General features: G+C 39.7%; 1 long non-coding RNA gene across 1 annotated transcript; it reads right to left on the bottom strand.

The window, feature by feature from the left end:
* Window positions 27,980–123,383, bottom strand: LOC110394178. The gene is made up of 5 exons (XR_002435431.1): window positions 118,042–123,383; window positions 114,743–117,200; window positions 63,597–63,727; window positions 62,943–62,996; window positions 27,980–30,866 (listed from the first exon to the last, which is right to left on the bottom strand). It is a non-coding gene; the product is annotated as an uncharacterized LOC110394178 (long non-coding RNA).

The following is a 128,471-nucleotide window of genomic DNA, read 5'->3' as shown; positions in this document are numbered from 1 at the left end:
CCTCTTCTCCAGACTGAACAATCCCAGCTCCCTCAGCCACTCCTCATAAGGCCTGTGCTCCAGACCCCTCACCAGCTTTGTCTCCCTCCTCTGAACACGCTCCAGGGCCTCAATGTCTTTCTTGCAGTGAGGGGCCCAAAACTGGACACAGTACTCGAGGTGCAGCCTCACCAGTGCTGAGTACAGAGGGACAGTTACTTCCCTACTCCTGCTGGCAACACTATTTCTGATACAAGCCAGGATGCCATTGGCCTTCTTGGCCACCTGGGCACACTGCTGGCTCATGTTCATCCCAGCACTGACCAATATCCCCAGGTCGGTTTCCTCCACACAATCTTCCAGCCACTCTGCCCCAAGCCTGTAGCATTACCTGGGGTTGTTGTGGCCAAAGTGCAGGACCTGGCACTTGCTCTTGTTGAACCTCATCCCATTGGCTTCAGCCCAGAGATCCAGCCTGTCCAGATCACTCTGTAGGGCCTTGCAACCCTCAGTCAGATCAACACTTCCTGCCAGCTTGGTATTGTCTGCAAACTTACAGAGGGTGCTCTCAGTACCCTCATCCAGGTCATCAATAAAGATATTGAAGAGGACAGACCCCAGCACCAAGCCCTGGGGAACACCACTCGTGACCGGTTGCCAGCTGGATTTAACTCCATTCACCACCACTCTCTGGACCCAGCCCTCCAGCCAGCTCCTTACCCAGCAAAGGGTGTACCTGTCCAAGCTGTGGGCTGCCAGCTTCTCCAGGAGAATACCATGGGAGACAGTGTCGAAGTCTTTGCCAGAGTCTAGGTAGATCACATCAGTAGTTTTAGTTTTAGATCACATCAATCATGGTTTTAGTTTGAAACCATTTCCCCTCGTCCTATCACAACAGACCCTGCTAAAGAATCTGTCCCCTTCTTTCTTACAGTCCCCCTTTAGATAATGAAAGGCCGGTCTCAGGTCTCTCTAGAGCCTTCTCTTCTCCAGGCTGAACAGCCCCTGCTCTCTCAGTCTTTCCTTGTCAGGGAAATGTTCCATTCCTTGGAACATTTTTGTGGCCCTCCTCTGGACATGTTCCAACACATCCATGTCTCTCCTGTACTGAGGACTACACATTTGGATGCAGTAATCCAGGTGAGGTATCACCAGCATGGAGCAGAGGGGCAGGATCACTTTCCTCGACCTGCCAGACACATCTCTTTTGATGCAGCCCAGGATACAGCTGGCTTTCTGGGCTGCGAGGGCACATTGTTGGCTCATGTCCAGCTTTTCATCCACCAGTACCCCAGAGTCCTTTTCAGCAAGGCTGTACTCTGTCCTTAAAATCCCCAGCTTGTACTAATAGTGGGGGTTGCCACAACCCAGGTGCAAGACCTCACACTCAGCTTTGTTGAACCTCCTTGTCATGAGGTTCTCCTGGGCCCACTGCTCAAGCCGGTCTAGGTCTCTCTGCATGACAGCCCATCCCTCAGGAGTGTCATCTGCAAACTTGCTGAGGGTGCACTCAATCCCAGTGTCAATGTAATTGATGAACCATAGAACATCCTGAGTTGGAAGGGACCCCACAAGGATCATCAATTCCAACTCCTGCCTCCACACAGGACTACACAAAAATCAGACCATACATCTGAGAGCATTATTCAAATGCTCCTTGAACTCTGGCAGCTCAGGGCTGTAACCATTGCCCTAGGGAGTCTGTTCCAGGGCTCGACCACTCTCTGGTGAAGAACCTTTCCCTAGCCCCCAACCTGACCCTCCCCTGACACAGCCCCATGCCATTCCCGCATTTCACTCTGGCCAGTCATTTCAGTTTTGTATCAATATAATTATTGGATTTTTTTAATACATGATGTCGCAGACTTTATTGGTAACAGTTTGTTAAAACAGACATACTTAAAACACTAGAAAAAGAAGGGAATCTGCAGCTACATCATCTAATTTATGTTGAAGGGAGATGATGTATCAAAATGTGCTGAGATGCGAAAAAAAGCTCTTGAAATCTGAACTTCTGGAATTTGAGTAGTATCTGGAAGGTTCTACATGTAAGATGTCAATTATCACTTTAGTCTTAAAATGATATAAATCCTAGGAAATACATTTCATGTTGTCATCTGTGTAAACCCTCCTGAAATTTTGTCATGGTTTTGTGATTTTCGGTTGTTGGTATTCCACATCATAACATCATGTAGTGAATGTACCTGGTTCTCAGAAGAGAAGGACTACTACAGTCCCCACGGTACTTTGCTCCTCTGTTACCATTTTCCAGCCGAGGGAAAAGATAAAAGCTTGCAGTATAAAAACTTGCAGATCATGAGACCTCGTCCTTTTTTCCGCCGTTTCTCATCTTGGCAGCACCTCGCTCTCCAGCCGTCTTATCGTCAGTAGTAGAGTAAGGCCTACCTTGATTTTGGGACATTCTCTCTCTCTGTATTGGATTTATCAGCTTAAATTGTAATTATATTGTATTATAGTGTGTTGTTTTGCATTCCGATATCTTATTTAGTAAATTAGTTTGTTTCTCCTCAGATTGTTGCTGCTGTGCTTTGCTCTCAGGGCCATCTCCTTACCCTTTTCCCCTTTTCCCTTTTCCCGGGGCGTGGGCCTGTGGATCCCCCGTCCCCTTTGTCACAGAACCGGGCCAAACGCCCATAAACCGTTGACAAATGTGTACCTTATACAGAAGAATTAGTGTGCTTTTTATCTTAATGCTGGGGTGATATGACTGTAATATCAGTCATATGCTGTAACAGTCTTTGAGGAAGAGAGAAGTAGAAAGAATATGAAGTGTGAAACCTAGAGTCTCGTGGGTTGCTTTTGGCCACAAAAGTTCCCATGCATCAGAAAAAAAAATTGGTGCTAAGCAACTTAAGCAGGTAGGAAGCTCCTTTGAAGGCCATTTGTGACCATCTTTGCCTGTCACATGTTCAGCGCGGACTGCAGTATAGGAGGGGGAATGCCAAGTGAATTACTAGCAAAGTGCTAGAAACAAATTTAACTACAGAGCTCTCCCACTGAATATTTTACGTTCCCTTTGATAGGCATTTTCCAGTCCCTGAGTCAGGCTGGATACCTTAACCTACCTGTATTTCAAATTCTCTTTCATATTCAACACAAATATTAATGTTTTTGCTTGGTCATAGAACACAGAGAGCTAAGGAGGCTCCTTCAGGTGACTTGAGAGGCTTAATACATCTAAGTGCATACACGTTTTAGAGAAAATGTGAGACAGAGCTGGATAAAAACATTTCTGAGGCATAGGGAAACTTCTGAACTGTACTGTATGTACTGCTCTCCCATGAGAAGCAAAGCTTTAGAACTCACTGACCCGTGGGAGAATGCAACACAACTGTGATGCATTTGCACAAAAGTGGGCACCAAATAAAGCTAGGTGGTCAGTAAAATCCCAATTTATGAGTCCAAATCACTTGAGTGGGTATTGCATGTGAGGCCTTCTGCCAGTGCAAACAAAAGTATTTGAAAGCAGTTATTTCCACACTGTCCCAGAAAGAAAGATGATCCCACAGAGGTAGGTTCTAAGAGGAATGGGAAGGAGAAGAAAACTGATTTGCAACGATGAGCTGAAAAGTTCTTAAAGAAATATTACTGCATAAATAAACATTTGTGATTACTCTTAATTTGCTCCTCTGTCTTCATGTCTGTCTGACAGTGGTTATCATGGGAATCATGCCATTGCCTCAGGCTCCATGGTGGTAGTTTGGATGTACGTATCATAAAATCATTATGGTTGCAAAAGACCACTAAGATACAGTTCAACTGTCAGCCCACCACCACCACGCCCAGTAACCCATGTCCCTTGGTGCGACAAGTATGTCTGCTGGACACCTTTAGAGGTAATAAATGTTTGCTGGTCCATTACCAGCATTGCAGATTTACCTTAATATATTGATTTTACTGTATGTTGGTAAAATCACACCTATCCCAGCAACATCAGTCATATTACTACAACAGCTCTACATAGCATTAGCAATATAAGAACATCCTACCACATTTTGTGCACTGACAATAAGGTTGTCATTCAACTTAGCTTGCTTTTTTATCTAACAAATCTCACATAGCATAAAAATGTGCAAGCCTTAAGGGAGAACAAATAGGACAGATATAGCAAGAAATTACCCAAGTGGTCATCACAGGTATTGTAAAACTAATGACATCAAGCTCTCTCTGGGAGGTTCAGCTGACCTGGGGAGGAAAGGGATTATCTCAGCAATCTTGTGGGCATATGACAGCTTCCTGATAACTTCCATATCCTGAGTTGCAACTGCTCTGTCACTCATGCAGAGCAGAAGAAAAGTATTTCTAACAGGTCAGCCCAAAGGCATGGTTCCATCTGGAGTTATGAAGGTTTTCTGAAGTTCAGGCTTAGGGCTGGGACACATAACAAGGATGGGAATTAGGAAATCAGATAAATGTCAGAGAATAAAAGAGCTGAGGCAGAAAGAGACAGATGTTCCCCTGGCACATGGCTAAACTCACTGCTGGGAGACTTTGGCAAAAGCTCATGGTCTGTGTGTTCCTCTTGCTGTTGAGAGGAACCGGGTTTTGTGTAAATTCTGTAAATAAACAAATGACCTCAAGACTATCCCAACTTTGAACCCATTTTTCATCCCAATGCACCCACTCTCCTGCAAAGCCTTGGTATTCAGTTTGCCTTGAAACCAAAAGGGCAATGAGGCTATCATCCCCTGGTTAGTGTATTGAAGTAGCCCAGCAACAGGCAACGCAACACTGAACTACAGATTGCTCCATCCATTAATCTGCTCTCTTCTTTTTCCCTTTTAACAGTGGTGAGGCACAGAGAAAACAAAAAGTTGTTCTCATCAGATTTTAGACTAAGTCTTTCTTTCTTTAGTCACAAGAAATATGATTGAAATCAACAGAGTTTGCTTTCTATTTGATTTAGAATATGCTTAAAATGGCATTTCTGGCTTTATTTCAGTAGTTCCTGGGCATGGAACTAAAAAATGCAAGATGAAAAGTAACAGTAGGTAACAATATTGTAAACTCAAAGATGTAATATATTAGGAAACTGAAAGAAGCCCAGATGTGCTTTGATTTTATTTGAGCTGTACTGATTTGACATATATTGGGAAGGTTGGGAAATTCAAGCAGATTAAAAATCTTCTCTGAAATTCCACAAAAAGATGTCCCAAAGAAAAGGTTTACATAGGCAAATACATCTTCTTGATTTATTGCCATTAAACAGTGTACTAAAACCAGGACTAATAACAGCAAAACAGTGACTTGCCATAGAAATACTTAATGGCGCTGTAGGCTACATGATAACTACACAGCAGGAATTTTCAGGACTTGACTGACAAAAATGTGGTGCTCTGCTATGTCAATTTAATTAGAGCTATTCTCTGTGGCTTAAATTGACAGTTGGGAAACCTGTAAACTTATCTAAACCTGAGCAGCCTTCCATTTGCTGCAGTTCAAGAGAGGACCCTCTTCCTGCACTCCTCCCTTGAACTGTTTCCATGGAATGCTGTCCATATTCAGAAAAAATGTACAGGTTGCCAAACTGTCAACTGAAGCTGTAATGAATGGCTCTAATTACATTCAAGTAGCAGAGAGCACTGCCATTTTAATCAAATCTGAGCCTTGTGAGATATTTGGCAGAAATACAAGAGAAAGCCTGAGGAATACACTGCCAAAATGTTAGTAACCTTTTATTCTAAATTCTGCTTGTCGGAGAACTGAATGCCAACTGCTTAGCAAGGTTGGGGTTTTTTTGTTGTTTTTTTTTTTGAAGGGGGGAGGAGGGGATCAAACCTATATGGTTTCTCCATGACTTATTAGCCTGTTCTATGACAACAAAGGAAAACAAAATCAAAAACACAGCCCCATAATTTCAAGACTAAAAATGATTATCAGTAAGCTAGCTTATCAGTCAGTGCTGTCACACTGCCAGTCACAGAGGAAAGAGGACCAAATAGCATCATTTAACTCAAGGAGTTTCTGCCAGTGCTCAGCTTTGGGTTGTGTACAGCAAGAGACATACTAGCAAATTGCTTTGTCAAATATCCACTTAGACACTACCTCAGCTCCCTTCCAAATGGCACAGCTTTATGTTCTGGAGCACCTTCTTACCCTAACAATGTGAAAGACTTTGCCTTACCACAGTCTGGTAATCTTTATATTCCATCTCTTTTTATAAATCCAGAATCTGTTACTAACCCACAAGTTATTTATTTAGCACAGTTTCCTTCATGAACTTGACATTCATACATAAAGTATAAAAAATGTTCAGTGAAAGAATAAGATAATAAATTATCCAAGCATTCTGCAAGGTTAATACTTGGACTGGACAAGAAAGAAAATAAAATCTCGGGAGCTTTTCAGAACCTATTCTTGAGAGCGAAGGAGAGCAACAAAGGAAGGATGCACCTTCTTCCAGAGGAATTAATTTGTTAGCATAAGGTTTTCAATGCTGTTTCAGTTCCCTCTCATGAAAGGATCTGTGCCAAGAGTATTCTAAGTGAAACAAGATAAAAGAGAAAGGATTTGTCTCAGATATTTCAGGTGCAGCACAACAGATTGCCATCCACCACTTCATTTCCAAAAGATGGGTTTCATTTATTCCACTAGCACTGTTGTAGTCTTGTCCTGCCATTCATCACACAGCAGCCCTGCAGCTTCATGTCCCAGGAGAAGGCTGGATGCCAGTCAAGTCTTTACACTTAGTATTGCATGCTCTGGTTGCAGCTCCATTCCCAGAAGAACAGGCATTCATAGGAAGGCTTCTTCCAAAGTTCCAATCAGTCTCCATATTCATTTTCTTTCACTACATGTTCTGTGTTCACTTGGCATGCCTTTACATTGTGCAAAACCTAAAAGATGGACAATCTTGCAACTGTCTCTTAATTTATTTTGAAGTAGCCTCCACTATGTCATTACTCAGCTTCCCAAACAGTGACAGGATTCAGAGAAAGACATTGTCACAGTAAATACAGTCCTACCATGGCCTCCCTCTGTGATGAATCTTATCAGCCAACAGCCTCTCAATTTCTAATCCTAACCTTTTCCCCCTCACATAGAACTGAATGATTGGAGTACCAGTCTAAACCATTGCACTTCCTCTCCTTTTTGGCAAAGATGTTCCTAAAGAAGCTTTCTCTATTTTTCTTGAAGATTTTCTTGAAGACATTTTTTGGGACTACTGATGGATTTTTTTGGACAAAAGGTAATTGTGCTGTTATCTTTTTCTGGAAACAGTATGTTTTGAAGCATCTGGTGAATTAACTTTCTGGTACGCTAATGAAACAGGTTAGCATGGGACATGTCACAGGCAACTTCACTGCTGATGCAACTAAAATATCAGATTACCTAATATAAGGTGGAAAGAGATTTTTTGTTTTTCTTTAATGCTGGTTGTATCCTCCATTCTTTAAATACATGCATAGGTCTTTCTGGCTTCAGCTAATAACAGATGTTTTAAACATGATGTAAAAGCTCCACACAGAAGGATATTTCTCTTCTATCAACTTCAGTTTGAAGCACGAAATATAATTATCCTTATATCATTATCTTAGCCTGCCTAGTTCAAAGAAATAAGACACAATCTGGAAGTGTTTCTATGCCAAAAAAATGTGATAGCCTTTTCTTCTATAAACTGAGTTACAGACAGGAGGGAAAGGAGAGAATCCTTTTTCTGAGTTAGTAAAAATGGAGTGTTTGCTTCACTTTATGTTCCAATACAAAGCCTAGTACCATAATAAGGGTGAGATAAGAGCATTGGAAATGCACAGAAGACACCTAAGCAGAAACAGTCTGCTTTTCAGACGTGCTGAGTGCTTGCTGCAAGTGATGGTGCCTAAGGAGAACACAGGCTCAGGCAACCAGAACTGAGATTTGTTACTGGGAAATGTGTTCTGTTCTGTATACCCTGATACCTTAATGTATCTCCCATGTTACTTTGAGGAAGAGTAGTAACGGCAGCAGTATAACAAGTAAATCAGGTCAGAAACAGGAGCACCAAAAAATTTAACAGATAATCACAGAGTCACAGAACTGTAGGGGTCCAACCTCCTGCTAAATCAGGTTCCCTTCAATAGGTCACAAGGCAGGTATCCAGGCAGGTCTTGAATATCTCTAGAAAAGGAGACTCCACAACCTCTCTGGGTAGCCTGTTCCAGTGCTCTATCACTCTGACAGTGAAGTTCTTCCTTACATTATTATGGAACTTCCCGTGTTCCAATTTCTGCCCATTGTTCTGTTGCTGCACCCCAATGAACCGCCCCCAACTACTTGACTCCCACACTTTATCTAAACAGGATGAGATTTCCTCTCAGCTTTCTCTTCTTGAGGCTGGACAGCCCCAACTCTCTCAGCCGTTCCTTGTACAGGAGATGCTCCAGGCCCTTAATCATCTCTCTGCAGCCCTCCACTGGACTCTTGCTAGAAGTTCCCTGTCTTTCTTGAACTGGGGAGCCCAGCACTGGACACAGTACTCCAAATGTGGCCTCACCAGGGTGGAGTACAGGGGGAGGATCACCTCCTCCAACCTCCTGGCCACACTCTTTTGCTTGCACCCCAGGATCCCATTGGCCTTCTTGGCCACAAGGGCACACTGCTGGCTCATGGCCAACCTGTTGCCCACCAGAACACCCAGGTCCTTCTCTGCAGAGCTCCTTTCCAGCAGGTCAGCCCCTAACCTGTACTGATGCATGCAGTTATTCCTCCCCAGGTGTAGGACTCTGCACTCGCTCTTGTTGAACCTCATCAGGTTCCTATATTTTTATATCTATCTATCTTTGTGCTCTCTAACCTTCCTCTGTTATCTCGATACTTTAACATGTAATCAGCTATTCCATCTATTAGAAATACCATTTGCTTGATGAATGAAAGGAACAGTGTGAACATTTACACAGGAACTAATCACCTTAAGTTCTTCTTACAGTCAACATGCATCTAGTGAGTCTAATTACCACAACCTGACACAAACAGATTTTTAAGACAGGTCAAATGAGTTCCATGCTAGTAGTGCTCGTTGCTTTCCACTGTCCATGAACACAGCATTGGTGATCAAGTTAGCAGTTATCAGTTGAGAGGAATCTGACAGCAATCAAGTATAACAAACAGGTGCTCATCTTCACCCTGAAAACCAGAACCTTAGGTCACTGCAGTCTTGCCAATGGGATGCTGTTTTACACCAAGTAAGAAATAGACTCACTTCAGCTTGCTTTATTACTGATGGGAGTTAGTTTAACAGAAGAGTTAGTAGCCTGTATATATTTTTTATATTTGGAGGAAGGGAAAATATTTTGAATACAATAAGACAAAATAATAATGTAAGATACAATCCTGAGAAAGTGTAAGAAATAGATGAGAAAACCTTCCTTTCTTCAGCTGTGAAGAATTTCTGCTACCTTAACACAAGACCTCTTAAGGAGATGAACTCCTTGACAGTTTACAGTCAGGAAGGAAGTGAAGAAGCAAACCACTTACATATACTTTGTGCAGTAGATCATGATGTAAAGATTCAGACACTGAAAGAGATGATTTACTTCAACAGGATGCTGCTTTCCCATAGTTCTACTGCTATAAGATCTGAGCTGGTATGTCTTGAAGTACATCATAGAATGTGGTGACACTGACACTTCATTGCATAGTGCGCGCATATCCTATGACAGCCTCAAATAGGACTGCAACAGTGCCTTGAAATGATGAGGCTGAGTTCATCTTAAGGCACGTCCTGTCCACAGAATAGTTGTGGAGACTTAGGACTTAATGAATCAATAGTAAAGCAGTGTTTCTCATTGTTCTTCCCAGGAGTTGCAGATGACTACTCCCAGAGTCAAAAGCCAAGAAGGCATGAATACTGCTGCATGTGAGGTCATTTTGAAATTGAAGGTGGAGATGGAGCACAGGCAATGTGCTACCATTCTTGCTGAGTGCAGTGAGAGTTTTGGGAGGTTTAGCAGTTTTGGTTGTTATTGTTTGGTTATGGTGGTGGTGGTTTTGTTTCAGCAGTGACTGTAGTGAAGCCTGCTGGTCCAGATTTCCCACTATATTTGAACATTCAAGCATAGATAAAATAATATATAGCACTCACTTCAAAGCCATCCAGACCTGTATTCATATCTTTTGGTACCCAAACATAACTAATTATGATACCTATAAAAAGCAGCATAGCTCAGGAGTAGCAAGTAGCCCTGAACCAGCAGCAGGGTATGTGTGACCTGAAAATACACACATATGTGACTCAGTTGTCAATAGATCACACTCAGTTTCATATTGAACTTGTCACCATATTGCTGCCTACTGCTGTTTCAAGGGCTATTGGTCTGTCATGACTGGCATGGGTTAGTACTACACTTTAAGTTTCAGACACAGCAGGCAAGGGTTCCCATCAGATGCAAGCAGCAGTAAGCTACAGTATGAGGAGAGTACTCACAGCTTCATTAGTCAACCACAAGTCTTGTTTAATTTGTGGAAGCAACTTTTCTTATTTTTTCATTATATAACACAGATAGAGCATGATTACTTAATATGATATTGTTCTACTCACAAAGAAGCAGAATTACTTCTGACAGGTTCTCAGCAATACCAGATGAAGTATTTACAGGTAAGCCAATAGGCACATAAAGAAGGAAGAGCTGAACTCACCCAAATGGTGAAGGGGCTCACTGGCTTTGCATATACCTACACAGGAATCAGCCTAGGTCTAAGAAAAGCTCTCCCTTTAGTGGCTGGCCCTTATTTGAGCCCAGGGTAGCTCTACTGTGGGGTTCTTATGATCAGGTGGGGAGCACAGGTTCCAAGAATTTGCCTGTTCTCCCCCAGCCAGCCACACCACTTCACCAGGTGCTCAATCACCAATTCAAGCCATGACCTAACAGTTCTCCTACAGATGTCCTTGCATGTATTTAATTGGTACATAAAAGGACACAAAGTTCTTTGTTAATATGAAGTTATTTAGTTAAAACACCCTAACAGTCATAAGAACCTTATGGTCACCAGTCAACTGTGTTAAACAGGCAATAAAATATATGAAGGTGTGGCACAGTCCTTACAGGTGAAGTGAGAGCAGTAGCGTGATATCTGCTATAGACAGGTTTTCTGTATCCTTTCATAACCTGTTGTGTCATAGTGGAGGCTGACTAAGCAGTCAGGACAAATGACTTCATGCTGCATCTCTGTGAACACATAGAATTGTAGACAAATACAGGAATGACAAGACCTTCTACATGAGGATTCTCCTGTTGATCTCCTGATCAACATACAATATGTTGATCAAAACATTTGTTTTTAAGAAATTATGGACCAACTATCCTAAGGCTACCCACAGAATAAACCAGCAAAGAATCTTCCAGGCCAATATATGGAAAGTAATCCAAGCCAGCAGGATCTGGACTGTAGCTAGACCTGTAAATATTTGGTCCTGACTGCATTAAGATGACTTTTTCAAACCAGACTACTCTGGAATTTTTTTTAAATTTTTTGGTTTTTTTGCCATATCTTAACACATCTTACATAAATCAGAATGGAAGTCATTTCTTTCACATGAAGATTTATGGAGACCAACTCCTGGGAACCAGAACCACAAGCAACAATGAGCAACTGAAAAAATTAAAATGTTACAAAGGAGATGACTTATTTCTCAATTGGATGATAACCAGAGATCCACTCATATTCATTCAAAGCCTTCTCAGAAGTGTTTCTTGCCTTTTGAGTGGCCCACACAACTCATCAAAAATTGTACAAAACAGGGTTATTTATTGCTTGCCACTTCACTTTCTGAAGCTGAAAGAACTCCAGAAAAGAGAAAGTGACAGCATGTATATAAAATGTATTGATAGGCCTTAGGCTAATTAAGGCCTTCATCATATGAATCAATGATCAGATACAGAGGCCAGTCAAGTGATTAAGTCAGTAATTCCCCCTTGGAGAAATCTAGGAAGATCAGTTTCAACAGCCTGAGCTTTTCCTTATATCAAAGTTATTCTTCTGAAAGGCACCACAGACAGCTCATCAGTCACTCCATGGGAGGTCTCCAGCCTCACAGGCTCTCAATCGCTCCCCAGATGGTCACAGTTCTTACTAAATAACTCAGTCACATCCTTACTGCAGAGGCTACCATGTAGAGTTACAGTTTGGTTTGTACCTGCACAGAGCCCTGCTGCCACAGCACTTTCCATGCAAACCGCTTAGGTAGACTTTCTACTTGCCTTAGTCCAGTTATGGCAAACATGAGGCTGAGCTAAAGGATGTGCCTGCATGCCATGTGACTGATGAGAAACAAAGAAGCTTTGGGGAGGACTTCATGATTTACCCAAGTGGTGACACGGGATGATAATTTTCCTTGAGTAACAGCAAAGCTGTTTTTTTTTCTGTTGTAGCTACTGGTGCTGACACTCTTGCAATTGCTTTTGGGAGCGGGAACTTCTGGGTATATCAATAACAAATATACATAGAGCCTGATGCTTCCACCAAAGGTTCTGCCGTTACTCTAATGCATCATTTCAGATTAGCAAAGAGCATAGAAGGCGAGTTAGACCGAAAAAACAGAAAATGTGATAAATGCATTTAAAATGTAAATGCTTAATCTTTTAGTAAGCAAACATGCAGATCTCAGAAAGTCAAAGAGTCAGAAAATACAGCAAAAGTTGGCAGTCAGGAAGGACACTTGGAAGCACCATGAAGAAAAATGTAACTAGTGTAAATCAGCAGAGTCTCCAGGAATGGAACTCTACCCATTTATGCTAGAAGACCATTAAGCTCTGTATCTGGGACGGTGCTCAGCAAAAGCTTTCTCTCGCAAATTTTCACTATCCCAGTTATGCTAGTTCAAAAGTGTCACTTTTTTTTGAAAGCTGACACTTCCCAACATAAAGCTTTCATTGAGGGGAGGGAGATTAAATTTGTCTTTCCCTTCATTTGTCTCCCTCAGCTGCACACTTTGGCTCTTTGCCCCAGAAAGACAAATATTATAAAAAATTTTACAGAGATTCCTGCTGCTTAGAAGATCATAGAATTCATTTTATTAGCAACAGCTATGAACAGCTCATACAATGTCCTACATGTTGGCAACAGACATCCCACCAATGACAGTATTTCCCAGAGAGCAATATAGATAGAAGATCTGTCTTATTAGACACATTCTTTGCCCGATTGGAAAGCAGACAAAGAAAAGAAAACTAGAAAAAATATCAGTTTTGTCAAGTAGTGTGCTCAAATTGGCAGTTTTCAGAGAAAAAGACTACAATCCTACATCACAAAATTCTCACTGATGTGGTAATTCGTAATTCCCATAACCTATCAAGAGGCCATTTAAGCATTTGTAGATACATATTCCTTCAGTTACAGAACACATAGGAATATTTGTATGTTAAAACAAAAACATAAAAGCAGTGGAGTTAAGCCATTGTAACACAGCTGCGGAATCAGAATCAAGCCAGTATTAATGACTTACATATATAAGACTCCCAAAGTTGTTTCACATGATAGTCTCCCAAGACTGGAAAACATCCTTGCACAGCAAGTAATTTGGCACAAATTGAAGGGGCACAACAGGAGGCATGTGTTCAAAGATACCTAAAGAGCCAACCACTAGTTTGGACCCCACAAGCCTTTGTGAGGACTGCAGAGCTTTCAGTACGTACCTTCAGATTTAGTGCCGTTTTAAAGGAATCTAAATCACAGACACCAAAATGTCAAGTGAACCAAACCGTTGCACATAAACAGGCCAAAGATACACTGCTTCTCCAAATATGATCATATCCAAATATGACTAAGGTAGACAAAGCTAGAGGCTAGACGAAGTTACTTCAGGTAAGCAAAAAGAAAGTGGCTGAAAATGCTTATACTCAGAGTTTTTAATAATGATTCACAATAAGCCTGAAGATGGTATTGAATGGAGATCCAAAAGTCTGTTCTGGATCTAATGCTGTTTCATAGTTTCATTAACAGCTGATATGAGGAAACGGAGCATTCTTCAATTTGTGAACAACACAAGAAGGATGGCCAGCAAGTGTGCTGGATGCCAACATAGTGGAGAATTGATCTCAAAAATTAGCCAGAATGTCATAAAGCACACCTAATTGAAATCATTATCTACAGAAATATAGAACGTAGAACTTAGTATTTAGGCTTAGTACTAGTTCTGGAGAAAAACATCAAATTTAGAATAGACTGATTTTGGAAAAAATCACTCTGTTGCAAACAATTAAAAGTCATGTCAGAATGTACAAGTAGGTGTCCAGTGTAAGAGAAGGTGAAATTAGCAAAGCTGTAGGTGGAATACTGTTTGGTCTCAAACAGAAATGCCCATCACAGAGCCATAGCATCACAGGATGGTTTGGCTTGGAAGGGACCTTAAAGACCACCCAATTCCAACTCCCTGCCATGGGCACGGACACCTCTCACTAGATTGGATAGCCCAAAGTCTGATCCAACCTGGCTTCTAACACTTGCAGGAATGCAGCCTCAACAGCTTCTCTGGGCAACCTCTTCCAGTGCCTCAGCACCCTCACTGTAACTAATTTCTTCCTACTATCTAATCCAAATATACACTCTTCTAATTAAATGCCATTACCCCTTGTCCTATCACTACACTCCATGTTATCACAGAGTTCCTCCCCAGCTTTCCTGTAGGCCCCCTTTAGGCACTCCATAAGGTCTTCCCAGAGCCTTCTCTTCTCCAGGCTGAACAATCCCAGTTCTCTCAGCCTGTCTTCTTAGGAGGGGTGCTTAACACCTCTTCCATGCATGCATGGCCCTGTACACACCATTCTCCTTTCTCATTAGGATAAGTAGATACTCTTAAAAATGTCTAACAAATGTTAGCAGCATGAACTACAGTGCCAAACAAATGTAGTTAAACTTGCACACACAAATCAGTACATTGTTACTTTAAGCCTTTTCTTTTCTGCAAAGCTATTAAACATCTCAAGAGACCAGTGAGGAAATGAGATCATAGCCTGACCTTTTTTGTCCCGGTGTTGGTCAACTTTCCTTCTGCAGTAGGACCGTAATAACACCTTTCTATCTTAATTTTTCTTCTCCTTCCTTCTACAATCTCATTCATAATATACATGATCATTAGCACCATTTCTCCTAAGGAAATTTAACTTTTACTGTCCAAAACCCTCTAACTCCACTTCCAAATCTCATCTTTTCCAAGGCTACGCATTTCAGGGATACTTCATAACTTGAAAAAAATGACAGAAACTCTGCACAGGGTTTCTCAGATTATCACTTGCTATATTAGACAACAGAAGAAGTATGAAATTCTGCCACATCAAAAGCTGTCCTGACTGCTTGAGTCTGTCCTGGAGACAGTCCAGAGTATCCCTTTGCTTAGCTCATCCTTCTGATTCAAGCTTTCTCTGAAAGGTACAGTGAGAGTTTTTATTTTGATGAGGTTTTTTGTTTGGTTGGTTGTTTCGTTATAGAGACTTCAAATTATTTTTATCAAAAGACACTCCTGCCAGTCTCAGCTTCCCACTCACACTCCCATCCGATATCTACCCGTGACCAACTGTCAGAGCACAATAAAGTATTCTGTTTATTAGCACCCAACTGAATTTGAGATGAAAACATCAAAGATTTCTTTTATTAGTGGCCTTTCCTTTGAACGAATGGAAACAGGAAAAGCTTTTTACACCTTTCCCACATCAACATTCTGCTGCGTAAGAGTTCCCCTATCAGCTTTCTGAGCATTTTGGCCCACCAGAGACACCACAGTCACAAGTTGAAGTCTCAGACTGGATTATAGATAGTGTTCTTGTGAAAATGAAATTGACATTGTTGTAGATAAAGGAAGTTCACAGCAATAACTTGGATTTTTGTGCTTCACGTTGCAGCTATGTACATCTACTGATTAGCAAGCATATAAATTGCGTTGTCTTTAAAGGGTTAAAATAGCCTGTATTCACCACAGATAATACATGTACTATGCTTTTATCACACACTTGATCAAAATAACCCCATCTTTCTGAACTAGACTTATTCTTTAATAGGCAAAACAAATACTGCTTTCTTTTGTGTGAATGAGGCAAAAAGTGTTCATCAGGGGTCAGATATGAAAACACAATACCAAGGATAAATTAACAATAAAAAATAATATATTTGCAAGAGATAGGGGAAGGTGTCATGAAAGAAGTTTACCGATTTTGGTCAGATATACACACAGAGCTTTCAGAAGATCTGAGCTAATGTATTTTGGTTGACCTTTATCTGCTGTAATCTATCTGAGGGATTGCATGGGGCCAAAATATGTGTGAAGAATTGATTCATAAAATTCCTGACATGTCTGAAGTAGAAACATTAACTACAGAAATAAAGCTAATATGGCATTTATTAATTAACATCTAGCATACAAATTTCCATTTCAATGTGACATTAAAGATTCATAAACTGTATCCTTCTCTAAGCAAAATACTGCAATAAGAGATTGTTTCTGAAATTCATAGAATCACAGAATGGCCTGGGTTGAAAAGGACCTCAAAGATCATCAAGTTTCAACCCCCCTGCTGAGTGCAGGGTCGCCAACCACTAGACCAGGCTGCCCAGAGCCATGTCCAGTCTGGCCTTGAATACCTCCAGGGACTTTCTGTTCTGTTCAGTTCTGTTGCTTTCCCTTTAAATGAGAATTTTCTTTCTAAACACTTGTGAATTTTCAAGAGAAATCACATAAAATTCAAGAACTTTTTTTTAGCAGGAACTGTCGGTAAACTTCTATACAAACAATATCAACTTCGTTATAAATATATATATGTATTTAAAAAATCAACCATTTTTTTCTTCCATGCACTAGCAGACAGTTTTGGTGATGGTTAATAAAGAAAAGGAATTCAGTGCAAGTTTTAATTGACAAAATATTGACAATTTAAACTCAGCATTGCTGTATCGTATTTAATTGGGTGATTCCATCCAGTTTTCCAAATCTGTATTATTAGTGTCAGAATTGCAAATGTGCTAATTAATAGTATAAATCACAAACAAATGCTACAGACCCCTTCCCCGGGCACTAAGAACAATCCATATCCAGTAACCACTTCTAGGATCACCTTTTCACATCTCCCAAACTAGCACAGGCCCGCAGGCTCCACGTTGAGCAATTCCAGGTCCTCGGGGTGTGAAGAGGCAAACTGCTGCACCAACGTAGGCTGAGTGAGACTATTTGGCTGAGCGGCAATCCAGCCACAGAGGCACAGACTTCTCTGCCCCTCTCTGTGTTTCCCATGCCCAGCTCCTGGCTCCATATCCTTCTCAAACCTGTGACTGCACCTGCACTTTGTTTGCTACAGTGATTATAACCATATATATGGGCAGATGCAGAGAAATAGGATGAAATGCTCACGTTTACAGTGCAGCATATGGAGAACAGAAAACGTAGTGTCAGTATGATAAATGCCAGGTCTAGGAGAAATTGAGGGTAATTTTTGTATGAAAAAGTATTCCATTTTTGAAATATCAACTTCAAATGAGCATAAACCCAATTCTAAATGGTTCTCCACTTCAGAAACCATATTTAATGCGATACAGAATTATGACAGATGTGACTATAGGTGACTACCTCATATTTTTTCCTCAAGGCTCACTTCTCTCACAAGCCCCGCTGATGCAGAGCAGAATTATTGCAACTTTGGAAAAATATGACACTCTTGATAAATAAATTCCATATGTACTGTAAATTGCCACAAGCTTACACTGTCGACCTGCTAGCTGGAAATCACCAATGCAGGGAGCTGTCCTAGCACTGCACAGAGTGGAGGACATTCACTCAAACAGTGATAGGAAGGATGTTTGAGGGGAGATCAAAGAGTTCTATGAGGATTTAATAGAATCATAGAATCATAGAATGGCTTAGGTTGGAAAGAACTTTAAAGATCTTTGAGCTCCAAGCCCCTGCTGTGGGCAGAGCTGCCCCCCACCAGCTCAGGCTGCCCAGGGCCCCATCCAACCTGGCCTTGAGCGCCTCCAGGGATGGGGCACCCACAGCTTCTCTGGACAGCCTGTGCCAGCACCTCACCGCCCTCTGAGTAAAAAAATTCTTCCCAAATTTTTCCCTCTTTTAGTTTAAAGCCATTCCCCCTTGTCCTATCTTTGTGAAGGATGGCTGAATGGGAATGCAAACAAGTCAACAGCTGTAGGTTTAAAGCATTCCTAGAATTACATTTTCATCAAGCAGTGCAAGCTGGTGTTACCTTTCTATACGTAGCTAAAAAAACGTTCCCTGTCATTGCTATCAGGTTTATAGCATCTCCACATTCCCTGGACACTGATCCTGGGTATGTACACATGAGCCATACCATAGCATATTTTCTACCTAGTCGGTAGCTTATAGCTTCCTTGAACTGAAACTTCTTAAAGCCTTTCTGTTTGAATGTGAATGAATTAGAAATTATGAATCACTTTTTGTTCTGCTTTCTGACTTTTCAGACTATTTTCCATGTACTTTCTAGACAGGTTTTACTCACTCAAGCAATTTAACACATAGAGAATTACAAAGAAAACTGAGACAGGATGGTCTTTTATGTTTTAACTTCTAAGTCACAACTGTCTTCAGCCTGCTGTGAAAAAACATCAAAACTAGATTTTTATCAGACAATCTGACTTTAAAGGTAAGAATTAAAGGTGAGATAGGCAAATGCTTGTGAACAATTACTTCCCTCTTATCTGAACAGAAGGTATCTAAATATCTAGGCAGTTTTGACAGCACTAGTCCTTTGTATTTTATCAGAAAGCTGCTTCAGCAGAAAAGAAAGCAGAGATGACAAGTAACCAGGTGTCCCCAAACTGTTAATGGAGAGGTATCTGTGTACTATAGTTCCATTTCTATTTCTTGAGATTATTAATGTATTGCAGTTCGTTCTAAGTAGTTCTAAGACTAAACATTACTGGCATGTATTTATTTATATATATATATATAAATTAAATATATTTAGGAATAGTTTTTTCTTGTAAATTGTTATCAAAATAGCAGAAGCATCCACAATGGCTAATCTCTCTCTTCCCAGTGCAGGGAGACAGGCCTTCTATAAAGGGATTTCCTTCAAGAATCTCACCTTATTGTCTTTTACAGACCATTCAAATGCAGGTGTAAACTACAGCCCAGCATAGCCCCTGCCTTTCTCCACTGGCTACACAAGTTGCTCAGGAAGATCTTCACTAGGCCAGATTAAGCCTTTAGGAATATCCTTGTATTATGCTTGATTAAAACTGCTGAAGCTAAGCAGTAGATTTCTAAAAATTCTCTGGAATGCTGAAGGAAATTCAAGCTTTGCACCAACATGGAAATCGGCCAAGCAAGAATAGTGCATCGCTTCACCTGTTCTTTGAATTTGGCATATCAACATAATTATGTTTTCAGTGAATGTGGTTGCACACCTCTGCAGCTGGCTAAAAATATGAAAGAATGTCTGGACCCGTCTGCAAAGGCAAATCAAAAATATGGTTCTTGTCTGTTGTTGATTGGTAGTAATGAGTTGTTTGGCTTGCAAAGATTTTTGGTTTGCAAAGATAAGGAGAAGGCTGAGGAAGAAACCAATCCAGATTCTTGACCCTTTATGCAAATAATCAATTTTGTAGGTTAGATCAGTCCTCTATCTTTAATAGTCTTCTCACAAAGGAAGTGCCTGAAAAAGGATTTCCTAAGATGTTCTGTAGGGAGCAGAGAGGCACGTGCTTTAGGTACCTAAAGAATGACTGATGGCAAAAAATAAGACATACTGTAGAGTTTAGAAACTTGTATGAGTTGGCAGCAAGTAAACAGATGTTTTTGGCTTGCAATTTTAAATTTGGGCATGCACTTCTTTTTCTGGGTTGAATATCAAAATACTAAAAGAGAGCAAGGAGACAAGACCTACTTACAAGAGGAGAACCACTTACCAGACCTCCCCATCTGAATAGAGGAATTACAGTGCAGGTAAGAGGATATTTATTTTAATTTATTTAACTTCCATATGTTTTGGAGAGCCTACAGTTTTCAAGTCAGGATTTTGCATTTGATGAAAATGGACAGATAAAGTAGACAAGGCTAACCCAAGTCAAATCCTAAGCAAAATGGCACAGACTGTTCTTCCATTCCAAATTAAAATCACAAGATTTTTCACCCTTCTCTGTTGCCTCTGAAGATGTTGATTTATTTCTCCTTTTTTTTTTCTGATCAAAGCAATTAATTCAAAACTGAGAAGTCATCAATTCATGTTACTGAGTTCATTGTTTTTGCAGAATAACTTGCGTTTAGAAATTATGGTAGAAATGCAGACTACACTGCAAAAAGAGCAAACAATATCTTTCTAAGAGGAAGTCTTATTAAACTTGAAAATTTATAAAAAAAATACAGGAAATATTTCTGCTCAGTTTTATCATTTTATCATACCTCCAGATTTTACAAATATGAAAAACATCATTCTTCTTAAATCATAGAAGACTACACTGTCAGAATGGATAGTTTACTTATTGCTTGAAAACATGTTTAGTTAGGGCTCTACCCTGAGAAATGCCAGTGGAGACTTCATGTATCAGTGTTTGCCCAGGCAAAATTTGTATTTGTTCATGTAAATGTCCAACTAGAACACATAAATATTGATTTGTTTGCATAAGGAAGATATTTTTACTGGCAAGAACTTTTGAAAGTGAGGTCTAACATCTAGTACCAGACTATTTAATGGCCTTTAAAAAAAAAACATTAGCAGGCAATTTTTTTGAAGCTTGTCAAAACATAACAAATTTGAAATATATATGTTCAAATATTCAGGTTTGACCGTTCTGAATCTTCAATGCAGCATTTCAGAAAGAATAAATTTTCATAGAAAGAAAGAAGGACTTCATTTAAATCAGAAACCTGGGAAAATAAAGACATATCTTTGGTTCCCGTTACTGTAACAAACTTCTCTGACACTAGGCAAGCATCATAATCACTCAGTCCCTTAGTACCTAGTTGGAAAAAAATGGGAATACTGATACTTCTTTTTCCTGTCTTGCTTCGTTAACCTTGAAGTTCTTTGAGAACAGGATTGTCCCTGGTTATGTACGGTTAGGATTTGCAGGAATAAGACACAGTTCTCAACTGGAAGTTCCAGAAACTACTGGAGCAGGAGTGCAGTTTCCACCTGTATTACTATGAAATGTAACCAATTTCTGAAATAAAGCTTTTTTAATAAAAAATATTTTTTTTTGTTTGGAAATCAGCAATATAAATTTGGTATGTTTTCAGTTAAAACAACTAGTGTTCACAAATATTGTTACTTACCATATACAAAGAAAGCCAAAAAATTTTCATTCAACTCAACTGAGCAGCACTAGACGTCTCTTGGTTTATGTTACTGGCATAGAAAAGGTTTGTCAGCCTCTGAAAGCTCATGAGATTTGTGTCAAACCAACGGTGTAAATTATAGAATCATAGAATCACCGAAGTTGGAAATAACCTCCAAGATCATCTAGTCCAACCATACAGCTATCACCAATATTTTCCCATTAAACCATGTCCCTTAATACAACAATTAAACGTTTCTCTAACACCTCCAGAGATGGTGGCTCAGCAACCTCACTGGGCAGCCAATAACAGTGCCTGACCACTCTTTCCAAGAAAAATATTTACAGGAAAATTATATCTGTTTGAAGTCCAACCACATTCCTCTTGAAGCTGATGGTACCATTTCAAAGGAATTGGGCCTTGTTGAATTTCAGGATATATCTGGGCTAACAATAACCTAGACTCACCTACATGGTGAGTTGCAAAATTTTGCATAACTGCAAAATTCAGAGACAAAGCTGGGTAAGTATTTGGGAACAAGCAAAGTTTTCAGTGCACTATAGGAATATGTCTTTCGCTACACTTGATGAACCATCACCAACTGGAGAGGACTGAAGACTCTCAATCTACCCAAATATGTTGTCTCCTCAGGAACAAGAAACAATAGTAACTGAGCAGCTCACATCACTTGCAATGCTAGATCCATTACATTGGATACAAAACATAATCCATTTTTACCAGTGAATAATTTTGATGTACCCTTTGTTGTTCAAAAACTTCTCTTCAAGTAGTGGCGCCAATATGTTCATTGTTGAGAAACCATTAGAATAATATATTCTCTACAACTCTTTTGTGGCCTTTTAAATTACTGTTACTGTCAAAGTAATATCTGTATTTTGTGAAAAGAATAGGAATGCAGTTTGCTTTTTGCTGTGTATACTCAGAAAACAAATCCCTGTTCCTATAACTTGACAATCAACCTCCTTCACTATTTCACTGCAGTCAGAGCATTTGTGGAACTATAGTTCCACTTGCCACCCATAATGCTCCTCTAAATTCTTCTGTTCTTCTTCAGAAAGTAGTCAGTGAAAAACTGAATTAATTCATTTTTCCAAGTCAGGCAAGGCTTTTGAAGCAACCACATAATTTGGCTTTTGGAGAAATTGTATGATTCTTTTCCTTCCTTCTCCTTTTTCCCCTGTATCCCCCAGAAGGGCTGAGCACGGGTGCTTGGAACATTAAAAGGGATCGCTAGAAGCTGTATTGTGCCATAGATAAAAACAGAACATCTGTATGTTAACGCTCATCTCTCACTTCAGAAAGGCATGCATTCTGCATCCTGTGGAAAAAGCTGAGCAGTTCCCAGCCAGAGGCTGTAGGTTATAAAGACATTGGAGTTATATGTGTGTCTGGAACATGAGTAGGTTATACACATGATTTATTTCTTATTTTATAGTTATTTTTCTCTTAAAGTCATCTCTTTCACACTACTCAGCCCATGCTATTGCTTGCAGCTAAGTTCAGACCACCCTTGAGCAGAGGTACAGAGACTGAAAGGATATATTGGTTTAACAGTACCCACATTGCCTTTGTGCAGTGAGGATCTCTGTGCAAGCTATTACGAGCAGCTCCCTGTCCCATTTTTGCTATAGAGCTGTACAAACAGTTGGAGTGAATAGGATATGTCCTGAAAGGTCAACTTTTGATCTTAATTATTCTGATGTATTCCCATTAAATGTATGGTCTCATTTTTGCCAGTGAAAAATTTACTTCAGTTCTACTCTGAATCCTGAATTTATAAACATGGCTTTCTTATTCTTCCCTCCCATTTGTCTCATCATAGAATCATAGAATTGCTCAGGTTGGAAATGACTTTCAAGATCATCAAGTGCAACCACAACCTAACCATACTACCCTAACTCTAACAACCCACCACTAAATCATGTCCCTGAGCACCACATCCAAACGGTTTTTAAACACATTCAGGGATGGTGACTCAACCACCTCCCTGGGGAGCCTGTTCCAGTGCTTAACAGCCCTTTCTGGAAAGAAGTTTTTCCTGATATCCAACCTAAACCTCCCCTGGCGCAACTTGAGGCCATTTCCCCTTGTCCTGTCACCTGTCACCAGTGAGAAGAGACCAGCCCCGCTCTCCCTGCAATCACCTTTCAGGTATTTGAAGAGAGCAATGAGGTCTCCCCTCAGCCTCCTCTTCCCCAGACTAAACAGCCCCAGTTCCTTTAGTGGCTCCTCATAGGGCATATTCTGCAAGCCCTTCACAAGCCTTGTTGCCCTTCTTTGGACATGCTCCAGCACCTCAATGTCCTTTCTGTATTGAGGTGCCCAAAACTGAATGCAGTACTCAAGGTGGGGCCTCACCAGTGCCGAGTACAGGGGCAGGATTACTTCCCTAGTCCTGCTCACCACGCCATTCCTGATACAAGCCAGGATGTGATTGGCCTTCTAGGCCACCTGGGCACACTGCTGGCTCATATTCAGCTGTCTTTCCATCAGCACACCGAGGTCTCTTTCTGTCAGGCAGCTTTCCAGCCACTCCTCCCCAGGCCTCTAGGGTTGGTTGTGGCTGAGGTTGTTGTGACCAAAATGCAGGACTCAGCACTTGGCCTTATTGAAACTCATGGTTTTATAGGACTTCACAAACCATGGTAACAGGTGGGTAATTAAATGTCAATTAATCTGTAGGAATACTCCCACAAGTGTATTAATGCCACATGTATATATATACCACTAGGGAAAATACAGATTAAAAATTGTATTTAAATATAACAGTACATACACTGCAAATATAACAGCATATTCATAGTAAGTTCAATGTATTTCTAAGAATTTAGCTCTTTTCAACAAAAAATACATGCAGTGCTAATTTCCTGTCATATGATATTAAAACATAGCAAGAAACACTTATTTTTAAAAATAGCTGTTAAAATACAAAAACGCATATATTGCTTGTTACTGTATTAGAGCAGATACATAGGGTGTAAAGAGAGAGCATTTTGTGTGGACCATACTAGGTCCTTCTTTGTATCATGCACAAACTTGCTGGCTTCTGTTGCTTTCAGAAGTTTAATGCTAAGCTGAAATGATCTATGCTTCACTGTCCTCAACAGGTACATGTCCTCTTAGTCTACAGAGAACATCCTTGGCAATTTTTCATCCCTATTCCAGGCTATATGAGTCCTTTTTTTTCCAGAATCACCTCCCTCAAATCAATCCATTTGCACACATCACAAAAACACTGTGATTTTACAGTTGATTAACCAGTTTTCTGTAATTCAGAAATCTAGTGGTTTGCTTGAGTCAGATAGGCATGTAGAATGGGTACAAACCCACTGGATAACTTTTAATTTTTAAAAAGTAATTCATAGAAAAGTAATGTTAAAATATCTGTTTTCAATTTATTTGAAATAATCCTATCAAAAAAAATCACATTCAGGCACTGGCTATTGTTACATATGCAACAACCATAGATATAACAAAGGAGGCTTTATGTAAAAATATAGAGTGTATTCTCTAGATGCCAACCATTCACAAGATAATCTGATTTATTAGAACTTCTGACCTCTATATTGAGTAAGTGAAGTTCAAGGCCCAGATCAAGAGGAAATTAAATAGTAAATAAACTGGAGTTACAGAAGTACTGGAGTTACTTGAATACTGGAAATATTCAAGGCAGAAAACTCCATTCACTTAGATTGCACAATCTTTTCGAGCCTGTTTTTCACATCTATTCATGACAAGTGTGCTGTAGGAATTGCTTTCCAAAATTGTAAATTCAGTGTGAAAACCAAAGAACAGATTTTGTTTGCAGGTACTTGTCATACCTACATTCATATTTGAAGCACAACTTTCAGATTTTTCCTTAGCTGGATGTAATCACCATTATTTTCTTCCACTAACTTTTGACCTGGGCCTATGTATAGAAAAGAAAAGGCATTATATTGTGCATATCAAGCACCTATAAAGAATAATAAACAGGGCTGGAACTATAACAGTAAAGGTACTTGCACTGCTCTAACAACTTGCCCCACTAGATCCAGTTGTATTGTTCCCGTTGCTGGTATTTTATACCAGAACTTCTCAAGTTCAGTTCACTCAGTCATGTTTGTTTACTGTGGTCAGGAGCACATCTAAAGACCATGCCTAGCCTACTGTGAGATTTTTCATTAGCCTTTATTCTAACACCAGTGAACTGCTCAGGAATCACTACATTGATAGTTATTCATCATCACTGATTTCCCGGAAATCTTTACCATGGATTTCCATGCATACATCAGCTTTCTCATCGAAAACATTACATCCCAATACCAAGATCTCCTCAATCCTATTGGTTGTGCTCATCACACCACCACATAAAAACGGCCTTAGACTAAGCTACAGACAATGCAACATTGCAACTTCTTGTTAGCTGTCAGTGGCTACATATCTCATTGTCTTACATGTGCTTTTTTATTCTTGCCACTTCAAGCACAGTTGTCAACTATAGTTTATATCATATTTTCTGTCTACTTCATGGTTAATTGACTATTAGCACATATTAGCACAAATTAAATGTCAGTAAAGGCCATCTACACCATAGAAAGAATTTTGCAACTATCATGGCACTTTTTCAATTCCTGCTTTAAAAATTAGCAAGAATCTTCCTACCTTAGTAGCACTTCATGTTCATTTAAGTAGAGATTTCATGTATTTGTTGTACTCTGCCAGAACAACACTGAATACTTGAGAATCCAATTTTTTTCTATTTGGCCACATTACTGTCTTGAGCTATAGTACCACTTATCATCTTGTAAAATCAGATATTCTTTTTATATTCCCACTTTTTCCCAAGAAGTTGGCAAGATGAAAATATCTGATCCACAACAAAACGAATTTTTTCTCTAATTCCTCCATATTCTCATACTAACTCAAGATGTATGTGTAGCCATTAAGCATATCTAAAGCTACAAATGTTAGATGGCATCTTATATGGAAAGAAATTCTTGCAGTAGTCTTTTGCTCTTCTCACCTTAGTAAATAGGGCTTCAACACCCACTTCTTGTTTACTTTTTTTTTTCTTCAAAATTTCTCACAATAAATAAATACTTGTTTAGCTCTTTGATTTAACTTATTGGTTCCTTTGCTTTAATAGCTCATCAGAAACTTTGTTGTTCCTCTGACCACTTCCTTATACTCCTAAAAAAACTAACAACGATGCTTCCTCAAGTGGGTTAGAAGCCTAGGAAATGGCTCAGAATCACTGCCTTTATCCACTTCACCACTGAGATGCTGATACATGACTGCATGCCTTATACCTGAGCTATAGTATCAGTGCTCAATCAATGGTCTTCTAAAGTCAGCTCCTGGTGATTTAACATCATGACATGATTCTTGCTTGTTCTTTGGGTCATCTGTTTTAGCCATGTCTGTTTCATATTTTCACTTCTTTAAATCTGCAGTTTTCTATCTTACGCAGTATCATCCTGCATCACAAGTAGGTTTCCTAAATTTGAATGTAAGCCTTTTGTCTTAAGAGAGTTTGTGGTTGGTCTGGTAGAATAGGGCTCCATCTCTGAATGGTAATGCAAACACAATTGCACAAACTAACAATGGTCTTTAGATCTACAAAACTGATCAGTGCGATTCCACTGTATGGTGTGTCACAGATATAGTTCCTTCTCCTTTCCTACTTTAATACTTCAGTATCAAGATAATTTTAATGTCAATACTGGAGGCTGTTACATCTTCCTTGAGTTCTTCTAGAGTTGATTTACTGTTGCTTCAGTGAGAGCACGTACACTGGTACCACATTTGCTTACAACTGGCTTCAAAAACAGTGACGACATAGATAACTTTTCATTCTGAAAGTTTCCATTTCTTTTCCATTCTTCTGAGATTAGGATGTTCTTTTGAGATAATTACTTCACCCCATTTGGATGGGATTTGGCCTTTGATGAGATCCAGATGTTCCACGTTCTCAGCTCTAAATCCATTTTTCATACCTGAGTAATTTATCTGTATTATTGTTTATCTGGGATAATTACTTGGCTTTTTATCAAAAGGAGAAGAATGTTCAGCCTTTGCCCACTCACCAGGCTAGAAGACCAGATCCTGACTCTGGTACATCCTCTCTAGCCTGCCCATTTCAGAAGGTTCTGCTTGCAGCAGAACGTTTGGCACAACTCCCAGAGCCATGGGAACACACAAGAGCTGCCACCATGACTGGAGACTAATTTAGAGTAACAAAGAGATTTAAGGGAAAAGCAAAGCAGCTCACAAACAAGTGGCAGACAGAGGCAGAGCTAAATTTATCAAGCAACACATTCTGTCCACTCTTTGCTCATTCATCTCCAATGACTCTGTTTGTGAGCATAACTGTATTTTTCTGCAGGGATGTTTGAGATTACATTTTTATGACTATCATGGAACAACACGCTAATTCCCCCAAAATAAAGCTTTTTGATTGTTTGTTTGTTTGAATAATTAAATTCCAGCCAAAAGATTTGGCTTCTTCAAAGAGGGCACAGAACATCCTTTCTAATATTCATGAAAAAGTGTTATAGATGAGACTTCTTCTGAGTCCCAACATGCATAGAATCATTATTAATTTCATTAACTGCTTTAATTTTAGACAGTGAAATGAACTACAAAGCAAATTTGAAATATCTGTAAAGAATAACTTCCTGTAGCAGAAAGTAAACAGGACACTTGACACTTTGAAAAGAAGAACCATATTTTTTTATCATCTTTATTTATAACCTCTAAATTACTCTTCAGCCAGACATTATACAAAGAACAAGGATAATACTTTACTAGGTGTGCTGCAACCCATTTTTAAAAGGATGGTCTAAATAGTTTGTAATATTAGAATTGAATATTTATGGAATCTAGTAAGAATAGCTCAGAGAGACTGACAAACATTTAACTGTTTACTTAAAAAGAACAAATAAGAATCACAGAATCATAGGATTTGGAAGGGACCTCTGGAGATAATCTAGTCCAACGCCTCCCGCTAAAGCAGGTTCCCTAGATTGATTTGTGTAGGAAAGCGCCTAGGTGGGTTTGGATACATGTGAATGAAAACTGAAGCTTTAATTGGCCAACAAAGAGTATTAAGGGGCAAATGAGTAATGTCTTACTATGACTTGGTAGTAGAAAAAACTATCTTCTACATTCACTCCCACTCCACAAATAAAAATAAAAAAATCATACCTTACTCAGAAATAACAGAGAATTATTTTTAGGCATTTCTATGGTCACACAATTAGAATTTGAAGCATATTAACATTTCTCACATATTGCTCCAGACTACAGATAAAAAATTCTGTGGCACTACAGTTGTAGTGGAAGTTACGGTTGTTCATATCCTTTGCACATTGTTTCTCCCTATTATACCCCAATACAATCAATTTATACAAGGGAATCAACTCTACAATATTTATTAGGGAATAAAATTAAATATATATATATTAATCATCTGTATGCACAACCAGCTGACAACTTTTACTCTACACCTAAAGGATTAGATTATCCTAAAATACTGTCATGTTTGGTCATGCAAAGCAATAGACATGGAATTCTTTGTGAAAACTGATGTTTGTTTTGAAAACTGTGGTTTTTGTGAATCTCTTCTGGACTTAGACTGATCTCATCGTAGAATATATAGAATAATATTTTTTCCCTCACAGGCCTCAGCTGCACTTGGATGGATTTGCTGTTCACCATCAACAAAACTATCTACTCAAAATGGGAATTTACTGAAAGCCAGCAGAACACTAAAAACTCACCCCTAGCTCACAACAACCAGTTTGTAGGATATGCAGTACAGTGAGACGTGTACATTTAGAGCCTGCTTATTCATGGCTATTTGAAGCCATAAGAAAACACATATATCAGATATTAATATTTTGACTTGGATGTGTACTCATGCTGCAGTGATGAAAGAGGAACATTACCCCCAAGGCACTGTCCACACCATCCTCAAAGTTGCCATTTGGCAACAGTCCAGAAGCCATAAATGTGTCAAGTCCAGGGGCCAAGATGCGTCAAGAATATTTCCCAGGTACACGATGACCTTTAAGTTTTCTTCTGCATACTCATTACAATGCAACTGATAAAAGAAAGGGGACATTGTTGCAGTTCTATGGTCACACAATTAGAATTTGATCCACCATTAACGCTTTGCGCATATTGCTCCAGACTATAGACAAAAATTCTTGTGGTTATTGTGGAAGCTATGGACAACAACACAAAGTGGTAGGAAAAGAATTTAAGAGTTATGCTGCATTTAATACATGACAAGAAACTATTGACTCATGAAAAGACTGACAAGATTAAATAATTAAGTAGCAATATCGTTTAAAAAGCTACAGTAACAGAAAGTGGAACACTGGAGTAAAGCAGGGCTTTTAAGCTTGTGAAAAAATGTGAAAAGGTGGAACATGAAAAGCTTGGAAAATTATATGCTGACAAGTCTCTTCTCAAACCCAAAAAGAGTAGTAGAAAATTACTCCTTGTAAATTTAAAGCACTTTAGTTGAGAAAACACACGTTGAGCTAAGCCACATTAATTCACTATGGGGCTTTCAGGAAGTGAAATTGTACCTTTACCTTCTTAGATTTTGCTGAAATCAGTTCCTTTTCTCACACAAAAGAAGGGGAGGGCAGGGCAGGAAGCTGCAAAAGCCAGCAAGTGTAGTAATAAACACTGTCCCTTCTAAACACTGTCCTTTAAAACACAGCCCTTGGAAAGCATCAAAAATGGAAACGTATTTCATAAACACAATTGGAGGCAGCTGCCAAATGGTATCTGCAATAATACAGTAATGTGCCAAAATTATGCTACTGGCTGATCAGCTTCCCCTGTAATTTGGACACTGAGTCAGATATTTTACATGATACTGCAGATGCTGAGTTTATGGTTGCTCAGGCCTGTAGATACTGACAATTACCAATACCAAACATAAGAAAAAGTCCTCAAAGTCCAGTGGAAGGGTAACAGACAAGACATACCAATAGAAAATCCAAACTAACCTCAAGAAAGATGTTTAGGTGCTAAAATTTAGTTTCTCCACAAGACTTTGTTTCTATATCATAAACATTTGTCCATGTGGTAACACCACAAACTCTGCTACAATAGCGTCTGGTTTTAACACAATCCACCTAGAAATCTGAATTAAGAAAAGCAGAACTGAATAGAAAATAAAGAAAAAAAAAAGGAAAAACACGTTTTTCCAAAGTATCTCCAGAAAGACAAAAAGAGGCAAAAATTCTATGGATAACAAAAGCAAGCAGGCAGTGAAAACCAGTTAGAGAAGAATCAAGAGGAAACACATATTCAGAGATGCTAAATTGCTTATTTAAGAAGTGATTGAAGAAGATCCCAGAAGGCAAGTTTAGGGCCAGCCTAGAGTGAGTAAGGAAAGATTTCTTAAATAGCAAAGAAATTAAGAAAGCAATGGGTGAAAACTTTCAAGAACTGCTAAACAAATTCATACTAAAAATATATATATATATTCTCAGCAAGAGGCATGTAACACATCACATTGCAAAGTAGTAAACGAGTCAGTAAAAGAGATTACAGCTAATAACCATGCAGCTGAAGGAAGCTCTGGCAGGTTCAAAGCACTGGTGGTGTGTCAGAAGATAGTGTTGGGACACTGGAAAAAAACACAAAAATCCACCGTGAGTACACATTCCTTGAAAGAAAATGTCTTACAGAAATTCTGATGTTGAATGGCCTAAAAGTGCTAAGATTTGCCAGAGTTCAACTACTTGTTGCCTTTTACCTTATCCGTAAAAATATTTTGGTAGAGTTTTGAACAAAATTCTGAAAGGGGAGCCAGTTAATGGAATATAAAACAGACCTGAGCTAAAGCATATCTCCATAAAATGGCATTGTAAGACAGATTATGGGCTTTATGGCTTGGGACAGCTAGAAGTGACACAGGACAGGGATGTAAGAGAGCTATCTTTGTGCTCCAGTAACGTAATGGCAACGAGACAATTTCAAGCCCATTTTCTGTAGCCTGGGACTTTAACCTGGTGTGCAGATGAAACTGTGATATTTTTGTGTTGTCATAGACATTCTCTGGAAAAATAAGCTCTCTTAACTTCTGCATCTGCTTTGCAGCATATAAGATAATGATCCATCCCTAGAAAAACTGCCGTATTGGATTGTATTGTGAATGAGAGAATGGTCGGGAGTGGGATCAGTGCTGTTATGAAGAAGCAGATTCAACTTTGGCTCAAAATATCACTTCTTTTCAGAGGCAAGGGTCCAACACCAAGACTCCCTGAGGAGTGGGATTTGTCACAAATAGACTATTAATTTGCATTTTTTTCCCTATATTCTCTATTTTATTTGTGAGATTTGGCCGTTTTTCCTCTCTTTATCAAAATGCACTTGTGCAGTAGCTATTCCATTGTACATTTACCTGAAACATTGTATAGTAATGAAGCACTTCATGTATGTATTAGCGAAGTGGGTCAGAGCACAATGTTTAGTTGGTTTACATCCATGAGTGACCCTATTAAAGTCAACTAGTTTCCCTGTACAGTAAAAGTTATGTGTCCTGAGTACTCTGCTGAACTGGAATCATAAAGAGGGCTGTACCTGCCCTGAACAAAGGTGGACAAGAAGTAAGCAGAATCCAGATTCTCTGTGGAGGACATGATTCTGTATGTCAGGTGATCAAAAGAAAGCTGAAAGTAAAACTTCTTTGTTTTTTTCATGAAATCATTTCAGGTCTCCCTTCTCCTTTGCTTGTTCTAACACATTAGATCTTTGAATTGTAAACTGATCTATATTCTTTCTCAAAAGAAAACTTCTTACAAATTTCTGTTCACAATAAGTTTATGAGAACAATGTTTTGCATGCATATTGGCAAAATTTAATGTCAGTGGTATTTTATGTGTCTCTTGCAGACATGGATGGTGACGCACAATGAGCACATCTTTGTGCATAGGAGTGAGATGGTCACAAAGTATTTCAAGATAGGACTAAAAGAAAATGTCAGTATTAGCTGTCATTGTTAATAAGTACAAATAAGGTAAGAAAAAAGAGCTAGGTAGCACATACAATGCAGTATAAATTCCAGTACATTAAGCTTTACCAAAGTGTCTGTGTTGTGCTATTAAACACCGAAAATCTGCATTAAGATAGTAATAAATTTGTGAAGTAAAATGTTTAGAAGTTAAGAAAGGTTAAAAATAAAGTTTTTTATGTAACTTTAATCAAGTTCCTTTGTGCTTTTATACAACACTGAATAAGCAAATTAACTAATTTTCTACCATTTTTTCTAGGCAACTTCTACCTCAGCTTGGAAGTCAACCAGCAAGGTATTCAGTTAGTCAGTGAGCACTTACAGCACTTACAATTGAATTTCCCATTCCTGATCTAGTGGAAGGCGTCACAGCCCATAGAAAGGGATTGAATCTAGATGATCTTTAAGGTCCCTTCCAACTCAAACCATTTCATGCTTCTATGATTCTATAAATTCACTAATGGTACTTATCACTGTAGCTTCTGAGTAAAAGAGTGTTTACAGATGTAAACTAGTTTATCTTTGTAGTACTGCTGTGAAAAGATAGGGCTGACTATCCTCAATTTACATTGGAATGGAAGAAAAAAAAGGTCAATTAAAGAGAAAAATATTCATTAAATTTGATGAGATGGATTAGGAGTTCTTAGTGAAGCATTTTATATATTCAGCACTAGGGTTCTGTTGATTCCATCCCAGACAAGAGAGTAAAGCGACAGCAGAAAATAAAGAACAGCTCTTCTTCTTCTGTCTTCATCTTCTGTCTAATTTCTCACACAAAGAGCAGGCTACTTGGATGTGCAAGCCTTCTCTACTAGGAAAGCACGGTCAATCATTGTAAAAAGTTCAGGGAGACACCAAAGAATAGGCATACAACATAAGTAGAGACTCCTATAGAATCACCAGGGTTGGAAGAGACCTCCAAGATTATCCAGTCCAACCATCCACCTACCACCAATATTTCCCCACTAAACCATGCCCCTTAGTACAACATAATTCACAAGGAAGGTAAAAAGCTTTTTTTTTTTTTAATTTAATCAAGTAGTTGGGCTCAGAATTATTCTGTTGCGGAGTTTTGAGAATTGGAATACAATAACTTCACTTTTTTAGGACGTGCCACGTTGTTAAATTAGATTTTACTGATAATAGTATCTACAGATGTTGTATTAAATACATTTTAGAAATATATCAGCAGATACAAGATATGGCCTTGTTATGACCTGTAAAATAAATGATGCAGGGTATCTTTGATATTTTACAGTTGAATAAGGTCAAGGTTACTTTCTTCTACTTAATCCTAAATTCCTGAGTTGAAAATTCAGGTTTCTTTTCCAATAATGATCCATGGAATGGCTGCCCTCTAAAAGAAAGGAGATTTCTAGAACGGAATTATAGAATAATAGAATCACCAAGGTCGGAAAAGACCTCCAAAATGATCCAGTCCAACCATACACCTACCACCAATATTTCCACACTAAACTAAGTTCCATAGTACAACATCTAAACGTTTCTTGAACACCTCCAAGGGCAGTGACCCAACCACCTCTGGGGGCAGCCCATTCCAGCTCCTGGCTGCTCTTTCTGAGAAGATTTTCCTAATATCCTGAATCTCCCCAGATGCAACTTGAGGCCATTCCCCCTACTCATAGTTACATGGGAGAAGATATTTTATTTTTCTGATACATCCTATCAGAAAATCTTCTCTTTGACACTGCAATGTAGCCTAACCATATTTTAAAATATTTAAGAGGCACTCTTCAATTTTACAAAAATCATACAGCTTTGTAAATCAAAAATATGAGCTGGAATGTTAGACAAGGATTTCACAAACGTCTTTTTTTCTCCTTTTTTAAAATAATGTGACTTATTTACCTATCTTGACTGATGGAAGCAATAATTGGACATTCAAACTGGGGGGCAAGAAGTACTCAAAATACACAAGATTTTTAATTTAGATTAGTTGACTATTCTTCTGAAGATTGTAAATAAAGAGTATGTGTTCATAGCACATAGTGAATTATGCACCCATGGTAGCTGTGGAATAGGACTCTGGGGACAGATGTTTCCTGAAGCTATTCTCTCTGACTGTAACACTAATTCCAGAAGAAAACACTGCTGGAATTTATTTCTCCATGGGAATAGAGCTACAGAAACCACTCTGTAAGGGTGGGTAAGAAGTCTGACACAGGTATACCAATGGGGCTGAACAGATCGGAGACTAACAACTAGAGAGGGAAATTATTTACTTGGATACTAAAGCTACTGCTTCAAATCCAAGCCTAAGGACAGGTTCCAGCACTTTTGTGCTTGTTAATTTTGTATACAGTAGTAGCAGCTGCTTACCAGAGTGACCTGTACTTCTAGAAAGTGGCTTTGCTTCACCCTGAAGTAGGGATATTGTTTTGTGAGTCGCTTCATTTTCTCTACAGATTTGCTCCATTTGAGCAGACAATTTTATTGTGAACTTCTCTGTGCTAAATCGCCTCTTGGAATTTTCCGACTTACACTTTTCAGCCTTCTGACTATCTTTGTTATGCAAAAGGGCCCAATCAGTTAATTAACAAAAAGAGCAGGGTTCACAATAGAATTCAGGAGTAAGTACCTAAATTTTATTTCCCTCATTGTATGTAAGCATTGAGGTTTCTTTGTGTCTCACTCCTTAGTGCCTTCTACTTAAGATCTACTTGAGGTCTGTAGTTTATGATTTCTTCATTACCACCTTCTCCCTTCCTCGAACTGTATAACTCCTCTCCATAAATCCATTTGTATGATCACTTTTCACACTTTCTGTTGGGCTCAGTCTGAGCTCTAGAGACAAGAAATCAGTCCATCTTGAAGAGGACAGGTGCTCACAAGGACAATTCAAACTGCTGGATGGCAAAGGGGTTGCTTCAGCTAGGTCCCCTCCATAGCCCATGTTGTTCACAGTTGCTGAGAGCACAGAGAAAATGAACCCTAGAGTGAGAACTTGCTTCTGTTTCTCATGTATTACATTTTCTGCTTCCTGATCTCATAGAATAGTCTGCAGTTCAGGCTGCCAAGGTATCAGGGGAAGAAGAGTGGTGAGAAGAAAACTCATGCTATCTTGAGGAAATAAGGTTATGCATGCAGGCTAATGTTAAAGAAGTATCTTTTAGCTAGTGAGCTGAAATAATCTGAGAGAGTGATCTTTGAGAGATAACATGGAGGTCCTAGATGTCACTCTCACATGTCCACTTTTAACAGCAGAACTGCACTCTCATGAACTGAGTTTGAATGTTTGTTACCCAGCAGATGTCTGCATAGTCAGAATTTCCTCATGGGTAAAGAACTATGTGGTTTTGAGTACCAGATGAGTTAATCCAGAGTATGTTATTATTCTAGCCTGGTGGTCTCTAGAAGACGACAATTCTATTTTCAGCTTATTTTTCTCTTTCTGAATCTTCCCACAAGCACATAAATAAAAAATGCCATCAAATTGTATCTCACAGCTACTGAACACCTTGCTAGTCTTTGATGTCCTTCTTTTACCTCTCCAGTTGTACCCAGATATTTCCCTAGCATCTTGCCTCTTCCCTTTTACTTGTTCCCACATAAGCATATTTATTATATAGCCTCTAGGTGGTTCATGCTGTTCAGTATCACTATTACTACTTCAGTCTTAGCCAAACTGTTGACATTCACTGAGAGCCAACATGTAGGTGAAAGTACGAAATGAAGCAACAAACTTTCTATTACGTTATCGTCATGAGACATAAAATATCCCTGTTGTTTGGCAGCTACATATGCAACTGAAGTTCTGGAAAAAACTGTTACACTTATGGAACTTAAAGCCAGTTTTATTGATGTAGTTCTTAAAACTCAATCAGGAAGAGAATCCAGAAGAATCCATAGGTTGGGTCATGAAGGCCTACAGGTCCAGCATAATTCCTGATCTAGAAAACAGCTGTAAGTTTGAAGCAGTTTTAGTATCATAGAATCATAGAAACATAAAATCATTAAGGTTGAAAAAGACATTAAGATCATCTAGTCCAACTGTCAGCTCACCACCACCATGCCCACTAACTGTGTCCCTCAGTGCCACAACCACACAGTTCTTGAGCACCTCCAGGGATGGTGACTCTTTCAGAGAAGAAATTTTTCTTAAGAAGCTCATAAATACAAAATTTCTCACAGTTAATTCCATTATCAATCTGTTTCTAAAATGTTCCATCTCCTGGCAGCCCCAGTCAAAAAAATAGTCATGCTTAGAAGTGGCAAAAAAAGTGCTTCCAGAATAGTAGTTTATCTCCGCCATAAAGCAGAGAAATTTTTATTATTATTTAAAGATGAACAGAAGAAGCCATACATCTTTGGCTCCCTTGCTCATCTGTAATAGAAGTGAAATAAGCTCTAGTTGTACCTCAGAAGGAGAAGTAAGGTAAAGAACAAGACTCTCCTAGGGTCCTTTATGAATGTTCTGTTCTTTGCTTCCATACTGCTTTAAGCAGTCTTGCACAACACCTGTATATGTTAAGAGTATCCAGCACATTGCTTGTGCATCTGGGAAAGTAATGGATGAACATGAAATATTGTGTCTGTTCACAGCAAAAGGGACTACAGGGAAGCAAAGAAAATGGAAAGAAAGCAAACAACACTTCTATCTTCATAGAAATCAAATATAATTTCAAAGGCAAGAGGGAAGATCCAGGGAGCTACAGGTCAGTCAGCACCACATCAGTCTCTGCAAAGGTGTTGGAACAACTGATCCTGGAAACCACTTCCAAAAACATGAAGAAATTGTCATTAGTTTAACTACACATTTAAGTTGTTTTGAAAAGTTTACAACTGTCATTTCCAAATGAACAGTGGTGGTGTCAGGCATTTCTCAAGAAGTATAATTTTGTTTTCTGGGAAATCTGAATGTTTTAATATTTCTTCCCTTCTAAAATGAATCAAAGTAAATATTTCCCCTAGAAATTTTAAAAATCTACTTAAGGTCAATTTAGATAAAAAGTTTTAATTCTGGTTTTTTGTTTTTTGTTTTTTTGGCCTAGCTTATAATATCCAACGCAATCCTGAATGAAATGTTTTTTCCAAAATGAAATGTTCAAATATTCTGTCATGACAAGATTATAAAAAAGTTACCAAAAAGCTTTGCTTTGATTGAAAGGAAAACAAACAAACAAAGTACAGTCAATACTGACACATTCCCACAGAACATTTACAACTGATTTAATTGGCATTTTCTCACTGAGAAACATTCTGCTCAGAATTTCTGAACTCCTTCCACTGACAAGTGCACAGAATCATTGCTCTGACCCAGGCAACCCATCAGACATGCAAGCATCTTTTTGAGCTGACAAAATATATGTTGAGATTATTAACCTTCTTATGGTGGAATCACTTTACTATTTTGTTATTACAAAGGTAGAACAAGGAAAAGCAGAGAAACAGTTCCAAGAGGGGTTTCTTGGAGGGACAGTTTCTCCATGTGCTTCCCTTGAGACAACATTTTTATGTATTGTTTTTGCTCCAGACCATACCTAGAATTCGCATTTAGTTCATTAATTGGTCATTTAATGTTATTACTTGGTGACATGGAAGATTTTGAATTTTCATCACCAACTAATCTGTGGAAAAAAAAACCATAATGGAGTTAGTGAGGTGGTTTTAAATCAGAACCTTTAAAAACATTCAAAAACATTTCCTAAGTGTGATACCAGACTGATATGTATTAACTGTAAAGGCCTGGTTGATCACACCAGGCTTGCATTAATCAGAAGGCCACATTAAAGCAACACAAATGTTTTATCATTTCTTTATCATCATGATTTACTCAATTTGTGACTGTTAATCTTATATTTACGTTGGCATTTGTAAGGTGAACTACTTTTGCAAATTATTACATTCCTTTTATTTTAATCATTTTAGATTAATTAAGTTTGGAGAACGGACCAGAAATTACTGCTCTCCATTACTATTTATCCAGCTCATCAGAAAATTTGTAAGGATAGAAAACATCTACTACTCTCCCCGTCCCCCATTTCAGGATGACATTCTGTAAGGATTTCTGCCCTTACCCCTAGACACAAAGGTTCCTGCAGCACATTATTGAAAACTGAATGGTAATTTTTTGCAGTGAAATTCTTCAGAAGACTCACTTCACGCTTGTCTGAAGTCACAAATGCTTTCTAGCTAGTGAAACTTATATTGTTCTATGACCATATTAGTGAGTCCCAGATACTGAAGACTGAAGACACATATATGCAGTGTGTACCATTTACACATACTGAACTGTATCTGGCACAAGCAGAAAACTTTAGTCACAACTGAACCCAAACAGGAAACTAAAGGAAAACATATGTTGCTTTGGCTCAGTTACATATAATTTTGCATGAAATATACCAGTTTATTCAAGCAGAAGAGCCTCTACAGATCCACAGATCTCAATAGATATGACAGGAAGAACTGAGAATAAAATGGTGGCCTCTACATGTTAGTAAGCTGAATCACACAGTTAGATCCAAGTTTCAAGGAGCGCATAGGCAATAGGCATACAATCTTGTCTGCTATTAGGTAGAGACTTCTGACTTAATATTGACTATATAAAAGCAAGTTGCATGATAGAAAATAAGAGTATCAGAAAAACAGCTTTTATTTTCCTCTGATGTCATCTGGTCATGTCACTCATCGCAGTTAAATCCAATCTCTAATTGCAACAAGCCATTATGAACAGCGTTTATGAATTTATTACATGGTGCTATGCCAAGCCTGCATTTGAGCACACACTCCAGTCATTTCTACTTCTATGATTATCTGTCTGAACTCCACTTCAAAAGGACCAGGTTTGTTGACAAACAATGTGTGTATATGTAAAGGGTGCTATCATGTAAGACACATTTTCTTGTATACATTTATACTTTTGCCATTGTCACAGTTTCCTAATTCCTTTATGTTTCCATTAGATTTTATAATTTCATCCTGAATGAATTGGTTTGAAAACAGAAGAATCCTGCACCCTGTAGTTCTATTTACATATGCAGAAAAGGACTGCAAAAAATATGCAGAACAAAATATTTTCAATAAGAAAATGTTTCATAGCCATATTGCATGAGGAAAGACAAGCATAGGGAATGACAGTCAATGAACCACTCTGTTCTGGTTTTCATCATTCATATGTTGGGCACTGTAAGTCATTACGAACACATCAAGACTGACATGTCTATGTAAGCCTCTGCCAAATCTGCAGCCATTTTCAAGGCTCTTTTTCACAGCCAAAGGAACAAAAACATAAAGGAAACTCAGTCCATAATATTTTAGGGGTAAATAGTAAGTTTGGGGGCAATACCGTATATCCAAGACCTGTAAAGTCACAAAATATCTAGCAGTTATATGAGATGCAGCGTTATTATGATTGTATCTCAGGAATAATATTCTCAAACATAAAAACATATGCTAACAGATGTTGAAGTGTTTTTTAACGAAGTGACTTTTTAATGTTTCTTTAATGCTAGAAAACTTAAAAATGATGAAGTGAATGTTTATATTTAGGGATGGATGGTAACAGCAGGATCAGCGTATTTTAGTCTGGTTTAGAAGAATTTGGCTCTAGGTCTTTTTCCTCCATTTGCTCACATTTTTTCTACCTGGATGGTAGCAAAGCTGCCAATTAAAAATAATTTTATTAATCTTTGCTTCAGGAAGTAGATGGTGCTAATTTCAATCTCAAACCCATAAACATCATTTACACTCAGAATACTTGGAATTATTTGATTTTAGATGCCACAATAATCACTGATTTTCCACTTTTCAAATGCAGCTTTTGGATGAATCACCTCCAAAGGCTCATGGACTACAACATAAAGTGTTAACCATCTATTACAAGTAAAAAGTAGCAGCTTTAAATACTTTTTAGCTGGTACAGGCTCGACAGAATCCTTTGCAACATGGGCGTGGGGAAAGTGTGTATAAGTAAGGGTTTGGAGAGCAATGTAACATAAGACATAAATAGTACTGGTTATTAAATATCCAGATAATGCTAACAAGATATCCATGGATGCATGAGAACTTTAAAGTATTTAAAATTAAAATCTTACATATGTTATAAAAACAAGTATTTACAGAAAGTCATTTACAACATGTAATGAGTTAAACTTGTGATTGCTATAAGGGGTAGCTTTCAATGGAGATTTTGCTGCCTCTCCTTAGGCTCACAGGGTCAGACACATGGCAGTTCCACTGTGGGCAAAAAAATGCATGCATCTGGAAAATTATTTGCATATGTATATTACATTTATGGAAAGTTGCAAAGCCCTTCAAAAGAGGAAGACCACTTTTTTTCTGCTTTCCAAAACATGAGAGCCTAATAGTCTCAACTTTTTCGCATTACACTTGCAGAAAATAACCTATACTGTTCTTGTTTTGTCCAGTGTTGTCCCTTAAACTTCCCTCTTGCCATTACACCAATAGACATCCACATTAAGATAGAAAAAGGAAGAAAATTAACACTTAAAACTTCCAGTGAGAAGGAAATAGAGGAGGGATCACTAACCCCAGACAAAAAAAGAACAAAAAAAGAAGTTGAAATAACAATGTCGCAATCTTCTATAGATCTTAATATTATTTTCCTCTTCTGGAAAAGAAATTTTCCAACCATTGTACACAGTAAATACGTACAGTTTGTACACTCTAGTCTGTTACAGACAGGGACTGCACATTGTTTTCCTTAAGTCATTATTTGTGATTCAGATTTTCTTTGCTCAGTCAATACTTACAGCATAGAAAGAACTGAGAAAAACATTTCATTAGCACATCATTATTTGACCAACTAATCAGAAAATAAGTAACTGCAAACAGATTTGGATGCTTATATTTTTCAGATGATGTCTTCTTTATCATTCCTACCAAATATCTTTAAAATTTTGCCCTAAACATGCAAACGAAGGACGTGGCAACCAATACTCTTCAGAATGTTTTTTCAGTGCTCTGTTGTTCTCTTTAGGCTCCATCTTGGCATCAGTTTTAAGGGGTTAGTTATGATTTAAAATCCCACCCCTCCCACTAAGTCTGAAAGGGATGCCTATATTGCCAAAAGTTAATATTTTTATACATTTTACTCATTAACATTTACTTCCTTGCTTTCAACTAAGTATTTATGCGATCTTTTGAAATTATTTCTCTTCCTCATGTGTGCTTTGATGTTGAAGACTGTTAACACACTAACTGTGAGCAGAAAGAAAGATCATCTTTGTAGGTAAAGGGTGAATTCTCTACCGCCCATGCTGGCACGTTTCCATTCAGCAGCTCTTTTGGCACCCACATTACTCTGCTTCTTTACACTACAGCTTGCCCTGCTGCTTAACTGTCCTTTCCCTCATACCTCATACATCCATTTTATCTTCTTGGTGTTTTCTGTATTTAATTTATTGATACTTTTAAATAAATAGCCATTAACTGAATGAAGGAATGATGATTTGAAGCATGCATCCCAATCAAGTGTATGAGTGAGTTTATTCACATGAACACTTCCACAAAAATCAAAAGACTTATGCGCATTTGCACTCAAGGCTGTTCAACAGGCTGCTCAGTTGCTAAAATATCTTCAACAGGCAGAACTGAATGAACTGAAAAGATCTCAGACCTCCGTTCCCTTCAACTCTCAGTTCTGTCCTGCTGCCTTGACAGTCAGCCTTGCTCTTGCTCCCCAGCTGTTAAATCTCTTGAGTTTTTAAACCTACAAACAGGTGAATTCCCTGTCTTTCTATCTGAGTCTTGGTATTAACATTTCGTTTCCAACAAGAGAAACGCAACCTAATTTCTTTAAATGCACCTAATGCTCATCAGTTCCCTTAGGAAAGTGCTTTAGCTTTTTCAGAAGGATGCCCATGACATAGCAGGCAGAAATTCCTTCACCCCATTTCTCTGTTCTTTCAAAAGCCTCTAGTTTTCCTTGTCGACACCTCCTATGGTTGAGATACTTCAGCCTTCTTCTCATTCATGCAGTATTACACCAGTGACCTCTTTTCCTTGTTATTCTAGGAATGGATGCCCAGGCTTTTCCAAGCAGGAATATAATCATGTTCAGCAGATGTGTGTAGACACAGAAGCAAAGAAAGTTCCTCTAGTGCTGTACCACATAGACACTTATTTATGGTGCCTGTGCACTCCAGCAGATGCTGGGATCATCTGTACAACACTGCTGGGTCATGATGAGGAGAGAAAGCGGCAGCACAGGGCTTCAGTTCACTGTAGTAAGAGGATGTGAGCAGGGAAGAAATCCTGGTTAAGTCCTACCAGCACACATGGAATGTGGTGGTACAAACATTGTAAATAAGGGTAGGAACTATCTACTGAGGAAAACACACAATAGAAGAACAGTATTGTCCTTGGGCGGGCACCTACCTGTTACCTCTCTCTAGCCCTGATAAGCCGCATTTTGCCAGGGGAGGTTCAGGTTGGATATTAGGAAAACTTTCTTCTCAGAAAGAGCAGTGAGGCACTGGCACATGCTGCCCAGGAAGGTGGTGGGGTCACTGTCCCTGGATGCAATCAAGAATCATGTGGATGTGGCACTGAAGGAAGTAGTTAGTGGGCATGGTGGGGATGGGTTGGTGGTTGGACTAGGTGATCTTAGTCATCTTTTCCAACCTCAACGATTCTATGATTCTATTTCTCTTTGGAAAGGAGCTGCTAGCTAATGCCTGATAGCTTAGAAAAGGTAGATGATAGTATAGAACATTCTGCTTTTCTCCATTTTGCTGTATTTCTCCTTTTACTTTCAAATCAGTAGGTGTTTCCTTTGCATGCCCTAAAGGCCAGGCAAATTGTTAATGTGCTGTGTTTTGCACAAGAATATAATCTTATGGTCAGAGATTTCTTATGCAAAGATAAAAACATACCAAACATATTGTCTATTTCATCAGGATGTTGCAGTGAGTTTTACAATTTCTTCACCACCTGATACACTTGGGAAAAAATGCAGCCATACTGGTTTCAAAACACAAGTCACAAACTGGGTGGATTTCTCCCTTCCAAAATCTTCAGTGACAGTTTCTGCAAAATTACTTTTCAGTGCAGGAGATCTGGGTGAATTGGGGCATTTTTACGTATTGAGTGCACTCTTACAAAAAGCCTACTGGAAGACCCGTTTTTAAAAGGTCTTTTTGAGGCTGTAAAATAATAGTGAGTTAAAGAATGTTATTAATGCTATGTGGGCCACCTCGTCCTCTTTGTTCCCTTGGTCAAAGAACAAAATGCCTGAAACTAAAGCTGCATTGTTGCTTTGGTGGACACCTAACTAGTTGAACCATATAATGAGTTAGTCATGACTGTATTTTTAGATCTCCATTTCAGGTAGTCAGTCCTGAAACAATCTGCTCTGGCAAGACAATGCATGGCTAGGGAAGTCAGACTTCCAAAAATAGTAAGCATTCTGCATTTTAGTGGGAGTGCACATCGGAGAGCTTTCATACTGTCATATCCTACATAATCCTATTTCTCTTGTTGCTCCAGATACCATCTTTATGACTTTTGTCAGCTCCAAAAAGGGAACCAAAAATATGGATCAACTTCTGTGTAGGAGCAACTCATAACTGGCAACAGGTTGTTAATGCAGCCTTTATATTATCAATGCACAAAAGAATCTCTAATTAAGTCTTCTACAAAGCCTCTCTCCTTTCTCTCTTACCCATTCCCTGTAAATAGAACTCCATCTCACAGATTGCCTCTGGATGACTGTTGTCCTCAGATATTGACAACCAGCTCCTGGGTAGTTAGAGAGATTATCTTTGGACTAGGGTGTGCAAAAGCATCCTCCATAGTGGTACCTCTGTTATTTGTGAAATCAATGACATTTCTGGCTTCATTCAAATATTTTCCTGGAAAAATAGAATGTATTTTTACCAGCTGTGGAAAGAAGTAATGTGTGATGTGTGTCTTGCCATACTGTCTGTGCAATCTCACTACAACATGTATAGCAATTTTCATGTCTGCAGGCCTATTTTAAAATAAAATTATTTTCAGGTAATTCCAATACTTTTGTTTTCCCCAGTCAGAATTCAATTTTTTGTCTGCTAAAACAAGGAAGCATGTACCCAACCAAAACACCTAACTAGTCCCACTACTTTTCATGGGCATCTTTATATCAGTAAAAGCTGGTACCTTGGTAACTGGAACTCCAGGGCCAAATTCTCTGCCAGCGTTGTCCTGCAAGACCATTGCCTTCAATTCAGCTCCACTGATTTATAAGCCCTAACTGTATAATGAAATTTAGCCAAGTGGAAAGTAGAATATAAAAGCATTATGATGCTGTCAGTTTTACAGTAGAAAGCCTTGTAGCTGGCATTTGTTTGGAAAAATAACAAGCTCTGAAGATGTTGGCTACATTTCCTTAACAAGTTGTGTTATTAATGCCATTTCTCTGTACAGAGGACACCACATTAATCCTGGGAGCTTAAAGAGAACAAGGATTATATTAAAATCCTCATTTGTTGAGGTCTTTTCAATAAAAGGAAGCTCTCATGACAAGATCAGTAGGAAAGTACACAGTTCCCTCACAACTTAGGGTTCTCCTTTGTACTTCTCTGTTCTTACAAAGCCCTAGAATCAATGTTACAAAACTGTGTATCTTGATGAGGTGTCCAAGAAGCAACTGCTACTTCAACCAGGTGATAGTTTCAAGGAATGCCATTTAGAAGTTCGGAACAACCGACTGGAAAGATTTGCAGAGCTGAAGTCACACTCTGTCTTTCTCTCTGCTTGTTTCATTCAGCTGGGGGTTTGTTTGTTGCATTTGGCTCAATTTCTTGTTTGTTTCCTGTTGTGAAACTTTTGTCCAGCAAAGCTTCAGGCCGACTGAAGCTCTGCAAAGTCCACAGGAAGGTGAAAGAGCAGCATACGGCAATGTTTGGGCTGTGTCGGAAGCGTGGTATGGAACACTGTTCCTGCATGTGGTTCCCTGTGGGTTAGGTACAAACGTATATGGGCTGCTTCGTTCCTAAAACTGTTCAGCTCTCACACATTTGCCTACATCACAGGTGACTCCAATGTTTAATATAACTCTAATGTAAAGAGTAGCATAGCTAGTTAAACAGAGATGTGTACTGCTCCAAAACAAAATCTGTTTATATTTATATTTAACAACAGGAGGTGTATTCTCTAGCAGATATTCCAGTCTGCCTGGAAAGTGTATATGCTTTATTAAGGGAGGCTTACAAAGGCTTTGACGATTCCTATGGTAACCCAGTAGAAAGGCTGTTACCATGGGGACTAGCCAAGCCTATATAAACCTTCTGTCTTCATTAGAGTATCTCTGAGACTGAATGCTTTAGCAGCTACTGTTCTGGAATAGTTAACGGCAATCTCTGCTTTCAGGAAAGCATGTATTATTTCTTTCTGGTGGAAGTCCAGTTACTCTGTCAGCTCTCAATAATACTCATCAGCCCAAATACCTGTTATGTACCTATACAGTGAGCAGACTACACTTCAAAAAGCATTCTGATATTACCGTCCCCAGAATTATGAGATATGTACATTATGCATTTTAAATTGCAGTTAGTTTAAGCACAAGGACACAATAGGTCACACTTTTTACATTTAAATTAAGGAACTTACATGCACAGCGTCCTCTGCCTATATGTATGTGTAGCTGGTTATCTGTTGAAGGTTGAAGTTCAGTTTCCCATTCACATTATCCTTCTCAGTTACTCATAATTCCTTCTAAAACACTCCATGCACAGAGAGAAAAAAATCTTTCGAATTGAAATGTTTCGTGCTTGTTCTCAGCCAAATTTGCTTTTTCTCTTCTTCTCTCCTTTCCTCTCCCCTCTCTTCTCAATTCAACAGTTTTTTGAATTATTCAAGTGAAAATAAAAGCTTTTTCTCTCCATATGTTCTACACAAAATATTTTACACACTCACAACTCAAAAATGACTGAAGAAATTTCAAACTTAAATCTCAGCAATTTGAGTCATCATTAATTTTCCCACCTTTTTCTTATATACTAATGAAACTAATTTCTCTTTTTTCTTAAGCCTTTTTCCTTTGATATATTTGTCAGAGCCTTTCTTAGCACTTTCCCTCCTTATCTTTGGGATGTTATTTTGCATGTAAAGAAGTGCTGTCTAAACTACAGACCTTTGAGTTAATAAATCAAAGAAACAAACAAATGAAAACTCTGAATAATCCTTGAAGACTTCAAACATGTCCCCAGTTGCCTTTGTTTCCAGTTACCTACCCACATATGGCAACACAGTGTGAGTCCTTGACTTGATTCTTAGTATTAACTGGGAAAAGATGGAAATGATTTCTCTACCTTTAAAAAAAAAAAAACCAAACAAACAACAACAAAAAAAAAACAACCACTGTACAGCTGCCTTTTACAACAATACGTGAGACCTTTCCTAAAATGCACGGAAATCATGATATCCTTCCATTTGGGATGGATGGCGATGAAGTCCTTGACTGATGCACCCAGGCTGGACATCTGTGTCTTCGCTCACTTCATCAGCTCTTGCTACGAAGCACCCTCCAGTCTGAGATACCGTTAAATCTCAAGGCTTTCATGAATCTATGAGCCCGAGTCTTGATCCGCCTACTTCCAGTGATGCAAACTTAAGTTCTTCTAATAAGACACTGCTTGGACTAATCTGTTGGTTTTTGCTACATGTGTGGACAAGGCACTAACGGGCATAGTTTAGTGATGAAACTTTGTAGGTCAGAGAGAAGGCTGGACTTAATGATCTTGAAGATTATTTCCAACCTAGATGATTCTGTAATTCTATTCTATGTGTATCAAAGCCAAAAAGTACCATCACACTTCATAACTTTGTTTTCTCTAGAGATGTTTTGATCTCCCATTTGATGTGCAGTATAAGAAGGAAACAGAAAGTAAAATTATTTCTGTTAATTCTCATGTTTGTATCTCTTTTCCATGCACTAGCATGCTAAGAACAGCACCACATATGCCTGGAAGACATACATCTTGGCAATTCATGCTCATTGCTCTTTCCAGTATGAATTCAGAAAAAAATGACCAAGGACAGTATCTGCTTTGATGCACGCACTTCCAAGTAGCACTTGTATCAAAATTATGTGATCTAAACGTACTATCTAGCATGTTATAATCTGATGCAAACAGAAAAAAAAAGAGAGAGAACAGTATGTACCATAGACAGTAATGTTAGTGTATGCCTTGGTTCTTGTGAGGATCCAAGTCTTCCTGGTTTTCAGAACTGCAATATGATTAAGATCCAATTTAGTGTGAGCTCACTACTCAATTGAATCACTTTAGGCATACAGACAAATGATCCATTAGGTTTGTATTCCTTCCCTTACATTTACATTCTATTACAATTGCTCACACACTCACAGCTACTGCATACGCCAACTGGACACACAAGTGCTTATACAATTTGAAAATCCGGGTTTAAACATGTTGTGAAATATGGTAGAATAGTGGTTTACAGTGCACAGCTGTGCAAGCAGTCTCTGTACTGCACTGAACTATTGTCTATCCGTATCTCCCTGTCACCATAGTCCACAGCTTCACAAGCATTCTCAATAAAATCCAATAGCATCCAAAAGGCGCTGTACCAGAACTCCTGTGAAACTGAGCAATTAAAGCAATTCTTTCAAGGATGACCTTTCCCAAGAAGATCTAATGTTTTACAGAGCTCTTAAAATACCGGTGTTTGCATGTTTATAAAACATTTCCATATTGGACAATGACTATGAAATGGATTCTGCAAAGCACATAAGGTGGCATTGCTTCCTGCATTCTCATTTTATTTGCTGAAACTACATGTGCTTAGTTTGAAGTGTATTTTTAGCTCTTCTGTTCATCTTCTCTACTTAGTTTTCTGTTGGGCACTGAAATAATGATATCTCAGCTAACTCAAATGGTCACATTTAGACACTGACACCACTACCAGCACCCCTGTAAGCAGAGCCCAGTGAATGCCCTTGAAGCAGCCATGTACATGCCAGCTGAACAGAATAAGGTCATTTCTCACCCTTGCATCTCTATCACTGCAAGTAATTGCTCAAAGGAAGAAAGCTCATTTGATGTTCTTGCAGTCAAGAAATCATTGCCAATTATTGCAGCTGTGAATGATCCATGACCAGATTGGAGAAGGATCCTTAAGCCAGCCTCATGGCCACACACCAGACGCAGATGTAGATGTTATGTATGTAGATTTGTAGATGTTACGATACAAATGGCCTAACAGTGTTGTAGAGAGAAAAGATTGGGTGCTGAGTGATATGTTCATTCCTTCTGCATGGTGAGAATTACAGTTTGAGATGATTCAGTTAGGGCGTATGACAGCAGAGAGTTTTTAATCCTGTTAAAGAAAGTAGTCTTCCTTCCTATTGGATACCTACTGGCAATCTCTAGAGAGATGACTTCTTCCCAGTACTGCACAGGATCCCACTGCTTTCTGTGCTGGAAGGAATGTGTCAGAACTAATCTTACAATAACAAGTTGCACTGCTGACACGAATCTTGGTACTGACGTAAGCTGAGTTGCTTAATTAATGTTTATGAAACATGAAATAATATCTTTCTTTAAGAAAATGAGAATTTGTTGTCATAATCACATATGAAGTTTTCAACCAAACTAAGATTACGTGGAAAGGAGAACAGTTATCTACAGTTTAATAAGGCAGATAAGGGGTTTGGAGAGCATAGCATTATCCAGAAGATACATAAGCTTTGTCTTCATTATAGGTATTTCCTATGTAGCTTCTCATTAAAAGCAATTTGGTGTTGAAGAGAAAAAAATTAGCTCATTATTATGAATGCATTCTGAAAAACAAGTGACCTCCATCATATCTTTAAAATGTAACACTCCAGCAGCGATGGAACTGAAGTTAATTGAAGTAACATTAACCACATTGGCAGAAGGGGCATCGTTGGCAGAAGGGGCATCAGTATTTAATATCTCCTTAATTAAAAAATAAGCACTTCTATGATTCATAGACCACTATGCAAAATGCAGAACTTTGTTTTCATAGGCAACAGAAACTAACAAAAATATATTCAACTAGTCTTTGCTAAATTTCTTTAAGTTTAAATTGGTAAATAATGCTAAATTCTTGTAGGTGAATCATAACACATACATATGCACAGATGCAGCATATTCTTCCATCTTCAAAGAAAAGTCCATTAAAAAATCTTATCAAAAGACCCCTAGGGATATTTTCAGGTGTTTTTCTACTGTGATAGCATTAGCTCATGATAAATTGTGTTCATATCTTCAAGAATGTTTAATTTCCCACAGTCGGGTGGCTTTCTGCCATTGAAAATCCCATGGGAAGTGGTTTGAATAAAGGGATACTCAGCAACATTCCTCTTACGCTGTATTTTCAAAGCTAATTTGTGCATATCTCTAGGGAATCACCAGGGACATAAGGCTACACACAAGGGTGGGAAAATGTTTGAACGTGAGTATTTAGCACTGTGATGTTCTGTGTTAGTTTTTTCATGAATCTACGTGGGGAATGAAGCAGACAGCTCTTCAGTGTTGGACTTTCTCTCCCTCCGTGCTCCTTTCCCACTCACCTGTTTGTGTGCAAGAGAGTACTGTTGGGGCCCTCACAGAAGAAAGTCTGATATTATCAAGGCAATTACATTCTTCCTGTGCCTTCCTTTCTAGTTCCATGCAGAAAGGGAAAATTTGTGTGTCAGATACTTCCCTCATGTCTCAGCTAGCTGCACCTGTCTTAGTTTTTCCATTCAAACTCTGCACAGTTTCTAAAATCTCTATTATCTTTCTTTCCTAGTATAATCATTCATCACACATTAGGTGCAATTAATCACGTTGAATTTTGTCTCCAGGAAAAGACTAAACTCACTAGAAGACTGTCCTTGCTGTAATATGTGCCCACAAAAACAGTACATACACAGCATTACCTTCAGCCTCTCCTATCCTAACTACGTATCACAGTGAAAGGATCACATCTTACTTCCTCCTAGAAGCCTCTCCTCAACACTCCTGAAAGTATTTTTGTTTTTACACATTACTCTGTTTCTCAATGAGTCCAGAAGTTATTATCCCTCTTCATCTTCCCTAGGTGGTCTGGGAACAACAGTACCATCTGTTCTCCATCTATTCTCCAGCTTTTAACCAATCTCCTCCACTCTCACATACTGACTCGCCCTTACATGCACTTCATGTACATGCCTTCAGATATTTATTCTCTGCACGCTTGTCTCAAGCCTATTCATCCAGTCAAGTACTGCTCGTTTTCATTTCTGTCAATGACTTCAAAACATCCCATAGTCATGCACAAACATCAGTTTTAGACATGACAGAAAGGCAGAATCTTCATGCATGAAATCACAATACTACACAGAATTGAACATGGCTTCTTTATCTCTTCTTTATCTGGACACTTGTCCATCTTTTATCTGCACATGAAGGGATTTTTGAAAATGGAAAAGAGTCCTCCAGCTTAGGAGAGAACACCACAGGACCTCTGTCATTGGAGAATGCCATTCATTGCCAGACTGATACCAAGAGAAGCTGGGCCAGAACTGAACAAATCCCATCTGGATTTTTTGTCCTTCAAAGGAAAGCCAGTGTTTAAGATGGATGCAGAGATAAAAAAAAAAACCTAGTTCTCACAGGTGACTGAACAGAAACTAGAGTGCTGCAGCATTAGTAGGCCTAGAAACAAAGCAATCTGTTACACGTATTCTACCGTGCACTGCTTCTTCAGGCTTTCTCCCATCACTGTTGCACAGAGGGCAAAAAACATACCACAACATTGAAATCACAATCATTTTCTGGCATCTCAGAACTTTAGCTGCAATGTCCTGAGCTGTGAGACTATGAACTTGCACCTGTTCAACATTTGTATCTGTACAACAAGCTTCCACATCAAGACTTGGAGCATCCAGAGCCTCTCAAAGTCCTCCTGGGTCAGTACAGCTTTATGCCACCCCCAAACAGGCAGTTGGTTGTCAGGCACAATCTGGCCTGGACTGTTTTTCATTGTATAAAGTTGCTATGGTATCACCAATTAAAAATTCTAAAAAATAATATGCATCTGTACAGCATGCTAAAATAACCTACCAAATGACACGTCCTTTCGTAGAAAGCAGTTCTACTAATTGCTGAGGGGCAGATTCCTCCACCCTTCCTCTCAGTGAACAGTGCCTTCAAGCTGCAAATACTCCCACTGCTTTCAGCATTTGCCAAGCTGAAGTTTTGCACAGAAACCATGAGTCAGACTCAAAAAATCAGGAGACAGGCTTAAAAAATCATGAGATTTAACTATGGCAAGTGAAGTGTGTTGACCTGAAGAACGGATCTGGCAAAGCAGGAATTCAGCGTAAGAGACAATCTCACAGCTAAGAAACAGGTGATCAGCAGCTTCAGCAAAAAGTGATCCCAGGCATGCTCAAAAATATATAGTCTAATAGACCCTAGACATATAGGATAGGACAAGGAGAAATGGTTTCAAACTAAAAGAGTGGAAATTTAGACTGGACGTAAGGAAAAATTTTATTTTGATAAGGGTAGTAAAGCTCTGACACAGGTTGCCCAGAGAGGTGGTAGATGCCCCGTTGCTGGAGACCCTCAAGGTCAGGCTGGATGGGGCTCTGAGCAACCTGATGTAGCTGAAGGTGTCCCTGCTCATTGCAGGGATGTTGGACTGGATGCCTCTTAATTCTATGATTGGTAAGCCTGTTCTTGATTCCTAGAGGCCTTTTTTGGCCATCCCTGATCCCGACCCTCCTGGGCTAACATTAGACCTGACTTGTTGCCTTGCTTTTGCCCAGTGATTACTAGACTGTTTACACAACCTGCCATGATCATGCTCTGCTTTGGACTGTTCCTCTTCCACGAGGTCACTGCTCATCCCTGGTGAGCCCTGTGTGCTCCAGCCAACCGCTAGCTGCCAGACCATCTTCCACCGTGGAGCAGCCCTGCTCACACCACCCCCTTGAGAGCAGCTTTGCAGGAGTTTGCATACTCGACTCCCCAAAGAGACAGCTCCATGCCGTTCCCTCAGGCCCGGTTGCTGTCCCTAGAGAGCAGAGCTCAGCGCTGCCCCTCTGTTCCCTGTGAGGAGCTGCAGCCACCATGAGGCCTCCCCTCAGCTCCTCTGCTCTGGGCTGAGCCAACCCAGGGACCTCAGCTGCTCCTCATACGTATTCCAAGTAGTTAAATCAGAGGACAGATTTAGACTTGGTCAGACCTGATGCAACAAGAACCTGCCATTTCTTTTTTTTCTCCTACTGTCACAAGCCTTTATGCTCCCATGTGTATTGCTAGTAATCTTTTACATCTTTCACCAGCGCAGTGAGCTAGAAGTTTTTAGTGTGCAGAGAATGAGACCTCAGCACTTCAAAGCTTTCAAGTTCACTTTCCCCATACAGAAAAAGCTTGAAAGTTTTGCAGCATCAGTTTCTCAATGAAGGACAACTTAGTTTCAGAAAGTTACCGGCACCAGTCTCATGAAGTTTGACTGCAAAACCCAGGAAGAAGCTTTATCATATAGGTTTTACAAGGTTCTTCAGTTAAAGATACAAGTGCTTTTATCTGTTCAGGTTATAAGCTTCCTATCTATAAATTCTGCTAATTAATTTCATATTTTATTTTACACAAATGTATTAGATTTTGGTCACAAACACAGAATCATAGAATGGTTTGGGTTGGAAGGGACCTCAAAGCCCACCCAGTCCCACCCCCTGCTGTGGGCAGGGCTGCTCCCCACCAGCTCAGGCTGCCCAGGGCCCCATCCAACCTGGCCTTGAGCACCTCCAGGGATGGGGCACCCACAGCTTCTCTGGGCAACAACATGGTAATAGTAGAATTTACGTAAGAGAGTAAACAAATCTAAATTACCACCTGCATTTTAGCAAGAAAACGAATGGCTATTTGCAATGCCATTACATCAAAAAGGTGTTCCTATGGATGATGACAAAAAAAACTCCTGTAATTTTCAAAAAGAAAATATTAGTGGGTAGTGTTTTTTAAATGGTTATTGCAAAGAACTAAGTGAATAACTGTCTGGGTGCTGCAAGTGGGAACATGTCTAGATGCTATATATTTAGAAATGAATAATCTTTCTTTATAAAAAGTGTAAGAAAAGTACAGAAAAGATGCTCCATCTTAAGAGAAGTCCATATAAGCAGAATCAGCTTCTCTATGAGGAAATAATTACTGCAAGCTGCAAAAATAGAAATAAAATCTCTGACGAACGGCTGGTGTATGAATTCCTGTTACAGTTTATTTATGCAGACAATATAGTGTCTGGGATGAAACAGCTCTGTTGGCAGAACGAGCATGAGCCACTGTATGTGGGCTCTCAGAGCACTGCATGGGAGTGTTTACTTCAGCTCTCCTGGAACCATACAGAAGTGACGTTATCATGCTAGAGCCTGAAATAGGCACTGAAATCGCCAGCACCAAGAGAGAGCTGAGCATGTTGCTGAGATCTTCGTCATCAGACAAAAAAAACTAAATAAACTAAGAGGAAAAAGTGTCTGAAACCTCTACCCAAGCAGATCTCACTGAATTCAGAGAGAGGCTGCTGGACTCATTCATTCACACTTTGCCACTGTTATTTGCCTGTAGAGTTTACTGTAGGATGGGACAAACCACATCTATTTGCCCTTTCATGTCTCTGTGTCTCTGTGTTTGCATTGCTTTATTCTTCTAAACAAGAGATCAGATTGTGATGGATATTGTCAAAATCCCCACTAATTCCCAGTGAGAACAAAATACTGGTGGTCCTCTCTGCCTGCAATTTAAAAACAAGCAAACAAAAACAAAACAAAACAAAACAAAAAAACAGATTGTATACAAATGTTGTAAATAGGTTATTTTTCTAATCTGAAGGATCAGCCTAGAACTAAAATGCATTGATTAAATATGACCGGTTTCAGGCCTGGAAAACTTGCTGCTGATCTATTCTGTTAAAAGATACCATCAGCAGGCCTTTTGATAACCCTTTTGCTGACCAGTCACAAAAGGAAAAGAGGAGAAAATGCATGCACACAAGAACTGGCAAAGCTGTGGTACACCACTGAGCAAGAGAGTCTCCGTGGTGGCACAGCATGCTTGGCTTCCTATGCATCACTCATCCACAGAACTATTGCCCAGGTGGGTGAAGAGCAGGCACTTTGACCAGCTTGGTGTCACATTGCTGCAGTGAGCTCACTCAGGCACTCTGTTGGCACTGTACCCAAAGCTTCGTGGGGAGGCTCACAGTCTGCATTGCACAACACCGGCCTTGTGGGCATCTACTGTAGGGAGATTCCTCCACAGCTAATGGGCAAAAGCAAATAAAACCATACAAAAGTTCTCTGAATTTATGTTTCATTCCCTTTCACTGAACCCATTTGGAGTCTTCCCATAGATTGCATAACAGAAGGACTGCCCTACAGGACTTGGGGACTTCTTTTGCTTTTCATTTTATTTGCCTTGGGTTTTTTTGTTTTTTTTTTTTTAAGTACTCATAATCTCACCAAAAGCTATGAAACACTATCAGTTCTGTATTTCCAATTTTGTCCCTGCTTTTCTTCTGAGATTTTGTAGCATTTTTTCCATGAAATATTCAGAGCAATTGCTACAGGATCCATATTCTGACTCTACCAAAAATATTTAGGAGGGGAAAAAGTCCTTGTATACATGGACAGTTTCTTCCAATATCTAAAAAAGTAAATAAATGTAACCCTACAGAAGATATTAATATACCTCAGAAACTAATGGTTAGTTTAAAAGTATTCTAAGGGGCAGGTTGAAACAGACACAATTGAGAAGAGCAAATAGCACCTGCTCATGTAATTCTTACTATGAGAGAATCACCAGGACAGACAGTACAGTGGGAAACAATCAAAAACTCATATGTCTTGTCAAGGAAGAAGATATGAAAGAAGAAGGCATGCAAAAAAACATCCTAATGCAGAAATATGTTGTCTGCCTCCAGATTCTACCAGGTAAAAAAAAAAAAAAAAAAAAAAGGACTATGCTTGTGGAGGTTTCTGCTTTTTCTGGGGGGAAAAAAAAAGTAAACAACAGCACAGGTAGGAATGTATTGTGCTCGATAGTAATTTTTTTCCCATTTTAGCTCAAAATTCTAATATTTTGTGGTCCTGTGTTTGCATCTCCTTGAGTTCTCTGAGCCCTGCTTTTGGATCATATGAATCCCTGGTTTCATGAGTATGTGCATGGAATACTATGAGAGAGTCTGACCTGACTTTGTAGTCTGGCTTGAAAGTGAAGGGAATCTTTCCTGGGAGAAAAAAAAAAAACAGGAATTATCTTCACCTTTAATTTTTACAGCCTTATAAAAAGATGAAAACATATTAGAGAATGTTTACTTTATGGCAGGAAAATCAAAGTTACTCTGTTCTCACCAAATTTTTCTGTATTTGTAAGCGATGCCTTCACTAGTAAAGGAAGAAATTCTGTGGGGTTAATTGCTATGTTCCTGCAGGAACAAATCTCAGTAACTGCTGGAAGAACATTTTTCTACCACTTACATATCTAAAACACGGCTATTTTTCAGAGAAAGATATTTATAATATCCATGGGAGCAGCAAAAGCAATGGCAGCTGATTGCACCAGCTAAAGCAGAATCGATGAAAGGGTATTGGCAGTGATCGTTACATAGTAACTCACAACACATTAGATACAACAGCAGTGTAAAACCTCAGTGAAGGAAAGAAAAAAATCACTTCTCAATGCATCCTTGACATATTGTACCACAAAACAAATGTACTATTCTCTGATTCTCATGCATAGACATCAAATTACTCGCATATAAATAGACATCATTTTTAAGATACTGGGTGCCTTTTCAGCGTGTGATGTAAAGAACCTTTTCAGGCACTTAACCATCATTTCTGTTTCTCCAAGATACCTGCTGAATATCATCAATATTAAAATTTCTTAGGGAGTTTTTATGAGCTTATATACTCATGTAGTATGGGATTTTGAATATACCCATTTCCAAGCCTTTTAATCCTGCATTTATTATATAAATATATTTAGTCACTATGCTTAGAGAAAAAAAATATGTATTTCTAGTGTTAGTTTAAATTGATATCAGTGACTCAACTTCAGCTGAATCTTCAACGCTGAATTTCCTGTGTCTTTCATGACATAACAGAGGCATTGCCTCACTTTGTTTGCTTATTTTTAACAATCTTAGTAGCAGAAAAAGATGCATCACAATGTGCACACGAAATGCTGTATCTACCCTAAACTATAGGTTTTCACAACTTGAATGTTATGTTCTTTAGGGTATCCCTTGGTAAAATACATTAGTATTAATAACAAAACTTTTAGGTTGGAAGGCCTGAGTAGGTCTCCTCTTTTTATTTTATGCTCACCGTAAGAATCTAATTCATTTCCAGTGAGCTGATGCCTAGCTAGTTTTACATTTTTCTGAGGCTATTGTTATCATGCATATCAGTCATTCATCCTAACTATGCAGATGATTTTTTGTAGACTGTAGTTAAGACAAGATACCTACTCTAGTCAGACAAGATTTTTTTAATAGTATTTTGCGCTCCTGCACTGAAAGAAAATTGCCACAAAGTCTTCCACATGATTCCTCATTTCTCTGTGAATAAAAGTTTAACTAATTAATTATCTACATTTTTGAGACAATCAGAACTTACCCATGGAAGGTCCTGAGCAACCTCGTCAAAGCCTGTCCTGCTTTGGGCAAGATGACATCCAGAGATCCCTCCACTGTAAATTCTTCTAAGAATTTACATTATTGAATGCAATTAAAAGTAATTCTTTGTTCACTATAGTATTGATACACTTACTAAAATGGCTTTTAATCATTTTTATGTGATAAAAGCTGGTAGGCTTCTTGCTTAAAGCCATCACTTCACTAGTGTGGGTCCTCAGAGGTTTTGTTCACCTTAGAGGCAACAGCCAAAAAGGTTTTCCCAGTCTGAGTGAACTAAAGCATCTTTCATCTTCTTCATCTTCCTCAAAAATAGGATTTTCTGAAAGTTGACTTCTTCCTTCCTCTCCCTATGTGTCACGTGTGGCCACATTACAATACTAATTCAATTTGAATGCATTTCCATCTCCCTAAAACTGTTCCAAGCTGATAATAGAGAGGATAGTGTAAAAAACATCTTGAATCTGGCAGAACACATATAATATCACAATTAATAGATAAACATGCAAAATGGCCCAATAATAAAACCTGGAAATATCATAAATGAGGACAGAGAGCAAACAAGGAAACATTATATTCTTTACTATAAAATATCCAAATGTTTTCAATAAGGAAGCCAGATGCACTGCAAGCTACAGTTTTAATGGAAGGTGCATGCCTTCAGTTAGAGAAGATCGCAGAGTGGCTTCACGTTTCCTATAATGCTCCCATCTTCCCAACCATCACATCACTTTGGTCATCCTTAACCTCAGCTGCAGACAGTCTTCATCCCTATCTGACTGCAAACAAGCACAGTCTTGGTGGCATTGTGTGTTAGACTACAGCAGATGAAAAGAGTTCAGTCCTTCGTGCATATCACTGGCTCTTATTTCCCAGCTGGGGTACAATTTCAGCTGATAGGTGTATGTGAGCATTTGACACAACCAGTGAGAGAAATTACTGAGGTGAGTGTTAACTAGCAAGAGATGTAATAACAAAGTTAAGCTTTCACATAAAACCTCTTTGGAAGCCCAGCTGGGGAGGATTTCAACTGCTTTAGGGAATTTCAAGATAATATAGAAGACTCCACAGAATAAGAACGCCAGCCTGCCCTTTCCTAACAAAAGAGCACCCAGAGGGAATAGCTAACACTACTCCCATTGCCTGTCCCAACCCAAAACAGATTGTGCATGGACAAGGACTATGTTTTCAGTGATCTGAATTGCAGCTGTCTCTGGCATGAGGGGTCTGAAACCAGCAGCACTGCTAAAATGGCACATATTGTCCTACTTGTGGCAGACCCTGGGTAAGAACCAAGTCTCTAGCAGGGGCTGGCAGACATCAAATGCTTCATGGTGCCACAAAAGCACCATGATGACATATTCAAAAAATTCGGAAATTGGAGAAACATGGAAGTCGCTAAGACTAAAGGGGACTAATTAAGGGACAGGCTTCTGCACTTTGGAAAGAGCTCCAGATGACTTAAAAATTAACCAGGAAACTAAAAAAGAAAAAAAATCTCTACAAGAATTCGTAATATGTGAGGTAATTGTTGGCTGGTGCAGTATTACATCTACTTCTACAGATTCCTTTAGTATTACCCTCACACAGTGTAAGGGGAAGGAAACACTGTTTTCTTCACTGTTGATCCTTTCACTGATCCCAGAACACAGACATTTTCCTTCTTAGAAATATGGGGTTATTGTGCTCATTCCTAAAAGCTGAGATTGTGTTGCTGTGAGCTGCCCCATGGGCTGGAGAGGAAGTGAGTCAACACCTGGAGAGAACAGGAAAGGAATCACAACCCAGGAGTTGTTCAAATTTAACTTTTAGATAACAGAGTAGTAAGAGGGATGAGTGGAAAAATACTGTAGGATGTAGCCAGGACCTAAGGCCACACAGGCTGCCACAGTGGGATTGTATGGATGAGAAATTAAATTATCACTTGGAGGGGCAATTTTAAGCACTAATCTTACATAATATATAGAGTAGGTAGTATAGAGATGAGAGAAGAATGAGAGAAGAATATAGACCCATGTTTCTTGTGGTTTTTTTGTTTTTTTTTTATTAAATACCTTTTTGGGATTTAGACATACCAGTCAAGACCAGATCAGAGCAATTTGGAGAAGATGACAGTTGCCCACCATGAAACGAGCAAAATGTTGTTTTAAAAAGGTATAAGGAAGATTTAAAGGCATCTGAGAGAGTTTGTTCTACCACAGAGGCCCAAAACACTGGGGAGCTCCAGTATAAATTGGAACAGAGACAAACCCATGCATTCTTTGTGAATGCTTTACGCCTCTCTGCTGGCTGCATGTCCTACAAGACTTTTTGCCATCAGGGCCCTGTTCATGCCATTCATTCAGACTTTCACAGGGTGCAGTTCAGCTGGTTGAAATCAGAAGTGTCCACGTTAAGGGATATAAACTCTGGAGGCTTAGATATGAGCACAGATTAGCTATGGGCAACAATTCTGAGAACTAAAAACGGGAGCACTGCATCACTGGATGAGCTCTGAATGGAACAAAAGGATTAGCTTAAACACAAGCTCAAAATAGAAAATAATTTTAGCAATGTTGTTCGACTAGGAGGCTTTTTTTTTTTTTTTTCTCAGAACTGATCTGCAAAGGAAAAACTACAGCAAAGCAACTTCTCTTCCATTTGGCTCTTAGGGCTTCATTCTCTTTCAGTACAAAAACTACAAACTAATTTAGGAATCTCAAACAATGAAATGGATGAGCTGATATGGTCATGTTACTATGAGCATTAGCAATGTTGCTTCTTTTCTGGGAGGGCTTGACAATTTACCTGACATTCCTGTGCTGGCCTCTTAATTCATGACTAAGTCATCAGGCAAAGTTTAGAGTCTGAAAAAGTGGAAGTATTGTTTAGCTGTGCGTTTACCCTTCCTTTGAGAAATCACATTGCAGTCAAGACTGTAAAGTAAAGACTGCTTCCACTCCCTCCTTTTTGTTAGTGCTGAGTTGGGCTGATTTGTGGGGCAAATTACAGCCTGATTTGAGACATGCAGCAGACCAGAGCCCAAGATCAGAAGAGCTGCCAGCCCACTAGGAGATGGGACTGAGCTCCTGTAGCACACTGCTTCGTGGCACCTCTGTCTTAGATAATGTCCCAGGTACATGCAGGACTCACTGGAGCTACTGTGTTTATCCAAGGCAGCTTCAGGACATCAGTCACAAACTAAACAACCTCTGCTCACAGCTCCTTTAATAGAAGGATGTTAGGGAGTAAGACTTAATATGTGAACAAAGTTCTCTGTCTCTCCTACACACATTTTACCCTATTGTCTGTTCCTCCAGGAGATGGGCATATCTTCACAACCTTATCCCTAACTTAATTTACACTCCATATGAAATCATCTTCCCACATAGACATCCAACAGCTGTCCAAATCTGGTTAAAACCTCTTTAACCAAACCCACAACAGCGCACCTTGCAGAAGATGTGCGTGTTGGTTACCAGCCCTTTATTTATGTGCTTGTGTTACACACGTATCTGGCTGTTCAGTCACCCTTTAGAAAGGAGATCAGTAGTTATTTTCAGTATGGTTTTTTTGACAGCACGAGAGCAGCATTTTATGGTATAATGTGGGAATCCAACTGTCCTGCAGAGCGTCCAGGGCCAATGTTAAACGATCAGAGACCAGTCTGATTGCCAATCAGTTCTTCATAAACCTCACACGTTTGGCATTTCATTGCAGTCTTTGCAACTGCCCTCTTAATACAGTTCAGTTCAAAAGGAAGTCTGAAAATTGACACACCAGGACCCATTCAGATATTTCAATTCAGAGAACTCTCTGAACTAGGGAAGTAAATTCACCCTTTCTGTTTTTACAAGTAAAACTCAGTTTACCATCACTTCCAGTCTAGATACAGTTTCCTCATTTGCTTTTATTCTTCATAGCAGCAGGGGAGATTTTAAAGCTGAGCCATATATAGCTGTAACCCATTCAATTACTTTCTGGTGAAGGGGCTGAGAAAACCTTCCTTCAGAAAAACCTACTGACAGTGTGTACATATTCCAACTCATAATGCATCCACCAATAAGCTGCTGAGTTTAAAATGCCTTCCTTCACTTATGTGTAGCACAAATGAAGTCAGCGGGGTTTCAAATGAAATAAAACTTGGCGCTTCTTCTCAAAAAGCCATATTTTGTTTTGCTAGATCTGCAACACTCAAAATTGCTTAAGTGAAAGTTTCTTTCACATAAGAGAGATGAATTTAGCTCAGGAAAGAAATTCTGTCTTAATTTAAATCCCTAAGGCAAACAGGTGTTACTCTGGGCAGAATTTGGCCCTTAAATGCCCTACCCTTGCATTTAACACTTTCTCAAAAACAACCAGATGATTTCATCATTCACTCACAGATAAAATATGGCCAATGATTCTAAGTCCAAGGCATAGATCTCACAGCAGTGAACAATGCCAGTCCTGCTAAATGAAAGGAAAAGAGAACAAAGGCAGTGCCAAAAACGCAACTGGGAGAACCATGTTCTTTTGTTTTAATGTTTCAGTTTTGCCTAACCTATGAAAACTATCAAAGATAGCAGAATACAGGTCTTTTAGTCAGTGTTCAAGTAGGTCTAGGAGAAGACCATAGGGATGAAATACCCTCAGCCTTTTATCAGCCTGAAGCAGTTATTTTTCAGAACTGTGACACAAGCAAGAGCCACTGATATTTGCAATCACATCACTTATTTTGGAAGTTGCAAATAAATGTTTTTATTTTATGATGAACTAAGAGTAATTTTAAGCTGAGTAGGTAATTATATGGACATTTGCAATTCGGTATATGGAAAATATATTAAGTTGTAGCGCATGCATACACCAAACATCCAGTACACCTGCTAGAGTGTATGAAGCTTTGTATCTGGGGATGGTTTGAGTCAAAAGAACAAATCAGAGATCTTAGCTCCAGACCACATGTTTGGATATGCATAAGTGTCTTCTGGTAGGCGGCAGCAAACAAGGAGGAGATTGTCACAGCCACCAATCATTATATTTGAAGAAGTGGGCCGAATAAATCTTTTTTTTTCCTGTCCTCTGTTTCAAGATGAAAGCAAAAGAGAATGGCCAAATAAACATAAGAACAATAAGAGTAAAATTTATCTCCTTTCCATTGCTACATCATTAGTATACCATATAGAAATGAAGAAGGTATTCTTTTGGGGATGTTTCATTTTTGCTTGAAAATGTTCAAGAAAATACACTCCAAGTGTATTCCTGAAATGCAGAGGAATGGGGCAGGATTTGGTGTTAGCTGACTTGCCAAAAAATTGACTGTTACTGCCAGTGACCAGCAGGAGACAATATTGTAGTGTTAATACATCATGCTCATTTCCAGCTCATGAATAACGATAAGCTCTTCTGTAATGGTCAGTAAAGCATAAAAAAAGGTATGTATTTTGAAGCTGAAATGGCTGAAACATAAACAGTGGTAAGGTGGATTTTCTATTGACTTCTCCTACTGCAGAACTGAGCAAATGGCTTTAGTCAATTGACACCTTGCAGGAGTTTTGAAGAATTATTTTGCAACCTGGCTTCTGTGGGTGTTCTCACATGTCTGATAACACCATCCTGAAGGAAGGATTTCAAAGATATTTTCAGACAAGTAATTTGGAAGAGACTAGTTTATACACTGCTCTATAGAACATTTCATCAGTTTGAACACAGAACAAATTCTAACATTCTGTTAATGTACAGGGGAGTGACAGGTACCCACATACGTATTCTATGTACAGAGAGTGAGAGTGGCAAACAAGTAGGTGTTTTCTTACACAGGTGGCTCTGCAGTAGCTGTATAGTCCATGATATCCAGGTTCAGAAGAGAGTTTCCTGGTGATGCCAATGATTAGGAAATCAGGTATACAGAAGACAAAGCAGGCATTCCCTGGTCTTCTAAGAGCTTTACAGTGAAGTATCTACCTGCCCTCACCCCCAGTCTTCTACAGCCACAGCTCCCTCTGTAACAAGACTGGGATTTGGCTGAACATCTTCATAATTTTTATGATCCCAGTGTCTGTCCAGTCACTAGTACCTGCATGAGAAATACCATAAAGACGAGTTAAAACATCTTACCTTGTTCTCAGCTGTTCCTCTCTGCCATTCCCCTCTGTTTGGTCCTATGAAGTCCTGCAAAGGAGAAATGGATGGAAAAAGTCAGTGGACAATACTGAAATATTTGTTTTACATATGTTGTTTTATCTTGTTTGGGAAAAAAAGCAAAAAAAAAAAAAAAAAGAAGAGAAATATTACAAAGCAGAGACAGGTTTACAGATTGAAAAAGACATATCTAAGGCAATAGATTATGCCCAAGTATGCCTGGAATCAGTTGTCTCCCTAGTATACGTTATCACCTTGAAGATGCTGGCTCCAAAACATTAGTTGTGTGTACAGGGCAAGATGGAGTGAAGAGATGGTAGGAGAATCTATTTAAGCTTTTTCTAAACCAAGAGATAGGAGCACCTACCCCCTACACATAAGAGGTCTGAGCATAGTTTCATGTGCTGCTCCAATGATCTTACCAAACAGCTGAAAAATAGGAACTGATAGAAAAAAATACAATGGTTGGCTTAAAGTAGTACCAGAGCAAGGAGATTACCATCTGTAAAATGTTGTACTCACATTGTAAATGGTGAGTAGCTAGTGCAAGACAAGAGCAGATCTGCATGCCAGACCTCTGGCTGCTTCAAGTGGGCCAACTTAACCCACAGAAAGCTTTGCATCTCTCACCTGTCCATCCCAAAGTGAAAATGAAGTCCTAGCAGAGAGTGCAGGAAGTCATCAGGTGACCTGTCAGGAGTCTCAGTGGGTCATTAGTGGGAAGGAGACAGAAATTTGAGCCAGTATTTCTTCAGCATTTCCTGAAATAAAAATTTAATCTTTATTGTGGCCAATCAAGTCTAATCAGGAGGGTTATAAATAAATGAAGAAAACATGCAAGAAGGAAAAAGTAGCCTATATAATCTTTGTCTCCTTTTTTTTTCCCCAATGCAAAGAATAATATAGTCACATCCCTCCTCGTCCATCCATGAAGTCCTCAGATAAGCTTCATCACAGTTTAGAATTCAGTAAAGAAAGGTCATAAAATCAAAAATACAATTAGACAATAAGAGAATAAGACTACAGCTCTCTTCCCTGTGACTGAGCATGCCTGTACTAAGAACTTGGTTGTGGAAGAGAGACACTGGTGCAGCTATTCTTAGAGATCAGCCAACAGGAGCAAGAGGCTGGTTTGTCGTTCCTCATGGCTAAGGAGGAGTTGGGATGCACAGCTTATCAGTTCCGACAGAGACTCTATGATCTGTGTCAGTGTGAGGAGTATGCTTCTTGTATCTCAAGGCAAGGAAGAAGGAAAACGCAATGATAGTTAACTGCTGTTCACAGTTGAGCTGAAGTCACAGACACTAAGCTTTACTTCCAGCTAGAAGAGCTCAGTAATGGTAGGAAACAGTAATGGCAGTGTCTAAAGAAAACTGTTTAACTCCCAGACACATTGCTTTCTTCACTCTGGTACTTCGTGTTTTATGGAAAAGATGGCAATAAACAACTCAGACTGCACTTTAAACACACACACATCATTACTATGGCTTCCCCAAGACTAATCTAGAGAGTCCTCTTGCCTTGTGTTAAACAACAATGTAACCAGTGGTTGAAGCAATTGCAGAACACTTCGACTAAGCAGCCAGCAGTCAGTATTTCTGGGTGACAGCTTGCTACCTAACAAAAATGTCAGCACACTGGATATTTACGTGCTGAGCAACTCTCTGTCATAAAGGGTTATTCAATTCAGTTACACGCTAACAGTTGCAGCACAAAATGAAAACAAATATCACCACCAACACCCAGATGTAGCTACTCAATTTTTATATTTTCAAGAAAAACATGAATATCTCATCTTCCTTTGTCCTGAATCATCAGTGACAGGATTCACACATAGAGGACAAAAAGTGACGATCAGAGGATGAGAAGTGACAACTCCTGACAGCCAGCAAACCCCATGCACATTGCAATCTCTACAGTGAGAACAAACTTCTGTTTTGCAGTAGCTGTACTTTTCAAATCAATAGGACAACTGACTAGTAAGATGGAAATTGAGGAGATTTGCCTTTATTAATCCGGGCAATGCAGCACTGTACTCTGAGACATCCCCTATTAAAGGTATATTGGAGAACATTTGCATGGGCAACCATAAATAAGGTTATGTAGAAACTGCTATAATTTGGTTGTGCATTTCTTGCAACAGTTATACAGACTGGTAAGCGCTGCTGACAGTGCTTCAAGTACATCAAGTACATCTTTGACTCTTTAGAACTATTTTTTTTTAATGAAAACAATTAGAGCTTTCTTCCTAGCTACTGATTTGCCAAGCTCATCCGGTCTAACTTCTGTGAGGAGCGGTATTGTACTATACACTATGTCTCCATCATGCCTCAGGCTTTATTTACGATTATTTTGCATGCTGACTAGCTTATTCTTTATGGTTTCTTCCTCTTTTGCCTTGTAGCTCATTGTCCAGGTTGTACTGTGCACAATCCTTTCATGGTACCATAGTGAATGATACTTGGCCCTCTCACTTGGTGCTGAATGATACTATACTCCATGCCTCAGTACATCTTCTCTTGACTTTACCACACAGAAGTCCTCAACATCAGAATATGGTGTGCTTCTCAGTTGAGGCTTTTTTCTTAGGTGAACTGTCTAGACTCAATACAAATGATTTTCCCTCTGTTCATTCAGACACAAATGCCTAAGGATATAACCAGCTCATTGGTTAAATAACTTCCTACATCACAGCAGTATTTGGCTCAAACCACTTCAAGGGATGAGAGGAGTATTTATTTGAATAATTTTGTGCAGTGATGGAAATATCACAGGGTTCACTATGAATGATATCAAGTGTTTTCAAGTTGGCAACAGTTGATAGCACAGTTGTATGGGGTTTTGTAATACTTAATACTTTTGTAAAGACTTACAACAGGCTGTATCTGTCTAAAAAAATAGCTAACTTAAAATGATCTGTAACTGGCAGTACCAGCCAACGGCTGGAGATCTCACTCTATGTTACTGGAATAGGGAAGTTTCCAGGGAGTCAGATCTGTTTTACAGCAGCAGGTTTAAGAGGCAGAGCATTTTCCCCAGGTGCACAGATAACTCCACAAGATACAGGAAGACCCTCAAGCAGCCATTACAGCTCTCCAGTTCAGTAAATGAATTCTGAACTACATCACTCATCCACTTCTGACCACAGCTACTACATAGCAATAAGGGCAGCCTGCAATTTTATTATTATAAATTCTGCAGGCTTAACAGGAAAAAAAAAAAAAAGGATTCTTCTCAGATAGGTACATCAGCTCTGTGTTTTATCTCCATTTTCCACTCTCTTTAAAGACACAGTAAACAGAAAAACAGTATTTACTGGCATAAGTTGACTTTGCTGACACCCACAGCCCTGAGCTAATTTATCATAGATTAAAGTCTGTCCCTTTTTCCCAGTTCTACTCTTCACAGGTTATCATGATTTGTCTTCACTTAACTGAGTTTGAACACCACAGCATGGCTTCACATTTCTGATCATCAGATATTAGCTTCTGCATAAACTCCTGATGTGTTATATTGTAGTAGAGATGAACGGGAGGTCAAAGTTTTGTGAAGACAGATGGTAAACCCTGGCAATGCATTAAGTGGTGCTAGTAGTTAGAAGATAGTTCTACAAAACATAAAATCCAATTTGCTTTTTTGGGCTATCTGTCCTTTCAAGTCTTATGATGGTCTTTTATTGTGGTTCTCATTATCTATGTTGAGACTTACACCTACAAGTCTTCCTCTAGAGAGGAAAACCATTCAATAGCATAATCAGAAAGACAGGATGACTTAACTCTCAGGGAAGATTTTCTCATTTCCCTCAGTTTAGAACCACAGAAAGGCCAAAGAAAGAATCATGGCATTAGAAGCTATGGAATGTGCAAGTGAGAGAAACATTAGGAGCATATGGGACTGATATTTGGGATAGTCATGGTCAGAATAAGACAGAAGACAAAGGAGTGGAAGGAGACGGGAGAGAAGGGGCAGGGTGTGGAGTGGGAGAGAGATTCCATAGTTTGGGGAGAAGCCCCAAGATGGAAAAAGAGGATACTTGTTGCTCTAGCTAAAATGTTATAAACTGATGAGGAAGATGAGAAATATACACAGGATGTTTTTATTTTCAGTTCTGTAAATATTTTATGCTTGCTATGCTGAAGCGTAATTGTATTTAGAACCTTTTGTGATTTTCTTTGCTTGAGAAATCTCATCGGAGCACATTCACATAAAAGCAGCCAAGACAGTTACGAGACTGGATTATCTCTCACCTGAGGAGAGGCTGAGAGAGCTGTAACTGTTCAGTATAGAGAAGAGAAAGCTCCAGGAGAATCTTGCCAAAGGCACAAATTCCTGATGGGAAGAAGTAAAGAAGAAATCACACTGTTGATAGTTCCCAGTGACAGGACAGGAGGCAACGGGTACAAACCAGAACACATAAAATTTCATCTGCCAGTAGGAAAATCAAGAAATTGAAAATAGTTACTTACAAAAAAAAAAAAAGTAGAAGCTGCAGGAGAAGAAACCTGTCTGTACAGCAAAATTGATAACCACATACTACTACTTCAGGTAAGGAAGACAGTAGATGGCAGTGTCCCCCAGTACTTCCTAGGAGGACACAGATCTCACACTCAACTTCTCTGCTACAGAAGACAGGCCCACACCCCAGCCAGTGACAGACGCTAGACAGGAAAGACTTTACTCCCCACTGTAATTTAAAAACAGGCAGTGTCTGGAAGAGTAGTGCTATGCAGCCTCTTATCTCTTTTCTCCTTAGGAAAGCCTTGCAGCTCTCTTTTCCTGTCTTGCAAGTTAACCTACTATAAATGACATCTGACAGATGACAGCAGAAGATGATGACCATTTCTGGACTGAAGGAAACACTGGTCAGTCATCTCATCTGGTATGGTCTGTAGTAATGAATTATGACAGCTTTCCATTTTTTTAAATCCTGACATCTGGCCTTCAGACACAACGTATTAAAAGCTGGGGAAAAGGTCCGAGGGCAGAAGAGAGATCTGGCTTCCAATTATGCGTTTCTGCTGGCTTCCAGTGTCACAATGAACAAATCACTGTGTATCTCAGCATTCTGCTTCCTGCTGAAACACAGAAACCCCTGCTTTGGGATATATGCTCAAAAGCAAATAAATATCTGCTCTCCCATTCAGCAGAAGAAAGCATGGTAAGTCCAGTAACTCAAAGAAACAGATTTCTGTAGCAGGTACCAAAATACATGCTGAAGTTTTCTCACAGGAAATAGACAAGATTATTTCATTAACGTTTGTAAGATGACCATGATATTAAAGCCTTAAAAGAAGCCTAGAACAGAGACAGAGAAAATAAATACAGAAGGAAACAGCATTTTTAAATGCTTTTTTTCAGTGACAGATCAGAACTAGGATCTGTTGTGGAGCAGATACTTCTCAGAGTTCTCTGGAAGAAGAAGACCACAACAAAAGACCTTAATGAAAAGGTCAAGAATTAGTATAGCCTCTCTTTCTGTGCTGCTGGATATTCTGTTCCCTTGTAAAAATCAACATAGCTCTGCCAACCACAATGTTGGGATATAAAAGCTGATCATCTGACCTCTTCTCTGAGCTTTGGTGTTATCTTGGACTAAGAAGACCATTATTAGGGTTCTCTGCAGCTAAACAACTTCCGCAGAGCACAGTGACATGAACTTTTGACACCTACAGTGAGACTAAAGCAGGGCATAGACTTTGCAGCTGGCCTTGGGTGCAGGGATAAAGAATAATGGCAAAGTAAGCCAATCTGACAAGATATGTCATCAGTATTTAAAATTAGCCTTAATGAGTCATCCAGACATGCTAGAAAAGGGGATCCCAATCCATCCACATTCTTAGCATCCTCCTTCTCAAGCTCCAGACTGATACAAAACCTTTAATTACAGCATGTTAGTAACCTGATTTTCATATGCAAAAGAAGATACAAAAATATGTTAAGCATCCTCAGAACATAGTATGATGCATACCGTGGTAGCGAAGGATAGCATATAGCAGTGTGAACAGGGACAAAGGGAGACAGGAATGGATTTGTAAATCAATTTTGATCTCTAGGTCATTACAAAGCTCTGTTTCCAGCAGAATTTGTGACTAAAGCTATTTGGAAGGCAACCTCACAAGCTCCATCTTCCAGTTTCTCTTGAATGGCTCAGTAAGCGGTTCTGCCATCACTGGAGGGAGAAGGACCCAGTGCACCTGAAGCTCCCTCATATGCTGATTTTGGAGATCCTCCAAGATCTTAATTGACTCTTCTGCCCTTTCAAAGTGCTGGGAAGACAGAAATCATTTTGCTTACAAAGATGGCTTCTTATGAACTGTGCCAAGTACATTCACTCTGTCATATGTGGCCATCTCACTTTTGCCTGTATTTTGCCTGAGGAATGAAAGGTTTACCAGGCTTATATCTTCAGAGCTGGAAATTTCCTGGACTAAGCAATCAATCTGGGAGAATCACTAGAATACATTAGAAAAAGAAAAAGAGAGAGAGAGAGAGGGAGAGGGAGAAATTGTTAAATTGTTCAACTATTTAGGAAGAAAAAGAAATAAAGTTGTACATTAATCCCTAATTTTAGGAGTCTGCATGGTTGCTTTTAGAAAAAGCACATCACCACAGAGTGAAGAAGGTGGCAGAAGAGAGCTCTGTCATTACATAAAAATATAGACAAGTTGATTATTTACTAAATGGTGTTTTTTCATTCATTACAGAGGTAGATATCCTATCTCTCCAGACATTCTTCTTTTTTATAATCCTGGTACAATATAGGAAGCCAAGAAGGCCTTTAATTGCTTCATTTAGTAGTAAGTTATTCAAACTACTACCATTGCTCCCCGAGCCACAACACAGTGTAAGAACAAACTTTTCTCAATGGCATCACCAGAAACATCCCAGGAACGTGCTGGCATGTGTTCAGCAGCACAGACCTTGCTTAACTCATGAGCTGAATTGCCAAGTAATGGCTTGTGCTGAGGTTCAAAAGTCATTTATGTTGGCATTGTCAGCTGTATCACAAGTGACACAAAAGACAGGAAAGTGATTGAGAGTGTGACACTGGACAGGTGTTGGCCAGGATTTTCAATAATAGAATTTGCGAACTCCTCAGAGCTCCCTGTTTTCTTTAAGAAACAAACCACTGAACACCTCACTACCATCCTTTCTTCCAAGCATTCATCTTTCCGGGTCACCCTCAAGCCTGTGTCAAGCCCCAGAAGAATAAGAGCAGCACATAGAATGTGACCATGAAAGGTGCAGTCATGCCCTCAAGCTTTGGTGTTTGCATATAGTGTGCCATCAGACTCGGTGACACATCTTGTCCCAGTCTGCCCTCATGCATGCTTGTGTTTCATGTTAGAAAGAGTACACAATATTTTGAAGAAGGCTTGTCCTATTATGTAAGAGTTGGCATATACATCCAGGTAATAAAAACTCCTACAGTCTGCTTTACACACACATAAATCTGTACTGAACTTGGACATGCCAATAATTGATATTTTTCAGTTCAGCCATCTAAAGACAAGCAAAAAGAAAGAAAAGGCTAAATTTGTATTAAACAAAATATTCATTTTTTCTTTTTAATTCCCCTACCTCTTTCACAATAACAACAAAAAATAGCCTGCCTACTTCTTTCTCCAAAATGACAGTGTTCTGAAAGAACAGATCTCTGCAGGTTTTGTATTTCTCAGTCATCCTTTGAACAACCAATACATCTTCTGTTTTTCTACACGAACTGAAGTTCCTAAAGAGTTCAAACCATGTTTTCAAAGCAACATTCCTCAAAATCCATGAACAAAAAAACTAATGGATTCTAATACTATGGTATCCCTCATCTTTCATTTCTGTCCAATGCCTCTGCTCTTTTATGCAACTTTTAAGAATTTGGTTCATATATATGCTGAAAAAATAGCTTGGTCTTTTTTCCATACTTGCCTGTATTTCCCAAAATAAAATAAAATAAGGATTTACTGAGCTCTTTTAGTAAGGAAACAGTGAGTATTATCTGCAGCACGTAAGGCTCCAAATGCCCCCCTCACAAAACTCACAGTTTCACATTCTAGATGCTACAGTAAAGCTGTGGCAAGAGGCTTCCATCTGACCTAAAGCATCCACAACTCTCATAGGCAGGAGAGAGTAGAACCAGAGAAAGAAAGCAGTATGAGAGGGATGGCTGGAAGACTTTCTGCTGGCTACTACTGTGAGTATATTTGGCAAAGAGTGAAACATATATGAACACATTTACAGTGTATTTTTACTGGATAACCCCCACCCCCACAGCAGCAGTGTGCATTACTTGTGCAAAACCAAAGGACTTGGAGACCTCACTACTATCTTTTACTGACTCCTGGCCACCAGCAGTTTACAAACTGCAGAACCAAATACCCCAATTCCCAAGTCAGAGCAGTGCAAATCCTAACAGAAGTAGCCTCCTTGCAAGATTTACCTAGCCATCTGGAAACCTCAGGAAATGCAAGTATTCTACTCCAGGGAACCTATAAAAACCATATTAAGTGAAAGTCGTGGACAAGATCTTCATGCTAGAAACTCTCCTTACCTTTAAAAGGACCAACTTCTCCCCAGCCTTGGCAATGCCCAGACTCCAGGTGCTTCAGATCATGAATTTTAACTTGATGGCTGATGTATTAATCTATGTTAAATTAAATGAAATCAAAGATAAAGCTCAGAAAGAAAATCCTAAATTTTGTGATTAATCTGATCTTTTTAATTTTTCCTTTTTGTTAGATAATCAGTATATTCTGTTGAATAACCAGTGTATTTCCTAATATAGCTGCAAAGAGTTTCACAATACCATTCATTCATTTAAAAAAAAAAAAAAAGGAGTCAAAGCTCTACTGTCTTACATCATTTTCAATGAATGCTTTAGAGTGAAATGGCAATCATGAGACCTCCAGCCTACACAGAGAGGAAGTGGTTTTACAGGCTTGCCAGATTAAAGAGTGACATCACATTATCTTCGTCAATGCTGATTCCAGTTCTTCGATAATCAGGCAAACATGGAAAGTGCTGTTCTTGTATCACATGTTCAGACATCACTTTCCATTCATTAGTGGGGTTAGCAGTGCTTGCCTTAGCAGAAGCCCTGCCTCCTCTGCTGTAGGAGACTTGCAGAAGCAGAGAGAACGTGACAGCGAGAGCAGTCATCTCTATTCCCAGGCTGATCTCTTCGAATGTACATTCAGAGGGCCCTTGCTATTTGTTTATGCCAAAAATCAGAGAAAACTGAAGAATCTGGTGCTTTTTGTTTATCTGTTAAATTATGTCACTAATCAGAGAAAACTGAAGAATCTGCTACTTCTTCCTTGCTGTTTCTGCACAGAAGAGACTACTGTTGTGTCACAGCTTTCAATCCCAAGCTGACCAGCAACAGCTTCAGTAATTTCTGTGCATGTGTGAAACACTCAGAGAGCTCTAGCTACTAAAATTGCTTGAAAAATATGGAGACATCACTGTGTATGCAAACTGAAAATGATGGACATGTCCCCAGTGGCCACAAATTTGAATAGTACATCATGAATTCTTTGGTAACTTGTTTTTTCAGCAGAGTGCCAGTAACACCAGACTCTTGCTTTCCTTTTAGGAAAACAATACTGAAACTTTGCTGAAGTGGGAGAGAGCTTGGATTTCTAGCAGAGATTTCAGAGAGCTTTCCAAGGTGACAAAATAATATATGTATCATTTCTATTAACAGAAATTTGGGCTTAACCTGCAGCACTTACAAAGTGCAGAGACTACAAAGTCTTTCTATATAAACCTGTATATGGGTACAGAACATTACGCAGAACAGCTGATATCCATGCTTCATCTGGATGCCTGGAAAGGAAATGTTCAAAATTAAGTTCTTAGCTGAGACTTAATGCTTCCCGTCCTCATAGGGCATTAAGCAGAGATGCAGAACATTCATTAAACATCTCTCTCTGCATTTTCCACATAGCTTTAAAAAACATGCCAAACCTCCTATGGCCCTCGAAAAGCCCTGCAGTCCAAGACACCCCTATCTCACAGCTCTTCCTCCTATTATGTGAGTAAATGTCCTGTAGTACCAAACTGCAGGGCACCAGCAGCACTGACGCAAGCACAAGGCTCTCTGCAGAAAATCCAGATACTCATGCAGAACAAAGCATTAGGCAGTAGCCAAAGGAAGATGAACAGTGGACTTCTTTATCCCTTTCTACTCTTCAGTCTGAAAGGCTGAAAATGAAACTCCTCATTGAGTATCTTGACTGAGAGGACAGGCCTGGAGATGGCAAGGGGAAGGTCCTCAGCTCAGACTGTGCCTTCAAAGAGCATTAGAGTATAAAGTCATTCCATCAGCTCCAGAATTAAGCAGTCTGCGGATACATGTTTCATGGTTGCCTAATTTTGTCATTCAGTTAGGCAAGAGATTCAGATGAAATTTTACTCATGGTTGAGGCCTTTACAAGGGCCTTCTCTTTGACTTTCTGGGGTCCACAAGGAGACAAGCTCACTGATACCAGACCTTAAAAAGGGCACAGGTCTCCATCCCTTGTGCTGTTTTAGGCAGCTTCATGGCTTCCGTAGGAAATACATCTCTTTAAGACCTGAACCTTTTGTTTGTGTAAGAAGCTAATGAAGGAGGAAAGGGTATGGAGAAACGGGGCAACCACACAGTACACCTCCATAACTGGAATTTCCTTAAGAAGCCAAACTAAAGCACTGGTAAAGTCAAAGCTCCACAGAGATTCATGTAGAGCGAGTAAGCATGCCTACACTAAGCATGTAGCACACACAACTTTACACAAGCAGTGCCACCACAAGTTGCAGTGTTGTGCAACGAATGCCTAGGCAGAGCATGGCTCCTAGCCATGATCCACCAGCTATGGAATGAGTGAGAGGTGGCAGGGCTCCAAGAGGGTTAATCCTTCAAACCTCCTGAGTCTCATACCAAAATCTTTAAGTGACTGAGACATTTAGAATATACAGTGAAAAGTCAAGAGGAGGGAAGCTCTATTGTAAGTCAGAAGTAGCAACTGATCCTCAGAGGTCTCAGTCATATTGTGCTATGAGCTGAGGCTGGCCTTTGTAAGCAGCTATATCCCAGGCCAACCCACCCGATCCCAGCTCAGAAGCATCTACTGTCCTGGTTTCTCCTACAGCAGCATACCCATCCAAGCACAACCAATGCCAGCTGTTGGTCTGCCTGATTAGAGCCTACCATGCTCCCTCATCTAAATTGTTCAAAAGGCACATGCAATTGCACACTAGTTCCAGGCCTGAAGCTTTATTTCAGAAGTTTCCCTGATCACTAGACAATGGGCAACAAAAAAAGCAAACAAACCCTAACTTGTTCAGTATCACTTTTAAAATAGCAGGATTAAAAACCTCATTTGGCTCAGCTAATCAGGAATCAGTTTATTCTCACTCTAATTTCTGGGAATTCTGGGTAAGCTTAGATATGAGAGACACCAAATCTTATCAGCCTACAAGCAAGTTGTTCCCTGAAGTAAAAGTAAGTTCCCTTTTTCATTCAGGGAACTACGTCATCAGTGGTAGAGAAGGAAATCTCCCAAGCCTGTCAGGCCTAAAAGTGGTATCACACGACAACGCCCACGAGGTTAAATAAGCACTACTCTGATAAACCCCAGCTTAACAAAGGAAAGAATTACTGCTCCCTTTTTGAATTGGAAGTCCCAATCAAGATTATAATCCCCAGACACTGTGCCTCAAATGTAAAAATTTTAAAAAGAACTCAAGTATGTATTGAAATAATTCAGCCACCACCGGTATTATTCACACACTCATACAGTTCATCTGAACTGAAGCACTCTACAAATGAGTGCATCTCCCCAGGAGTTTTCATCATAAGAATGAGATTTCTCACCTCTCAAGAGGCAACAAACAGTAAATCATTTAGATCATGAAACCTGGATAGCAAGCAGCAAGTTCAGAAGAGTGCATCTTGTAGCAGAAATTCACTTCCTCAAAATAGTGACATTTGCACTGAATTTATAAAAATCCATTTTAGCCACTTCTCTTAAGCTAGAGCCTTGAGTTCACAGTGGATGAAAATGCTCTGACCACAGATATTTCCTAAATGAAAAGGAATTGGGAAGTGATGCCACCCCCTTCTGTCATTCAAAGGTTTTGGCTAGGAAGCGTCACTGCAGACCTATATGAAAACATTTCACTTGTAATCACGAGACGCTTACTGCTTTTGTTAATGTTACAAATTTAGAATCTAAAGGTCCAACAGGACCAGTAGGCCACTATGCATAATGCTGTAATAAGTAGATCCTTTTCTAGAAAATTCAGATGTAACTGACAATTCAGTCAGGTTATTGGTTAGGGAAAAAATGGGCTGCAGAGCTTAAGCAGAGATGATAAGAACATGCACTTGCATTGGCCAGCTTTGCATAGCCCAGGCCTCAGAGCAACTGAATAGTCCATAGCCTGTGCTCTGTGATGGTGCATTACGGGCAGGGCAGACTCCAACTATATGCTCTTTCTGTGTTACTGATCTTGTAGCTGAAAAGCATGTTGTCTCTCTCTGATCTCTCCTAAGCTCCCAAAGCCTAGAAGGCACATAGGTTGCCAGGCAGCTTCATTTAAGCATGGAGAGAAAAAAATACTGTGAAGTAAAATAAAGAATCATGGGGGAATAGTCTACTTTGTTTTCTTACAGGTATGTGAACAGTACTCAAGGAGACAACTTTGGGAACAGTTTCAGCACACAATGTTTTCTTGCAGGTGCCTTCAATTTGTCCCAGCTGAGCTCCTTCTCCCCTACCCTATTTCTGCAGCCTTTAGGTAGCAGGCTTTTTTTTTTTTTTTTAATCATCCCTCCCCCTTGCCTCTCTGATGCCATTCAGTTACAGTTATCAGGTTGCTTTGATCTTCTCCCATGTGACTTTTCCCTCCAGGGTATTTCCACTGTGCTTTCTCAGAGGAGAAGATGACAGTCTCATGAAGCATGAGCTGCATGTTCCCCAAAGCCAGGAAACTATTCACTGTTTCACATGAATGGGCCTGGGCCTTCTTTTTCCTTTATTGCTTGAACAGAATTAAAGGTTCCTTTGAAGGTGTAGACACACAATAGCCGTCTTCTCAGCCTTTGCACGATCCTACTTCCAAATGAACACTCTTTTCATTTACACATATCTCTGAGCATCAGTTGTTGTTCCATTTGGACCAAAACTGAGCAACTTCACATTAATTACCCTAGCTAGGAGATGAAGGGTCAGGTGGATCTGCCTTTGCACATACCAGGTTCATTTGTTTGCTATGAACCCATCTTATTTTTATTCTGGCTCTTCTCAATTTCTTTGCTGTGCATGAGAGTTGAAGGAAACCTAGGGTGTGGACTCTCATTTTGCTGCCCTTGGTATAGGAGTAATTTCTTAATATATTTAAGAGGTAGTACTCTGATCAACACAGGTATCAAGCGTTTTGTGGATACAAGCTTGCACCACAAGGCACAAGAGAGGTCTTAACTACACATATTCAGTGCAGTTCACAGAAATCCTGTTAATTCAGTTGATGCTTGACATTCAAACCACAAACATCATTTACATCAGTTTAGTTTTGCTACTCTGTGCACTACAGGGCAGAGTCAACACACCTGTCACTCCCCACAGCAGCACTTTTTGGCTAGTGCTGGCTAGTTATGCTCCTACATGGAATCGGAGAATCACAGAATGACTTGAGTTGAAAGGGATTTCAAAGATCATCTAGTTCCAATCCCCCTTTGTATAGGGTTGCCAAACACTACATCAGGCACTAGATATAACAGTCTACAATTAAAACTCAGTAGTCTCTCCCTCTGCCTGCAACACAATTTGGCCAAACAATGGTACCCATTTCATACAGCAAAAAATTCATGACCGTGTTTTTAAGACTTGAAGAGATCACAAAATGTATTAGAGGATGAATTCTAATAGGAGAGAAAATGTGGCTAATCTTTGTGTAGTTTCTCTTAAAAGACTTACTCACTCGTACACACATATGCACCCAGTTTGGGTAACTGAATCCGTTCCACAGACTCTACACAGGAGTGTAGGTGAATTGATAAAAACTTTATCAAATCCCAGTGCCTAATAATCACTATTGAGAGTCACAAAACTCCCGGTTAACTTAGAAAATGCTCAAAATTGCTCTAAAATATTATTGCCTTTGTCGACAATTTTTCATGGTGATGTTATGCTCCCTAACAGCAAATGTTTCTCCAAAACTAGCAATTTGTTTTAAGAAATAAGCGAATAAAGAGGAAATCCTAGAACTTCAACTAATCTGTAGGATTCATGAGAAGGAGCTTCCCAACCAGGCAGCTAATAAAGTTGTAAAAATAATTTAATCACAAAGAGAGCCAGAAGAAAAACATGTGGCAGGAAAAGCAGCTAAAGAGAGCACAAATCACCTGCAATTGTTCTGCTAGTTCAATTGAACATACCAATTCATGGCAAGATTTTCAGAGCCCTCGGATGTCCTTTGACCTTTTTCAGATTTGCACCTCTGAAAATGAGGCAGTGAGAAAATGAGACTATCTCAAACTGTACAACTAGCATACCAAACAGAATGGAACCTACTGAGCTAGACCCAGCTGGAGACAAAGGCTAAGGCAACATAGATAAATTACCAACATGTTTGGTGTGCAAGGAAGAAATAAGGGCAAGGCTTCAGTCCGGACAGATTCACCAAGGCCTAGCCCCACAGCACACTAGGAAAAGATGGATACCAGTTGAACCATAAAATCACAGAATGGTTTGGGTTGGAAGGGCCCTCAAAGTCCACCCAGCCCCACTCCTTGCTGCGGGCAGGGCTGCCCCCCACCAGCTCAGGCTGCCCAGAGCCCCATCCAACCTGGCCTTCAGCGCCTCCAGGGATGGGGCACCACAGCTTCTCTGGGCATACCATGGCAGGGCCTTATCACCTTCTGAGTGAAAAATTTCTTCCTAACATCTAACCCAAATCTCCCCTCTTTGAGTTTAAAGCCATTCCCCTTGTCCTATCACTATCAGTCCACATAAAAAGTCGGTCTCCTTTCATTTTATAAGCTCCCCTCAAGTACTGGAAGGCTGCAATGAGGTCTCCCCAGAGACTTCTCTTCTCCAGGCTGAATGAGCCCAGCTCCCTCAGCCTATTTTCATAGGAGACGCGCTCCAGCCCTCTGATTATCCTCATGAGCCCTTGTATGGGACAAGCATTCCATCTGCCCAGAGAGCTTTCACGTCTGGCCTTCATATTCTGTCATGCCTACAGAGGAGATATCAGGTTTTTGTGATCCAATGATCAGAGTAGATTATTTAGTCTTGATCTGAGCTGGCTCAATTCATCTTTGAACTTTCTCTCCTTCACAGCTTAGTATGAAGGTTTACTCATGTTGGCTATGTTGGATTGGAAATAAGGTTAGAGTTTGCTTTTGGCTTTCAAAGCAGAAAGTCCTGTCAATATAGACCAATATGAGTCACCATTAAGTACTGAAAATAAATCAAAGCATTCTAGCCAGTAGACAGTCCTGTGTCTAAGTGGGAGGAATGACACAGTAAGATGCCATGATTTGCCACTGCCTGATAATAAACTCCACTACACCAATTCCTCTTTTATTTTGTTATTTGCGCTCCTTTCCCCCTCTAGATTACCTTAAAACGTCAGCAGAAAACAGATGCAACGTTACACTGCTCACCATCCTCTCTCTTTCTTCTCAGTAAGGACATGCTGTTGAGAAAACAGGCCCAAATACAGCTCCAGATTTCATGAGAACAGAATTTCTCACAAAGATCTCCAGCATGTCACTGCCTCAGTGGATCAAAAATACCTCAGGAAAAATATTTTTCATGGCAGGGCAATACTTCAACTTCCAGCCCAAACTAGAAAGCACAGAGATGACCAGAAACTTGAGAAAAAGGATTACCCATAAAAAGCTGAACCTCCTGAATGGTCTCTTTTCCAGAGAGAAATGAATGTTCACATCAGATCTTTCTCCCATTACCTGTTGTCAACAAATAGAAAATACTCATAAAATCTCCCTTGTGAAATCCTCCTAGTCACAAAGAGATATGTGACCCTAAATTCTACCTGGCAGAACACACATCACTGCTCTGACAGCAGGAGTGATAAACAGGGCTTCTGCAATGGTCAGCATCCATCAGGACAACATAGCTGCAGGAAACACAACTAAGGATAGTAAACAGAGCCTGACAAGAGCTTGTGGTTTTAATCACAAAAGTACATAGCAACCAGACCATGTTTAATCACCTCCCTACTTGTTAGGTGCCTGTATAAGGGTAATAACGATACTCGGCCTTAATATTGGAGCCACACACGGATGCAGGTAGAGTACTCAAGCAGGATTCTGCTTCTTCCATGCTTCAGAAGAGTCCCAGCCTGAGCCATGTGCGTAGGGTCAGGGCAGTGGATGAAGAACACTCAGACCCATGACACGCTGACCTCCCCTCATGGTGACACAAAGGCAGCAGCCCTAGGGCACAGCTGAGAGATTGGCAGTTTGCAGTGACTGTCCTTCAGGCACAAAACTTGGTGGGCTGGAAATATCCCCATAAAAAGGAAAGGGAATACTTTGAGTTGTAACAGGAGCAGAAATATAGAAAATACTTGAACACTGAGCTCAACTCATTAAGAAATAAAGATCAAAGATTTCAGCAAGAGTCAACTGCTTTCCAAACTAATTTCTGCAGCTGCCATGGAAACTGCCGTAACCAATGGCCAGAGGCTCATCACTTCTGCATGACACAGAAGTCAACACAAGCAATATGGGCACAAGAGAGGGCTCAAATTAAAGGAATTGCCCATAAAACAATAAAATTTGCATGGCACATGGTCTGCATCTCTTCCACCTCAGAAAAGTCTGTGACGAATAGGCTGGGATTGGAAGTAGGGTGTACCTGTTCGGCACAGCCCAGTTCCTTGACGTGATAGATGATTCCATCAGAAAATTTGTTCAGGAACTGCTACCATTTACAACAAGAAAAAGTCCATCATTCATTCTTCTTTTTTTTTTCATAATGAAATACAGACAATTCTAAACAGTCTATCCATTCATTAATTACAGAAATAATAAATTCTGAAAGATTGTAGAACTATGTCTTTGGCATAAAAATCTATGATGGAACTGGACGACACAAAATCAACATCTGAAAACAGCCACAGGACGTTTGTCAAATGAGTCCCTTTAACCAGAACGAGGAGCTGAAGAAGAGTCTGTAAAGCTCCCAGAGCTAGGAATCAGAAAAAAAAAAAGTTGCTCTTCTGGCAGGGAGTGGAAATAAAATGCAGCATTTAGATGAGTGACCAACCTTCACGTTGCATAGAGTGGAGTTCTCCATCCTACCCAGAACTCAGTAGGCAGGGGAAGAAAGGGGAAGGAAGCAAAGAATGAAGGATGTTACCAGCCCCTCTGAAACACCATCCACCTTCTGAGCAGCATTATTTCCACCTGCCCTACAGGCAGACATCCTTCCCTAGAATCATAAAGGTTGGAAAAGACCTCTAAGATCATCTAGTCCAGCCATCAACCCATCCCCACCATGCCCACTAACCACAACTCTCAGTGCCACATCCACACGGTTCTTGAACATCTCCAGGGATGGTGATCCCACCTCCCTGGCCAGCCTGTTCCATAGGCTCACCACTCTTTTTGAGAATAAATTGTTCCTAATATCCAACCTGAGCCTCCCCTGGAGCAACTTGAGGCCATTCCCTCTCATCCTATTATTGTTACCTGGGAGAAGAAGCCAACCTCCACCTCACTATAACTTTCTTTCAGGTTGCTGTAGAGAGTGATAAGTTCTCCCCAAAGCCTCTTCTCCTCTAGACTAAATAATGCCAGTTCCCTCAGCCACTCCTCATAAGGCCTGTGCTCCATACCCCTCACAGCTTTGTTGCCCTTCTCTGAACACTCTCCAGGGCTTCAGTGCATTTCTTGTAGTGAGGGGCCCAAAACTGAGCACAGTATTTGAGGTGTGGCCTCACCAGCACTGAACACAGGGGGAACAAAGGCCTGGTTCTTAGCTAAGTACTGATCCACACTGAACAGGGAATAATCTGCAGAAAAAGAGGAAGCAGAGATCCTCCACCTCTGTCTTCTTCTCCATGGTCCACAGAATAGTGTCTTCAATGATTTCTAGTTCCTTAAATGTGCAACTCCATCAATGAGAAGTCTTCATATAAAAAAACAAAACAGGTTTTGTTATAGAAAAAGTCACTTGCACTTGGATGTGTATAGAAGAGAGAGAGAGTGACAGATGAGTATTGACAGAGCACTGTGGTTGTATGATGTCCCATTATTTTTGAGGTTTAATATTCCTGGACTGTACACTCAGGGTTCCTTCCATAGCTTGTGTTTTTGAGCTCTCACCAGCTGAAGTCACTAGAACTGTTTAATGCCACATTTGCTCACTTACTGATCAGTTTTCTTCCTTTCTCTGTGTATTCTGAGAGGTCATACCAGATAAACTAAAATGGGGTCATTCTGCCATATGCTTATTTACTATGTGTGTGTTAGACCTCTTGTGAGCTATTTTTCACTTGTTATCCATCAATATATGTATTTATCTTCAAGTAGCATATGGAGCAGTAGGATGGGGTATATATATGGAGTCAACAGATGGTGAGACTCTATGATTAATATGTTCTCATAACTTTTTATTGTCTCTTCTCTTATACGTTCTACTTTGCAAGCGTCATTACTTTTGTCGGCCCTGTTCTCATTTCTTTATATCTGTATGCCGTAACACAAATATAAAATAACTCTTTGTCTGGTTTTGAAATTTATTTCTATAGTGTGCCAAGTGTTACATTTATTGAAGTAATTCATAGGTTTTTAAGGCCAAAAGGGCCCATGAGTTCTGACCTGACAGTGGAGACAGAATTTTACCCTGCAACTTCTTGAGCTAAAGGGCAACGTTGATCCCAACTACTGTATGACCACTGTTGGTGTTTTATTTTCTGCCATATGAAATGCGGCAGTCATTCTGCAAAACATTAAAAAATCTTTTAGAAGATGAAATAATAATTCACACTGTTAATTTGAAGACAGACAGAATGGTGCATATTGTGTTAGAACTAGTTTACCATGCACTGCAGAAACCTACCAGAGATGCCACATATGCTCTGGAACACATAAGAGGGAAGAAACTGTGCACCTCTGTCTTGCCTGTACGTATCACACCTCCCAGACTGTTCCACTTTGAAGGTCTTTGCTCAGGAGTACAATAGTTACACTTTGCAGCTGTGGAACAGGAGGCGTAAGCACGATTCACCACCTAATTCGCTGTTTCCAGGAAGCTTTCTGTATCTTCCTTATCTGCCAGTGAGGGCATGTTATCAAAAGACCTCATTTTATTGCTTTTCCTGTCAGGCATATTGTTTCATTTATATGAAATTTATGCATCCAGCACTACAATTCTGGCACTTGCCAAAGTCACTCAGAGTAACTGCTCCTGGTGGCTGTTTATTCTCATTGCTAGGATAAAATGTGGCTTGAATGCATGACTGTCTCTTCTCCCTTTAATCGTGATGCATTTGTGAACAAAACTGAACTGTTCACTAAAGTCTTCAAGACAGACCTTTGCTCTTACACCAGTATCATGAATACAGGAAATCTACATAGCAATGTGTGCAAGCAGAAATGTTCATCTTGGTCAGTGCTTTATTTACCAGAGACCAGGATTAGATGAAACACAAGCTGTGACTTTTGGAAACTGCTGCTGAAGATGAGACCAGACTGCAAAGTCTCAGCAAGTGATGGTGAGAATAGTCTGCTTCCTTACTGCAGAGGAGATGGTCTGTAAACTTTATGCTCTTACTCTATGATTCTCCTGAAATATGATTACTAAGATGTTTTTCTACAGCTTTCTCTAGCTGCACTACATCTGATGTAATGCTGTTTCACTGTAAACCAGCAATTAATAACAAAGGAATGAACAGCTTGCAGTGATGCATAGGTTGAACTGTATCACCAAGAGCCTGTTATTCCCTCATCCAGCAAACTGCTGTTAAAAGACAGGGGGATTTGCAGATACTAACAGTGCAGATCAGTGTAAAAACAAGACTTCTTTTAGTGTGAGGTTCTGAGTACTACCATTATTTTACAGACAGCAGTAGTGACCCAAAAGCTGTTTTGAATATTATGGTCACTTCAAGCAGTCATGCAGCACAGATGTATCAATTACACTCTCTCCAGATCATGGAAGATAAGGTTACAGAATAGGCAGTTTTGCCTATATGGGGTCAGCACAGACAGCAGTTTCAGGTGACTGTCAATGATCATCAGGACTGCCAATGACTGTCAAGAGCTATACTCTAGGAAGCAATCAGAATTTATGGAAATACAGTTTGGCGGAAGTAATCACCCAAGACATCAGCAATTAATCACAGATCATTGACTTATTACTTTCTGAATGGTCTTGAAACTCCGTGTTACACTACTGCTGATAATTTCGGCTATGAGGAAAGAGGATGTGTGAAGTAGTAGAAGACCTTGCTAACTAGATGTACAGATGTAACCCTGCATGTTGCATTGAGATTGATGTTAGAAAGTGCTGATAAGCCAGAGCTCAAGTGATTGGTGAATCAGACTCAGTCATGCTTTGAGCGATAACCAAACACCCACAGGCTGGATGACAAAAAGTGGAAAAAGAGGCCAAGATATGTCATCACAGTAGGTTCTCCCAGTACCAGCTGGATGATAAATAGTTGCTATTTCATCATTTTTCTATGAGGGAAGTCTCCACCAATAAAAGGTAAATTCCACAGCAGCATTATCTACTTGGGCAATGGGGAGAGGGGAGCATGAATTATGAGTATATCATTAACTTACTAGCTAGTACAAAAGGAAAGGAAAAAGAACAAACAAAGAAGAACTGAGATTCAAGTTTTTAAATCCCTTGTTTGATTCAACCAGATTAAGAAGTAGTGTTTTGTAGAAATCCAGGAGATAGATAGGTTGCTGCCTTTGCTGGCATCTCAGAAATATTTACATTTTGTTTACAGGGAACTTCCTTGCTGAGTCAGGTAAACTAAAGAGACGATACTACTCATTTTCAAGAGCCCTGAATGTTCTGAATGCTGAGGATTTCCCAACCACAGCATTTTGTATGATTCCAGCCAAGAAGGATTTGGCAAAAGGTCCAGATATGTTATGAATGACTTTCAGCTTCTGGAGTTCAGGTTATGTAAACACAACACATTTACACTGAGGAAGGGGCAGTTATCTCAGAGGAAGAGGTGAGGAGAAGGAAAGGCTGCGTATATGGGATAAATGTGTGTTAATGGTCTGCTGAAAATATCCTGTGATGACAACAGATGCTATCACTGTTACTTTCCATGAACATACTGTATAGGCAACAGCAGGAGTGTGAGTACACTGGATTAAGCAACCTCAAAAATAAACTGCCTTTACACAGTTGTTTTTAAAAGTATTCCAGAACAGATACATTCACTGCTTATGTGCTCACTAAAAATATTTTCACTATGAATAATTATGTGGTATTTTTTTGTTAAATAACAGCTGGTTACCTATACAGAAGATGTGAGTTCTGTATTTGAGCACTATCCCTTGGATTTTAGGCTGTCAGATTTCCTAATAAATGCTTCACTTGACACATCCCTTTCTTGTGCTGCAGCAAACAGCTAACTGGAAGCACAAAGAGAAACACTGACTGTACCTCCTTTATGCAGATATCCACCGTATATTAAATAACTTTGAGAGGAAATTGTGTTGTACTGACCAATGCACTCCAGTTCTGAAAGCTTTTAACTGTCTGTAAATGACACACTTCATTTTCTAGGAAGGCATTAACATGATTGTTTTCTATAAAGAAAAGCTTTGGCTATTCAGCCATGTAGTAGCAGGTACTGAGAAAACAACTTTAATTTCTTTTAGTTGCTGGTTGTTCTTTCAACAATAAAAAATAAATAAACAAAACCACAGTCCAAGATCAGAAGGCTCTTCTGTGTTGCCCACCAGTTTGGCCAGAACACAATGCCAATGGAAGGAGAAGCAGACACTGTTTCAGTAGGCAAGTAGAAAGACAAAAGAAAACACTTTTTTTTTGAGTATAGAAATCAACCTCAATTTTGCACCACCTATACATTGATAAAGAGACACACACACTACATCGCATATTAATGACTCCTCCCCACCTTTAGTTAAACCCCCATGTTTCCCTCTCTGTTTTTCTTTGATATCTGGGTTGTACTACTATTTCTTAGGCTTCAAGCTTTCAAATAACATACTTTTTACCTCCATATATTCCAAGCTTGATGATTTTGCCACAGTGGTTTGTCTTTTGGGATGACCGTTTTTCAGGGTTTTATTTAACATTTTCTAAATGCTTTCTCATAAACAAATCCAAACATTTACTAAATGTTTTCTGTTTCATGAATGCTTTATTTTTGCAATTCATTCTTATTGCTGTTAGCTGACAAGAAAGCATTCCTATCCATCTCGTTTGTGCTCAAGAACAGGTAGGAAATTTCAACTTCCACTTAGCACAATACAGATTAATCTGCTCTTTCCTGAGACCAAGCAGTGAGAAATAATCGCTTTCATACTGGTCAAAACCATACTCTTACTCATGTAGACAAACATACAACACAAAAACAAAGCCCTCTTAGAGATCACATGGCCCAGACCAGGTCGCTTATGATCAGCTTATGACCCTGAATGTCATTTTATGTCTTGACTCTGGCCTTCTCCTGGAAGAAGGAGTGAGTCTTGTGGGTTCTAAAACTAAAACATTATAGGAATGTTTTAGTTTGCAACTTGTCCTATTGAGGAAGGTCACCACCCTGTCTTCACTTGCTGCTTCCTCTGTCTCACCAGCACTCCTGCCATTTCCCCTTTGGACACACCTTAAGCAGATTCTACTCTCCCTGAGCAGCACTTCACTCCACGGAACATGTTCCAGTGTATATGGGAATGCATGTACCACTGGGTTTATTGGGAGGTAAACTGAAAGAAAGCACAGCTTAACATCAGTAAGCAGGGCAGAAGCAAGCAATTACAAAGACAATAGCAGGTAGTGAGTGATGGCCATACATGTTTGAAATAAAGCCAAAATAGTTATACAGTATAAACAACTTCAAATGAAAAGGCAAAGAACAAATTGCAGAATCCCAATGCCACGTGGAAAGACAGAAATGCAGTGTTAAACAAGAAAGTGAAAACATTTAATTCATTTATTTTTGTTTTCTCCTGGCATGAGAACAAAGCCTTTCTTTTCCCACTACATTATGAAACACATTCATAATGGTACTCAAATATAGCTATTACCATATTTAAATGCTTCTTCACTGCTTATTACCTATGAAGTTGGCTATAGCTGCATCCAATTCAAGATGATTACGACACGCACACGAAAGAGCTGAAGGGAACAACTTTTGTTCCTAAACAGCTTACCTCTTCAAAAAGAACAATGTTTACTGAGATAAATGAAGAGAGGGTGGTTGTTTTAGATCACTATGACTAATGTTAAGAAACAGCTGGTAAGGAATATTAGGTAATCACATACACGGGCTGCACACTGGGAACATTACGCTAACATACCTACTATAATTTTATTCTCTTCCCCACGCATTTATTCAAAGCTGCAGCTGTGACACTGGCTTTTGAACATTAGAAACTATCAGGAAAAGCAGCATGAATCATCATCTTTTGCTTGTGTTATTTAACTTAGTCACTCGGGTGCAGCTCTTCTAAGAGGACAATAATAGAAGAAAGCTGGTAGTTTTCTTTCAGACATTTGTGCAGACCCCTTTCCGCAAGTTCACCAAGAACAAAAAAGAGCAGTTCTGTTAAAATACCGGCACTTCTCTCAAGTATTTAATCTGTCCATTTTCTGAAGAGTGTTTAAAGTGTTAAAAGACAAAACTATTAAGAACGTTGCTTCACTTGCCCCAAGGCAATTCTTTTTCTCATAGGCTAAAACCGGCAAATTAGTTGACTGAAATCTCATACAGTCAGCAGCAGAAATGCTGGAAGTAGAGATCTTCAAAATTACAGAAAGAAGTACCCATTCTTGTTCTTTCTCAGAGGTTATCACTAGATTTTCAATGAATTAAGAGTTCCAGCCACCATGCAGTCACACACTTAGATATATTTGAAAATCTCATACAGGACTCCAGAAAAGAGGTGGAGGTCTGTAACAAAGTGGTTGTGGTGGCCTCCATTTCCCTTCTTTGGGTTTGACTTCAGTTTCCAAGGCATTTTTCACCCTTGAGAGCACAGCACACTTGTTCCACTGGTTCAGAACATACCTGCTCAGGAAGGAGAGATGCAGGAAGGCTTATTCTGTGCAGCTAGTGTATCATACCCTCACAGCTTCAATTCCCTCTCATTTTAGAAAGAAATCTAACAAAATATTTCTTCCTCATTCCAAACTGGTCCTACTGGCTTTGTGATTAAACACTATTGCTTTGTGGTCATCCATTTAATCGGGGCCAGGTGACAATTAATTTTATTTCTTACACAGCTGAAGGCAGTGCTGGAGTTGCAACAAGCCACCTCCCATCCTTAGAAGCCACCTGAGAGTCGGAAGGTTCATGTAAAGCTGTATTTCAGGCGCAGGGATAAGTGGCATTCCAGTCCGTAGGAGCTCTGGGTAGTGTTAGAGGGGGCTGAAAAATTCCCTGAATGACCATTTGGTGCCTCAGGTCCTTCTGGATGCCCTGTGACAAGGAAAACACAACTCAAGCTGTCCTTCCCTTCCCTATGTGGTCAGCATAGGACTCCTTCTGCCCTAGGCTTTTCCAGTACTTTACAAACACATATGCACATAAACACGCATACACACACAGAGCAGGTCTTGCTACATGTGGTACTCTGGTTCACAGTTTAAACTCCGAGCTAGGAGATATCTGAATAAAAAAGAAACGTGTGCTATGGAGCCAATTCTATATTCTTAATGCTTTCTTTTCAATTTGTAAAGGAGCATATGAAATCATGCAATGTAAGGATGTTCCTTACATGCTGCATGCACTATGTAGCTATGATTTGATGTTTCATCAGCAGCCTTGCAAGCCTCCTATATCTCATTTCCTTAGCTTCATTTTTTCTTCTGGATCACAGGTCTCTTACTGCAGACTCAATGAGATGCCAATGAGGCAGATATCCTAGAAACAGGCCTATGCTCTTGTCACAGCAAGTAAGAGGTGGGAAAGCCATAAGGAACAGACAGTGTCAGTAATATCAAACAGATACTATAGCAGATATTGTAGTATATTTAAAAAAAAAATTAAAAATGCCAAACTGTAAAGTGGGCCAGTAGTTCCAACAAACTGGTGGAAATTGGCCTACTTTCCAATTTCAAAGAAAGACACTGAATAGAGTAAGACTTTTTTGCTACAAAGCTGTGCACAACCAAACAGAAAGGTGCTGGTATCTCATTGGTAACCTCCCTCCAAGCTGAGGATGGGAAGAATCAGCATACTCACTTACTTGCAGACTCTTGTTTTCAGGTTCTAGATTCTTTGTTTGGCATCCAAAAGATGCAGTCAGTTTTTGTCCCCACAGGATTGAAGATTGGTCCCTCAGGCTGTCTCAGGTTGAAATACTTTATCTCCTAGAACTTATCCCTGGAACTGCAAGCCTTTTGGTTCACCATTTTGCTCTCTGCAGGTATGTCATAGAGCTAAGTAAACCAAAGAGAAAAGTCAGACTTGCAGACAAGTTCGTAAAGACTCCACCACTACTTAGTTCATGTCATGATAAATACATGGATCTATACAAAAATAAGGCCTTACTCCATTTCAGTCTCATTCCAGAGACTTCCTTTGAGATTAGCTCAGATCTTTTGGAGCAATACTGAAACACGGGAGACCCTCAACCTACACTACATTTTCTAACACAATCTCCCCATCAAAGTTTGTCTCATCTCCTCTCTTCCTCAGGACTTCCTGTGTTTCCCCATTTGCGTGTAGACTTTTTCTCCCTCTGATGATTTTCTTCTAACCTGTACCTTCTATTCAAAGACAAGACAGCTGCCAACTATTGCAATTCAGCAGCTAACTAATGTTCTTGATCTGAAGAGATGAGACAGAGGCCTCACATATAAAAATGGGTGCACCTGGCCAGAAAAGTAGAGCTACAAAATAACTTGCTAAAGCAAGCACAAGGTTCCCAGACTAAGCAGGTCAGTGGGGTAGGGATGTCTATAAGCACCTTATATCTACCTTAAGTAAATCATAGTAAGAGTGCCAGTGGTACAGGAGAAGGCAGAGGACGTCTCCAGCCGGCCACCCTCGACTGCCAGGCCATTCCTTGATTCTGCTTCCTGCAAGACAGCTGGCAGACAAATTCTTGAAGATTTATCTAGGAAAGTTGGAAATACCACTGAGAATATCGCTGCAGCTCATTGCACATCTCTTTTCTGCACTTCCCTGCCAGACGTTACTACGTTAGTGCAGCCAGTGGAGGAAAATGTGGGTTGGCCAGTCAGTCCATTCCCTAGCACATTATGCTGAAATACTGGATAGTGACCTGGGCCAACCAAGGAACTGACATGAATCTTGCTGTGCTACCTTTGCAGCAGAGGCAGCAGCCCCTGGAAAATGACCCAGGTCATTTGGAACCTCCACAGTTAAATCCACCAGAGCTAGACCATGAAGGCCAAGCCAGAGGCACTACTCTACTAGGTAACTCTCTGGCATGGCTCCCATCTCTCAACCAGTGGGTTCCTCTCAGATGGCAATGTGTGAACTGGCTTGTAGCACTCCCTACTCTCCCAAAAAGCTACTTTGCTGCAGGACATCGTGACTATATGACAGAGCTAGAAGGATTTCACTGGCTGAGAAGGCTTCTCAGGATTCTGTGGTTTCTCTGTCTTCAATTAAAGGAATGAGTGTGGCTTCAAGCACGAGCAAGTTTTAGACAGGCCTGCTAGAACACAGATGATAAGAAAGCACTATGGCAGCTAAAAACATATACTTCAAACTTTCTAGGTCTTTACAATATAAATGAAAACAAGACATAAATCCAAGTAACAGAGGACCCTCCCACACTTTGAATCTTGTGACTGCAGACCACTACAAGATTTGTGCGTAGAATCACTACTGAGCTCAAGCATCCCCTCATCTCCAGAAGGGAAAATGTTCAGTCTCAGGAAGCAGTTTTACATCAGTCCTCTGAGGTGTTGTTAGAGACTCAGAGAGGATAAAGACACTGTTCCTGAGTTCAGTGCTCCTCAGAGTTGCCTCCCATCATCCTACAAGGCATTACAGTCTGTCACAACAATGACAGAATAAAATAGGAGGAGGGAGAATTCCTCCCCATGATTGTCAGATGTTTTTACCTCAATTAAATTGTGAGAAGCTCTAGAATTGATTTTAAAATGATGCAGATGGGGAGAAAGAATGAACATTATTAGAATTTAATACAAATTGAAAATCATATTAAGCATTTTTAAAAAATGGAAAGTGGTGTAATTTTGCCGGTGAAAAGATATAAATTTTCCATGCACCTGGGCATACCTGCTGGCGTCCTCACATGGCCACGTGGGCAAGTTGTCCAGAGCTACCTGCCAAGTCTTGAAAGCATTTCTGTTGGCCAACAAGGTTGCAAATACCTGGTTGTAAATAGCACTTATCTCTAAGCCTGGACGATGAGTATGGCCATAGGCAAATGCAGACAGGACTGCCTGGTAACCGCAAAATAGGTCATTTGGAGGGGAAAAATACCCTTCTGGTCCATCCATGGAGGAGAAGGGTTAATTTTCAAACGATTCACCTCAAACTCTGATAGCCTGTTATGCTGCCTGGTTTTAAGTAAGCCAGAGCAGAGATGTCTCTGGCAGTGTTAACTCTTTGAGATCCCAAAGGCAGTTTCCTACCACTTTGTCTCATTTCCCACCACTGCAATCTTCTGCTTTCTTCCCAATGGGTTGGCTGGATCTGCTGGGACAGTGGTGCTAGGTGACAAATAGGAGACCCACCCAGCCGCACCCCTTCTCTACTACCTTTTCCAGTCAGATTGTATGAGGCTTACATGGCAAGGGTTTGGTAGTGGGGCCACAGGGTGTGGCCTCTGTGAGCAGAGCCCAGCAGTGCTCATATGTCAGATCACAGCCAGCCCCAGATGCTCCAAAGGGACCCACCGCTGCCAGAGCTTACCCATGAGTGATGCTGGGTGTGCTCTGGGAGAACAGATTTAAGAGAGGGGAAAACTGCTGCTTCCTAAAGGTTATATTTGCATCCAATCTGTCCATCCTCACCATGGCTTCCTGAGATCTCTCTTAATACTAAACTGGATTAAAGAAGAAAGCAAAAGTATCATTCTATCAATGCAAAGCTGATTCTTCTACCCACGTTTTTCTTTTCATTTCAGTAGCTGTGTGAACATTGGCTACAAAATTACATTGCAGTCTCACCTCTTTCATAGACCAGAATTATTTCCAGGGCTCTTTTGATGAACCAGTACTTTCCAGAGATAGCACGTGCCTCATAAATGAACCTCAGGGGAATTACGCTTAAGCCAAACTGCAGAAGAGATGGTGATGAGAGGCCTTTCCAGACACTTCAGATAATTTCTGAAGTTCGTTCTACTGCCCTCAGGAAGAGCCTCTGCTGGGTATGATTGCACACCCAAGCTTTCCACCAGCACATTTAGATGCTGGTAGGATGTCATTAGGAGGATGCCAACACCAACAGTCCTAACAGAGCCATGGTCACAGTGACACCAGGATACCTGATCTGTCCCAGGTGTCCCTGGATGACCAAAGAAAGCAAGCTGCTCCCCTGGTCCTTCTCACTAGGGAAGCAGGTTTGATGCACGTGAATGGTCAGATCAGGTTTGTTTGATTGTTCTGGTTTGAAACATGATGATCAAGCACAGGACTGCCCAACAGCAATCCTCAGATAGCAGTAAGTCTTGCTATCCTTTATATTCTATTTCTCTCTCAATCTCACTCTTTTTTTCTTTATTATGCTCATTTTCTCCCAAATAAACACCAACCACCCCTAACTGCTATTTTTTCCCAGAAGTTTGTTACATAAATGCACTCTATACAGAAATCCAGGTGACTCTGATATTCCTGATGGCAATACTTGCAACTTTTGTCAGCTTCTTACTTTGTTGCATAATGTTCAGGAATTTCTAATTTCATGTCCAATAATTTCTGCTCCGTTAACATAATATCAGGCCAATCTAGGCTATGATCTATTCATTTGCTTGCAGCTCTCACAGCTGTCACAGCCAGGACGAGCCATAATCTTACTGTTCTGGATTGGGTTCAGCCTGGACACAGGTAGAAGGAACACCGATGTATGAGTTAATTTCATATACTTTAATACATACATATGCGTTATTAATGTTGGCATTATACTGTCAGCAAATTGTTACTATAGAATATATACACAAAAATGAGCCATTGTTTCTCATTCTTTTCTCTTGACGCTTTATTATATTTTTCTCTCTTTGGTTATATAATTCAGAGCATCTTTTCTCTCTCACACTTCTCTCAAGTTCTGGGGCCTCTTGCCAACAGAGATCAACCTCATTTCTCTCCCTGGAGGAGTACCAGTTTTACAAATAAAAAAATAACAAAACAATGGAATCTTAAATTTGCACAAATTCCACTAATAAAAATAGACCTAAATAGTATTGTCTGCTGTTCTTTCTTTCCGTTTTTCTGATAGCAAAAAAAATATTCTGAAAAGTATGACTGCATTGTGCACAGTTTCCAACCACTTCTCTCTCTGACTGAATGCATCTTAATGGAAGCCACTCGGCCCTGCTTTGCTTTAAAACTGAATAGCTAGAATCCATGATCAAATACTGTGGAAAAGCCCAGGGGAAAAAAAAAAAAAAAAGAAAAAAAAAAAGAAAGAAAAAGAAGGAAAATGGGCAAATGGATGTGGTAGAGCCAAGGAGCTCTTATTTCTGCAGCAAATATGTGGTACTTTCTGCAGTAACACACCAAGCACTAACCATATTGTTCTGAGGAGCTGCCTGTCTCTTCTAGGTGAAACTACTCCCCAGGAGAGCATTATCCCTTGTTTGAGATGACAAGGAAACTGAAAGATAAAGCGATTAGCCAGGAAGCACCAACAGCTTGGCAGAGTCAGGAGGAGAGTCCTGGTCTCCCACCTCCCAGCCTGATGCACTCACCAGACAGCAGAGGTCAACATAAGATGCACAGCCTATGAGATTACATGCAGCCGCCCATGGCAGTCCCATTCCCTCAGCCTGGCATTAGGGTTAAGGAAATGGGAAAACAAGGAGTTGTTTGTACGACTACTGTCCCAGACACCCTGGAAGGTCTGAAACAAATACAGCCTTCTAGCAGAACTTGCAGAGCAAGTTTTTGTGTGGTGGTCAAGCAGAGCACCATACGTGAAGCTGCAGCAGTCACCAACACAGCATTTGGTTTAGCTGCTCATCAATTCCACATATTTGTGGTTTCTCTTGTGTGGGAAGCATACATTCAAAGCTGGTCATGTGCCTTTCTCCCTCTCACATGATTTTGTGTGAATTCTTCAGCTACAGCAAGTCCTTCAATTCCAAATATATATTGTATATTGTGGCCTATTGCTGTTTCAAATCATGCATTCTAATGAAACAAACAAGCAGAAAAAGAAAAAAAAAAGGTAAGTCTCTCCCAGCCAAACATGCACCTGTGAAGGATTTTTGTGTAGTTAGCACAATGGCTATCAGTGCAGATGGTGCGGAGTCACACCATTCTCATGGAAATCCTGAGACTGTTCTTCCTGCAGGGCAGGAGTCTGGCTGGCTGGCATTCTCCTGATCACAGCAGCAGGTATAAGGCCAAGCATTCATGTAAGTATCTAATGACAGAGGTCCTTGTAGCAGACTTCCTCCTGTATTTCAGTACAATACACGCAGGCAAAATCCAGCTATGCCATTCTCCAGTACCTAAGGCTTCTCATCATTCCTGCTAATATTTGACAAGAACTCTCTGGTTGTTCATACAGCACTTGCTTGGAAGAATCATAGAATCATTACGACTGGAAAAGACCACTAAGATCATCTAGTCCGACCACCCAAGCTGGCATGTTCTGAGGAAGGGAATATAACAGCAAGTCATACAATTTCACGATACTGTCACACCTCCGGACATACCAGAGGCATCCAAAATTCTTCCAGTAGAGAGGTAAAGCAAGTTTCTCCACATGTACATGGGAAGAAAGTAGCAAGATCAAGCCTTTCTGATACGTCTTCCATCTAAATAGCAAATGTTTGAGTCTATACAAAATCAGACTTGAGCTCCATTTCAAAATACACAGCTTGAGTCAGGACAGCTTTGTGAAATTATGCCATCCTGCCCTTTCATTTACGTTAAGACTGAAGAGTGAGTTAGAGATTTCCAAATTGAAGAAAAGTGTAAAAGTTTTGAGCTAAGTTGACAACATGGAGGGGACACATTACTTTTACAAGTTAAATTATTTAAGGGTGGTTTTGGATTTCAAAAGGACCTAGTCACTGGCCTGAGGAGACTGGATCTGCCAGATCAACTTGTGTACTGACGGCTAACACAGAAATGTTTCTGGCCATGCAGATAGCCAGTGGTCCTCTGGAATCATCTCTGAAGATGTCCAAGACCAGCCAGTACCAGACTGGAACGTAATCTTACAGTCACACCGTTCCAACATGTAACAGATACACAACTCTCAGTGCCCAGAAGTTGGTCCTTTCGGTGCCTCGGATAAGTAAGATTTTTTTTGTAAAACAAAAGAGCAGAAAATAATACAGTAACATCTGGGCTGATATCCAATTCACTGGAAAGGTGTTAAAATGCAGTTTTTCACCAGAAGTGAATTTGCCCTGGCCCGAAAATCATTAGAACCCAGCTCTCGCCTTCATCCTTTAGCCAGGAGGGACAAAGAAAACAGCAGACGTGATTCCCTAGAGCATGATCCTGATACATAAAGCTTATATGACAGTTTCCCCAAGTGGGGCTGAAAAATGTTGTTTAGGCTAAAACCTTCCCTTCCCTTCCAAGACAATTTTTATCTTTAATGCACAGCATCCCTTTATGGCAAAAATCAGACTACATGTAATGGATGATGGTCCATTATTTGTACAGTCAGCTGACATCAGCTATTTGAAAAAAAATTTTAAAAAAGGGCCAGTGCTATTTTGGGGCATATCAATAGGGTTATTACAGGAAAACAACCAACATAATTACTCCAGTCTAGACAGCAGTGACTAGACCTTAATTGTAACAAAGAAGTTGGATTTGAGTACCACAGCTCTCAAAGCTGATTATGAAAAAACCCACCCCCAAAAAATAAGCCAAAGAGCAATCAACTAGAAAACCTCTAAAGTTTATTAAAAGACCCAGATATATTCTCCCCACCTGCCCAAAAAGACCCTTTGTATATTATTATTTGTCACTATAAGACAAGAGCTGAACAAATACATGCAATACGTTTGTGAGTACAAAGAGCAAAACTGTAATGTAACAAGCTTCATGGTTGAAAGCTGTACAAGTTGAAACTACTGTCACTTTTTATAGGCACCTATATATTTGTTACAGCTTAAAGAGATCAGTTTTGTTCTGATTAAAGGGTGGACTAACACTACAGACACCAGAAATCCATATGGGATGCCATATTCTTGACAACCCAGTTTTTAATTGCCTCAGAAATTGGCTGATCATCTTTCATGGGTGAAAACATAATAGAAAACGAAAATACTATTTCTCATCCATTTTTCTCTCATTCAGCATTCCTGTTGCCTTCACTGTTACACTATCAACCTCAATTTATTGAGATAAAACTGATAATAAATACCTTTTCAAACATTTCAATTCTTTAGGTGTTTTTTTTTCCAAAATCAATTTGTACATCTTTTTACACGTTCAACTGAAATTAATGTTAATGTGTAGCTTGGGTTTAGCGGAATCAATATTTAGCAATTTCCATACCATCTGTTTTCAAAAGAAAATTATTCTTCAGTGTGCACTCAAGATAGCAATGGACATATTCAAGTCAAAGAATTTAGAAATAATATTGAAAGAATGAGATTTTAAGGATAGAGTATTGGACAAGTTCCTTATATGAGGCTCACATAATGGGTATACAACTGGAACTCTTACCTTCCCCCAACATTCCTGAAGCAAAGGTTCCCCTTGGAAGTTCAGTTGGCCATAAAAATCTGTGGTTTCCTGAAAGGCCAACACATTTTTCCAAAGGAAGCAAACGGGTCAGTTTAATTTTAATTTTGTTGTTTCATCTTAAATACAAATTCAGGTATTTGAAAGAGGAATGAAATGCTTGGTATTTTTTCTGCTTTGATGTGAAATGTTTTTAAGAAATAGATGATGTAAGATTCAGTTGTCAACTCTTTTTTGAGCTTACCTTCCACAGCAAGCATTACATCATTAACTCCAGCGCGCAGAAGAGCAGGTGGTCGTGATTTTAGGAGCGTACCATAAAAACAAACTTTTAAGTAGTTGTTTAGTCAATCACAGCACCACTTTCAACCTCACCATTCTCAAAGAAATTAAAAACTGCAACTAAGCAATCTTCATCTAACATAGAAATGTAACTGGGAACAGTGGAGAAGCTTTTCAAGATCCCTCCAACTGCACAGTTAATAAGACAATGCAGTTACTCTAAGTTAATAGTTCAGATAATAATTTTGTGGAGACATGCTTCAGTTGTTCCAAACATTTAAGACTGAAAAGTCTTCTATAACTCTGGAACTCTTCTGACAAATAAAGGAAACTACAGAACTACAGAAATGAAGAAGACTGCAAACATGATTACACAGATTTTAAAACTGAATAATGACTTATGTACAGCACAAGAGAGCCAAGAACCTATTACTGTTTCCAGAAAATCCTTGTTTCCTTTTCCATATAAATGCTTGTAATTTTTCAAAAGCCAAACTATTTGAACACTCTGCATTTTTCCCATTCACAAATATTTCTAATGCAGTTTCACTGCTGTTTTGAAGTAATCAAGAGAAAGAAGCTTATTCTCCTTTCAGAGTTGCCATAATGAACAACCATCCGAAAGACTGATATTTTCACAATTTGAGATCGTGGCCAGAGAGAAAAAGTATGTCTTTTCCAAACTAATTTTTAATTGCTTTCTTATCTGGAAGAGGAATAATTATTAGTATGTACTTAAAATTTTAGTTCCACCAAGAGGTATTGCTTCAGTTGTAAATAAACCTTGGAAAAAAAGCACCTCTTTAATCATTTGTCACATAGGAATGGTGCTGGATAGTACTAATATTTCTTCAGGATGAGTTCTGTACTGAAAATGAGGTTTAATTAGCGGGATATGTTTAACATTGCTCTGCAAAAGTTTGATTCATGTGGCAAAACTAATGAAAGAAGGAATTTCCTTTAAGACTCAGAATTAAATCAGCACTGTGGTGATGCAGTCTAGATGTGGTTAGAAAAGGGCAAAATTATGGCCAGTTCCTGAGAACCTGGTATTGAACTGCAGCGTCTGAGGCACGGACTCAGATGTGAATGATCCAAATTGTTTACTACAGGTTCTAACATCCCTTATATACATTCACAAGTTTTCTCTTTTAACTTTCCCACCCACCTTTACATGTGAACAAAACATTCCACAAACGCTCCTTAACTGTACACACAGGTGATTATCCAATCAGAGCCATGAGTCGTTCCCAGCTACGTGCTCTTCCTCCAATCAGGGTCATCATCACAAGGCCAACACACAGCTTGACTTTTGCTCTTCTCTTCTTCTAGAGATTTCCTTGGTTCTCAGCATTGCTTTCTAATGCTGTTTATCTTGCTCCACTGCTGCTGCTCTGAATAGTCTTTCTTGTATTCCCACACAACTTTTTCAGGTGAGCCAGGGACAGAAGTTCTATTTGGTTGGGAACTGTGAGGCAGATTAGCTTAAAGGTTGTAAAATTAACAACAGCGTTCCTAAATTTGAAAACCTAAAACTGAAAATGTACAAGGGAAAAGCCAGATTCTTCTAAAATTCAAACAAGAAGAATTAAGTCTTTAAAATAGGGATAAGCCAAGAGATTTGGTAAGAAGGAACTGAAATCTTAAAATGCTTTGCATAAGAAAGTTCTCTGGTTATTTAATCGTTCTGCAGCACATTCATTCCTGTGTGCTTTCTGACAACCTGACAGGTCATTGTCTTTGGCTTGCAGCAAACCATGTGCAGTCCCCTCTTGATCCTAAGAAATCACTCAGGCCTGGCTGTGTGTTTGCTCCCTACTCTCCAAAGCCACCTCCTAGCTCTTCAGTCAGCTTTCAGTTTCAGACATTCCTCCTTTGCCTGACCAGTATGTGATTTTCTCTCCTCCCACATGCTCAGATAATCTCAAGATTTGTCCCTTCCTCCAGAGAATTTCCTTTTCCATGGAGACTCTATACTAATTCTGTTATAGAAGTGATATATTCTCAGTTTATCAGCTGATAACAGCTGATGGATAACAGCTCTCTTACCACTAAACAACTGGAATGTGGCCAGCACAAATGTCTTACAAGGTTTTGACTCTGCATATCAACTTAGAATCTTACAATCATTTAGATTGGAAAAGACCTTCAAGATCATCAAATCCTGCCATCCACCTAACACTACAAGTCCACGATAAAAACATGCCCATCAGTGCCACATCCTCAGGTCTCTTAAATACCACCAGAGATGGCATCTCCACCTCCTCCCTGAGCAGCCTGTTCCAATGCCTAACTCTGCTTAATGTAAAGAAATTCTTCCTGATATCCAATCCAAATCTCCCCTGGCACACCCTAAGGCTATGAATCATATCTTATCTCTTGTCACCTGAGAAAAGAGACCAACACCCTCCTTGCAGCAACCATCTTTCAGGTAGCTGTAGGGAGCAATGAGGTTTCCCCTCAGTCTCCTTTTCTCCAGACTAAACAGCCTCAGCTCCCCCAGCCACTTCTCAAATATCTTGTCTTCTAGCCCCTTCATCAGCTTTGCTGCTCTTCTCTGGACAGGCTTGAGCAACTCAATATCCTTCTTGTAGTAAGGGGCCCAAAACCGAAAAAAGTACTCAAGGTGCAGCCTCACCAGGGCTGAGTACAGAGGGACAATCACCTCCCTGCTCCTGCTGGCTGCGCTATTTCTGATGCAGACCAGGATGCCATTGACCTTCTTGGCCACTTACGCACATTGCTGGCTCATCTTCAGTTGGCTGTCAACCGGCACCCCCAGGTCCTTTTCTGCCAAGCAACTTTCCAGCCACTTTTCCCCAGTCCTATAACAATGCTTGGGGTTGTTATGACTCAGCTGCAGTTACCCTCTCAAACCCCTTTTCTATGTCACTGATGAAGATATTAAATGAAATTATCCCCAGTGCTGAGCCCTAGGGAACACCTCTTCTGACCAATCGGATTTAGTTCCATTCTGAACTCTTTGGGGCCAGCCATTCAGCCAGTTTTTTTACCCCAGGAACAGTGCATCCATCCAAGCCACGAGGAGCCAGTTTCTCCAGGAGAATGCTGTGGGAAACAGCACCGAGTGCCTTGTTAAAGTCCAAGTAAACAATATGCACAGCCTTTCCCTCATCCTATAATTGGATTCGCTTGTTGTAGAAGGAGAGGAGATTAGTAAAAAATACTTAACCAGTACTTTTCCGGAAGCTTACCATTCTTCAGAAACATGGCAGCAGCCCTTAGAGGTTTGTAGCATCTGATAAGAAAATTTTTTCAAATATAAATGCATGTCACTTAAAATTTTTGTGTACAAGCAGCACACATAAACCTATCATGTAGAGGTCTCTGCCTGCCTTTTAGCTGTGCATATGAAGGTGTGCAAAAGAAGGGGTGCAGTGGTCACTGCAGTGACCATAAGATGGTGGAATTCAGGATGCTGAGAGAAGTTAAAAACAAAAAGCAAAAAGCAAGATCACAACACTGGACTGCAGGAGGGCAGACTTTGGCCTGTTCAGGGATCTGTTTGGAACAATAGCAATGGCTCACCATTCTGGAGAAAAGAGGGTCCTAGCAGAGGACATGAAAGGCAGTAAGTAGGGCTTCTCTAAGTACATCAGCAGCAAAAGGGAGGGAAAATGTGGGCCTGTTGCAGAATGGGTCAGGACAACTAGTGACAAAGCACATGGAAAAGCCCAAGACATACATAACATTCTTTGCTTTGGTCTTTACTGGTATGATTTTCCCTGAAGAATCCCAGGATACCGAGAGCAGTTGGAACTAAGATTTCCCATACATTGTGGACGATCAAGTTAGGAAACATTTTAAGCATCTGGAGATACACAAGTCCATGGGTTCTGACAGGATGCATCCACAAGGACTGATAGAGCTGTCAGTATCATTACAAGGCCACAGTCAGTAGTCTTTGAAGGATCACAGGCATCAGGTGAGGTTCCTCAGGACTGGAAGAATGCCAATGTCATTGCTTTCTTCAGAAAGAGCAAGAAGGAATATCCAGGGAACTATGGCTTGTGAGCTTCACGTCAGTGCCTGGGAATTTGAGGGAGTAAATCCCCCTGGGAACTATTTCTAAACATATGAATGACAAGAAGGTGACTGGGAGAAGTCAGCATGTGTTTAGGAAGGGGAATTCATGCCTAACCAACCTGATAGCCTTCTACAACAAGATGACTGGCGTGGTAGATGAAGGAACAGCAGTGTTGATGTTGTCAATACTCTCTCCCATCACATCCTCACAGACAAACTGAAGAAGTTGGGACTAGATAAGTGGACAGAGAAGTGGATTGAAAACTGACTGAACTATTGGGATCGGAAGGTACTCATCCATTGGTCTGCATGAAGTCCAGCTGGATCATTAATAAAGACGGTAAGCAGTACTAGACCCGGTATTAGCTCCTGGAGTACACTGCTGCTGATGGTACTGTTTACTGTCTTTATTAATGATCTGGAGGATGAGATAGTGTGCACCTTCAGCACATTTTCAGATCATACTAAGATGGGATGGATGGATGATAGGTCTAACACATACGCTGTCATGCAAGAAGTACCTCAGCTGTCTGAAGAAGTGGGCCAACAGGAATGTACAGAAAAAGAACAAAGTGAAATGCAGAGTCCTGCACTCAAAAGAGGAATAATGCCAGGCATCAGTACACGCTGTGGGCCAACTGACTACAAAGCAGCCTTGCAAAAAAGGATGTGGAATTACTAGTTGACAGGTGGAAATTGAAACATCAAGTAACCCTTGCAGGAAAAGCAGCCAGTAGCGGCCTGCTGCATTAGGAAGAGCATTGCTATCAGGATGATGGTGATTATTTTGCACTGGTGAGCTGTGATGAGATCACATCTGCAGTGCTATGTGAGACAAACACAGAGATATTGGAGTGAGTCCAGCAAAGGCCCTTTGAAGATTAACTGTTTGGAGTGTCTGACATAAGAAGAGAATCTGGGAGAGCAAGAATTGTTTTTATCTGGAGAAGAAAAGAGTGGGGGTGAGGAGGGTGGTAAGGGAGCATCTTATCCACATCTTATCAATGTGTATAAATTCAGGAAATCCAGTTTAAACATGAAGAAAAAAATGACAGGTTATACAGGCCAGCTGGGGAGTCTCAGTGCTTGGACGTATTCAAGACCCGACCAGACATAATCCTGAGCACCCTGCTCTAGCTGACCTTGCTTTGAGCAAGGTAGCTGAACCAGGCAATTTTTCTCCCAACCTCAACTATTCTATGATTCCATGAAATCTGCCTCTTCTGATATCAGACTCTTTACCCTGCCAGCCACACAGTTTAAGAACTTTGATAATCCTCTTCCATCTACAGTTCTCAAATCTCTCTGGAGCACTGAATCAGTCTTGCAACCTTGTGGAGCACATATGTCAGACATGTTACCTGCTGAGGAGTCACAAAAAGTCACATGAGGTTACACAGCAAATAAGACGCATTGCAACAGAAGATACTGATGGTGGACCTTCTACCACACAGTGCTGCTTAGTTCATAAGCATTCTATTTCCAAATGGCTCTGCAGATCTGCTTTAGAAAACTCATCGTGTCCTTCCAAACCACCAGGATATTAAAGATCGAGTACATAGCAACTTCAAATAATCTAGTTGATAAGTTTATCCCTTTGTTTGCATATGTAACCTAAGCTGTAATTGAGATTCTCTAACTTGCCTGCATCTGAACTTTCACAGAGACTAAAAAATATCTTTGTCACCAGACTAATCTCCACTGTATTTCAAATATTTTCTCCATTAAAATAAATGCACTAGAGTTTCCCCAGCAAAAGCATTATGCACCTTGCTGGTACACCAGGTACAGTCAGACTGGCAGCTTTAGATTAGCTTTAGATTGCCTACAAGACAGCAGTACATTCAGAGGCAGAAGACTGTGCTGTGTAACAGCGTTGTGGTGACCTACCAAAGACCACGAAGGACAGTCCTTTATCAATGACCACATCTTTAGAGAGATTCCTCTGGCAGAAATGCCAAATGAGCACGAGTCCTTATGGCTTTAAGAGTGGAAGCTCCCTTTCTGGCATGTCCTTTGTCACACCGAAGCAAAATATTATTTGTAAAGAAAAATGTGCATTCTGTACCTGTACTACAAAATTATACACATCACTTGTAGTCCTGGAATAATTCAAAATTGTATGGATTGGACGTGCAAAAAACTTATATTTTAGTTACTCCTCACAGTAGATCAGTAAAATCTGACTTTTATTAAGTTACTGGATGCTGCGGCAAGGGAAAAAGAAAAAAGTGGCTTATAAGCACTTTGAAGTGAGTACTTTGAGACCTCAGTAAGTGATAATCAAGAAAAATGGTGCTAACATCTTATGATAAATTTTCTCTATATATTTAACTAGGATTACTTTGAAGCCTCAGAAATTAAAATGATTATATAGAGCCTTACTTAAGAATTGAGTTTAATAAAGCATATGATATTGGTTTTCAGAATCTCTTTTTGAACTGAGGTAGCTATAGCAATGCCAGTCAAATGGACTTTTCTGTGAATGGATGGTCTCCTTCACCCAATAAAGCTACTTTTTTCATCATGCCACCAGGCAAGACAGCACATGTACTGTGGATAGTCCAAACCCAAACTCAGCCCACTGCTGCCCAGTAGAATATCCTGTTTGCTTCCTACCTGCACTTCCTTCAGCAGTATGTTAATTTGAGTCTCTCCCATGCAGACCCTAATTTTCATGCGACTTCATGTGATAAAAAGTAATCTAGAACTCTTACAGGTAACTCAGACTTGGTTGAATTTGTCCAACAAATTCAGAATATGTTAGAGTAGAACCAATTGGACAGACAGACAATGTCACAGCATAAGTCTCTCCCAAAAGTCTTGAAGTCAAGTAAAAAATAATTTCTCTTAAGCAACCCATTCAACTAGAACTACTACCTGAGGTTTCAATGTTAGAAAAGTAATTACAATTTTTCCCGAGGGAGGATTCCAAAATTTCTTGCTGGCTATTAAAAAAAAATGTTAAATATTCAGAAAGCTCATGAAATGGGCATAGAAATACAATGAGACTGTAATTCTAAGTAATATATAATTTAGTTATTTGATGTTTGCGGAACCTTAAGTTTGCTGCGGGAAACTAAGATATTTGCTGTAATCTCTTCTCCAACTATATCCTCTTTCTTACATAATCAAGTTGCTCAGGGCCATCTAAAGGTCTACATAAGTCAACAAGCTGACCTGGGAGTAGACTGGGAACTGCACTGTTCCTAGCAACAGAAGCAATTGCTTCAACACATACATCTCTGCAAGCGTTGCCCAGGATTTTTTCACACAACTGAGACAAGCTTTTCAAGCTTGTGGTCACAGACAAGTATTATCTGAATAGCAACAGCTTCATGCCTATGCAAAGCTGTTCTTGAAAATTACATGTGCACAAAATATACATATAAAAAGCAGATAAATTTAGTGCCTAATGCTCACAGTTTTGGTATGCCTAATTGAGTGCCTAATGCTTGTTTGGCTTTTTTTTTTAGCATCTGACATTTGTGTTATGTTTCTGTCTTCAAGATAAATTACAATTCCAAAACTTTACATTAAAAATGTGATAATTTAACAATACTGAACACTAAATACTCAACAACTTGACTTTGAATGGTTGAACGGTGTTAAACATGGTATTTATAAAAGAAGAAATACAATTCAATGAAAAAGAAGACTTTTTGAATGGAGATTCTGTTTGAAATGTTTGGATGCCAGAATAGATCAATACTGTATTCACCTCGAGCTTCACAAAGCATGAAGAAGAAAACAAAACAACCCTAGAAAATTCAAAGAGGAAATGAAGAAGCAGAGAAAGATGTTCATAGAATCATAGAATAGAATTGCTCAGGTTGGAAAAGACCTTCAAGATCATCAAGTCCAACTGCAACCTAACCATTCAACCCTAACTCTAACAACCCACCGCTAAATCGTATCCCTGAGCATATATTCACTTATATTCACTACTCTGTAGAAGACTATCCCAAAAGTTTTTGTGCAGCCTAGTCCTATTTAAGAGTTAAAAATGGTCAGGAGAGAATATGTCCTATATATACACTGCCCAACAATTTCTTTAACTCATAATTCATCTACTATACCAGTTCAACTATGGGCAATTCTCACATCTGAAAATCTACCATCCTCTAGGAGACTATGGAGAAAGTAAAGGCTCCCCCAAGACAGTGTTCATTTTTTGTTCTGCAGGATGATTTACTAGAAATGAGAAAAAGGGCAAAAATTATGAAGGCATGTGAGAAGATCTGAAGAAGGCAGATTCATTTTGTCCCTCCTATAATATTTTAAAAGTATAAATGTGCTTCTGTCACATGGAAGTTACAATATTCAAAACTACACACATTTGAATAAATGTTTAAACAGCAAACTCTAAAGGCTATTCCCCTTCAGCAAAGCATGTATCTCTCCGGCACATAACTGTGTGAGATTCAGCACGTTTGATTTAAATAATGTCCAGTTGGTGTTACTGAAAGTATTTTTGCTTTGATAAAGGCTGAGCAAAACTCATGAATCTGACGGTACACCAAACAGCAAATTGCAGTTCAGAGAATCAGTCTCCAGCAATGATTGTATTTTCTCCCCCTTCAAATGGAAGTTATTGAGCTAATATATGTTATATATATTTACCTATTTGTAATTGGTTTAAAATATATCTGTCTAGTTTATATTAGATACTGGGAAGAAATTCTTTACTCGGATGGCAGTGAGGCACTGGCGCAGCTGTCCAGAGAAGCTGTGGGTGCCCCATCCCTGGAGGCGCTCAAGGCCAGGTTGGATGGGGCCCTGGGCAGCCTGAGCTGGTGGGGGGCAGCCCTGCCCATGGTTGGAACTGGATGATCTTTGAGGTACCTTCCAGCCCAAACTGTTCTATGATTCCAAGTTTACTACATGTGTTATCTTAACCTAACTTACAATTCATGGGCACAGTTTTGTTTCATGGTTAGAACTGTCCTGTTGAAATTCAACTCTTCTTGTCTCTAAAGACAAGTACTGTCTCATTACTTATATAGTTTCTCATACTTTGTCCCAGGCAGAGTATTTTCTTCAGATTTTCAGGGAAGTGTTTTTTTTTATGTTGAAGCTTTGTATTTATTTGGAGAATTGCCTCTCTGTTTCTGAGTTTTAATGATGCGAAAAGAACACAACCTGTGTAATTTCTTCTCAGTTTGTCATACAGTTCAATGGGAGTCAGAAATGAAACTCAACCACTTACTGGATCAGGAACTGTCCTATGTGAAATAAAACTTTAAGTATATTTATCCATGGGAAAATGGCACTTAAAATGAATGTACGTGCCTACTCACTACCCTTAATCATTAGGAGCTGTAATAAATTATTAGCACCTAAATCCAGCTTCAACATGTTTTGCTGGAGATCTTTCAAAAATCTGAGATAACACCAACAAAAATATCATAATAATAACAATAATAATCATAGTAATAATATCTACAATTATACTAATGAAACTAAAACTATCATCTAATAACATCTAGCTGATACTACATATCTTTTCAGAAAACAATCTATTATGCTATATTCTACCTATAACTTAGAAAAATTGATATTGACTGGTTCTTAAAATTGGTAAAGACATATAAACTAAGAGATAAAGATTTGAAATTTAAAATTCAGTCTAACCATAGTAAAAACACTAAGTATCATCTCTCCTTACCAAATATGTTTTCCCAATGCTGTCCCACACTTTGTTAACTCTTACCCTCCAGTAACATTACCCATTGCACACCTCCTATCAAGATCAATAGAAATGATTAGATAAATTATTTTTTCTTCATAAATTGATTTATGGATTGTGTCCTCAGTTGGGTAGAATTGATTGTTCTTTTCAAAAGTAATGCATTTTTTGTTTACATACCTATTTGTTCACTTGTACTCCCAGGATGTCTGTGTTTTCAAATAATCTCTTTTTTTCTTCATTTGTCAAGAAAAAGTCCGAGACCTGATTTTTATAAATTCTGGTTATATACAGCTAAAGGTGGCTTTTTCCTCTCCCTTTGCAATCATGGTACATGAGTGGCCTCAAGTAGAGAAACACACATCAGTCAATCCATTTCTTTTATTCCACAGTAGGCTGAATTCAAGGATGCTGTAAAGCACCAGCTATATATGCTAATACACTAACAGGAAGCAGAATCAAAGTGCAATGTAAAGCTCAAAGCAAAAAGTATTGCCCAGTCACCCTCTTATCCTCTCAGGTAGGAACTACTGGGCCTATTATTCTCCTCTTATCTGTTATGTATTGTTTTCCAGTTAAACCCAAATAGTATTGAAAGGCTATAGTTTCTATGGTCCTGCTGTTTAGTGTGCAATTCCAATCCCATTTTCATAAACTCACAGTTGTTCCTATATGCAGTCAAGGAAGACTGTTAAACACCTTCCTGAATCATTCAGCAAAATAAGTGCCAAATATTGTCTGACAGTAGTACAATCACATAATTGTTTAAGTTTTGATGCGATGAAAATGAATGCTAAGTATCCCAAGTGCATTCATAACAAAATTAAACTAATTTTGTGGCTAGCATCAACCAGTTACAGGATCAAAACAAAAATATTACTGGATGCCAAAAGATCAAGCTCTTTTTTTGTAGCAGAACCATGAGCAATGAAAACTTAAATAAACTATTTAGTATGACCAAAATCTACATTGCTAAAAACAATTTACAGAAATCAAACTCCTGTTAATGAAAAGTTCACAAAGTAGAGAAAAAGTCTTGTTTGATCGTCTGTTCTTACAAATGTCACTGAATACAAACTTTCCCTAGTTTTCCTAGCCTTCTTCTGTGGCTGTAATCCAGAAGGAATCATCTTTATCAGAGGCTTCCTTTAATCATCGCACATTAAATAATTACACAGAACACTCATGACAGTCTGTAGAAGTTACAGTAGGTTCTGTTTCTCCGTCAGATCTCTCAGTGATAGAGTTGCACTCAATATCTGATTTCTAAATGCTTTCAATTCTTATTTGAAAGAATTAATTGAAGTTCTTAAACTTTTTAATTTTTGTCGCTCTGCCTGGAACTTTGATAATCTTTCACTGAGAGAGAAAAGCATATTGTCTTGAAGCAAAGCATCAGGTTCTCATCTCACCTTTGATAAAACATGGGCTATGATACCACTGTGAGATGAAGGAAATCTCACTACTTCAGAGAATCAGTCTGTAACAGACCCTAACCAGTCTTTATTGATGAATTTGTAAGTTCTGCCATTATGGTGTCTGATATTTTTGCAAAAAAAAAAAAAAGACCATACGACTTATATAAACAGGCACCTTGTTCACTGCATGGGTGGGTAATCATCTGCCATTTGGTTTTGCCCTTTCACATTCCTCTTGCATTGCAGCTCTTTCCAACAGTTGGGACGCAGTTTCACAGGGGAAAGAAGGCATGAGGGCATGAAGCACTTACAGGCACTGCTTTGAGAGCAAGGAAGAGCAGCACTGTAAAACTGAGGTGTAATCATATGCAAAGTCATGCACAGACCGAGCATATTAGTGCCACAGAATGAGAAACGGAAGGTCCAGCAAGGAGAAAGAACAACAAAATGTGTCTCACATGATAGCATAGTCCATCTCACAATAAGCATTCCTCTTGGTAAGAAAAGGAAAGGTTTCTTTTAAAATTATCCAAGATTTATTGAGCAGATTAGGTGTGCCACACCTAGGTGTGGCATCACCTAGGTATGTTAATGAAGGGGGAACACACAAAGTGGTTACACATTGCCAGTCCAATGACAGCTACACACACTCATTGTATGGGAGAGTTCTTCGCATTGTGCATGAATCCATCTGCCCTCCACCCTTGCAGCTCATTGCCAACAGAGACCAGCACTGGTTCAGTAGACAACATCAGGACGACCCCTAAAATCAACACAGATATAATTACTATGTCCTCATATAGTACACATCGCAGAAAATACCAAACTACACGTGAAAGCAATAAGATTAAACTCTTTCTTCTACCAAAGTGACAAACTTCACTTGTACCTTTCCTTCCTTGTTTCCCTAAACTAATGTTTGAAGAACAGTTTGTGAGATCTAGCACTCAGAACTTAGAAAATGAAAACCATTTGGTTTAAATCCTAACTTTTCCTATGACTTCTTGCCTGACACAGCTCACGGAAAGAAAAGTATCTACGTGCAGACCAAGCCACTAAAAACTCTTGACTCTGCAACTCTGTTTTCCCTTTGAGATCTTTACTTTGCCACACTAGTGTTATTTTAACAGATTAGCTGTGTACGTGCTAACAGATACGTGGTAAGCATTACAGACTGTTAGAGATTTAGGTAGCGGATTTATAACTAAATAAATAGAACCTTAGAGAAAAAATAAAAGCAGTTCTACTTTGGAAGAACAGAATGTAGACTACCCCTGCATCCACTGGCAGAACCACCTCTTTCCTGTACAAAAATAACAGAGTAAATAATTATGGAACCGAAAAGAAATGAACCATAAGAGAGTTATGGAACACAAAGCAATCATGTGTGGCATAGAGAAGGCAGCTAGACATCAAGTGCTTGCTGTTTTTTCAGACACAAGAGGTAGGATCCATTGATGAAAGCTAGCAGGATACAGGTTTGAAGAAATAAACGAAGATAGTTCTACACATAACAGGTGGAATTTGTTTCAATGTTTTTACTCGATCAGCATCTAATTAATTACCAGAAAAAAAAGTAGACAAATTGGATTAAGTTCAGAGGAAAGCTACAAAAACAATTAGAGGAGACTGAACTAAAAGAAAAGAAGGAAAGAGAAATACTTACGTAGCACTGGCTAAATGACAACGATGTTATTATTACATCCACAACCAATATTTAAAATGTCTAAACTTTACATTCATGCATTAATAGAACCATTTAGAAAGGCACAAGAGTGTATTACACAAATATCAGGGAAAAACATTAAATGATTAACACTGAAGTTCAATGGTAGGGAAAACTTTAATTAGTCTGTGAAATTGAATTAATTGACATAATATTAGATTAGATAAACACTAGAATTTAGTGTTTAGAATAGAATAACTACATCAATTTGCACTGCAATATGCAAAACTAGAGAACATAATAAGAGGAGGTTTCCAAAGCTTTTTTTTCCATCAGTAGTTTGTGGTGAAAAAAGACTTCCAACCGAGCTGGAAATACTGGGGCAGAACTTGGTTGGTTCTCAGGTTGGATATTAGGAAAAATTTCTTCTCAGAAAGAGCGGTGAGGCAGTGGCACAGGCTGCCCAGGGAGGTGGTGGAGTCACTGTCTCTGGAGGTGTTCAAGGAATGTGTGGATGTGGCACTGAGGGATGTGGTCAGTGGGCATGGTGGGGGTGGGATGACAGCTGGACTAGATTCAGTGATTCTGTGACTCTAAAAGAGGAAGCGCTCCTTGTAATCCATAAGACAAACATATTCATGTGGGGAATTAAATGACTTTCTATTTTTAAATCTGAAGAGATTTCACAGGAAACCATGTCATAGGTGTACAAAGATTCTCCAGTCATATATTGCAAAAATTATTAAAGTAATGTACTCTGAAACATGATAGGGGACCTTTGCAGACCATGTAGTCATTTAACTATACAAGAAGTACCAGCTTTTTCCAGTTTGAGAACCAGAATTGTGTCTTAAGATCATAATGGCTATAGTTTATCCATGGTTCTGGTTTTATACCAGTATCATCTGCGCAGACTGTCTAATGTGCTTAGACTCTATGAAGAATTTGTTAACAGTAAATCAACATTGTCATTATTTAATAATCTGACTGTGTTCTATCCTGCTGAGTGGAAATAGTCAATTCTGACTTTCAAACATCTTAATTTGAAGTCATTTTATTGGATGGGCAGCATTAGATACAAAGCATCCAAATCAGAGCAAACATAAAAGTCGAACATGATTTCATTTGGCAAGAGAAATACACACTGACATTTCTTTTGTCATGCAAACACATGACGAAAATGCAGAGTGAGTGAGAGTTGTATTGTACCGTGTTTATCATATGCATGTGAAAAACCTCAGAGGCAAAGCCACACTGTGAACAAGTGGGCTCCTGAGAGATGAGAGAGCTTTACTGAGGAGGGATCCCAGTTGTGTAGGGATGAAAGGGTGCCAGGGATTAGCAAGTGCTGCAGGACAGAAGAAAGGCCAGAGCTAGGATGAGGAATGAACATTCTTGGATACGCAACATCCTCTGTACCACTGAGTCTGGATCTCAGTGAGTAACATTTCTGAAAAACCATGTGCTCGTGCTGCTGTAATTCGTTCTGTTAACTCATCAAGTGTGAATCTCCAAAAAAAAAACCAAATAAAATGGTCCTACATTCAATACTCTACTGGTGTGCTCAGATTGATGCAGGCAACAGGAAGCTGCATGGGCAGGGTATTTGTGCACACAACTACTCTTTACTACTTCACAAGCAGAACAAGAAGCTGGGAAAATTAAGATCTTCTTTAGGCATCTTGTGTGGGCAGCAGGACAGTCAACAGACCAGAGCTTCAAGGTAGACCTTGCTGGTTACTATCTACAAGACCATAATGAGATTTCAACATGGACTAAGTTTTTCCTCAGTAATATCTACTTTAAAAGTCTCTTCACTCAATAACACGATTGTTCATGACAAAGTAAATTATTAAGTCCACACAATTATTTCAACATAAAGTTTGAATGGGCATTCTGTTTTCAAACAAATACCACTGACATGAAGGAAGTGAGATTTTGGAAAGCAAAATTGGATCTACTGTGTCTCAGTGGGATGACAGTTCTTCAGTACCTGGGGACACCCCCAACTACATTTAAGAATGCAACCTTGCTGCCTAATGCACAGTGTTAGGAAGGGATTGACAGCACCGTGGGCCACGAGGCACAGACTGGGAAAGAGTGAAACACAAGGTTAAATTAACTTCGGTATTTGACTTAATTTAATCTTGGATTTCTTCCTTTCCTCAGAAAAATGGAATTCCCTACTCTTAAATCCCTTGCAACAAGGTCTTGCAGAATGGCACAAACTTCATTCTTCCTCACAGAGCTTAATCTAGCATGAGTTCATTTCACAGACTGGCAGAAGTAAATATTGAGTTCCCATTCTGCTGGCTGGCAGAAAAAAAAGGCAAAAGGCTGTATTATAGTTATGACCACTAACTATTCCGTTCTCTCAGAAAACACGCATTATATTATTTGCTCTATGTAGTACATATTACATTCACATATTTCTACAATACTTCATTTGTTCTTTTATAATTTACTATGTCTTCTAATCTTTCTGTAAAAGATTTTGCAACAATTTGATATAGATTTTGGAAACAAATATGTGCATTCCCCAGTTAAACTCACCTGTGGGTTCTGGAAAGGCAGAACCTATTTGTATGAAAATGAAAGCAGGAGGGGATACTTTTTCCACTAAAACAAAGAAATAAAAATGATCATACCTTTGTAATCAATGATTATCCTAGAAATCAAAAAGACTGTAAATGTTCAGCACCCATAAAAATTTAATTATTTCCCCTATAGGTCAAAGCTTATGTAAAATATGTGCTATTATATCTAGGCTTTAGACCTGCTTGAATTATGAGACTGTTGGAGATAAACCTTTTTTTAAAAAGTGTATACGTATAAACATTAAATGTGCATAAATTTATAGTTCTTGTAGACGGCAAAGTAAAACACAAAAATGTGACCAGAAAGGAAATGATGAGATGACATCTTCCTACACGTGCAAGAACTGGAAACAATGGCTCAACGAATGGCAAAATATCCTACTCTTCAATTAGGATGTTCGTGTGCTCTACGACACCAACCATAGAATCACAGAACAGTTTGGGTTGGAAGGGACCTCAAAGTCCACCCAGCCCCACCCCCTGCTGTGGGCAGGGCTGCCCCCCACCAGCTCAGGCTGCCCAGAGCCCCATCCAACCTGGCCTTGAGCGCCTCCAGGGATGGGGCACCCACAGCTTGGGTGGCTTCATCACCTTCTGAGTAAAGAATTTCTTCCTAGCATCTGACCTAAATCTCCCCTCTTTGAGTTTAAAGCCGTTCCCCCTTGTTCTATCTCTATCTACCTGTGTAAAAAGTTGGTTCCCTTACCGCTTGCAAGTTCCCCTCTCAAGGAAGGCTGCAGTGAGGTCTCCCCAGAGCCTTTTCTTCTCCAGACTGAGCAAGCCCAGCTCCCTCAACCTTTCTTTATAGGGGAGGTGCTCCACCCCTCTGATCATCTTCATGGCCCTCCTCTGGACCCACTCCAACAGCTCCCCATCCTTCCTGTGCTGGGGGCCCCAGGCCTGGACGCAGTACTCCAGATGGGGCCTCACAAGGGCAGAGTAGAGGGGGACAAACACCTCCCTCTCCCTGCTGGCCACTAACCAATAAATCAGCTTACTGCAGGAGAAGCGTGTTTCTGACTCCTGCCCCTTACCAGTTATGCACATCTGAGATGCTGAGATGTGGATGCTGTTCTCTCTCAAGACTTACTGCATTTAGGCTTCTGGCTTCTGAGCCCAAGGCCTTTAGGGGTATTTCTTTTAACCACCTCTAGCCACAGGAATGAAAAAGTAGCAAAACATCTTTGGGGGTGGCCAAGAAAAAGCCATTGCTTCACTCATCACTTCTAAGGACAAGTGTTACCTCTGCTGGCCAAGAGAAAGCAGACAGAACTGTGACTTCAGAGGGGCACTGTATCTCTCAGGAGGTGCTGAGGATAGCTTCAGCATCAAGAAAAGCCCAGAACCCAGTTCTGACACCAGTCAATCAGGGGCAACTTCTACATTTCAATCTCAACATACCACAGGCTAAATGCTGTAATGTAGCCTTACCATACAGGGCTCAAATACTCAGCCTTGTGCAGAGTCAAATCCACAGTGACTTAAAATTGAAATCAGGGTTACCAATAACTACATGGAAATAGTGTTGTTTCCCAGAACACAGCAAATCTTTCACAATGTACTGGGGTGCATGTTTTTCGTCTCCACTGAGCTATGAACAATAGACAACTCTCCGCTTTTATTAAAAACTTTGAGGGATTATTATTTTAGTTAAGCCTTTAAGAATTCATACCTATCTGGAAAGGGCAGCTTGTGTAACGAACTTCCTGTTTTCATCATAGCTTTTTGCTGTTGCCTGTTATTACCCAGTTAATATGAACTGCCTGGAGTTTATTTTTAGCTCACTTGAGCCTATTGTAAGGTCTGTTCAAGAACTTAACTTTCAAACCAGAAGATGAAATTAGTGCATCTAATGCTGAGCTTAGGAATATACTCTTAGGTCTTTTTCAAACAGCCAAAGCATAAATTGAAAATAGGTAATGAATAGCAATTGAATACAAGCAACCTGCTCAATTCAAAAATTATCTTTTCAAACTACGTCCCTAATTTGTAAAATAAGTTTTTATTTTATAAAGAAGGCACACTTCATGCCTTCAGTCCCCTATTAAAACAGAAGAATAAATATTTGCCAAAATGAGCAGGGAGTACTTTCACTTGAGGAAAAATATGCAATAATCTAAATGTCTTGAGATCATAGAATCAAGAATTTTGAAGTCTTCTGCATTAAACAGCTTTTTCATGTATATCAACTCACATGTAGCACAAGTGAAAAGTCTTTAAGATAGAAATGAGAGTGAATGTGAACTCTGCAAATGACACTTTTTTAACATCTTTTATCTTCTCACAGAAAAGAAAAAAACAGAAATAATAAAATCACATAGAATCACAGGGAAATTCAGGTGAGAGGGGATTTAAAGAGGTCATTGAGTCCAATGTCATTCTCAAAGTAGAACAAGCCATGAGGTTACTTAGAGCTTTAACCCATCTAGTCTCAACAATCCAAGGATGGAGAGTGCTCGACCTCCTCTGAACAACCTGTTCCAGTATGGTGTCCTCAGGTGAAAAGATTTCTCCTTGCCCCCACTGCAAACCAATCCAGTATCAACATCTGCTTGTTCCCTCTGTTTCTCCCACGCTGCACCCCACTGAGAAGACCCAGGCTCCATCTTTCTGATGATCTTGTCACAGCCAAGGGAATGCAGCTGTCAAGGCCGTCTCTTCCCAAGGCTGAGCAAGACCTGCTCCCTGAGCCTCCCTCCACAGGGCAATGCTCCAGCCCTCTGGCTATGGCCCTCCACCAAGATCACTCCAGCTTACTCCCTTCTTTCCCACTTTTGGTGGCCCCAAACTGAATACAGTATGCAAATATGATCTAACAAGTGCTTGTGGCTGTGCTTCCAGGACACACTGCTGGATCCCACCCAGCCTGCTGCCCACCAGATCCTCCAGATCCTCTCCACAGAGCAGCTTCCACCGCTCTGTCTCAGTCTGTGCTCTTGTACAGGGTCTTTCATAGCATCATAGAGTTATGAAGCTTGAGGAAGACCAATAAGACCGTCAAGTCTAACCATCAATCCATACCTGTGACCACTTTGGACCATGTCACTCGGTGCCTCATCCACATGGTTCCAGAACACCTCCAGGGACAGTGACTCCACCACCTGCCTGGGCAGCCTGTGCCAGTGCAGCACCACTGTTTCTGAGAAAAAATTGTTCCTAATTTCCAACCTGAATATCCTTTCCTTCCTAGATGCAGAATTTGGCATTCATCCTTACTGAATTTCCATTCATTTCATTACTATGGATAACTCCACAGATGGTTTTGAAACTGTAGTTTGACATTTTCCTCCTTTCTGTTTTGCTCTACTATTGCAGAGTCATCTTAATACAAATTAGCTTAAAGAGGTGGGTTACAAAATTCCGGATACATTTAAAATCTGATTAGACAAAAAAGAGAGATAAAGTAGCCTGTCTTGTTTGTCATTATGAATTATTTTTTCACTCTTCCATTTGCTTCATATATTTTTAGATTTACTGCTGTAACTACTTTGGCTTCAATAGACCCATAAGAATTTACACAGTAAATCATACACCAAAATAAATCCAATTTTGGTCTCTTCAGCTAGTCAGATAAACCACAGGTCACAGTACTTTCTGTATGTACATATTTTCAACAATTTCACTATTGAAACTTAGTTATAACAATCCTTGAATTATTTACTTTAAGCCAACTCTCTGGGAAAAGTGAATATTATTAAGAAACAGGTGTAATTAAAAGGATTTGAAGATAAAAGAGGAAACTGACAAAAATACTAATAGTAGGTTAATTAAGTTTCCATTCATTACATATTTCAGGGACTACAAAGGAGATTCTGGTTTTGTCGTAAAAAAAAAAAAAATTTGACCACCTGCTGCCTTGGAAACTTCACAGTGTAGTAGTTTTCAAAAAAAGATGTTCTAAGTTACAGCAAAAGGACGTATGGTATAAGCCCCATAAAGATATATTTCTCCATCCCTTCAAGGAGACCAAATCCAAATGGCTGAAGTAGCATTTACTTTAAACTTTTAAAAAGGAAATGCAAAAGATTCAGGACTGAAATTTCAAAGCTAACTATTACAGGCTGCTGAACAAAGGAAACTTATTTTCATTCTTGAAGCTTTGATTTTACTGTTACGTCACTGACATTGTGATTTTTCAACTGTTTATTGCCTTTTACTTAAAATTCACCCTCGAGATAAAAAAAAATCAAGAAACATTGTCATTACAATCCTTTCAAGACAATTTTTAGTGAAAGCTACTTGTGTTCAGTTTGCCATTTGAGTATCTATTCAACATTATGTCTGCTTCCCTTCTCTGCTTCTTTTTACATTTCCCTTGAAAACAGTCTGACATCAAAGATCTCCTCATCAAAATTACACAGCAGGTATTTGGATGAATTAAAATATCCACAGTTAGCACAGATAATAAAATACAGTGGTGATGGGCAGACCTTGGGCAGCTGCCAGGTGCCCACCCAGTCACTCTCACTCCCCCTCCTCACCAGGACAGCAGGAGAAAATGGGTCAAGACAAAGGCAGGGAGAACACTTACTCATTAACATCATGGGTAAAACAAACTCTGCTTGGGGAAAAATAATTCAATTTATTGCCAATTAAAAATAGAGTAGGATGGTGAGAAACAAAGACAGAAACAAAAAATGTCTTCCCACCACCACCTCCCTCTTCCCATACTCAGCTTCACTCTTTCACTCTCAAACTTACCTCTCCAAGCGGCACAGCAGGTTGGGGAATGGGTGCTACCGTCAGTCCAGAACAACTCCTCTCCTTCGCTCCTTCCTTTTCACACTTTTCCTCTGCTCCTATATGGGCTCCTCCATGACTGCACCATGCAGTGCCCATGGGCTGCAAAGGGACAACCTGCTCCTCCATGGGTCTCTCTTGGGCTGCAGGGAGCTTCTGCTCCGCACAGGGAGCATCTCCTGCCCTCCTCCTGCACTGACCTTGGTGGCTGCAGGGCCACTTCTCATGTGTTTCTTTGCCTCACTCTTCACTGTCCTACAGCATTTTTTCCCTCTCTTATATACATTTCCCCAGGATGCTGTCATCTTGGCAGCGGGGGCTGGCCATGCCCTGCCACAGAGCCATTGGAGTTGACTGGCACTGGTTGTGTCCAGTATGGGGCAGCCCCAGCTTCGCCTCACAGAGGGGCCTGGCAGCACCCACACCCAAAACAGCATTGCTTGGACTGAACCAAAATCCTTGGCCAACATACACCTTGCGCTTGTCAGAGTAACTGATACATCCCAGTTGTCCAGTATTGTTGTGACGCTCAGATGGATCTCTCTTGACATTTTGGACTAGCCCAGTCCACCTCTGGGTGGAAATCTAGAACCACAATGGCACTGCTGGTTTGGACGTGCCTGTCCTCACCTGTTGCAACTAGAAATATTGGACTTCCTGCTGGTTTTCCATTGGCTCAGGTCCAAATATTGATTCTCACACATCAGCAGCAGAGTAGAAAATGAAAGGTAGATGAACTCTGGCATAAACAAAAAAATAGGTTAATGTTCTGATGTCCCCAGGAAAAGTGGGGGAAAAAACTGTTAATGTTTGTGTTTCAAACTGGACTACACAGGTGCCATGCGTTTAGTCTCTATTACCCCCAAAATAACAAATGGTTCTTCTTTTTAAAAGCTTGCTCCTAGCAACAAAACATAGCAGATTGGGGTGGATGGTCTTACCATAATTCTGCAATGAAAGGGAGGAAACATGAGATTTTTCATCCATGCCCATACCCTAGATTTGGTCTTCTCTAAACCTAGCATATGAACAAGACAATTACTCACCTGCAGAAACTGTCTCAGGGGATTATTTGTCTCTAAGGGCAACTTAGGTGCATGTAAATTATATGGCTGATACTGGAATTGGGTTGGTGTGTTTGTGCTGGCAGGTCTTTTTTAAATGTCCTCCTATGGGATACTTAATGACAACTAATAAGAACTCTAAGTTCCCGTCTCACTGCTATTGTAATCATGGATATTAATATTTAGGCCTAGAATGTTCTCAGGTAAATTGGTGTAAATCCAGAGAACCTACATGAGCTGCTTCAGATTCACAAAAATATACCTAGGAAAAACAGTTTTGTACAGTAACTATCACATTGATTACATGTCCTTTAAGTCATAGCACACTGCAGGTATATTCAACTTCTTACTAAGTAAAGCATTTAAGAAAATCCTACTGAAATAAAACAACTGAAAAATACTGGAAACACTTTAGCCGCGAGAAAGTGACATCTGAAGGAATGAATTCTGAGTTTTCAGCACTCCATCTGTTGCAATTAATGCAATTAAAATGAGAGAGGAAACATTTTAACTTACCCTTCTGAAGCAGTTTACCCAGTGAGGTCATTTAGGGCTGAGGACAACCTGCTGTGAGAGGCTGTATTACTGAAGCACTGTATTTACAGGGCGACAAGAAGCTCAGGGGAACTGTGTGGAGGTCTGTACAAGTTCTCCTGCAGCAGTGCAGAGGGAATCCCAGGTCATTAATCTTGCTTGGAGTTTCTGATGTGTAATCTGTTATACACAAATACAACACCGTAGTTCATTAGCCAAAGAAAGTACATCCCACACTGGAACTAGGTACAACAATCAAACAGCTTTAGATGTTCAGCAAATTGACAACTATGCATCACAATTCTGGTACGTCAGACCCCAAACTCCATAAAATTGCAATATTTATCTCCAAAACCATAACTGTCTAAACATTTACATCAAGTTTCTTCCATAAAACACACACTGAAAGTTTAGAAATGTTGACTGAATCATTTCCTGTGACTCAGTGATCTGCTATTGCATCTGTGCAGAACACCAGGAGAGCTGTTTTTAGCTTGACAATTTTACAATTCAATGGAATGTTAATGGCCTCTTAAATTTCATATAAAACAGCTTCTTATCATGTCCTTAATCTCTTATCAGATGGTATCTCAAGTAAAAAAAAAACTCAAGGCCAGATTATAACCATGGAGAGAAGTAGTAAGAAAATTCTCCCATGCAACCGATCTCAGATTGAAGATTAGCAGCAACTGTGTGCCAGCTATTTCCTGTGATTGATCAGATATTTAGAGAATCATTACTCTGTTCCCCTGGTCATGTGTTACCCAGGATACATGAAGAGAAGGGGGTGTGTGCTGCTGGAGTCAAAAGTTGTAAACTTACTCTTATTGTGAGCCAAAAGTTGTTTGTCATGCTCCGAAGCCACCCTCATAGCAGCTCATGGATGTACAGGCTGTTGCAGCTCTCTCTGCAAAGCCATCTCTACGTAACACTGAATTTTACCCGATCTTTAGATTTGAAATGGAGCAAATTCCACATCCCATCAGGTATTTTCTGTGGATCAGTATGGATCCTCTACTTTTTTGACAGATTTAACTTCCCCTCCTGCTATATGCAATAATCACAGAAAGAAAATTGGTGCGCGACCCTATAAACTCATAGGAAAAGAGAGAAACTGAATACCACACTGTGCTGGCACATGGAGAGAGTAAACAAGCTGAAAAGAGAAAAAGAGTGATACTTTTCCTCACCCTCCCTTTCGAGCCCTACCACTTACTTGAGTTGTAAATTTAAAATGTCTAAAAATTAGGTTAAACATATCACTAACTTGATTTCTTTTAAAACACTCTTTCCCACTAGCACCTTGATAAAGGTACTCAGCTTTTAGACTGCAGTGTTTATTTGTTCTAGGAGAGTTCTTACTATGCGATTGCTTAAAGCAGATAGGAGAGAGTGAATTGCATGGTTTTTGTTAAGCCTGCATTTTAGAGCAAGTATCTTTGAAGCACAGCCTACTGAGCAGAACAGCTTTTCACAGGAAACAGAAGAAAATACTGTATGCTCAAGACAAATGGGATTCTCCTCGAGCAAGAAAGATGTAATAAACATCTCAATACAAAATTAGTTAGGAAATGTGAAAGGTTGGGGGCTGAACTATGCTTTTACAAAGACAAAGGAAGAAAATGCCTACGCTGGAGGACATACAAATTCAGATTTCAGATATAACTAAAAAAATTTAAATGAGTGTTTTGATATATGCCTGCAAACCAGCCAATATAACAGCAGCATATAAGAAGTGGCAGAAATGTGGAATTCTTCCATTCCATCACAGCACACCAACAGACTGAAGCAGTATTGTTGTAACTCACCGTGTTCCTCATCACTCCTTGTTTTTATGCCCCTCATACCCACATGCACCTAATAATAGCATTTCCCATTCTTCCCCTCCAGACCTTCCTCCCTGGGGCCAGGGTCTCAGATTGCAGTCTGTACATCCACAGCCACCACCCCATGGTGCACCAGCCCCTTCCCCGCTCCAGGTCCATTCTCACTGCCAGCTGCTGCGCTTCCTGCTGAAATTTTTCATTTACCTCTACTTGTAAGAAACAACAATAAAAAGATAAAATCACAGAGCCTAGCCCCATCCAAAGAGCTAGAGTAGGTGTGAGTTGGCATGTTGGTGGATTCTGTCATCATTCGAGGAAGACAATTTTTAAAAGAACAGAGTATACAGGAATTGTAACACTCCAAAATTTCAAGCCTAGCTTTTCCCATCGTTCTGTCACAGAGAGAAGGGTCTTCAGCAGCAAAGAACAGCTTATGATCTTGGGTGAAAGGAGCAGGTTTTGGTCTGGTCAATTGAATGTTGAAGATATCAGTCACCCAAGGCAATTCGTCCAGAAGAAATCAGATTTACAAAATAAAATGACTTGGCTTCTCTTGACCCAAAAGTATGATTCTCTCTGGCCTTAACTAATAGAGAATGCGCCTATGTTTAGCTTCCAATGTATAATCGTCATGGGATTAAGACTAAAATTGTTGGTTGATACCTGACCTGCCTTTCCCTATTTAGTCATCACTTCTAAAGACCTCTGTTTTATGGCCAATGTCCTTTTGCTCTAGTCTGAATGTCCAGAAAAATAACTGCTTGTAGTAAAGCAGTGAAGTTTGCTGCCAACTAAAAAATCTGAATCCCACATGGCTCATACTCAGTATTTTGTTGCTGTTTGACTTCTACTTATCTATCTTTTGTTAGAGATGAAATCATGTGAAAATAATGAATGGGGGAGGGGGGGAATAATTAATCAATTAAATAGGAGAAGGCCAACATCTAAGTCACAAATTTCAACAAAGTTCATGAAATTCAGGCATGGGAAGAGCTAAAAATGCAGTTTATCTATCAAAAATGAATTAAATTTGAATAGGAAAAGAACTGCTTTAAGTGGCATAAAGCCACAGCTTTCAGTTTGATGAGTAGATAAGCCAAACTAATGGGTCTCTGCAGTTGAAAGTATGAGATCCATCTGCTCCTTTTTTCTTCTCCTGCTTCTCTCCTCCTATGCCCCAGCTCTCTTCCTCTTCCCCTGCTCACAGCCACATCATCTACTGCATATGGCTATTTTATGGCCGCAGCATCAGCCACTTGTATGGCTTGATTCAATTCAGAGAAACGGCAGAAAACTATCCATAACATAAATGGCATAAATGATCTGCCATTTCAGTGAATAAATTATTTGCTGGAGAGGTACAAGCGTTAGAGAAAATACAAAGTTATGATGGAAAGAGAAAGGGACAGAAGGGTAGAGGACCTCATCTTTTTGTTAGCAGTGAACTGTTCTGCTTGCCCATTGTGTCTCATTTGACTATCCCCTACAAAGACACTGCATGAGAAGTGGTATTCTCCTACGTATTCCACACCCGCTACAGACACCAAACTAATCTCAGATATATGGTAGCAATCCTGGAATTGTATCAAAATTAGCATGGTTATTCAGGAACCAAGCGTCCTCCTCTGGCTTCAAAGCACTCCGTTCTGCTTTTCTTAGTATTTTGGCCTTTACATCTCATTTCCCTACTATTTAGTGGAGCTGTTTTTAATGACAGGGATGAAAAACCCTCTGTCTAAAGTTCAGCAGCTCTCTTTCTGGAGTAACAAGAACTATCTGCATTCAGATGGTCTCAACACATCTACCTACAAAGAAGCCTCTGCCCAATATTCATCTTGGCTTAAAGGAAGAGCAAATACATGAAATTCTGCAGCTTCCCCCTGGCTCAGAAAGGGTTCCATGCTCAGTTCCATGTTTGCAAAAGAGATCTGGAAAAAATGTTCTTTGTCTGAACATTATTGTTCCTTGGGGGTGGCAGAGCATGTCCCTTCTGCAAGAGAGAATAGGCTGTAAGGCCCCCCATGGCATGCAACAGCTCCCAGGGAATCTGTGATAGGCCAATAACCCCCTATGCCTCTAAACCATCCACAATCCCCGACAGCCACCATGTCAAATGACAATAGTGCAGAATCCCCAGAAGAGTTTCAGTCTTCTAACGATGAATTGAGAACTTTATTAGAATAAGTAGACCAGAATTCCCCTTAAGAAGGCACTCCCAAAGTATGATCCGTGAGGCCAGCCTAAATGCTCTAAGGCTGGCCTGCAAAACTCTATTAAAAACACTGTTTTCAACAGTGTCTCTCTCAAAGGTTTGAAACAGCTCAGTGGCAGAGAAAGACTAAGGCTAACAGTCCTCCACTAGTCATAAACTTTGGGAACTTCTACCTTAAACCACTTTTCCCCCATCCTCCTACTCCTGGCAGAGTTTTTCAGCCCCTTCTGCCAGATGTCCTGTAATAGACTTGAAGCTGCAGCAGGTCCATCGCTGCTTCCTCTTTCCAGTGAGGCTCTGGTTCTTCTGAAGGTTCCAGAGCCACCTCCAGGGTCTGCTTGGTGACTACCTCACCAACCTGGTCATTCCCACTGTGAAAGAACTTCTGCTTTTTCAGTTCTTTTTGGGCACTGAACACCACAGAGGTGGACTTCCCTCGAGAGGCCTTTTGCTTGGGTTCCAGCATGACTGAACCTTAACCTTCACCACATGCCACAGTCCAGTAAAGTTTACATACTTCAGCCAACAGCAGTCCCATATGGTCTACCTCCAGTGACAGTGATGTCAGCAGGTATTACCCAACATTTTCCCTATTTAGTTTTATTGCCTCTAGATGGTCTGATTTCTTCTTGCGTGAGAGTTCTATGTTTGAGTAGGAAGACCTGAAAATGCTGTATTTTGACACCTACAAGCTTCCTGTCACTTACACCGGGCCACTTGAAAGGAAAGTGGACCTCTCACTTCAGCAGCAGTGTTCCCAGCTGCTGACTGGCAGCATGCCGGACAAGAAGACTGCCCTGTAGCCAAGAGGAATTCACGCTGGCTAGTTTTGCTACAGACTTCTCTCCTGCTCTCCCTCACCAGTCTGATCCCTTGTGAAACAAGTGACCTGAATGTTGCATGCTTGAATCCACACTGTATTTCATAATGCCTGGAACATTACAGACCTAAGAAACTGTTCTTTGTGATGGCTACTCCTTCCAAGAAATGAAAGGGAAAGGATGCCTTTCTAAGATCCATTCATTGTTGGCTTAGGTCCAATAAATATTTCTACAAATCTGGATAAGCCAGTAGTTGCAACATAGATAAGTCACACAGACTTCGTGCCATTCAGCAGCCACTGCACAAACTGAGCTCTGTATCTCAGAGATAGTATTACTCAAAGATTTGCTCTCAACCTGCCCTTTGCTGAGGGATGTCCCCAAAACCAACACAGGTCATACATCTTCCTATGACATCCTACTGTATATTCTACCCCCTTCTTGTTATGCAACCAATATGGGGAATCTTTATTCATGGAATTCATTCACTAAATGAAAAAATGTGACTACAGAATTACGAATGCTGTGTGAGGAAACCAACAGGAAGTGTAATATATACAACTCCCTTTCTGTTTATTTTGTCTTTTTTTTTTTTTTAATTTTTTTCAGGTGGAGATGCAATAGCTTGCATTTTTTTTGTGCAATAGCTATGGTCAGTTTTGGATGTGTGTCTGATGCCTGTCTCATGGTTTTACCAATTCTGAAAACACTGACTTTGTAAAACTCTCTCCTGGATGCTCAGCGGGAGAAGGCACAACCCTTTTAAAGTCTCCTCAGTCAATATGGCACTTAAATCTGACCTTAAGCTAGTCTCCAGGTATCTCCTTGTTTTCAGACATAAAGTAGAGCTGCTCCTGGAGTTACTATTAAGAATTCATTTTGCTCCTTCCCTGAGAAGGAGCCCATATTAAAGACTTGCCCTCTACAATACTTCCTCATTCCTTAGAAACTTTGCTATAGTACTTATTATATACTATAATGAGGGGCACATTAGAGCTTGCCAATCTGACTTGAGAAAGATGGGGACAAGTAATGTATTTAGAAGCTAAATACTCAACTGCTTTTTGAAGTGACAAATCTTAGTTTTTCTTAGCAGAGTTTCAGTTTCCCATCCTTTTTTCTGTCTTTGGCTCTACTATTTTCACCTTTCTTCCTGTCCTTGAACCCCCCCAGGATGAGCAGCATTCCTTTGTGCATATATGTAAGAAAGCTGTCAATGAGAAGCAGAAACAAATTACTGGGCCTACATCCTGTGAATTGTCAGTGCTTTTTAAAAATGTGTTTTTGTTGAAAACTGCTCCATCACAGATCCCAAACACCCTCAGAACAGTGCAAAAGTCCCATAAATATTGCTTTAGGGAATACAGTCACGTTAGGAATGCTCATCAGCGAGGACAACAACAGACAGCAGATAAGCAGGAACAGTCGCAATTAGTGCTCTAAAGACTATAGAGAAACATACATAATTATTTTCCTTTAGCAGACGCTATTACTGTAACAAAAAGTGCAGGACAATCTGGAGGTATAAGTAAGCACACAGTTTCTAATACCAAAGAAACTCAGTCATATGTGTAATCTTCACTTACTAGACCCATCATCACAAACCAAAAAAACTACAGCTGCTCATTCCCTGACAGTATAAACTACATCAACACCTGGCCATATTAATCTCATCATGATAGCATTTGTACTTTTTCCTCAGCTAGCACATACGTAAAATATCAGTTGTTACCTTTATAACCTTCTATTAATGGCTGAGGAGTTCATTTACATTTATGATACAAAGACAGTAATAGTCTCCGTTGTGCTAATACATTTCATGAGGAATTTTCTTTTGAAATATGATGCAGTTCTGAACTAGCCTCTTTACATTGCAATGGTTTTGAAAACCCCTGCTACTCCCTAAGAGTTGTATTATTTTCAGAAACAGTTATGCAGTATGTCTAGATCGTGTCAGTTTTACAAAGTACTCTAGAAAGCAAATACATATATACATATTAATGAATCAAATAGTACACAGAAATAAGAAGAAGTATCTGTAAATTACACTCATTCTGAAGGGCAGCATGTTCCTAGTCACGAGTCTTGGGATGTAAGGTCACTCCATTTGCTGATGTTAAACTAGTAAACCTGCAACAGCATCTAAGCATGCACGAAACATTCCTTTTCACAATACTTACATTCCCTGCAAGCTCCTGGACAGATGTTGTAAAAACTCTGCTAGAAATTAAAACTAGCTCAAGTTGTAAAATATTTTTCACTTCCTTTTCTGAGTCCCTCTTCACAGATTGGAGGCCAGAAATAAAAGCAAGACACAGTCAGCAAAGGACTGAGAAAGCCTTTAAATATTTGTACTCTGCAGCCAAGGCTGGGTTAAAAAAAAAAAAAAAAGCTTGTCCTATTTATTCTACTATATTTATTATGAACAGTTCACCTTATTCAAAAAAGATACTCTGATTTAACATTTTAACTCACCTATCAAGAGCAACGCCACTGCGAAATCACATGAATACTTAGACGCTTGTTTTTTCCTGGCCATAAAACAATTTCAGTAAAGGGTTCAATGTCTGCAGCAACACTGAGAGGTAAATACAGACCTAGCAATGAGGATAAAATTTCTTATTCTGGTACACAAAATTGTACTAGTAGCAACTGTGTTGGGGAAGTTGTATGCTTGCTTACAACTATACCAATAGAAATTGCAGCAGAATGAGTAAGAACAAACTGTTCTGCATATTTGTATCCTCTTTCAGATCCAGTTGTGTAGGATGAACTTCCCACCACTTCTGGTTGCTGCTTATAGCCCACCCACTGCAGGTTACTTCTTGCAGAGCCCAGCTCACAGAAGAGCTTGCACGAGCACTCACATTAGTACGGTTGGCGAGGTCATCAGCTGTTTTAATCTAACCTAGCTGTGCCTGTCGTGGATGAGGTAAGCGCACCTACTTCCATTACAAGATTTATCAGGGTGATACTTTTCAGCAGCAAGGCCGGCAATGAAGAGATGGTATTTTGACATCCTCAGCCAGCTCTGCTATTTGCAAAGTCAGCGGCTGTCACCACAGCCTTAAGCGACTGACTCAGAACAAAGCAATGCCTGTCAGGATTCTGCATTTGGCCCTGCTCAGCCTGCAATTTACTCCAGGGTGAACTTTTAAGATCTGAAGATTTATAACTTCATACCTCTGCGTTGCCTCAAGGATGGGGACTCCCCTGCCATTACCATACAGTTACATATAAATCACTATTTCCATCACTGATTGAAATTTGACTAGTGACTCCAGTTATTAGAGCTGAGCTGTAATCCTGCTTTATTACAAGAACTGAAATGCACACTCACCTTCTGTGGAAATGGTCTGAAGAATCATAGAATGGTTTGGGTTGGAAGGGACCTTTAAGATCACCTAGTTCCAACCCCCCTGCTATAGGCAGGGACACCTCCCTCTAGACCGGGTTGCTCACAGCCCCATCCAGCCTGGCCTTGAATGCTTCCAGGGAGGGGGCACCCACAACCTCATTGGGCAACCCACTCCAGTGTCTCACCACCCTCACAGGACAAGAAGGCAAAATTACAGTCACCTTCGGTTTTTAAGATTCCTGCAAGATTTATTCTCCAGTCAAATGTAAGACTCCATTGTTTGGTTTGAAACGTTACTAGCTGATACGATGTCACTCAAATCCTCTGTTGTGTCTTCACAAAAACAAAATCACTAGCTAGCATTCACATGTTGGTTTCACAGTTAGAGAAGCCCTCTAGGTGAGTTGCTTAAGAGAGTTGCTCTGATATATTGAGCTTACATCTTTGCCATTGTGTTTTTAAACTAATGATCTTCCCTCTATTCACACACTACCATTGCACTCATTACTACTGATGGCAAACCTTTGGTACAGCTCTTTTAAAGTATTCTGGGAGTATACTGATGCACTACACTGCAAGGCCCAGTACTGTGAGCTGGCAGTAGAGCACTTGTATTAACATCTTCTGGTGACTATGTCCAGAACATGAAGGTTTTCTTGCATAGCTCTAGTAAGGAGGAAGTCGTTTTAGTTTGGTTGGTTGGTTTTTGTATGTTTTGTTTTGTTTTAAACAGCAACTCTGATGATAAGTACAGCATTGTACACAGAGCTTTTTCTATAGTACTGGCATATGTACTGAGTCATTAATGCAGTCAATAATTCAGATATCTGCCACAGATCACCAGCCAATATTACCCAATGAATCTCAGGTCACTCCTCAGCTCAAAATTATCAGCTAGAAAAGTGCACTTGGGATTGCAGAGGTAATGAAATCTGTTCCCTGAGACAGAGGACAAACATGCACACCTTCTACCAAAATTTAGATGCGGTCAAAAAAAACTACAAAAAATTCTCATGACACAGCTTATGTCCACAGTGCCATGGAAAAGAACAGAATACTTAATATAATTACTCTGTACAATAAGCTAAAAAATCTTCAGTTAATAAATGAATGGAATTTAAAATGTAAATAAATACAAGCTGCTGAGCTTTAACATCACATATAGGTTTTAAGTTCAACAATCTTCTGATTAGATTAACAAATAGTATGTATAAATATATTTGGTTGCACGATAAAACAATTCTATATTTATAAAATTAAATTAGCGTTCAGTTGAAATATCCTTCTTCCCACATAAAAAATGAAGTTAGCACTCCTGTCAGGCGTGTAAGAACGATTCTCTAAGGCTTCCTACAAATTCTGCCCTTCTCTTGCTGATGTTTCTTCTTCGATGTTCTTCCTAAGCTGGGATAAAAGGTGCATATGTAGCACCACTAGTTATGAAAACACGAGACATTAACTGATGGGAGGCTGATTCTCCCCAGTGCTTTGCTTTTCAGCAATCAGTCAAAGAGGAGGAATCTCAGACCTTGTCTTCATTCAATATCCAAACGAAAAGAATTCTTTAAACTCTTTGAAATTTTGCCAGGGTGGAATTAAAGAACGGAAAGACATTTTCCCATTATACTAATGTATGCATATCCTCAGAGAAAATATAAGAAGGACCTGCCTCGATCTAAAAGTCTTCTATTACCATTATTAATGCTACAACATGGTTCTGATTTTCTCCTTTTAATTGGTTATTTGGTGAATTGAAACACTGATTGCTAATGGTTGAATATACTCCACACAACTGCAGAAGTCTAGTGACATATTACAACAGAAACACATATACATAGAATATTCTCTGGAGAGATCTATCTTCAAACAAATATCTTTGATTTTTGGCAAAGAAAGTTATTTGTTCACTACTTATTTTTGTTCAAACCAAGCTTTACTTAATTATATGAGTACTTACAAGGACAGCATAGTCCTTAAAAACTTCACTTTTACTTTGAAAACAACGTCCATGGAAAAAGAAATTCACTTCTTAATAGCTCTATTTTATTATACTTCAAATCCTGAACCATAACTTGTTACTCCAGCATATGGGTATCACAGCAAAAATTAAACAAATTACTGTAGCATAATGAATTGCCATTCAGTAGCTGAGCAACGGTAACTGATCACATGTGCTTTTCACAAAATAAGACACA

This window comes from Numida meleagris, chromosome 2, assembly GCF_002078875.1.
Source record: "Numida meleagris isolate 19003 breed g44 Domestic line chromosome 2, NumMel1.0, whole genome shotgun sequence".
In the NCBI taxonomy this organism is placed as follows: domain Eukaryota; kingdom Metazoa; phylum Chordata; class Aves; order Galliformes; family Numididae; genus Numida; species Numida meleagris.
This window is presented reverse-complemented; position numbering and strand designations above follow the sequence as displayed.